This window comes from Phyllostomus hastatus, unplaced genomic scaffold (genome assembly GCF_019186645.2).
Source record: "Phyllostomus hastatus isolate PE091 unplaced genomic scaffold, TTU_PhHast_1.1 phas_contig_948, whole genome shotgun sequence".
Classification (NCBI taxonomy): Eukaryota; Metazoa; Chordata; class Mammalia; order Chiroptera; family Phyllostomidae; genus Phyllostomus; species Phyllostomus hastatus.
This window is the reverse complement of record NW_025333993.1, coordinates 9,700,729-9,836,736: the sequence shown is the minus strand read 5'-3', so window position 1 is coordinate 9,836,736 and position 136,008 is coordinate 9,700,729. Positions and strand designations below refer to the sequence as shown.

General features: G+C 62.0%; 1 protein-coding gene and 1 non-coding gene across 4 annotated transcripts; both read left to right on the top strand.

The window, feature by feature from the left end:
* Window positions 1-9,648: 9,648 nt before the first annotated feature.
* Window positions 9,649-9,812, top strand: LOC123828128. The gene has a single exon (XR_006787423.1). It is a non-coding gene; the product is annotated as a U1 spliceosomal RNA (small nuclear RNA).
* A 40,292-nt stretch (window positions 9,813-50,104) lies between these two features.
* Window positions 50,105-111,328, top strand: HUNK (hormonally up-regulated Neu-associated kinase). Of its 3 annotated transcripts, none has more exons than XM_045852750.1 (11): window positions 50,105-50,910; window positions 69,063-69,355; window positions 78,903-78,958; window positions 84,102-84,237; window positions 93,510-93,637; window positions 94,773-94,908; window positions 98,140-98,302; window positions 101,742-101,825; window positions 103,364-103,411; window positions 108,025-108,205; window positions 108,400-111,328. In XM_045852750.1, the coding sequence occupies exons 1-11, from the start codon at window positions 50,662-50,664 to the stop codon at window positions 109,056-109,058; spliced, it is 2,133 nt and encodes a 710-aa protein (XP_045708706.1). In that variant the 5' UTR covers window positions 50,105-50,661; the 3' UTR covers window positions 109,059-111,328. The 3 variants fall into 3 exon arrangements, with proteins under 3 accessions (XP_045708706.1, XP_045708708.1, XP_045708707.1); XM_045852752.1 differs by lacking the exon at window positions 50,105-50,910 and adding an exon at window positions 51,260-51,640; XM_045852751.1 differs by lacking the exon at window positions 50,105-50,910 and adding an exon at window positions 51,894-52,116.
* The last annotated feature ends 24,680 nt before the right edge of the window (window positions 111,329-136,008 follow it).

Sequence of the window (136,008 nt, the reverse complement as noted above, 5' to 3'; positions counted from 1 at the left end):
GCGGCCCGAGTCCACGCCGCGCGGGGCACCCTGGGACGGCTCGGGCCTCCCAGCGCTTCCGGTGCCCGCGCCGGCCCCGCCCCGCCGCGTCGGCCCCGTCCCCGTGCACGCCGGCCCCGCCCCGCCCTGCGCGCCGGGCGGCGGGCGCGGGGCGCGGGCGGGCTGGGCGCTTTCCCGCCCGCCGCGGCCGCGGCCCTGGGAGGGTCCCCCGGCCCGGAGCCTGCGTCCCGTGCGGTCGCCGGAGGTCGCGGATTCCAGCGCCGGGAGGCTGGCCCCTGCAGCCTGCAGCGTCCCCCGGGGCACTTCCGAGTGCCATTCGGCCCGAGCTGGCCCTGCGCCTGGCCGGGTCCTGCGGGCGCGGAGCCCGGAACAAAGGGCGCAGGACTTCGCCCGGCTCGCGGATCGAAGTGCCGGCTCCCTCGCAGCCTGTGCTGCGCCGCCCCGTGTGTGTCGCAGTTGAGCGGGTTAGTCTTGGCGAGCTGAAGTGCGCTGAAGGACACACAGGCCCGGAGGAACCCCTGCTCCGTGGCACAGCCTTGTGCCACGGGAGGAGTGGACTTGCTAAAGCCTGATACCGCCTCCCCGAGCCACCTCGTTTCTTTTTCGGTGGAAAGACTGTGCCCTGATTCACTTCCCCTGAGTATTTACTGTCTTTCAGGCGCTGGGCAGGGTTCTGGGCACGTGGAAATAAAAGATCATTTTTCTGCCTTCGGACAACCCAGGTGGGTTAGTGGAGAGGATAGGCGAATGATCAGATAACAACTGAAGCATGTAAGTGTTAGGGCACAGCCCCTGGGGAACAAAGAAGAAAGGTATCATCCAACTGAAAGCCCAGTGAGGCTGGAGGAAGTGGCACCTAAGCTGCATCTGGAAGCAGCAGCAGCAGCACTGGGGAGAAGATATTCCATCTTGAGCTTGATGAGGACCATGGCATCGGCCTCCCCCAAGGAGGACCAGCTGGGGCAGTGGTGTGTACCTGGAAGGAGCGAGGAAACCAGGTCCTGAAGAGCCTCTGGGCCATTCCGAGGAGTTTGGATTTTGTCCCCAAAGTAGTGGGGAGCCACTGAAAGTTTATAAAGGGGGTGGTGGTGTCATGCAATGTGTCCTTTCAGAAGAAAGGCGTGGAGTAGTAGCAAGAGTGGGGTCAGGGAAGGAATAGCCCTAGTCCCAGAGGATGTGCTGGGGGCCAAGGCTCTGGAGGTAAGGAGAGACAAGGTCAGATATTTAAGAAGTGGGAAGGAGGGGCTGTGAAATGAAGGAAGAAGTAGGCTTCAAGAAAGATGGTCCAGGTTCTGGCTTAAATGATGTGGGTGGTTGGGTTTATAAGTCAGTTTAGGGGGTACATGGGGAGGAGGGAATGGGTTTGAGTGAAGAGGATCGTGTTTAATACTTGTAGATCCTTCACATGGGCCAGGGTCTATCTGACATGCTACTCTGTTATTTAATCTCCGTAACAGGCTTCGGTGTGAGGTGCCTATTAGTAATACCCCTGTGTTACATTTGAGGAAGTGAGGCCCCATTCAGTTAACTAAAGTGAATTAAATGACTTCCTTCTGGGGCCTATGGAATTCGAGCTGCCCCTGGGGCAAATAAGTGAGGATGTCTAGGAGGCAGTTGGATAAACACAGGTGGAATCAGGATGGATGGCTGAGGGCGGCAGAGATCTGGGAGTCATTAGCACAGCTGGCATGGGCGGGGCTGAAACGGACAGGGAACGTGGGTGTGTTGAGGGGTGAGAGGCAGAGAGAGGCAGATGCAGCCCCCCCGCCGCCCATGCTGAAGGTAGACCCTTGGCAAGGTAAGGCCCCACAGGTGCGGGCAGCATCCAGGGCCTCAGCAGGACGGCTGGCTGGAGTGCAAGGGCAGAAGCCGAGCACACTCGGGAAGGCGGCAGGAGGCACGTTGCAGAAACCTGGCCGGGCAGGCAGTGTGTCAGCGCAGAAGCTGTGGGGTGAGCGGGGTGCTTGCTTCTTTCAGGATAAGACAGACGCACTCTTAATTATCAAAGGAACAAAGTAGATCCCAAATATTCTTTCCAGACCTACCCAGCATCCACTTCATATTGCTGCCTTTTTTAAATCTCTCAGCCAAACTGCCATTGTGTTTTGAAAACCCATCTTGCTTCTCATCTGCAGGTGCACTAACATCGCATTAGGAAGTGCGGGTTTTCCTGGGTCGACCCCTTGCCTTTCTGCACCATTCACCGTCTACCATTAGTCTGAGATCTCGCACCGTGTTTCCAACCTCTTCCCGGGGCACAACCCAAGTCTTGCCATTCCCTGGGCAGGGCTGGGGCCTGGCACGGGCCAGGCTTTGCTCTCGTGGACAGTCCCTTGCTGCTCCTGCAGCCGGGCAGGCCCGTCGAGCACCCAGCTGAGACTCAGACATCGGCTCCTTTTAGTCGTCAGCCACGTGCCCAGCACCTGCTGTGTGCCAGCCGCCGTGCTGAAAGCTGCCCACTCCCCTCCCGGCCAGACCCGGCTCCTGCTACACGCTCCCTGGACCCGGCCCCGGCACTGCTGACCTTGTGTTGGTGGGACCTGACTCGCCCCCCACCTTCCACCACCTCTTTCTGTGGACAGCAGGGAGACTTCAAACTGGGTGCACAGAGCCAAACGGGGTTCTCCTCCCCCAATTCACATACACCGTCGTCTCCCTGCCTGAGTGGGGAAATGGATTTGGCTAAGAACGGCGGCACTCTTGACACCGGGCTGGGAAAGAGAGGCTGGGTGGAAGGTGGTGATGGCGGCTTGGGACAGTCTACGTGGGGGACTCGACACACTACCGCTGTCGGGCTCTGTGTGGCCGTGCGGTCACGTGAAGGGGGACATGTTCCATGTGCCGTCCTACTGAGAGTTGAGTGGACAAGGAACAAGATTTACCTTGTAAGACCCTTGTGTTTGAAGTGGATAATTCGGGAGGTTCTTTTCTGGGTAGGGTTGGTTTTTATGTCCATCGTGCTTAGAAGTTCTTTTAAGCAAGTGGTTCGGGGAATGCATGTTTTCAGCGAGACTTTTGGTGCCTTGTCAGGGTTTTCTACCATTTTTCTGTTCAGAAGATGGCAGCATCACCTCTTTTTTGTTTGTTTTTAAATTGATTTGAGAGAGAGGAAGGAAGGGAGAGGGAACGGGAAGGAGAGGAAGAGAGAGAAACCCTGATTTATTGTTCCACTTGGCTGCCTCTTGTATGTGCCCTGACTGGGGATCGAACCCGCAGCCTCAGTGTATTGGGCAGGTGCTCTAACCAGCCGAGCTACCCCACAGCATCACCTCTCGATGCCCAGGACACCTGCTGCGCAGCTGCACAGCTACTGCGGGGCTTTGGTCTCTCTCCCTCCAGGCAGACAAGTCACAGCCTCCGATAGGAGGTTTGGGGCAAATGACAACACTCGGCAGGGCTGTGCTTTGAGGGTGAGCCGCCCCAGAAGCAGAGGAGTGCCGCCTGTTAAAAAGACGGCCAGGCGGTCGTAAGTGCAAGCGGCTGATAAAAACCAGCAAGACATGTCATCCTGTCGCAAACTTGCCTTCTCTCAGAGGACAAGGGTCTAAACAGACTGTGTGTTCATAATGTGGGAGTGAAGACAGACAGTTTTGAAGAGCCATTCCAAACAAACTCTTGTTTTTGAAAAGAGTAGATGAAACCCGTTCTCAGAGGAAAGAAGAGAAGATGACATTGAACAAGTAATATTCTTGGTAGCGCCCTGGCCAGCTAGCTCCGTTGGTTAGAGTGTCGTCCTGGTGCACCAAGGCTGCAGGTTCGGTCCCCCGTCAGAGCACGTGCAAGAGTCAACCAATGATGCGTGAACAAGTACAACAACAGATCGATGCTCGCCTCTCCCCTCCTTTCTCTTTTCCCTCTTCTTTCCCCAAAATCAATGAATAAAAAATTTTAAAAAATCATGCCTTTCACATGTGACTGACCCCACTCTCTTGGAAGGCACGCTGGCCAGTCCACAGGTGTGGAGAGTGAATACGGAAAGGAGACATCTCGCCATCTCACCGTCTCACCTCTGCTGGGCCCAGGAAATATCAATAGGTGTGAACCCGAGGGGACCGGTCCTTTCTCACGCTTCATCCGGCGTGCTTCCCGGGGCGGGGACACCCTGTGACGTTGCACAGGACCCTCCTTTCTCCCCGGGCAGCCTCTGCCCGGCCCGAGCACTCAGCTGACCCCTGTGCCCCTCTGCCTGCCCCTCCTGCACCCGGAGTCTCTCCCGGCGTGCGGCTGCATGCCCCAGCGCCCACTGGCAATTCCACGTGGGGGCCCCCTCGGTCCCGCCCGCCCGGTGCCTTCTCGGGCCGGCCTCCGGCTCCCTGCCCTCTGTGCTGCTGGGGCCCAGACAGTGGTGTGGATGAGGAGGCCGCCAGGAACTGGATGGAGGGCAGTGCTGACTGAGGCGATGGGACTTTAGGGAGTTTTCGTTCTCTTTTTAATTTTTCAGTACTTTCTAGGCCCCCCGCCCCCACAAAGAAAGCATGTATTAGTTTTGTAATCAGAAAGAGTGAGCTCCAAAAGAGAGAGAGAAAGGGGAGAAAGAAAAGAAAGAAAGAGAGAGAGAAAGGGGGAGGAAGAAAGAAAAAGAAAGGGCTCACACAGATAAGTGTGCAGCAGACCTGAAGGGCGTTGGACAGGTAGCCCTGGCTGCAGCGACAGCGCGTGTGAGCGAGCACAGGAGGGGTGCTGGTCCGGGCTCTGCAGAGACACAGAACCATGAGATGGAACTATACATATACATATTCTCCTTTCATACATCCCATTTATATGTGCATGTATATACATACAGTTACACATGTGGAGACTTGCATACAGGTAAGATCTGCCCTCTGCCGTTGGAGAACCGAGAGGGCTGGTGGCCAGTGCCCCGCGGAAGGCCAGCGGACCAGGGAAGCCCAGGATGGAAGCCGCAGCCTGAGGGCAGGGGGAGGCGGGGGGAGAAGTCGCAGTTCAACCCCTGAGGCAGGAGGACAGGAGCCAACTAACCCCCACCCCCCACCTCCTGTTGCACGGGGGCCCTCCGGATCAGACGAAGCCCACCCGCCCCGCAGAGGGCGGTCTGCCTCCCTGGGTGCCTCAGTTCAAGCCCACCTCCCCCGGCGACCCCACCACGGAAGGGACGTGTGGTCGCGGAGTTCTGAGGCCGGGCAAGCTGGCATACACATGAATCACTGCAAGACGCCAGTAAAGGAAAAGGGTTTCTCCCAGCTGTTTCTCGTCTTACCTGAGCACAGGGATCCAAGATTCTTTTTTCAGAATCGGAGGTATGAAACTCAGGTCTCGACTGCAGTGACCTGTCACCTTCCGAGACGGAAGCACCCAATCGAGCGTCCATTCGTTCGCTCACGGAATAAAGGCGGGCACCCGCCCAGGGCCGGCGCGGGCGGGCAGTTAGGACGCCAGGGTGCGCGGGCGCGGAGAGCCCCCTCCCCGAGCTCCTCCAGTCCAGCCTCCGCCCTGGCGTGGGGCACTTGTTCAGACGCATAGTGGCCCTCAGCACGTGATCGTGTCTTATTTGAAGAGAGTTTTACTTTTTTTCTAGCCTGCTATTTACTTTTCTTATTTGCACTGACGAGCTCTCCCGTGCAGTGTTGACCGACAGTGGTGACAGTGGACACCGGGGTCGTGTGGGTTGTCTCCGGGCCAGACGGTCTTCACCACTGCCCAGGCTGGGAGCCCCAGGCTGTCCACAGAGGCCTGGTCACAGGTTGTCTCGGACCAGTCAGGAAGTCCCCTGCCACTGGTGTCTTGAGAGGGTTTTTTTGTTTGTTTTTTTTTTTTTCCTTTTAAATCGTGGATGGGCCCTAGCTGGTGTGGCTCATTGGGCTGAGCACCAGACTGTGAACCAAAGGGTCACCAGTTCAATTCCCAGTGGGGGCACAGGCCTGGGTTGCGGGCCAGGTCCCCAGTAGGAGGCACTCAAGAGGCAACCACACATTGATGTTTCTCTCCCTCTCTTTCTCCCTCCCTTCCTCTTTCTAAAAAAAAAAAATAAAGTCTTTAAACAAAATAAATCGTGGATGGGTGTTGAATTTTGTCAGATGTTATTTCCGTGTCTATTGAGCTATTTGGTTCTTCTGTTTTATTCTGTTAATACGGGGAATCACATTGGTCGGTTTCTGAACGTTTGACCAGCCCGCTGGCATTCCTGAATAAACCCCACTGGTCTGGGGGTGCCCTGCGGGTGCATCGCCGGATTCAGTTTCAGGGTTTTGTCAAGAGCGGTTCCTCCTCTAGGAGCGACACTGATCTGTCGTTTCCTTTTCTTGTGATGGTTCTGCTGTCGGAGAAGTCTGTCCTCATCAAATGGGTTAAGAAATATTTCCTTCCTTCTCCATTTTCTGAAGGCATTTGTGTAGAATTGATAGTATTTCTTCCTTAAGATTTTGTTAGAATTCACCAGTGAATCCATCTAGGCCTAAAGTTTTTGCTATAGAAGGGTTTTAATAAATCGATTTTAAAATTTTATATAGGGTTCTTCTGGTATTTTATTTCTTGAGTCAGTTTTTTTTTTTTTTTTTTAAACAACAGAAACTTAGCCTCTTGTAGTTCTGGTGGGAGGAGTCTAGAAGCAAGGCGTCAGCCGGCTGCCCCCTCCTGGAGTCTCCCGGGGTGAACACACTTCCCAGCCTTCGCAGCCGCCGCAGGGCACAGCCACCGTCAGAGGCTCCCGCCCCGACTCCTGTCACTGCAGCCTCCTGCTTTCGTCACCACCACGCCTTCCCGCGGAGTCTCTGGATAACCCTTGATAACCTTCGTTTCTGAGAAGTTTGTCTATTGAAAGGTTAACGACTTTTTGACTGTTTTCCACACAAGTCCCTTCTTGTTCTTTTCAAGGCCATGGTCATGCCTCCTCCTTTACTCCTGGTGCTGGTAGTTTATATGTTGTCTCCACAGCTTTCTCGTGCTACAGTGTCGTCAGAGGTTCGTCTGTTTTGTGGATCTTTCCGGAGGCACAGCCTTGGCGTTCACCGACTCCTTCTTTTGTTTGTGCCCTTTCTGATGCCTTTATTATTTCCTTTCTTCTGCTTGCTTTGCGTTCAATTGGCTCTTCATTTTCTAGTTTTTTTAAAGTAGAAGCTAAAATCATCGATTTGAGATTTTTTTTCTTTTGTAACGTAAGCATTTAAAACTTAAAACTTCTGCCCTGGCTGGTGTAGCTCAGTGGATTGAGCTCGGGCTGCGAACCAAAGCATCACAGGTTCGATTCCCAGTCAGGGCACATGCCTGGGTTGCAGGCCACGGCCCCCAGCAACCGCACATTGATCTCTCTCTCTCTCTCTCCCTCCCTCCCTTCCCTCTCTAAAAATAAATAAATAAAATCTTTAAAAAAACCTTAAAACTTCCCTCTTAAAATATTGATGTGTCGTGTTTCCATTTCTATTTAGGAAATATATTTCATAATTTCCCTTGCGATTTCTTCTTTTGTCCATGAGTTATATAGAAATGTATTGTTACATTTCAAATACTTAGAAATGTCTCAAGTATCTTTCTGTTGCTTCATGATGTAACTTCACTGTAGTCAGAGATTGTACTCGGTATGATTTCGATTATTTAAAATTTATTGAGACTCGTCTTACAACTCTGCCTGTCTGTCGCCTGTCTGGGTGACCGTCCCAGACACACTCGAGAGTCACGTTACTTGTCTTGCTGTCGTGCGGTGGGAGGTTCTGTGGGTGCCAGTCGGGCCCGGTGGGTGGGCAGCACCTAGCCACCCCTGTCTCTCCCTGTCCACTTCGTTTGTCAGTAACCCGGAGAAGAGACCTCCCGTCTTCTGCTGTGACTGTGGACTCGTCGCTTCTCCTTCCAGTTCCGCCCGTCATTGCTTCCTGTGTTTTAAATCATCATTATAGGGTGAATAACAGATTACGATGATCATTTCTCTTTGATGAATCGATCCCGTTTATCATTGGGAAAGCTCCCTCCCTCACCTGGGGTCACTGTGCCCCGTCCCGACGTCTGTTCTGTCTGACGTTCTTACGACGCGTCTCTGCGTGGTCTGGACCTCCGCCCTCCCGCCGGCACCCTGTCTGTGCCCTCGCCAGTCCTGTGCCTGCTGTCCTCCTGTGTTTCCCTTCTGCGTGCGTTTTATCAGCCCACCGTTCCTTGGCTTTGTTTGTGCTTCAGACCATCATTGTTCTTTTAAAGGCATTTAAAAACCAAGATAATGCTTTTTATATTTCCCCACATACTTAACATTTCCAGTGCCCTTCGTTCTTTTTTTTTGTTTGTTTTTTTGCTTTTATTTTTAATAGATCCAACTTTCCATCTGGTGTCAATTTCCTGCGCCCCGAGGACATATTTTTAGTGTTCTTATAGAGCGCGTTTGCCGTCAGTGACAGCTCTCTGTTTTTGTTTATGTGGAAGAGTCTGTATTCGCCCCTATTTTTCACAGATATTTTCAGTGGGTATAGAATGCTAAATTTACAGGGTTTTTGCCCAGCACTTCAAACGTGCTTTTCTGTTCTTTTCTGGCTTGCGTGGTTTCTCATGAGAAGTCTTGATAATTCTGTATTTGTCCCTCTGTCAGTAATTTGCCTTTTGTCCACTGTCTGAAAAGTTTTTCCTTCTATATTTACCAGGTTTTTAAAACTCCCTCAGGGTTCCGGGGCGGGGCGTTCGTTTGGCGGAGTCGAGGTCGCTTGCCTGGCCCTGGCCGGGGAGCTGCAGGCTGCCTACCAGTGTGAGTAACAGGAGGCAGAGCCTGCCTTCTGCCAGTATTTATGTCGGGGGACATAAACCCAAATTTTTATCCCAAACATAAAAGAAGGGGATTCAGAGGTTTTTCAGCCAAAACCGATGACGAACGCTTTTCCCGACCCATTGCACCCCCTTTTGTCAAACGGCTCTGCGATTCAGAAGAAGAGCCCCACCTCTGAAAGCAGCCTGTCCTTGGTCCAGGCCAAGTTTAATAGTGCTTCCCCCCCCCCTCCCCGCCACCCTTTGGCCAGGGATGTGTTCAGAAACTCAGGCCTGCGCCACGCAGCCCAGGGCATCGCTCTGACTTCGGAGGCTGGTTGAGAAACAGGCACCTGGCCCATTTTGGTCTCATGAGGTGCACGATGATGAGTTCTGGGAGGTTCTGGGGGCAAGTTCCTCACGTTTCGGAGAGCTGCAGAAAGCAAGCCAGCAGCATCTTCTCCATGGGACGATCTTGGTATCAGTCTGAGGATGAGGCTGCCACGGGCCTGGGAGCAGAACCAAGAGAATCCCCAAGAAACTGAGCTGGAGCTGCTGGATGAAACCATCCCTGAAGCCGGCCCTGCCTCTTGGGGTCAGGACAGCCAGTACATTTCCTTATTGCTGAAGGCAGTGTGAGCCGCGGTTTCTGTTCTTGGTGATGGCAAGTATCCTAACTGACTCAATACAGACTGTTCTGGCTGTGTAGCTCCTAGTGGCGTCTTCCAGAATCAGGCTCCTCTCTGTCCTGCAAGGTGGGAGGGCTGGGACCCGGACTAAGACAGCACCACAACAAATGTGACAAGCGATGTGGAAGGAAATAAATATTGATTGCATTAAAGAATGGTTGCAATGTGCGGTCTTTGTGATGAAGGAGAGGTACTTTGCTTACCAAAAGCCTTAAGTGCATTGACAGATCCATTCCAAGTAACGTAAACAAAATGAGGCTCCATTAAGCCTTTGGAACACACTCGTCTGCTTGCCTGGCAGGGGCGATGCTGGGACCACGAAGGTGGTTTTCCCCAGGGCGAGGGTCAGGCCCTGCACTGTGGACAGGCCGACCCTGGCAGGTCCCCCAACTTTGGGACCCCGAACACAGAGTCTGTGGTCATGGGGGGCTGTGTCTGCACCGTCCCCGGAAATAAAAGGAAGGAAATACTTGTACAAGTGAAATAATAAACTAACATATGCCTCATCCTATCCTTGGCCTCGGAAAGGGTCCAGGGTACCGGTTTGTGATGCGACCTCTGGTAGGTTAATTTGCTTTTCTGAATCTTAGATTTCTAGTCTGCAAAACAGCTGTTGTCAGAATCAGATTAATTCATAAATGTGAAAGATCGTTGCAGAGCCCAGGGGAGTGAAGAAGCAGGTTTTACGTTGGTCTGAGTTCCAGAGGGCTGATGGGGCCGCACTGGTCCCTCAAGACTTTCAGTCCTAGCACAGAAACTCCATTTCCTATGTTGATTGCTGATTTCCGTATTGAAAAAAATCTATCGGTGTGCATCTTTGCATGCGAGTACTTCCATAACTGGTATTTTATGAATATTTATCTTTGTTTGATAACTGAGCATTGAGTATAACCAACCTTTTGTCAGAGTGAATGGAAGTAACAAAACACTCTGAAATGCATAATTAAGATGAAATGCAAAAGAAAATGTGGCTGGGCAGCCTAGTTGGTTACAGCGCCGCCCCACATAACAGAACAGCAAGTGGCGGGGGTGGGGGGGTCCCGCTGCCCACTGCTGCCCCCTGGGCAGAGCTCCAGAAGCAGAGGGGTGGTGATGCGGGAAAGGAGTCTGTATTCAAAAGCGTCACAATTTTGGAATAACGGCTTTCCACATGCAGTAGTCACTTAGCCCTACCAATTAAGGCTACACACTTAACTCTTCAGTTACAGCTTTAATCACTTAACCCTATCAATTAAGGCTGAACTCTGACACCCGGGTTCTCCTATCGTTCCCCTGGTTAGTTTTTAGTTGTCTCATTTCTGTAGGGTTAATTTACAAACTAAAGATACAACATAAGATACAAAAGCTACACAGTTGGGGAAGAACGGCAGGCTTCTGCCTCAGAGCCCATCCCTTCTAGAACACCCAGAGAATAACGCTGCCAGCCTCCGCCAGGCTGGCCGGATCCCAGGCTGTGCCCGGAGTTCCTTCCCACCCAAAGCACCTCCCGCTGGGACACCCCCCCACCCCCCACCCCCGCCGCAGCACCGTCACCCAGGCACCCCCCGAGGAGGAAGAGCCTGAGGCCAGAGAGCCAGCCCTCCGTGTTTCCAGGCACTCGGGACAAGCGACTTCTCAGCCAATCCCGTCCTAGACTGTGTACGGTTGGTCGTCCCAGCCAACTCCTCCCTCGGCCCCTCCCTGGTTCTCCCCCTGCTGGTCTAATCGGGCCTCTCTGTATCTATCACTCCGGTGGTAAGGTAGCAGGTAGCAAGGCCCCAGTCAGGGCACATGCACGAGTCAGCCAAGAACCCGTAAGCAAGTGCAACAGCCAATCGATGTTTCTCTTTCTCTCTCTCTCCCTTAAAAAATCACTAAACAATTTTTGAAAACAGGAAAAAACCCCATGATCACAGTTGAGAGGGGCAGAAACTCCGGGCGGCGGGGAGGGCGGGCAGCGTTAAGGTGGCGGCTTTCCGAGGGAAACTGGCGCTCACAGAGGGCTGTCCGGCCAGGGAGCGGTGGGAGGGGCGCTTTCGTCCCGTGTCCTGGTGACATTTCTGTGACAGTCTCCCCTGACCTCTCGTCTTCTCTGGTTGCCAGCTCTGTGACCTTGGGCAGCTCTGTGACTTGGTGTCTCCCTGGCTTCCTTTCCCTATCTGTGAGATGGGAGAATAGTAGTGTCACGATGGATGGGGTTGTGCTCAGAATTAACTGAGTGAATACTTACAACGTGTTTGAACCGGAGCCTGGAAGCACTGTGTAAGCATTTATTAAATCATAAATAAATATGTTCTTTTTTTTCTTCCCGTTACTACCACCACCATGGTTAATTCTCAGTTTTAGGTGTTTCTCCTCAAATACCAGTGTGGTTTTGACCTAGGTTTGCTTTTCTGCCTGCTCTGCTGGAGAAAAATGTTTTACAGGAAAGTGCATTACTTGTTACTTTTTGCACAGTGTTTTAGATCGGGGGTTGGCACTCAACCGGCCGAATGGGGCCAGCGCCTGTTTCCATAAACAAAGTTTTATCAGCGCACAGCCACGCCCACTCGTTTGCATACGGCTCCGGCTGCCCTGGCACTACAGTGTCGAGTTGTGTACTCAGAGCAGAGGAGCCTGAAATTATTCATTTTCTGACCCTTTACCCCAAAGGTCCGCTGACCCCTGCTTTAGTTACATAGATTTTAGGGACATATTTGAAGCTTTAGGTCCTCAGGAAGAAGAAAAACTCAGACTTTTTAAATTACAAAAAGATAAATATTTTGTTCTTTTGTTTGATTTAGAGAAGCAGGGAGAGACACGGATTTGTGGCTGCACTTACTACCCATGCACTTGTTGTTTGCTTCGTGTGTGTGTGTGTGTGTGTGTGTGCGCGCCCCGACCCCAGGGAGACCCAAACCTCGACCTGGACACGTTGGGATGACACTCCAACCAGCCGAGCCACCTGGCCAGGACTTTTCTTCCAGCTCTTATCAGAGTGAAAATATAAACGACTCCTTCCAAACCGTTCACCCGCCTCCTCGTGTCACAGACACGTCGTCTGTCACTGTTGCACTCACTGAGTGCAGACCATCATTGCCGCACCGGTGCCAGCCCAGATGCTGGGGGCTGGGCTCCTCGTGTTGGAGGGGGCTCATTTCCTCCTCCAGCTTGTCTCCTGATCAGGGGCCCTCCCTTCAGATCGAAGGAGTGATTCATCTCCCCCAAGGTCGCATCAAAGTCGGAGCGGGGACTGCGTCTTGTGCTGACACCCCTCGCACCCCCAAGGCGCTGCCTGGATCGGGGTGGTTCCCAAGTTGGATTCTGGGTTTCACCAGTCAGCACCCCGCTCTCTCTTGATTGCATGTCACCCCCTTCACCTCGGGTGTCTAAACCCGTGCGGAGAGGAGCTGCCCGGAGAAGAACTGAGACCCGGGAATGCCACTCGGGGCCCAGGGCTGCTGTCACTGAGTGGCCTGTGGCCGTGTCCTCATGCATTTTTAATGTCCTAACGTTTTATGGTCTGAAACGGTGTGAGAGTTATCTCACATCTAATTCTTTCAGTAAAAGTTGCTTTTCAGAGGTCACTTTTGGCAATTTGTCTTACAGCTTCTCCAGATCATCCTGGCGTCCTCCAGCAGCGCCCGCACTCTGTGAGCCAGTCCCCCCAGGCACGGTGCCCGTCGTGCTGTCATGCCACGACATCGCTTCTAGATCTTTAGCACCTGCTGCCGCTCGGATTGTCAGATTTCGCACCTCTTATCTCGGGCGTCTTCATCGACTGCTTCTGCAGAGTGGCGTCACTGCCACCGTGGCCTGGGAGAGGTTTCACCACACCTGGTCTCCCCTCCCTCCGTGCACCGTACTCATGAACAACTCCCCCTGCTTTTCCAGGCCCCCCCACAAAATATAAATCCAAGTCTTCCCTTGTTAACCCGTTTCCTCGGATACTTTTCTTTGATCATGACTTTGGTAAAGACATATGGGCACCTCCAGGGCAGCAGGGGGTTGACCCTGTCTGCATTCCGAGGTCCTGAGGTGGTTTCCGAGCTTGTCACACCCAACTCCTAAGGAGTGTCCAAATGCATCGCTAAAGACAAAGCCCGTTGTTCTATTATTTCCTTATAAACATTATTTAGAATGTCTTTATTAGAAACAGTGCAGCTTGTTTCTAAGGTGCCTCTACCCGAAGTTTAATATTTATGGACATTTAAAACTGTAAAGCCTACTTATAGAAAAGGCTATACTGTATTTTTATTTATTTTTTAAAAATATTTTATTTATTTATTTTTAGACAGAGGGGAAGGGAAGGAGAAAGACAGGGAGAGAAACATCAGTGTGCGGTTGCCTCTCGTGTGCTGCCTACTGGGGACCTGGCCCATAATCCAGGCATGTGCCCTGATTGGGAATCGAACCAACAACCCTTTGGTTCCCAGGCCGTGCTCAATCCACTGAGCTACACCAGCCAGGGCCTATACTGTATTTTTAAACTCTTTGAAAACACCGATCTTCAATTTTCATGACAGATCGTTGAACTTGAAATGCTAACTTTTTTCTTATCTGAAGCTATTCACAGAGTTTCCAGTTGCAGGTGAGAGTCCAGCCTACAAACATGCAGGCCTGGCCGGGTGGCTCAGCGGGCTGGGGCGGCGTCGTGCGTGGGGACTCTCAGGGTGCACCTCTGCGGACAGAGGGGCTCGGCTGGGAGAACACCCCTTCCTCCCCTCCTGTGGGTCCACTTTAGGAAGCAGCAAAAGGTACACTCAGTAAGAGTGGATGCTGCTAAACAGGTCGTGTGTGTGCGTGTGTGTGTGTGTGTGTGAGTGAGAATGTTTCCTTTCTCCTGGCCACATGGGATGGCAAAACACCTGAGCAAGCTGACGGGTGCTTCTTCCTCTTCATGGCGGTGTTCTTCCCTCTCAGACACACGCGTGGCCGGCTGCTCTCTGCTCTCTCACCCAGACCAGGGAATCGGCTTAAAGACACGGTCACGCAGTGATTACGAGCCAAGACCCGGGGGCCAGGATGCCGAGTTCAAACCCCGGGGCCGCCGCGCACTAAGTCCCTGAGCCGGGGCGTGTCGCTCAGCCTTGCTGTCTGCGTCCTGGGCCCACACCAGCGGAGCCAGCCTCACGCGAGTTTTTGTGGGGACCGAACGGGCCGATGTGGGTGCTTCGAGGAGGACCCGGGCCACCGCGGGGACAACCTGAGCGTCGGGTCTCTGCCACCGTGGCCCCGAGGAGGCTGTCTTCCGCTCCTCCTCCCTCCGTCTTACTCACCGCGTCCCCGCCAGCCCCACCCCAGTGAGCCGCCCCTGAGGCTCCCACGCACCGTGATCCGAGGGACAGTGGCCTGGCCAGTGTCAGGCACTGGGAGCAACGAGGCGAGCTGTGTCTTGGGTGAGGCTCGGGGGGTGGGGTAGCACCTGACGAAGAGTAAGAGCACCTGGCCCCGGCCGGGCGGCCCGGCCGGTTGGTGCGCGTCATCGCGACACACCAAGGGGGCAGGTTCGATCCCTGGCTGAGATGCACGTGGGAGGCAGCTGCCTGTTGTGTGTCTGTCTCTCTCCCTTCCTCTTGCTCTAATACCAATAAGTATATTCTCCCATGAGGGTCGAAAAGATAAGAGTAAGAACACCTGGGGTCTATTCTTCCATCACTACCTACCAGCTAGGTAGGTGTCTTTGGAAACCTAAGACTTCTATGACCCGGGCCCCTCACCCTCAAAGTTAATATAGTACGCACCTGACATGCTCTCTCCCGTGTGTCTCCGCGTGTTTATGCTGGCTTTCCTGGACTGTAGTCACGGGCACGTCTGGCCTTCTGTCCGGCCTCGGCGGAGCTGGCCCACCGGCCCCCACTGTGTCACGGCCCCCGAGAGTGGAAGGTGACTGTCCAGCTGCCCTCCCCACGTGCAGACGCCGCCGTGCGAGCAGCTCTCAGCGTGGAAGGGAAGCCGCGCCGGCAGGAGGCACGGAGGCCTTAAACTCCTTCCTCCGCTTAGATCGGACGCTCACCGGATGGGACACGGCCTTGCGGGCGAGTGGGGGAAGCAGAGGGGAGGGCGCCCATGCGCCTGTCAGTTCTGACCCCTGGACGCCCAGGGGCCAGAGGTGTGCGAGTCCATGCTCTGGCCTGAAGGTCCGTGTCCCCCCAAAATGTGTGTGTTAGAATTCTGCCCCCGGGCGTGACAGTGCCAGGAAGGAGGGCCTTCCAGGGGTGGTGAGGTCATGGGGTCACAGCTCTTCTGAAAGGGACCCCGAGCGCTCCCTCACCCCTCCCGCCGTGCCAGGGCACAAGGAGACGGCCATCTGTGAACCAGGCACTGAGTTCTCCCGGGCCTCAAAGCTGCCAGCACCTTGACCTTGGGCCTCTCGGCCTACAGAAGTGTGAGGAATAAACTTTTGTTGATCGTCAGCCACCTGGTCCACGGCATTTTGTTACGGTGGCTTGGACAGGCTGATGGCCACGCCTGTGATGTAAATGGCTTCCTCGGTGCCTGTCTTCTCTCTGAGGGCCAGCTCCCCGGGGCCCCGGGCTGCCCCGGTCCCGTTCACCACGGTCGCCCTAAAGCTCAGCTCCAGCGGACACCACATCGACGTTTGCTGTGTGAACGAATGGGGTGCTGGCCCTCTCCTCGCATTCACTCTCCGGGACCCTCCTTTATTCTTCCGAGAAGTGAATCTCCGCTTCCTCGGGCCAAATCTGTCTCAGTAGGAAACCGGGCCAGTGAACGAGGGAGGGAGATCCCCGGAAAAGAAAGCTGCCCGCTGTGTCCCTCAGTCCCGAGTCGAGCGGAGAGTGCCGAGGAAGACCGCGGCAGGAGATGAAGGGCGAGAAGCCGTGCTCAGGAGTGACAGCCGAGGCTTCTCCCATGTCCCCTCCCCTCCCCCTCGTCCCCTGCCCTCCCCCCGTCCCCCCAGAACACGCGGTGTGACCGTGTGTTCTGGATGAGCCTCAGGGGCTGGCTCTCTGCGGGAAGCGCGAAGTCCGCACTCACCCCGAATCTTCCCGGCTCCCAGCTGGGCCTCCCCTGCACCTCGCACGACAGAGAACTCAGCCGCCGCGGGCCGGACCCGCTGGGTGGTCTGAGGAGTCACTGGACCTCCCCGAGCCCCAGGCTCAGCCTTGGTGCCCATGGAATGAGAGAACAGGGACAGTGCTCCCGGGTCACCGTGGAGGCCAGAGGAGAAGACGGCCGTGGTCTCGGGGCCCGGTGGGCTCCTGGGCTCCCGCACAGCAGCCCACGGACGGACGGCGTGCCAGAGGAGGCCCTCCCAGTGACCGCGCCGGCTCTAAGTCAGAGCGGGGCTTCTCACGGGCGGCTCTCCCTCACGCAGACTAAAAATAATTCTCTCAGTCACCCGAGAGACCGTTTTCTCCTTCTATTTTAAGTGTCCGACTTTCTCCCCAGTGTTGTCTGTGGGTGGGTGCACCCTGCCCAGGTTTCTGTTCCTCTAACCGGTTTCGGAGTTAGCACCGGGGGCAGTGCGGCCAAGCTCAGCTCACTGTCGCCTCAACTTTTCCCAGGTCTCTGCGGGGAGACAGCCGGGGACGGGGAAGGAGGCCTGGGGGGGTGGGCACGGGCAGGGGGACGGCTGGGCCCCAACTCTCCCCAGCCCGTGACCTTGCCCGTGGCGCCTCTTTGCTTCCCCAGCGCCCGCGAATGCAGAGCGAGGGGCAGGGCTCTCCCCCTAAGGGTCCCCTCCTGGTGCAGCTGAAAAACAGCGCTGAGTCTTCGAAACTGAGCACCTGCTCGACCTGTGCGCGCCGCAGCGGCGCTTCCGGCGCGGCAATCTCGCACGCGGACTCGGGCTTGGCTCACTGCCCCTCCTCTTTCTGCTTCAGTGCTCCCCCCCCCGCCCCATTATTTGTTTACTGCACCTACCCCCCCCATGCTCCCCTGAGGTGGTGAGATGCAGATGGGCCCTTTGCTGCGCCCCTGGGCCCGGAGCGGACAGGCGGGAGACAGAGCAGTTAGAAGAAGTGCGGCTCAGAGCTGGGGGCTCTGCGGGCAGGACGAGCGAGCCGACCCCGACGAAAAATGAGCCAACAGCTGGAAAAGGGGTCAGGAGGCTGCATCTAGGGAGAGGACTGAAACCCAGGTCGTGGAAAGGGGTGCTCGGCCCCCATCCCAGCCGGTGGAAGCTTCCCCACACCGACTAGCAACCCTCAGTCGCCAGCAGGGCGCTCAGAACTTCAGCCCGGCTCTGCCGCCTCTGCCTGGGGACGGAACCGGACTCCCAGGCACAGGCTCCGCCCACGAGACTGCCCTCTGCTGCGGACGCCAGTCGCTGGCGCTGACTTCGACCCCCTGGCTACAGGTTGGAGATTCTGACGGCCCCTTCCCTGGGTTTGATTAATTTGTTAGAATGGCTCACGGAACTCAAGAACATCCATCCGTGTACTCACTACCTGCCGATCTGTTACGAAGGAAATGAAAATGCAGGATCCGACAGCCAGGCGAAGAGACACAGAGGGCGAACCCAAGCGAAGGGGCGTCTGGCCTCGTCCGTGGGGGCAAGATGACGTGGGGAAGCTGCCCCCAGAAAGGGCCAGTGGACTGCCCATCCCCTGGGTTTTTGTGGAGGCTTCTGTCCCACAGTCAGGAGTGACTAAGTCACTGGCCATTGGTGACTGAACTCAGTCTCCCCCTGCCGGGGTGGGTTTCCCTGGCAACCAGTAAACACGCCACATTAACATAACAACAGACACCTGACTCACCCTTTCCACTTGGGAAAGTCCGAGGGTTCGAGGGTTTGGGAGCTGGAGCCAGGGTCTGTGCATGAAGGCCCCACACCTTAGCAATCACGACTTCCCACTAGTCCCAGAGACCCCTGGCCCGGGACCCCACAGAGGGCCAGCTGACCCGCCTGGGGCCAGGCCGGCACCACACTGTAAAAGGAAAATCGGGTCTTGTCGTCCCCCTGCTTAAAACTCTCCCGGGGCCCCCAGCGCACGTAAAGACAGGAGGACGGGAAAGTCTTGACCTTGGCCAACAGAGGTCCCCGGCCTCAGTGTCCCTGTTCTTCTCACCTCCCATCACTCTCCTCCTGGCTGGTGTGGGCCAGCACCTCCGGGTTCTTAGAACTCCTTAATGGGGTCCCGCCTCGGGGGCTTGGCACTTGTTTTCTCTGCCCGGAACCCCCCTTTCATCGGAACCTCGGTGGCTGAGCCAACTGCTGGGGGGCCTGCCCTGACCGCCCCCCAAGAAGGAGACAGCCCCCTTCCAGCTTTTTTCTATCTCTTTGTTGAAATCTGCCTTCCTTAGTAGCGCTCACCCCTGCCCGACCTTGCATCATAACTGGGGCTGTCTGACATCTGTCTGCTGCCCTGGCCCAGAGCGCCTCGAGGATGGGGGGCTGCGACGTTCTCCGTAGGGTCCACAGCACGCGGCGCAGGGCCCGACACGGTTGCAGGCGGACCGGGATGAACGAACGAACGAACAAATAAACAAGTGAATGAACGAATGAGTGAATGAACAAATAAAGAAGTGAATGAACGAATGAACACATGAATGAACAAACGAACGAACAAGTGAATGAATGAATGAGTGAATGAACACACAAACGAATGAATGAATGAACGAACGAAGGAAGAGGTGGAGGGGTGGGCGAGGCCATGCCAGACTGCAAGGAACTTCAAGCCCTGGACCTGCGGCCGGTTCCTCAGACTTCCCTCTGCCCTCGTGGTCCTCAGCTTCTTATTTCCTCGAATTTCTAATTCCTCCTCTGTCCTCTGGTTGTTCGCACCTGCAGCCTCAGCGGGAAACGTCCCTGGGAAGGATGCAGGGAGCTGGGGGACGGAGGCGGCAGGTCCTCACCCTTCACAGGGTGGGGGTCGGGCGGGGGCAAGGGGGTCCCCTTGTGGAGCGGTCCAGGGCCCATCACCCAGAGGAGAGGGGCTGGACCCCTCCCTGGCTCTCCTCCTGCCACCTCTTCTCACCGCCAGGGTGGACACCAGTTAACCCACAGGTGCAGACACGAGGACCCTGGGCCGGCCCTCCACCTTGTTTTCTCCGGCCTGGCACCTCGTTTCTACCCGGCAGCAGCACCGAGCTCTCACTCAACAATAAAGCAGCAGTTACATGGACACAGTTCTAAAACTACATTCAGCCCTTTGAAGGCAACCGCAAGGCTGATGGGGCCCCAGTGAACATGAGTGTGATGCCTCTGAGTTAACCACACCGCACTTGCTTGCCGTCCTTTCAGAGAGGAGAATTAGACGTTGCGGACAGAATGGAAGCCCCATCGGTTCTTCCCCAGGCCCTGCGTCCTCTCCTCCCGCTACAGGTGTGGTGAGCATCCCTCCGGCCATTGAAAACGTGTGGGTCAGCCCCCCCGAGGGAGCGGTGCAGGCAGGGAATCCATGCCACGGAGGCGCTGTAAGCAGGCTGCTGGAATGATCCACGCTGTGAGGCCTGAAGCCAAGGAAACGCTCCGTCCTTGCTCCGACCAGCCTGGAAACCTGGGCCCCTTCGCACCTTTCCGGGCTGCCCCAGAGCGGGGTCGGGCGGGTCTGCCCCTCCAGGACGGTCTCTCAGTACCCGCCGAAGCACTCACGTGTCCGGGCCACCTGACATCCGGTATCCAGGCCCCTGGACATGACCGGACCTCCTGGCACCGTCATCCTCGCTGCCGGACACCTGGCTGGGGACCGTCTTGGACCAGCGTGCCCGGAGAGGGACGCAGGACTGCCCAGTCTCGAGAGCGGGCTTTTCGCTGCGAGAACTTCTGACTTGTCTTTGAGCCGCCCTGGCTTCTTGCTCAGCTGCGTTTCCGGTTTGCAGACGCTAAGAGCGCCGAGTGAGTCTGTCGTTCATTTCCAGCAAAGCCTCCGGACTCTGCGTTCGTTCAACCTGCCTGGAATCGTGTGTGCCTTTAAACGTGCTTCCCACGGATACGACACGGATACGACATAGCAAGTGTACGTGTCTGTGAAGCGGGTTCTGCACTGAACGCCCGGTCTGAAGCTTCCTTGATTCATCCTGCATCGCGTTTGTGAGCGCTGACCACACACACACACACACACACACACACGCACACACACACAGAGGTAGTTAATGCCTTTTCACTGCGGCCCCGAACCCCGCCCCACGGATGCACCGCACTTGCTCCGCCTGTTTCCTTCCCGAGCTGCCGGCGTTCAGCCTGTGCCTGGCCGTGGTGACGGGCAGGCGCGTCCTGGGGCTCCCCTTCACTCCGCCTTTGTCCACCAATGAGAGGCTCTCGGCTGCCCCCCAGACCCCAGTGGGGCGGTGTCCGAGCCCCTGTGCCCACCCGCCGCCTGTGCCTGGGGCCGCCAGTGTCTTCGGCTGCGCTCTAACAGCTGTTCCTAATCAGAGGAGACCCCCTGGACCCCCTGGCGGGCAGCCTGCCACAGGGGCAGGGACGGCCGCTGATCAGGGGGTTGGGGCTGGGTTTCATCAGTCCGTGATCAAGCAAGACACAATGGCTGATGAGGATGCAGCCTAGGGGGCGTGACCTCCGGACATCCGCTGCCTCCCAGGCTTCGCCCTGGTTATTCGCACGGAGGCCAAGGGAAGCGGAGGTTTTGGAAAAGTGCTGTTGATACGACCTAACCAGTTTGAGACGCATGGAGATTCAGCGGTGGCTGGAAGCGCCAGCCCCACACCGATGTGTGCGTGCGCAACCTGTTCTGACTTAAGAGCCAGCTACACAGACATTTACCCCTGGTTTCACAGGTGCCCAGGGCCCTTGGCCATTAGTGAGCTGCTCTACCACGTACCCATTCGATGGGGCGGTTAGCGGAGCCTGATTCAGGGACGAGGAGGGTGAGATTTGAAGATGCAGATACTTTGTCTGGGGCCAGAGTCTTTTAACAGAGCCGGGAAAACAGAATAGAATTCCCAGTTTTTCTAAAGGCGCCCTTAGGGGGTGGCAGTGCTCTCGGCTGATACCTAAATACCTCCAGTCCCAGGGTCCGAGAACTGGGGCAGCCCGCGCCTGGGGCCGCGGCCAGTCCGGCCCGGGAGGAGGAAGACGGATGGCGTGCAGGAAGGATGAGAAGTACTCGCCGTCGTTGACAGACGTGGAGTTTATTTCCCAGCTTTGGTGCGGTGCCCGCTGGAGCCCGCGCCTGCCCCCTCCCTTCCACTCCACCTGACTGTTCTCTTTCCAGGAACTGCTGCCCCAGCGGAGGCCCCTGAGCGCCCTCCTGTGGATGGCAGGAGGAGCTGCCGAGGTGGCCATCCTTCTTGTCCCTTTCCACCCCCAACCGTCCTGCCCACGGCCCCCTTCCCTGCAAGTGCAGGCCTGGTCACGTCCGTCAGTGCCCAGTCGGTGAGCCTTTGGGGTCCCCACTGCCAGCCAGGGAAGGCCGGTCCTGCTGGCGCGGGAGACCCTCAGCCAACCCCGCACCCCCTGCAGCTCTGTGCGCCCCCCACTCTAGAGCCGAGGATCCTCCGGGGGTCAGGGTGTTGCTTCCGCCTGGCACGCCCGTCCCCGTCGTCATCCCTGCGGGCAGCTGCCTTCTCGTAGCAGCCGTGCGAACACCATTCCGTCCGCCAATGGGGAGAGCATCCTCACAACTCCACGAGGCCTCTCGCTTTTGGGGGGAATGCTCGGTGACCGGTTTCCTGTGGCCTCCCTGTGCAGCAGATGCCAGGAAGGTTTAGATGCTGCTCACCTCCTTTTAGCCGAGAAACTGCCACTGTTCCCTAAGGGCCGGATGCTGGCCCGGGTGGTCAGTGGTGGGACGAAGGACATCTCGGACACGCGAGCACTTTGTCCCCCTCAGCGTGCCTCCCTTGAACCATAAAGTCCTGGGTCTTCTAACTCGGAGACGTTGTTCGTGATGACGAGTTAAACCATCCTACAAACGTCCTGTGGTCGCCGTGTGGGACTGAAACCGGAAAAGCCGGCGTTCCTGCTGCCTGTCCCCACCAGACCCAACAGGCAGAGACAGGGACTGAATCTCTGTGGGCGCTTACAATCAGATGCTGGTGATCGGAGAAGACGGTGGGTTCGCATCCTAGCAGACTCTTACCTCTCCTCTCAAGCCAGCCTTGTTTTTTTAAAGATTTATTTATTTATTTATTTATTTATTTATTTATTTATTTATTTTTAGAGAGGGGAGGGAGGGAGAAAGACAGAGAGAGAGAAACATCAATGTGCGGTTGCTGGGGGCCGTGGCATGCAACCCAGGCATGTGCCCTGGCTGGGAATCGAACCTGCGATGCTTTGGTTCTCAGCCCGCACTCATTCCACTGAGCTATGCCAGCCAGGGCTCAAGCTGGCCTTTTATTAAGGGGGCGGAAGTGCAGGTGAGGGGTCTGGAATCCAGGGGAGCGGTTCATCAGATAACAGCTGCAGCCCGGCAATTCCCCTGACATCCTTTCATCCGCTGACTGGCGACTTTCTCCCTGGGTCCTGCATCCTGCATCCTGCGTCCTGGTGACTTTCTTTATCTGTGTCCTGGGTGGTGGGACGTCTCTCCCTGGGACACAAAGGCTTAGATGGCACCTTGATCGCTTCTGGAGCACCAAGGTCCAAACCCTTGTGGCCCCCCGGAGTCAGGGTGGGCCCCGCACTGCAGTTCCTGAATCAGCAGCTTCTCACGTGCATTAACCGCCAGGCTTGTTAACTATTACCTAACACTAAAATTTTCCAACTCCTGAATCCCCCCCATCAGCGTTTCTATCCCAAGGGCGTTTTTACGAAAATTAAGGGGAACACTGGTGCAATGCTTTCATACTATGCCCCTGAGAAGCCTCAGTGAGTGGAGAGACCCCGCCGGCCAGCAGAGGGCTCCCCCGCACGGGACAAGCATTCCTCGGCCCTCTCTCAGCCCGTGGGGCCACACCAGCCAGGGCGCTTTCCCAGAGCCGGCGCACGGGTGGGCGAGCCCCGTCGTCGTCGTCTGGGTGCCTCCGCAGGTGCAAGTTTCAACAGGTGTAATTACGGGGCTCGTGGCTGCATCCTCTGCTCCCCAGTGCTGTTCAAAGGAACAGACGGTGACAGAGACAGCCCGCAGGTGTGTGGGTGGCGTTGGGGTGGCGGCCGCTCTGAAGAGAGATGCACATGCAGAATAGGATCAGTCGGTAAAGCGGCGGAAGCATGCACCACCCCCGGGAACGCGCGGAGGTGCGCAGGAGGCGCCCGGGAGCTGTGCGGCTCCGCACAGACGCGCGGTGACGCGCGGTGTTCGTCGCGGCCTCGCCGGGTGGCGCGGCCGTCTCTCCCGGCCTGGCCCCGTCCTGGAGGATGGTGCCACGGCGGGCCTGCATCTCCAATGTCCTGCTTCAAACGCCTCCCAACGTCTAACGGGCGTTTCAGAATCAGTCCCCTGCCCAGCCCACTGCCAAAGCAGAAAAACCACGGACTCCATCCGCACCGTCCCCATTCACCCGGCGACACGCGCATCCGCCCAGCTGCTGCCCCGGAAGGTCAGAGCCTCGGTTCTGCTCTGCTCCCTGCTCCCGCCTCCCGCACAGCGCCCCGCCCCCGCCCGCCGCCTGCGTCTGAGGCGCATTCCGACTCTGCCCGCTCTGCTCCCGCTGAGCTGCCACCAGGGGGCCGGCCTGGACTTCCCCTGAGAGCCGCCTGGTGGTCCCTGCTTCCTCTCTGGTCCCTTTAGCGCCCCCCCCCCCGCCCCCAACCACAGCCCGAGTTCCTTAAAAACAAATCCCGTCATGCCACCCTCTTGCTTAAGCCCCCTCCCAGCCCACGAAGGCGTCTCTGCTGCACCTGGAGGAAAGGAGGCCTAGGGAGCCCCACCTGGTCAGGCCTCTCTTCGGTGGCAGATGCCTGTGCTCTACGCCAGCTGCCCTGGCGCCTGCACCTGCCGGCTCCCCTCTTCTGTGGCCCACGTGGTCTCTCGGGAAATTCAGGAGGTAAATGAGCCTCAGGCTTGGAGCCCTCCCACCCACGGACACCTTCCTCCCCACTCAGATGTGCCTCTACCTTAGGGATGCCTGAGACAAGCCCCTCCCACTATGGCAGCCCTTCCCCCAAACCTGTTCTTCGGGGGCTTCTCCTTCAGTGCCACCCCTCCCCCAACCCCAATGAAAACCCCCGAATATCTGGAGTAACGTTGGATTAAGGTGCTGCACACACCTGTGTGGACGACTGGCCTTCACGCAGCAGGCTGGGCTTTCCCTTTGAGGGAGAAGAACCCTAAACAGGACCAGTACCAGGGATAGTTATTAAATCTGTATTTTAGGGCAGGATGTTAGGAGCCTCTCCACTTCCCTCTGCCTGCTAGCTGTGCTACCTTGGGCGAGTGGCACGACTTCTCTGTGCTTCAGTTTCCTCACGTGAAAAAGGGGATCATGCGAGTGCCTGCCCCGTAGGGTGTTAGGATGACATTAATATATGTATGTAAGGCATTTGCAACAGAGCCAGGCATGGAGAAATGCGACACGTGCATTAGTTACTACTGCCATCATCACCATCACCCCCATCATCACCATTGTCATCCCCACCACCATCACCACCATCACAATCTTCTCCATCATCCCCATCATCCTCACCATTGCCACCACCATCATCACCACCATCATCATTTTCACCATCATCACCATCACCCCCATCATCATCATCACCATGATCACCATCCTCCTCCTCCTCACCCTCACCATCACCATCACCAACAGCCACAGCATTTTCCCTCCACCACCGCCAGGTCTTAGGGCAGCAAACGGCCTCCGGTCCCCTTCCGCTGCGGTTCCCCCGCAGCGAGCTCCGTCTCAGACGAGCCTGTTGCTCGTCGGCACCAGCAGAGGGCGGCAGCCTGTGGAAGGGAAGCGTGGTCCAAGCGGGAGGTTAGAACTTCACCCGGTTCTCGTCTCGGAGCCGCCCGCGTGCCCGCGACCCCCCAGACTGCTCCCGGCCACGCTCTGTGCAGCTGCTCGGCGGCGCTGCTTCCCCCGCCTCTCCGCCACGGCGCGTTTCCCTTGCTCGCTCGGGGAAATACATATGGTTTTGAGAATTTGGACCCAATGTTTTCCTCTTTGCTCCGAATGCTGCGATGTTTTGCAAAATGTGGGAAAACGGAGCTCGATATAAGTGGATTGCATTTTTCCTGCCAAAAAGCTATTTTGATGTCGGGCTTCAGTCACGGGGAAAGGTGTCCACGGGCGGGGGTTTGCCTCTCTGGGCCGCGCGCACGTGGCGCAGGGGCCGCCCTCCCCTCGCTCGTGCCCACGGCGGACGTTGCTGGTCCACGTGACGCCTGTCTCGCCGACCCCAAGGGCAGTTGTAGGCTCCTTCCCAATGCGGCACCTGAGTCAGCTTCTGGCAGCCAGTGGCCCTGGAGGCAAAGATAATCTGGTGTCCCCGGGATACTCCCCTCCGCCCCTCTTCCATCGCTACGCACTTGAAGTCCAGTGCTCTGATCGGGGCCTCCTATTTTAAGGAGAGTATTTGTCCAGCGATGCTTAATCGGTGAATTAAAAAAGGTGCACAGCGAGTGCTGAGGAGAGTGGCGGTGAGTCAGACAGAATCGTAGGCTGGTGTCAGGAGGGACATTTGGAGCTACCCTGGGCGGGGACCAGACAGGCGTCGGGAGGGGGCAGAAAGCAGAGGCTCCGTCAGGCGCCAGAGGGAGAGAGGCGTGGTTGCAGGCGGGCAGAGAGATCCTCCCAGGGGTCAGGGTGCGGTCCGGGTGGCCCAGCGAGGGGCTGTGGGGAGTCACCAAGGCCTGGGCCAGGGCAGGGAGGCCCAGGTGGAGCCCGGCAGGAGGGGGCGCTGTGGAGCCCCGTCGGGTCCTGCAGCCCAATTCATTGCCAGTTCTTCCCTGGCCTGGCTCGAGGAGATTAGTTTTCCCTGGGGACCCTGAAGAGTCCTTAGGTGTGATTGCACGAGATCCAGGGTGGTGGAGTGGATTAGCCCTTAAGGGCACGTGTGTGTGTGTGTGTGCATGAGGGAGTGTGCATGGCGGGGGCAGGAGTGCATCTGCGTGCAAGCATGTGGGTGTGCTCGGGTGTCAGTGTGGGTGTGAGAGACTGCGCTTGTAGGTGAGAGGGAGGGGGCGTCCACCCCCTGGCCCCAGAGGTCGCTGGACTGGTGTCCTGTGGTAGTTGCAGCGAAACACCACCAACCGGTTCCATTTCTAGAGGTCAGAGGTCCAGCTCGGGTCTCGCGGGCGGAAACCAAGGTGTGGGCAGGGCTGTGCTCCACTCCAGACGGGTCTCTGACGATGTCATCTGAGCGTGCGCTCGGCAAAGAAGGGCACGAAGAGAGGGCTTCCAGGTGGGTGGACATGTCGCTCCTCCAGCGGCGGCACGCTGGACGCCCCTCGGGGACTCAGCAGCCCCACGAGGCCGCGAGGACAAGCAGCAGCCGTCCTGAGGCGTCCTGGGGGACGGGCTCGTCCCGAGTCGCAGGCGGAGAAGCTCTGTCTTCTCCGGCCTTCCCCAGACCCTCTGGGCCCGCAGGGCACGGGGGCGCCTCACACTTCAGGAGAGAGGACGGCCACCTAGTAGACGCCCTGGCTTGGTGGACATGGTGGACACGCCGGGCCTGGGCGGCAGTGGGCCGTGCTCAGAGCTGGTCGGCCCCTTCCACCACTCACCTGCTCATTCAGCTGCTGGGCTCACTGGCGGGGTGGGGAGGTCAGCTGTGTTAGCTCCCAGATGATTTTATACTGGTTGTACTGGTACCATAATTAATTATTTAAAAAAATCTTCACCCGAGGGTATGCTTAGAGAGAAAGGAAGGTAGAGAGGGAGCGAGAAACATTGATTGGCTGCCTCCCATATGTGCCCTGACGGGGGGCGGGGGGCCGGTTGAACCTGCAACCCAGGTATGTGCCCTGACCCAGAATCGAACCCACAAACTTCTGGTGCTTGGGACAGCACTCCAAGCCACTGAGCAGCCCTGCCAGGGCTGTAATTAATTAACTAAATTTAATTTAATATCTTGTGAACCCAATTTTAAAAGAAAGTGAACACCTACAACATGCTAAGCTCTTTGTGTTCAAAATAAAACCGGGAAACAAGACAAAGATCTCTTTTTTTCTGTGACTTTGATTCTGTGCAAAAAGATACAATGTACCCCACGGAGTTGTGTCTGTGAGACCCAGTTGAATGCATCTGCGAGACTCAACAAATGTGAGTTGCTCAAAAATGTTGCTTAATTTGGTGCGGTTGAGACAACTGTAAAATGATTTGAAAAATGTTGCAAAGACCTGGAAGGATTCCATGCTCAGAACACTCCACAGTATCTTCACATTCTTGTTCTAGTTTAAAGAAGCCAAAGCTAGAAATATAGGGATGTGATTTACACAAGAAAAACAACGAAGCCATCCAATCAGCACACCCATAGCCAAGAAAGGCTTTGGGTGTTCGTCAGCAGATAGGGGCCCTGGCTGGTGTGGCTCAGTGGATTGAGCAATGGCCTGTGAACTGAAAGGTCACCGGTTCGATTCTCAGTCAGGGCACATGCCTGGGATGCGGGCCAGGCCCCCAGCTGGGGGCGTGAGAGAGGGACCCGGTTGAAGCATCTCTCACACGTTGATGTTTCTCTCCCTCTCCTCCTCCCTCCCCCCTCTCTAAAAGTAAATAAATAAAGTCTTAAAATAAAAGATAGGAATGGACATTTATATGTGTTAAGTTAAAATGAAGTGCTTAAGATAAGTATGTATTCTTTTCCTTTAAAAATGGATTTTTAACTGTAAGTGGCTTTATTTCTTTTTTTTTAAATCCTTACCCAAGGACATGCTTATTGGTTTTAGAGAGGAGGGAAGGGAGGGAGAGATAGAGGGAGAGAAGGAGGGAGAGAAACATCCACTGGTTGGACAACACCCGACCAGCTGAACCTCGCTGGTCAGGGCAGGGGGTGTGGCTTTAACACGCCTCTCCCTGCTGGCTAAGGGTGCCCAGCGTCTTTTCATGTGCCCGTCAGACATTTGTGTGTCTTCTTAGAAGAATACCTGTTCAGGTTTTTTTGCCCGTTTTTAAAATTGGGTTGCTTATTTTTTGTTGTTGAATTATAGGAGTTCTTTATATATTCTGGATGGTAGACCCTTGTCAGATAAACTATTTAAAAATATTTTCTCCCATTCTGTGTGTTGTGGGGTATTTTTTTTTTGTCCTTTGATGGATAATTCTTTTTGCATTTTCATTAAGTCCAGTCTACCAGTGCTTTGTTTTGTGGCTTGTGCCTTGGTGTTCTGTGTAGGATACACCCCCACCGCCAAACCCAGGGTCAGAAGGTTTACCTGCATGTTGTCCTCTGAGACTTCTGTGGCGTTGGCTGTTATGAGAAGGTCACTGGTCCCTTCTGAGTGAGATGTTGCCTGTGACGTAAGGGAAGGCCCGATTCCATTCCTTGGCCTGTGGACATTTGGTTGTTCCAGCAACACCCGTGGAAGAGACGGCTCTCTTCCCATCGGATGGTCTGGGAGACCTGGCCGGAAGGAGATGGCCCGTCTCTGTGGGGCTTGTGTCTGGCCCTCCATCCGGCCGCCTCGCTCTCTCTGCCCTTAGGCCGGCTCCACACTGTTTTCGCTTTGGGTAAGTTTTGAAACAGGGAAGTGCGGGTCCTCCAACTTTGTCCTTCTTTCTCCAGTTTGTTCCGGTGATTCCAAGGCCCTAGCAGTTCCATATAAACGTGGGGATTGGCTTTTTCATCTTCTTAAAAAGGGTTGTTGGAATTTTGGTGGGAATTGCATTACACCTGTAGGTCACTGTGGGTCCCGGCCTGTTAGGACTATGGAGCAGCCTTCTCACCCGACTCCAGAGGGGCTGACCTTGGAGCTTCTTAGTCAGGAGGCTCAGCACCTGCCCCGCGCCCCGTCCCCCGGGGGGTCGGTGGGTCTGGAGCAGGGAAGCCGGTCAGAACGCTCGGTGCCCATCTCTTCTCCCGGGCCTGGCGGAGTGCGTCATTGGAACAGCTTCTCTCTCTCTCTCTCTCTCTCCCCCTCTCTCTCTCACATGTGTTCCAGCCTGGAGCCCACACTCGAGGACCCGCTGTCTTAGCGGCTGATGAGTCAGCGCCCGGGTGAGGAACTGAAATCGGACCAGCTGGGTTTTCTGAGGCTAATTGGGAAGCAGACCCTGGACGAATGCTTAGCTTTCCAGTAACTCTGCCCTTTCGGTGTGCGCACCTTAGTACTTCTGCGTTTACACGCAGGCCACCGTGCCCGTGGGTGTCTCCGGGGAACGCGTCCACTGCCCGCCGTGGGGCCTCGCTCCTCGCACGCAACCCGAAGCTCGGAGGTGGGCGGCTCCGGCCCCGGCTCGGCAGGGAGGATCTCTGGGTTGGCGTCCTTCTCGCCGTCTTTCTCCCGCACTCGCGGGCCCAAGGTGGCGTCACCTCTTCAAAGATCGCATCGCCATTCCAACCGGGGGAGGGTGGGGGGCCGCCCCGGAGCTCCTGGGAGCCCCCAGAAGCCTCCCTAGTTCAGCGGGCGAGTGAGAGTTGCGCCCCCTGGCGCAGTGGCAAAGACCCGGGAGCCCAGAGGACCAGGTGACAGTGACTGGCTTCGCCCGGTCCGGACCCACTGCTCAGAGTTGGGCACGGCACCTCCCCCAGCAGACCTGGGGCTCTCTGGGCCAGGGATGAGAAAAAGGGGGTACCAGCGTACTAGCACACGCACACGCATGCATGTGGTTCTTTCACTGCACGCTTCCTCAGCACGTCCCTTCTCCTGTGGTCCTGTGCTGCCCCTGGTCGTCCAAGACTGTCGGGGGTCCCCTCGTCGACCTCATTTCCCTGTTGGGCCCTGTTGGGTGCACAGGGCGTGCACCCAAACCGTGGGGTGGCCTCACCCACAGACGAGCCAGGGAGGTGGCTTCCGCAGGAGGGTGGGCGCCAGAGGGGGCGCGCTCCTCCCTGCTGAGGGAGGTGTGTGTGTGGGGGCGGGGGTCAGCGCAGGGCAGGCAGGACGGGGTCATCCTGGGAGCCGTGTCCGCGAGACCTCGGTTCACGCGCTGCACGGCGGGCTCCGCGATGAGAGCCTCGGAGTGTTAGACACACTTTCTCCTCTTGCCCTTTCGGTGGAGAAGCGGAGCCCCGAACCGTCCTCTCATCAATGATTCAGTCAGAGAAACTTCTTAATGAGAAGACAAAGAAAAAAAAAATCCCCGACATCATGCTGCTTGGGTAGACTTCAATAGCTCATTTAGATTTCAAAATGGGAACATAAATTAAAAGGCTAAACACTTAAAAGTCAAAAATATTCCATATTTGACATTAAAGTCAGTGCATCGATCGCATTTGCTGGATGTAGCCCGTGAGAAGTGCTAATTTATGGCTCCGTCATTAAGCGGGAGACAGATGGGGACCCCGATGAGCGCTCCTCGCACCCAAATGTGCACGCAGCTCCCGACGGCGCACACGCTCCCGGCCCGAGAGGGCCCCGCCAGCCCCGGGAGAACACGCCGAGCTATTTGTGTCAGCTCCGCTCACGCATCCCCGGAGGAAGGGGGGGGGGTGTCCAGACTCCCAGCCAGAAGAGAAAACACACAGCACGGATACATGTTCTTGCCTGTTCCTCACTCCTCTATTCCTTTGGCTTCCACTTCTTTCTAAAAAGACTTTACTTATTTATTTTTTAGACACAGGGGCAGGGAGAGAGAAAGAGAGGAAGACACATCGATGACATCGACCGGCTGCCCCTGGCCTGTGCCCCAAGTGGGGACCCGGCCCAGGAGCCAGGCCTGTGCCGTGACTGGGAACCGAACCGGCGACCTTTTGGTCCGTGGAACGATGCCTAACCCCCTGAGCCACACCAGTGAGGGCTGCTTCCGCTCCGGAGCGGGAAGATCAGGCAGCGGAGGGATAATGAAGTCTCTCCCTCCGCTGTGGTGTCCAGTTGCCAGAAGCCATTCAGTCCAGATTTCTCAGTAACAGGGGGCGTGGAGGGGTGACCCTCCCCTCTCCAGTCCTTGGTTGCCTCACTAGACATTGGAGCGTGACGCCACCTGGGTCGTCGCCGGGCAGCGCGGCGGGTGGACAGCGCGAGGGCCCTTCAGCCTGGCGGCAGCCACGCCAGCGGAGAGCTCTCAGACATGTTCCTTTAGCCACCGTGTGCGTGTGTGACAGGCTCTCAGACAGCCCTCGGGACACAAGGACAGCCTGCCCAGCCGGTCCCCACCCTGCGTGAGGCTTGTGATTTCTTAGAAGATTGATTTTAGAGAGAGAGGAAGGAAGACAGAGAGAGAAACAGCGATAGGTTGCCTCTTGGCTACGCCCCCGATGAAGACGGAACCTGCAACCCAGGCGTGTGCCCTGACGGGGAATCGACCCCTCAACCTTTTGGTGAACAGGACAACGCTCCAACCAACTGAGCCACCCGTCCAGGGCAGGCCTGCAATTTCCAAAATCACTAGCAGGGCGATTCAACTGCCAGGACCTTGTTGACACTGCCCTGGAGGTCACCGTGGCACCGGAGCTAAGGAGGCCAGGCCCTCCCAGGCTGTGCGGGGCTCACACCCCCTGCGGCGGTACCCACGGGGCACGTGGTTTATCAGCTGTGTTCAGAGCTGCCAGCGGAACCTGCAGAAACCGACCTCGACTCTCTTCCCCCTCAGCCCCAACGCTCCGCAGACAGGGTCCGAATGCGGAGGTCCCTGGGTTGCCCAATTCTGTGACCTAGACACCTTCCTGCTCCCACATGAGCTCTAACCTTCAGCTCTGCTGGGGAGAGAAGTGATTTCTTTTCCATTTTGTTTATTTTGTATCCTCACCTGAGGACACTTTTTTTCACTGCTTCTAGAGAGAGGATGGGGGAGAGAGAGACATCGAGGTGAGAGCGAAGCTCTGACTGGTTGCCTGTCATATGTGGGCAGACCGGGGATGGAACCCACACCCCAGGCCCCAGGCATGTGCCCGGACCAGGAATCTAACCCACAACCTCCCAGTTATGCGGTGACACTCCAACCAACTGAGCCACCCAGCCAGGGCAAGAAGTAATTTCTGTATTTTATTTATTTTGTATTCTTTTTTATTGTATTTTTCCATCACCATTTATCCCCCTTATACTCTCTTCCAGCCTGGCCCCCACCCTGCAGTCACCACACTGTTGTCTGTGTCCATGAGTTCTTTCTCGTTTTTGCTCGCTCCCTCTACCCCCTAGCCCCAGCTGTCAGCCTGCTCTCTATGAGTCTGAGAAACACTTTTTAAAAAAAGATTTTATTTATTTATTTTTAGAGAGAGGGGACGGGAGGGAGAAAGTGAGGGAGAGAAACATCAGTGTGCGGTTGCCTCTCACACACCCCCTACCGGGGACCTGGCCCACAACCCAGGCGTGTGCCCTGACTGGGAATCGAACCTGCGACCCTTTGGTTTGCAGGCTGGCGCTCAATCCGCTGAGCCACACCAGCAGGGCTTGAGAAGCACTTTTGCTATCACGGTTTGCAGAGATCACTTTTGACCTTTCACCGGAACTTCAGCTTCTCATGACTAGAACGACCAGGTGCCAGCCACTTTCGAAACCCATGGCGGCTTCGGCTCTGGCCTGTGGCCATCGCCCGGGACGGCCGAAGTTCCGAGTCTGTGCAGCAAGTTCTGCAAGATGTCCGGGCCAGATGGCACTGTCCGGGCAGCCAAGCGCCCTTCGTCCTGGAAGTGTCTCTGTCTGCTTTTTGCTGTCTCATGTGACAGCCGGTCAAAGGCACTCTGCCCTTCCCGGCCCGAGAGGTAAGGGACAGGACCTAACCGGGCAGCCTGGATTCTCCTTTGACGTCACCTCTTACGCAAACTGACGTAAACGCGGGAGCTGGGTATTCTCTGTGCACCCTGCTCAGTGTCTCGGGAAGCGGATCTGTACCACCTGCATTGGTGGACTTGACCCTGAGTCCCCGTGGCACTGGCCAGTGCGGGGCAGAGGTGCTGGAAGAGGAACGTGGGCACGTTCACACCCCCTTCCTCCCGGCCAGCCGCTGTGGTTGCCCCCCATCCTGCTGCCAGCGCCTCAGCCCCAGACAGCAGCCCTAAAACCCAGCAGTCCGCGGCTGCCCCGGAGGGCGGTCCTGGGCAGCACGCTCCGAAATCAGTACCAGGGCGAGCGGACATCTGTCGTCGAGTTCTGCGGTTTGGTTTGGTTTGTTAACATTGGAATTAATTTATAACCACAGTCTCCTCTTGGAAAACAGTGTTTTCTAGTGGAAGCAGAAGTGTTCTTAGAGTTGTCTCTTTTCCCCATGTATACGTTTCAGCCATCTTAAACGTTGAAACGTAACGAACCGAGCGGAAGACTCAGCCCCTAAAAATGTACGGTTCGGTGGCTCTGGGCCGTCACAGAGTTGTGCAGCCAGCTGCACTCACCGTTTCAGAACTTCGCCCCATTCCATCCCAACCAACGGACACGCTCTGGACCACAGCAGCCTCCCCCTGCTCCTCCCCTCCCCCGGGCCACGGGCAGCCACCCGCTACTTCATTTTCTGTCTCTGAGAACCTGTCTATTTTATACCTTTCCTGTAAATGGAGGGACACGATGCACGGCCTTGTGCGTCTGGGGTCTCGCATCGGGCGGAGTCCTTCCAACGTTCATCCCCGTGGCGGTGTGCGCGCGTCGGCTCTATGGCTGAGTGACACTCCAGGGCATGGGCACGCTGCGTCTGGTTCCCCTGGTCGCCGGTCGGCGGGCATGGTGGTCGCTCCCACTTTTCAGTCACTAGGATCGATGGCGATCAGAGGATTCTTGCACGAGTTTTGGCTTGGACGCCGGTCTTCCGTGCGGCGGGGCACACGCCCAGTTGTAGGAGTCCCAGTCCACGCGGGGGTTCTGTGCGGGGCTCCTGTGGGCACTGCCAGACTGGTCCCCCGGGGGGGGGCTGCACAGATCTCCCTCCCCACCGGCCGGCAGGGGGGCTCCCGCTCCCCCACACCCGCGCCAGCACTTGTGAACATTGGCTCTCTCTCTGGTGGCAGCTGTGGGGCGGTGGGGCTCCCTGTGCTTCTGGTTCGCCTGTCCCTTACCCACAACGCTGTTTGTCCAACAGCTTTTCCCATCGTTGTTGCCCGCTCGTGTGTCTTCTCTGGGCAAATGGCTATTTGAACTGTTTGCCCATTTTTAAACCGGTTTGTCTTTTTATTGCTAAGTTGTAAGAGCTTTTACAACTCTTAGGTTCGAGCCCTTGATCAGATACATGAGTCGTAAGTATTTTTCTCCTAGTCTGTGGGTTGTCGTTTCACTTTCTTTCTTTTTCGTTTTCTTTTTTAATTGTTGTTCAAGTACAGTTTTCTGCCTTTTACTCCCATCCCAGCCCACCCCCCAGGCCTCCCCACATCCCTCCCATTCCCCCCCCCGTTTTTGTCCGAGGGTCCTTTATCCTTGTTCCTGCAAACCTTTCCCCCTTTCCCCTCTTTTCACTCTCTTGGTGGTGTTCTTTGAGGCACGAAAGTATTTAATTTTGATGAAGATCAATTTATCTACTTTTTTCTTGGGTCATTGTGGTTTTAGTGTCTTATATTTAAGACACGAAGTTCCTAGGAAATTCTCACTTATTTTAGATTCCCATAGTTTCTCTCTCTCTTGAAATTCTGAGGGCCCATGTTACATATTCTGACTTTATCCTCCAAATAATCTATTAACCATGTTTCCATCTGTTTTCCTTTTCTTTTCTTTTTTAAAGATTTTATTTATTTATTTTTAGAGGGGAAGGGAGGGAGACAGAGAAGGAGAGAAACCTCAGTGTGTGGTTGCCTTTCCCACGCCCCCCGCTGGGAACCTGGCCCACAGCCCAGGCCTGTGCCCCGACTGGGCATCCAACCAGCAACCCTTTGCCTCGCAGGCCGGCGCCCAGTCCACTGAGCCACAGCAGCCAGCGCTTGTTTTTCTTCTTTTTTAAACGTTTATTCCCAGTTTTACTGAGACATAATTGGCACGCCTTGCTGCGTAAGTTTAGGGCACACCACATGATGGTTTGACGCACACGGACTGTGTTGTGAAGTGATCACAGCAAAAGGCTCGGCCAACACCCATCGCCTCATACAGGCGCAACACAAAGAAAGGAAAAAAGGAAAAACATTTCTCCTTGTGCTGGGGACGTTTACATGAAAAGTTCTTAGTCCCTTGCCTTCCTGTGTTGATCACTCGGCAGGTTGTGTATCAGGTACGCTATATCCTCCTACTTACTTATCTCACGACTGGAGCTTCGTCACTTTCGACCACCTCCCCCCATTCCCCGTCCGCCGCCCTCCCACTCTGGGACCCACAGTCTGGTCTCTTTTTCTGTGAGTTTTTTCCCAGATTCCACGTGTAAGTGAGATCACACCGTATCTGTCGTCGTCTGCCGGACCTGTTCACCTAGCGTGATGCCAAGGTCCACCCACGTGGTCACCGTGGTAGGTGACCTGGTAGGGTTTCCTACCAGAGTCTGTGGCAGGGTTTCCTCGCTTAAAGAGGGCTGACGCGCACAGGCGGGCATCCTTGTGCACTCGCCCACAGGTGCGCCACCCGGCCGTCTCCCCGTCTCGGCCCTTGCGGACAGGGCTGCCGCCGAGAACACAGCCGCGCGGTGTCTCTTCACGGCAGTATTGTCATTCCCCTGGACACGTGCCCGGGGCTGGGGTTTCTAGGTCGCACCGTGGCTCTGCGTCTGATTTTCCGAGGCCCCGCCACGCTGTTCTCGGTGCCGGCCGGGCCGTGCGTCCGTCCTGCGTCGCACCCTCGGGGGTCCCGGCACACCGTCGCCCACCTCCCCTGTCCTCTTCGTAGCCGCGTCTGCTCCTCAGCTTTTCCGCCCACTGAGGGTTGACATCGCTGAACGCACTCCGCGTGTCCAGAAGTGCTGTTTGGCCTCTGTGCAAATCCACTCGTTCTCTTGTCTAGCTGTTCGCTCACCCTGGAGGGTGTCATGCCTCCTAATTTTTTTACTTGTTTTTAGCGTATGCAATTTGTATTACTTTCCAGATTGTTCATTTTTATTTTTTTTTAATTTTGTTTAAATTTATTTTTAGAGAGAGGGAGTGGGCAGGAGAAAGAGTAATAGAAAAACATCAGTGTGTGGTTGCCTCTCACATGCCCCCACTGGGGGATCTGGCCTGCAACCCAGGCATGTGCCCTGACTGGGAATCGAACCAGCGAGCCCTTTAGTTTGCAGCCCACGCTCAATCCACTGAGCCACACCAGCCAGGGATCTGGAGATTATTAATTTTTAAATCTTGAAGTCGGAGGGTCTCTAATCTTCTTGTGTGTTTTGTTTTGTGATACCTATGGATTGTGCATATGTGTAAGTACACATATATGTACACATATGAATACACATGCAATATAACATACTTGTATGTTCGTTTTTGTGAAGGCTCTGTTTCGCGGGAATCTACTGTGGCTTTCTCTGCAGAGTGTCTGAGAGACCACCTTGCATTTTCTTCCGTCCGGGGTACACTTTGCCTTGCCTGGGATGAATGTTTAGATTAATTTCCAGTTTTGATGTTTCCTGGACTCTATGATGAGTATAAATCAGGGTCTCAGATGCACGAAGCTTTTCTCTCTCTTTATTTTGTCCCCAGGGCCCACGCGGAAGCCGGCGAACTGTCTGTCCCCTCCTCTGCTGGCCGTGCGGTTGGGTGGCGTTTTCCCGGCCCACCCTTCGCCGAGGCCGTGGGGGCTTCACCGCAGAGCTCCACGCGGGGTTTCCACACCCCCAACCCCACTTCATCATGCCTGGGGCCACAGCCTGTCTGCACGTGGATGTCGACACCCGAGGGCCTTGGTCATGTGGACTAGCAACCCCCCCCCCCGACAGCCCTCTGTGGCCACATTCTCTCCGTGACACAGCCCTGGGAGTCCGTCTTCCTTTCTTGTGAGCTCCACCGTAACTTTTTAAAAGGTGGTTAAAAACCGTGCTCTCGGCAGCGTGTCCGGAGCTGACTGAGAGAGGTTCGGGCTGTGTCGGCCGCCTTCTCGCCCACGGTGCTCGCCCTGCCCCCGTTCTGGTTTCACAGCGTCTCCTGCTGCACGGTCCCCACCCCTGGGGGAGGGGAGCGGTCGCCCGTGCGGTCCGCAGGCCGCCCTGCCAGGGGTGGGGTGGTGGGGAGAGGGGTGCAGGAGGGCGGGGGTTCTTGTCATAGCGAGGGAGCCGCCTGGAGCCAGCTCTCTGGGCTGGCCTGCGCCTCTGTCTTCCCTGTCATGCCCGGCTGTGTTCCTGCCCTCGGACCCAATGCCCCCCCCCACCCCCGCCGTGTGAGTTGTTACATCCTCTGCCCGTCTTTCTCTCCTCTGTTCAGTGGCGCTGCTGCTGCTGCTGCAGGACCACGAAAGGCGGGCGTTGGGGGATCGCTGAGCAGAACTAGTTAGAGTGTGTCAGCTGTCACGGTCAACATCCTTCCTTGACGGCCGGGAGGGTCATCCACATGGCATGGTCGTGGTTACTTCTTTTGACTGTCACCCCTGCAGAAGGGTGGGTCCCCCGTAGTCGAGGTGTCTTCCCTGAAAAGGAAGGACTGGGTCACAGGCAGCTGAACACAACTATTCAAGAGCAACCGTTAGCACCTCTGACAGAGCTGTGATGCGGAAGCAGGAGCGATCGGTTACAATGAGAGCTGAATCTTTACCATCGGTGCCCCGTCCTTTTATTTTTTTGTCCGCGAATTTGACCTCTGAACCTGAAACTTCCCGCAGGACCCTGTTGTTGCCATGGCAACTCAAACCTCTCTCCATGGACACAGTTCCCCAGAGGGTCCTCAGAAGTCCTGCCGGAAATAATCTGTTCGGTTATTCGGCGACTGTGCGCTGACTGCCGGCCAGATGTCAGCCTCAGGGCGCGTGCGGTCTCCGGGGCGACGGGGCGGCCGAGTTCCCGGCCTCACGCTGTCACCCCGGGCAGGGCTGCTGGTATCCGCCTTCCAGTGGGCATTCCGGGCCGGGGGCTTCTAGGTAAAGGAAGCTTGCCGTCCTCTGCGACGCGGCACCCTGATTTAAAACAAGTTGCTCTTAAGCAAGGCTGTTTCGGGGCCACGGCCTGGGAGTTGTCCGTGTAAATAAATGGCACATCTAGCACAATGATGAGTGTGTGGTGGGTGCGTGTGTTATTCACGCAGCAGCATGCAGCTGCTGCTTTCCCCACATACAAGGGGAAAGGCCTGTTTCTCGCTCATGGCGTGTGTCTACGGCACACCTTCCGTGGCTCTGCCGTGGGGCGCACGTGGGCAGAGCAGCCTCTGTCCAGCACGCTGCTGGCCCACGGCTGGCGTGAAGGCACGTGGCGGGCTTACGTGGGCCCTTACACGTCACTGCCAGGGAGTGACACGTCACTGCCGGAGACTTTCCCTCGTCCAGAGCACGTTCCGAGGCCTCACCTGCGGTGGCTGGCACGGGGACAGAGAGTCTGCCCGCAGGGAGGGGCCGCCAGCGTTCCAGATCGATGGTGCAAGGTGCTGAAGTCCTCAGGAAGTAAGTGTCCGCGCACAGCTCTGTACGGCGCACAGTGACGTGCCGGCGTGGCCTCAGGTCCCGGCCAGACGCGCCGGCCCCTCCGAGGACAAGCCTGTGATTGCGCGAGCGTGGGAACTGTGCGGAGAGCGGGAGTTCCGTTGCTGCAACTTCCCTTCGACATTGACCGGGTCCAGAAACCACGCCAGGCACTCCCCGGCCCCACGGGTCTTCCATGGTTTCGAGATGGGTGGGAAAATGTCAGAAGGAGAAAGTTCCGGAATGTCGAAGGAGGAAGGAGAGATTCGCCTCAGCAGAGTGCCGGGCTGCAGACCCTGAGGAGCTGAGCTTGGTTCTGGGCCCAGGTGGCGTGAGACGGGGCTTTGAACACCGTCCAGAGCCACCCCACGCAGGACGAACCGTCCGCCCGGGGGGGGGGGGGCCCGGAAGGGGTGCGGAGCGCGCGGGAGAGGGACGGGTCCCAGACCCCCACGAGGCGCCTCCTGGTTGGACCAGGACCCGCTCAGGGAGCCACGCTCTGGGTGAACCCCCGACCTCCCCTCTCTGCAAGAAGAGGAAGGAAGGCACACGGACGGTCCAGTGTACCCGGGCAACGTCGAGGAAAGATGCTTCCTGGGGCAAAGAGCCACGTGGAGGAGCGCGGCTGGTGGGTTCCACAGGGCGGGTGACGGACACCAGGCTCACACGGTCTTGGCAGGTGGGGCGCCACCGGAGGGGTCCCTGCAAGCCGGCCTGGCCGCCGCCCCGGCTCCCCGAGCTGCAGCCCCAGCGAGCTCCCACGCCCCCGCCCACCTCTGCGCTCGGCTGGGCGGCCTCTGCGTGCTGCCCACGCCTCACGTGGCTGAGCGTTCTCAGTTCCAAGTCTCGGTGCAGACACCGCCCCTCCGCGAGGGCTTCTCTGACCAGCCCGGTCATGTGACTGCCCCGGTCCGTTCACGCACCGACGCAGCGGTTCCGTGAGTGTCTGACACATGCCCACTGTGTGCCAGGCATTGTTCCGTGTGCCGGAGCAGTGGGCCGGGCAGACGAGGACTCCTGTGCCCCGGAGGGGGGGCCCTTCCGAAGGGTGGGAGTCAGCCGCGAGATGCGACAGTTCGTTCTGGGGCTCGGCCGTGCTGCCCTGACCCCTGACCGGACGCCAGGCCAGAGTGTCTGTAGACACAGGTCTTAGGGGACGTGGGTCACACGGAAATCGGCGGCTCTGCGTAAAGGTGGAGATGGATCTGCCGTGGGTGGGGTGGGGCCCTGTCTGGTCCACTGACAGCCCCCCCCCCCCAGGAGACAGCAGGAGGGTCCCTGGGGGGAGGAGCCCTGTCTGTGCCCCGCCTTCCGTCTGGAGACCGCCCGCGGGCACCTCTCTCCCCCGGCCCTCAGGCTGCTCTGCCGACCGTGAACTTGCGAGACTCCCCGTAGTGCGAGGGAATTCCATCAAAGAAACATCGTGTGTGTGTGTGTGTGTGTGTGTGCGTGTGTGTGCGTGTTAGGATGAGAGGACTCTGAAGGACTCCTTGTTAAAAAGCGAACAGCAGAACATTGATCCAGGCCTGGGGACCTTCCCAAGCTCGAGGCCCTGGGCCGGGGTCCTGGGCCTGAGGAGCCAGCCCTGCGCCTAGGACTGGGTCGCCTTGGTGGCCCCCTGAGCTCAGTCACTGCCCAGGAGCAGCCCGTGGGCAGCGAGGCCCCAGCGCCGGGCGGCGATGGATACGGCCGGGTCCTCTCCCTGTCCCAGGGTCCTGGCGGCACATCCTGGCAGCCTCCTGGGCAGGGGGGGCCAGATGTGTCCTTTGTGTGTGGGTGGTTCTCGCTTGCTGTCCCCCTAGAAGGCTGAGAACGAACATATCACCCTCTGTTTTCAACGATCGCTGTAAGAATGGGCTTCAGTCCTGACCCGATTGATTCGCACTGATGGTGTGAAGCAGCGACTTCATTGGTGTGTGTGTGTCTTTGCTCACTTTTCTAGGAACTCTGCTTTTGAAATTGAGAATTTTTACTCAGTTACAGTTGGCATTCAACATTACATTATACTGCGTAGTCATTAGACGTTTCCACACCTCACTCAGTGGTCCCCCTGATATTTCCAAGCCCCACTGGGCCCCGCACACGGTGACCACGACACTGTGGGTGGACGGCACTGCCTGGGCCAGCCCGGGGGTTCTCCCGGGGACAGACGCCTGGGCCCGGAGGGGCACCCAGGCCCAAGGTCTTCATGCACACTCATACACTGTGATTTCTTCATTTCCGAGGACACAAAACCAAATATGTAACAAAAATTCTTGTTGCCTGTTCTACATTCGGTTTATTTTCTTTCAAATGAGAAGGGGTTCACATATTTTCAACCCTTTGCGATGCCTTTCTTCATGGCTTTGGCTTTTTCCATACTTGGTATTTCAACGAGATCAGTAGTACTTCTGAAAAGAAATACCAGGAGGCTTTCTATAAATATCACGTCCTTGCAAAAATGTTCAGATCTGAAAGTGAAATGTGTCCCTAATAATCGAATCCCACTGAGAACCCATTCACCGCCTGTCTGAGGAGCAAAGGGCGCCGCGCAGGGCGAGGCGTGGCCGTCGCCCGGGCCCGTGACTTGCCAGTCCGATTGCGCGGGAGCTGCAGCCCAGATGTGCACACAGGGAACTCCGGTCTTTCGTCTCGTGACGGTGACCTGAGACTTCCTCTCCGGGCACGGGCACGTGGTCGGGGGCCACGGGCTGTAACCTTTGTTAGGCACCGTCCCCCCTCTTCCGCTGTCGCCCGCCTTCGGTCGTGTTGGCGCTGGGCGTTACCGTGACACTCGGTCTGGTCTCTGTAGTCACACTGAAGTCGCAGGGTTGAGAAACACGCTGTCATGTCATGTCATATCATATCACACCATAGATATCATATCATATCATATATCATACATCACGCAGCTGTAGGAGCACTTGCGACTTACGGTCCACGTGTAGGCCAGCCCCCCCTGCACGCGTGTTCTGACTCCTGCCTGCCGAAGGGTTGCAAGTTCCAGCGATCGGCTGGTTTCCCGGCGTCCGACGCTGACTTCGGCCGGTGCGATATCTAACTGCTGCAGCCGTAGCAGGAAGATGGTCTAGAGAACACCCATCTGTCTCTCTGCCTGTTAGTCTGTCTGCCTGCCTCAGGGCAAGTGAGGTCGGCGTGACAGGACACGGAGGGCCCCAGGTTCTTAGACTGAAGAGCAGTGATTTGTGCCAATGTCCGTTCCCCCGAGTTTTACGGAGTGGAGCTGACGCACAAGTGCCTCCTGCTTCCCCCTCTCGCCCGTTGCTCCGGCGGCACCGCGCCCGGCACCAGATTCGGGGAGAGCGGGGACAATGGGCATCTTGTCTCCTTCCTGACCTCGAGGGTGAAGCGCTCCGTGTCTCACTGTTGAGGATGCTGTCGGTTGTGGGCTCGTCACGTGTGACCTCCGTGGTAACAAGGCACGTTCGCCCCAGACCCGGGGTGGTGAGAGTTTTTATCCTGAGCCATGTCGGATTTCGTCCGGAACCTTCTCTGCACCCGTCCCGATGACCTGTGGTAACCCTTGGGCACTGGCCACGGCAGCGACGGTCACTGTCCTGCTGCAGGTTCGTTGTCGCTGTGAATGGCGGCACCGCTCATGAACGGGGCTGCGGTTTTGTTCAGGGAGGGTTCCTGCTCCGTCTCTCTACGTTCTTGTCCTTTCAATGGCCCTCCTTCTGTGACAGTAAGTGACCCCCGGCATCACGAGGGGCTCGCCGAAACCGCCTGAGTCCTGGTCCAGCCGCAGCCTTGCCCGCGTGGGCTTGTGACTGTGGGCTCGAACTCCGCCCCTCGTTCCCCGCCGGCACTCACGGAGACCGGCGCTTCCTCCCGGCTGTGACTCTGCTGGGGAAGGAGATAAAAATGTGCTCGGGACGGGGACATGAACAGAGTTTTTAGCAATGAAATAACGAACCTTTCAAGATCCTTGAAAATTTTTTTCTGATGGGAAATTAGCACGCATAAGTTCATTCAGCGGATTCAGGGCCATCAACCCGCTGTAGGATTCAGGGGGGCATTGATTGGCAGCTCTCTGGTGAGCTGGGGCGTTCGTGCCTTGCGTCAGCCGGGACTTCGGCGCGTGGATCACTCGAGGACTGTGCGCTAAAGGGAAATAGAAACACTCCATTGTTTGAACTCATGAACCAAACCTCCTTCTTACACTTCTTTTTTCCTGAAAGAAGAAACGAACGGGAAAGCCTGCTGGCTCCTCCGAGCTCCCTCCACCTGTCGCCGCTTCCGCCCACTGCCCCGGCCGCCGTCCCAGACACACCCCCGCTCCCCGGTTCTCTGGGAGGCGCCTGCAGGCCGTCGTCCCCGCCAGAGCTTTACGCTGTCCCTGTTTCCTTCCGTGCCGTATTCTGAACCACCAAAAAAGCTCTCGCTTATTAAGTAGACATTATTGAAATCTTTTATTGCGTTTTTGCTACAAGTCTGGGCGCTGGGTTTTCTATTGTTCGTTTAGGGTTGGGTTTTTTGTTTTTTGTTTTTGGCATAAGCTTAAACGTGCACAATCTTGTTCTCTTTTGAGATCACTTTGTGTTTTGAATCTTGTGCTTCTGACCTAAAGATAACATGGAGTGTTCACATTCCTTCTACTTTCCATGCCCGTCCCGACACTGGAAGACGCTATCATTCTCTCCACTCTTGTCCTCTCCTCTCCCCTCCCCGACGGGGGCTGGCGCCTTCCTCCCGCTGGAACGTGATGCCGGCCGATGCCTTGGTGCAGCCCCCCTCCTGGCCCAGAGGCCTGGGGCGAGGGTCAGTCCCAACGGAGCAGGCTGGCAAGGTGCCGGTCCGCACCGGCCCGCGTGAAGGAGCGAAGCGGCCACACACGGAAGGCCACGCACCGCAGGCACTGCGGGACCTGGCCAGCACATGCAGCGGAGGCCAAAGGGAGCGGAAGGGGCTGCGCTCTCAGGTGCGGGACCTGCGGGGCTGGACCGCTAGTCGGAGAAGGGAGAGCTGGTCAGTGTGGGAGCCCCTCCTGGGACACAGGATCGTACAAACTACACAATGATTTTTTTTGGACCTGTCCTCAAAATCACAGGAAACCAAAGCAAATATAGACAAGTGGGGTTGCCTCGCACCAGAAAGCTCCTGCACAGCAAAAGAAACAACCGACACAATGGAAAGGCAACCTATGGAATGGGAGAAAATATCTGCAAACTGTGTATGTGATAAGAGATTAATATCCAAAACCCGTAAGAAAGCCCTACAGCCCCCCAGGAAAAAAAACCAAATGGATGATCCAGTTAAAGATGGGCAAAGGGCCTGCGCAGACACTCCTCTGAGAAGACGGGCACCTGGCCATCGGGTGCGAGAACGGAGCTGGACTTGCACGGTCACTGGGAGGCGAGCCACACGGAGACCCCACCTCACGCCTGCCAGGGTGTTTGTCACTAGACGGACAAGCGACAGCGGGTGCTGGGGAGGCGTGGGGCCGGGGGAGCCCCCGAGCACGTCGGGAGGGGATGTGAGTTGGCGCGACCACTGTGGAAAGCGGGGTGACGGTCACCCAGAAAACGAAAGCGAAAGCTCGGAGCGTGTGCACGGTGGGATGCGATGACTCAGCTCTGGCGGCACGAGTCCTGGGACCACGGCGGTGGCCTGGAAGACACGGTGCTAAGTGCCACAAGCCAGGCTCCGGAAGACGAATGCCGCCCATTCTCGTCTCCGTGGGGAACCTAAAATGGTCACCGTGCTAGAAACAGGGAGCGCAGTGGTGGTTACCGGGGCTGGGGGAAGGGGGCGCGGGGCGTGGGGGGGCAGGGGGGCACAGAGCTGCAGTTAAACAGGAGAAACAGGTTCTGGGGGTCTCGTGTCTGAGAAAGAGGCTGGAGTTGACAATATTGTGTCGTGCGCTTGAAATTCGCTAAAAGAGCAGATCCCGGTGTTAACGGCACACCCACGTGCAGTGACTGTGTGAGGTGACGGATGTGTTCACGGACTTGATTTTGGTAACTGGTTCCCAACGTGTACATATATCCAACCGTCAAGTTGTAGCCCTTAAACAGACACCATTTTAAGTGTCAATGAAAATTCAACAGAATTGAGAAAAAAGGAGGGGTGGAACATCTGGACATGGACCCCAGGTGGCAGCCCCCAGAGCCACCCCCTGTGGGAGGACCCTGTCAGACTCCTCTGGACAGGACTCCGGCTCCCGGCGGCCGCGTGGGGTGCAGGGGCTGCACCGGGATGGAACATGGCAGGACCTCGGGCCCCCAAGACCTGCCCCACGTGCACCAGCAACACCCCATCAGCTCGCCCTGTGGCCACCAGGGTGGGGACCCCTTGTGACCCACTGACGGGGGAGGAAGAAGCACCTGCATGACCCCGGATGGCGTGTGTGGGTCTCGGCCCCAGACAGCCAGTGGTGGGGCTCGGCTCAGGACCAGTCAGTGGGACAGCAGTGAGGGGCGAGGATCCTGGGGGGGCGTCCAGTGGGCCCAGGCGTCAGCCCACTGGACGTCTGGACAGAGCGCACACACCGCCCACGTGGCTGTCCTCGTGCAGACTCAGCGGGAGCCTGGAGGGAGGGGGGTCGGAAGGTGAGGGTTCAGGAGGTCTGAGGGGTGGGGGCGTGGGAGGGACCTCTGACAGTTGGCTTGGCTGGGGACAGCTGCGGCCAGGTCAGCGCCCCCCCCCCCGACAGCCTCCCCCTCCAAGGAAGGGGTGCGGGGTGCCCACCGTGTCCAGCCACCTGCTTTTCATTTTATTTTAAAGTCACTGTTTTCTAACGTGTGTCCCCGACACTTTTCACATTGAATTAAGACAACAACCAAAATGGTTTCTATTTTTTGTGGCTTCTTCACATGTATTTGCCTCCTTTAGTCCTGGGAACTGGAGACGACGGAGAGGAGTAACTTCCTCTGCAGATGGAGAAGACGGACGTGCAGAGAAGATACGGGCCCTGCTCAGGGTCACGGAGCCTGCAGGCGGGGGATCCCCCGGGGAGGGAGGGACCCTGGTTGGGCTTTCCCGTGTCCTGCCTGCAGAGAGCCGACTCAACCAGCAGGGGGCGCCGCTCTCCTCGTCCACCTCCAGCCACCTGCTGCCTGGAGCTGCCAGCAGTCATCAGTCTGCTGGGGTGACCCCTGCTGGACCAGGCTGGTGAGGGGCCCAGCTCCCCTGACCCTGCTGTCCCAGCAGCCCCTCCCCTTGGCCGCCTCTGTGTGCGACAGCCTCGTCCTGGGAGCCAGTGTAATCTAACTCCCCCGCTGCTCAGCCGCCTGCTGCTAGGATTCGGAGAAAGGGGCCCCGCCCCAGGACGTGGAGTCCCAGGACTGCCCGGTGGCTGGGAGGTGGGGGCACATTTCTTACGGAACAGTTGTGACGCCGGGCTCCCGGGGACCCACGGGGGGCGGGGGCAGGCAGGTTGAGAGTCAGCGCCTCTGGGGGCCGCTGTTGGGGTCCTGATGGAGTTGTGCCCCCTTCTCCCTGAGCATCTGCTCGGTGCAGCCGGGAAACGGGTGCGGGAGGGCAGCTGGGTGCCACCACCCACACGCCATCACGCTGCAGGCGCCACCCGAAGCCCAGACATGCAGGCCGCGAGTCGAGACGAGGCACCTAGCACCCACCAGGCATGCATGGCGGGCGGACGCCCGGACGAAGTCCCTGGTTTCAGGGACCTCACGTTCTAGAGGACCTGGACAGGGGACACATACACTAGTGTGCAGTCTTCTGTGACGGCTGAGCAGGGGGTGGCACGGGGAGACACTGAGCAGGGGCGGGGCGGAGAGGGCAGTTCCCAGATGGAGAGAGCAGAGCCCGGCACGAAGGGACAGGCGGACCAGGAGCCGGTCCAGGAGCAATGTGTCAATGGCAGAGGGGACATCGAGGACAAGGGCTCTGAAGGCGGAGCAGTCCGGCGCTTGCAGGAGCGCTGGGCCTTGGGGGGCTGGCCCCAGGAGACGGGGGTGGGGGGGCGGGGTGGTGAGGGCATGCTGCATCACGCCACACGCTGTGACCTGGCACTGCGGCATCTGAGGACAGGGACAGAGGGTGCAGGGAAGTGGTCAGACGTGGGTGCCTTGTGGAGAAGAGCCGATAGGACTGGCCGAGGGATTGGCGCTGAGGGCCAGGAAGGACAGGAAGCGATGAAGCACGACCCTTGGGTTTGTGGGTGAAGCTGGGTGAGATCCTGGGGAAGGAGCAGGAGGGTGCTGGGTGCTGCGTGGCGCTGAGTCCGGGCCAGGTCTGACCTCCTGCCAGGCGTACTGCCCACCGGACTCCGGGTGGGGGAGAGACCCAACCTGGAGAGAACACCTTGGGTGGCTCAGCACCAGAGACGGCTGTCTCTGCGCAACTCTGGGGCACTGCCGAGGGACCCCTGTCGGCGTGGTGGTGACGGCGGTGTTGACGGCAAACTCCGTCTGTGCTGGTGCCCAGGCCGGGGGTGGGCTTTATGTGCCTAATCTCATTTGGTGGTCACGCTTCCTTCCTCGGATCCCAGTTTTACAGACGGGGAAACCGAGGCACAGAGGTCCGAGTTGCGCTTCCTTTTCAGAGCAGAGCTTCACTGCAGGGCGCAGAGGACAACCCGCTCCGCAAGACCACCAGCCTGTCTCACTCCGGACCCCTTCCCCCCCAGCCTCGCACGGAGCCCCTGAAACAGCCGGGGAAGAATCACGGTGGCCACGACCTCTGGGGTCGCGGGTGCCAGCCCTGCTCCACTGTTTCCCGGGAGCTTTGTTTGGGGAGCACTGACTCTCGGAGCTCACAGACCATCTTCCAGGCAAAGGGTGCTCGTGCCCGCCGTCCCGCCTTCCCGGTCACTCCTCTTCCAGCCCCAGCCTGCGTCGGGCGGCCCAGCCCTCTGGCCAAGCTCGCTCCGGGGCTGTGCCAGCCTGAGCGCTTCTAACTGTCTCTGACGGCGTCCATCTGGGCTCCTGGCTGGTGCTCCGTGGGGGCGCAGCCAGCTTCCCGTGGGGGGCGGGGGAGATGGGGAAGGAGGCGGGGAGGAAGGGAGCGGCCGGTGCGAGCCCACCCAGGGAGCTTCTCCAGGCTTCCAGCCCACTGTAGTGGGTGACGCTTCTGGAAGGGCAAACTCGCCCTCGCTGGAGAAGGGCCCACCTCGGACAAGGCTGCCGGCAACTGGCTGCCCGCGCTCTGAGCGGGGTGGGGGCGGTGCTCAGGAGCCCTGAAACGCCACTCGTTGGAGAATCAGCAGAACAGTGACTTCCATTAACTTGTCCCACAAATATTTGGTGAACAATGGCCGGGCCTCAGGCTCCGGGATGGGGCCTGTGGGACAGATAAAGTGTGAAATGAGACACAACTCCCATTCTCAGTGCGTCTGAAAGAGGAGACACTACACCATAGTGAGTGCAAGAACACCCACCGGCCAGGAGAGTGTGAAGTGAGGGGCATGGGAGAGAAGGGAGGGGCCCCTGGCTCTCAGCTCAGGCACTGTGAGGGCTTCGGGCTCCGTGGGAAAGGGACACATGGGGACAAGGTAGGGAGGGGGCAGAGGTGGCAGATGGGGGTTGGGGTGGCATGGGAAAAAAGTGTAGGGGTGAGAACAAGGGAAATTTAGTGCCCAGGGCGACCCCACGGGGGGGGGGGGAGAGGAAATTTAGTGTAGGACAATTGGAAAGTCTTTGGGGGAGGGGCGGGGGGGGTTGCTTTTCAACCAGATGTTTTCTGCACGCCTGATAGGAGGGCAATGCATTGCACACTAATTTGTCTCAGGAACAGGAATTTCTGGGGTTACTTTTTATTAAACAAGGTCGTTCACGGAGCAGGACCTGCAGCTCAGAAACCAGTTGCTAAGCCCAGACAGGCACTGGGTCTGGACTTCCCTTTGGCATCCATCCCAGCTGATGGAATTAGCAGGGAACTTGAATCAAACCCAGGCATCAGGCTAGAAAAAGATTTAATGGGCCTGGTTTTTCTCTCTTCTTCACCCCTTTCCTGACCTCCACCCCCAGAGGATAATTAAAAGGAAAGAAAACCTCTATTTTATTGTAGATGTCTTCCACCATTTTTATGCCTGAAGCTAATTTTTTTTTTTTAGGTCATAAAGACGCTTTGATGAACAGCGTCTGACATTTGCCTCTCGCCAGAATAAGGGAATTTCTAAGTTTTCGTATAGCGCTAATGCCCGGAATTTTAAAATGTCATGTTCTATTAATACGACATTGTGGGGAACACGGAGCGCTCTTCTGAAAGGAGACTGCGCCGTGAGGACCCCAAAGCGAGCCTCGTCGTCCTCATCCACTGGACACGTGCCCCCTCCCCCCATGTCACTGTCCTCTTGAAATCTGATCCTTGAACTAGAGACATTAAACAGATGGGATGGGCCTCGCGGAAATTGTCGGGGTGGGGTGGTGGCAAAGAAGTCCCCTAAATACGCCAAGAGATACATCTGGAACTGTCCCTTTAATTCGGAATAATGGAGACATTGGGAAGACGGATAGACGCCAAGGCTGGCGACTTGCACACTTGGGAGTCGTTGACTATAGCCTAATAGTCAAAATTAGATCTATTTAAAATAGGTGCTTCCCTGGGCCACCTTTCGGCTAGGTCAGAGAGCTCCCAGGGCGCTGGGTTAATGAGCGCTGCCGCCCCCCTTCTCTCCGCCCCCCCGCCCCCCCACTTCAGAGCACGGACAGGGATCGAGTCGTGCTGGTTTGCCGAGGGGGAGTCGGGCGGAAGGCTCTCGGTCCCGGCCGAGTCTTCCCTTGCAGCTCCGACGCTGTAGGATCCGGGCGGCGTCTGCGCCGCACGTTGGCGCCTTTTATCTGGCCGCTCAACAGGTAGCGTTGTGTAGATTTCCTTCCAGCCCCCCTCCCCTCCCCCGCCAGCTTCTCCCCTCTGGAGATTCCTCATTCTGGGTTTGAGGAGACGGTGGGGGTCCTGCAAAGATCCGCGTCCTCGGGGGAGCGGGGCTTGTTTACGAGGGACGAGCAAAAGTCACGGGGCGCGCAGAACAAAAGCCTCCGGGAGCGGGGAGCGCGGGGCCGCTCAGCCCGCCGCCGCCGCCCGCAGCACTGCAGCGGGGCGCGAAGGTGGAGACGCGCTGGCAGGGGCTGCCACCGCCCAGGCCCCTGCGCTGCTGTCGGACTGTTCTGGTCGCGCCTGCTCCCCCGGAACAGAGCGGTCCCATCTGCTTGAGAACCGGGGTAGACGCCCGCCCGCCCCTCCCCCACCCTTGCCACCCACCCCTCCATCGGTCCACCCACAGGGTCCAGGGGGCCGTACTGTGCGCCAGGCCCTGGGCTGGACACCCGGTCGGGGCGCCTTCCTCCCTCCTGCCCCGGGTGGGTGCGGCTGGCGGAGTATTTCACCGCCGAAAGGTCCAGAAAGCCCGAGCTGAGAATCGCGCGGGAGGCGCGGCGGGAGACGGCCGGAATCCGGCGGCCGGGAGCGCGCGTCTGCCAGGCCGCGCGGGGTCCCCCAGTCCGCCGCTCCGCGCCCCCGCCCTCCGTCTCCCGCGAGGGGCGAGCGTGGCTGCTGCGCGCGGGGAGGGAGGGGCTACGAGGGATTTGAAAGTGCACAGGCTGCGCCGCGGAGCTCGCATCTGTTCCCGCCGCCCGCGCCCGGATTAAATTTCTGCAAATTCAGACTGAATGGGGCTTTCTTCTGCTGCCGTCCAGAGGGCGCCTGCAGCCCGCCGCGCGCCCAGCTAGGACGAGCAGGCGAGCGGACCCGAGCCCGCGCGGTCGAGCAGGCGGGGCGGAGGCAGCGGAGGCGCCGGGCGCGGGGACCCGAGCGCCGGGATCCGGGACCCGGGCACTGGACCGCTCCCTCGCCGCCCCTCCCCGGCCAGAGCGACTCCCTGCGCCTCCGAGCGCGGCCACTGACCTCGGCAGCTCAGACGGGACCCGGGGCGGGGCCCGCGTCTTGCAAGGGGCCCGGCCACCCTCCGAAGAAGAACTTGTTGGGGGCGGGTCCCCGACCCCCACCGCCTGGGCGGCCGCTATTGTCTGCGCGCGCTCGGCGGGGCCGGGCCCGGCGGCGGCGGGAGGAGCCGGAGCGGAGCCCGAGCGGAGCGGGAGGAGGAGCCGGGCGGCGCAATGCCGGCGGCGGCGGGGGACGGGCTCCTGGGCGAGCCCCCGGCGGGGGGCGGCGAGGATGCGGCCCGGCCGGCGGCGGCCTGCGAGGGAAGTTTCCTGCCGGCCTGGGTGAGCGGCGTGCCCCGCGAGCGGCTGCGCGACTTCCAGCACCACAAGCGCGTGGGCAACTACCTGGTCGGCAGCAGGAAGCTGGGCGAAGGCTCCTTCGCCAAGGTGCGCGAGGGGCTGCACGTGTTGACCGGCGAGAAGGTGAGCTGCGGGGCACGGCGCGCGACCTGGGGCTGGGGTCCGGTCGCGGGGCCCCGTGGGGAGTCGGCCGCGAAGTCCCGGCCGCCCCCACCTTTACTTTCCGGACGGAGGAGGATCGACCCCAGTGCGAGCGCAGGCCTCTCAGCCCCGGCACGGCCTTAGCCGGGGCGAGTCGGGTCAGACCGCGGGGTGCGGGCGGGGGGAGGCTGGCTCAGCCGAGAAGCCGCCTGCAGCCCTTTGGCTCCTGGAAGGGCGCCGCCTGGCGGACACGAGCGCGGGCTGGGGGCTCGGCTCCCTGCCGGGAAGGGGTGGAGATCCCCCGGGAGGCAGGAACCTGGGCCGCGGCTCGTGCGCCCTTGGGGCGAAGGCTGGAGGGCTGATTAGCCAGCCCCCGGGAGAGGCCAGCGTCTGAGCGCCGGCCTGGGCCCTGGGGAGAAAGTGGGAGGCCCTCCTTTCCACCTGTGCGCCGGGGTAGCCGGGGAAGTTTTCGTGCCAGAGGAGGGTTATCACGACGCCCTTCCCCGCCGCCCTCACCCCGTGCTTGCGTGGAAGCTGCCGGAACGACCCCGCTCTGCCCGGTCAAGAACCAGCCCGGAGGGACACCCTCTGAGCCGTGGGTCAGGTTAGAAGTTAGTCAGTTGTGACCCCGTCCCAGGCCAAGCCCAGGCGCACCCACGTTGGAACTTAGATCTTTGAGAAGAAACCCAAGATACGGTGACCCGCCTGGGCGGTGAGCGGCCCAGGCCCCGGGTCACGGCGCGCGGGGAGGCTGCCCAGCCGGGAGTTGCCTCACGCGTGGAGCTGCTTGGCCGGAAGCTTAGGTCAGCTTGGGCGCTGGGCTCCTGCAGGCTGGGGTCGCTCAGCATTGGCCTGGCAGCGGTGGCTTTTGTGGCCCAAAGCCCGCGGAGGCATCAGCAGGGTGGGGGTGGAGCAAGGAATGGGGGCCTGGGAAGCTGGGACTCCCTAACTCACCCCCCCTCCACTCGCTGACCTGGGATTCTCTGCCCAGCCTGGGAATGCGCTGCGGTGCGACCCCTGATGGCAGTGTGAGGTGCCCTGCCCCCCTGCGGGGGCGGGGGGCGTCGCCCTCCCAGACCTCGGTTTTCCTCCCGTCTCCCCACTGTGCCCTGGAGACCCTTGCGCCTGAGCGCAGGGCTGCTGCCAGCCTCGTCCTGGGCCCGCTGTTCCCACAGTCCTTCCTTTGGGGTAAGTGGGGGCAGGGAGCACTTTGAGAAGTGCCTCCTGCTTGGGTTTCCACCCTGAAGGGAAATGTTCGTTTGGGGTGAACTCCTTCGACCAAGCAGCTCTGCAGAGAAGACAGAAACCAGACACAAACTGCAGGCCGTCCTGGAGCAGCGGGAGAGGGCACATGGCCACCAGGGTCCCTCGCTGCCGGGCGCGCGCTGCCCCCGTTCGGAGCGAGCTCGTTTTCCGCCCGGGTGTGCAGTGGGGACGCGATCCTCGTCCCAGGCGTGTGGGGTGGAGGGTGGCTGTGCGTGTCTGCTCGTGAACTTGGCAAGGAGAGACGAGGCTTGGTGCTGGCAGCCGGTGGCCCCATGACTGCACATCTCTGCCGCCTGCCCTGCGCTGGGCCGCTGCGGCTTCTCGCCACCTCCCTGCTCCACTGCGTGTCGGGGCGGCCCCCCCCCCCCAAAACATGGTGACATTGGGCTGTTGGCCTGGGCTGCGTCAGCCAGGTCGTATCCTGAGCTCTGTCCCTACCCAGTGCTTGGGTTCCGGGGCTCAGGGCTGGGCACGCGGGGCTCCCTGGGACTCGGGGAGTTCCTGCCCAGACATGGTCCCCGCGAGGAACCCCGGCCCCTTGGTGCTCTCGCCCTTTTTTTCTCGTCTTCCCTTTCTTCCGTGACCCAAGTGGCTTCACGTCCGCAAGGCCAGAACAGTCAGTCAGATGCCTGGTTAGGTCTGGTGGAGGATGGCGCTTCCCAGGGAGGAGGGGCAGGAGGGAGAGTTCTCCCCGGGGCCCAGCCTGCGGCCTCAGGCGCGACCTGGGCTTCAGTGCCGTGACCTCCGGCCTCGAGGAAATGGTGGTGCCGTCCGTGGCGTCCACCCGCCAAACCCAGCACCTCTGAAGCTTGACTGGCAGGCCTGGGTTTGGGCGGATGTAGAGGTGACAGTGTGTGTGTGTGTGTGTGTGTGTGTGTGTGTGTGTCTGCCTCTGCCCAGGAGGACTGCTGAGTTCGCGAGTCCCGTCCCCACCCCGGTCATGAACACGGTCTCACTGAAGCCCAAGCCGAGGTGCAGCCACCCCACACCACGCACTGCCTTCGGTCTCTTGCAAAGAAGATCTGTTCGGGGGTTTCCCCGGCAGGAGCACTGCTCCTGTGAGCCGTGTAAGGGGAGATCTGGCGTGACAGAGCCGGAGGAAGGGGCTCTGCAGTGTCCCCCGGGGTGGGTGGTGGCATTGGGGGCTCAGGAAGGGCTCTACCCGACAGTTCCCCGCTTTTAGAGGGTGCATACTTTCTGGAGGAAACACTTCGCTTTTCTCCTTCCCTTTTCTAAAGGATGCAGACCACAGTGGGTGGGGAAGTCATGAACACTGTAGTAAGAAATAGATGCATGCCCCCATGCCACCCCTGAGCGAACCGATCCAGGGCAGCTGTGCGTGGGGGGGGGGTGTCTGTTCACAGAAAAGCCGGAAGGGGGATGGAGAGCGTGTGTGTCTGTGTGTTGTGTTTTAACCTGGTGCACATTTCTGGAAAGAAGGGGACGAAATCCTCCGTGGCTTGCCGGGAGTGACAGCCTGAGTCCGGATGGCAGCATCGGGCTTCAGCCTTGTCTCCTCCGGAGGCTGCCCCCCACCACATCCCGCGGGACAGGGTTTTCCTGCCTTCCGTCCGACGAGGTTTGTTCAAAAGTCATCCGCACCGAGATGGCCCTCGTACTGCTTGAGAAAAAGGCAATGGCTTTGGCGGAGACCTAGTTTTGTCCTCCAGCTTGGAGTTGGAGCAGTCTCTGTTCGGGTGGCTTCACGTGCTCCCGGAAGCTCCTGACACCAGCATCCTCAGTCGGGGCTGGGCGCCTGTGACTGACTGGCCCGGCATTGGGGACTGGCGGAGGAGCACGCTCGGGAAGTCGGGTTTGGAGGAGGGGGCGCTGAGGCTGCGAGAGGAGAGCCACGTTGCTGGGCAGGAGCACCGGTGGGCAGGCGGCCCGGGAGACCCAGAGGGGCTGTGCTCGGGCCCTGACCGGGGTCCCCCAGCCCTGTGGAGTGCCATTGTGGGCACATAGTAGGTGCTGAGCACATTTAAAAAAAAACGGATGCAGCGTAGTTGGGAAGGCCTGCAGAGGAAGGCAGGGGCGAGTCTCGGGCAGGAGCTGGCTCCGTGGGCGCAGAGAGGGGAGGGGACGCGGCGCCACGGTCCCCTTTACCTTCAACCGCGAGGTCACTCTCAGGTCCGAAGCTGGGCATGGAACACGGTTGGTGAGGCTGTTTAAATATCTTGTTCTAACCTTTGGCTTCAGAAACGAGCCTGTTTATGACTTTCATTGGAGCTGTTTGGGGGCTAAAAATAACACTCGCCTGCTTAGTAAGTTGCCGACAACGATGCGTGGTGTGGCTGCCAGCTACCTGGGGTGGGAGGGTTACTAAAAATACACGTCCGTGCTCCGCCGGGCGGGAAACACGACTAATTTTAAAGGTGGCCTTTTGGCGGATCTGTTTTTAGTGTTTTTAGCAAGTATTTCTGAAACAAACAGGTGCTAAATCCAGTAATTTTTTTTTTCTTTAGTGTTAGAAATCGAACAGTGATGGCTCTGAGGAAGGAGAAATGCTTAGAGTCTGGAGATTCCTATTAGTCCGCGGCGGGGTTTCTTGGCACTCGGGCAGCATCTGGGTTCAGCACCTGCTCCGTGTGCCGCGGGCACCCGCGTGTGCGGGCGTGTGGTCAGGCGGGGCCGCCTCTTTCCCAAGTGCCCGTGAATGGATGGAAACTCCTGCTCCTGGAGGTCCAGGCCCCGGGGACTTCAAAGGATGCCCGAGGCCACGCCACAGGCTGCGCGCTGACCGCTCGGAGGAGGGCGGCCCGGCGCGATCTCCGCAGGTGCGGTGGTCCCGGGCAGCGCGGCAGCCCTCCAACCCCCCTGGGGTCACCCTCCCAGACAGTGTGGGGAGGGGTGGCTGTGCCTGCCCGGGAGATGACGGGCAGTCCAGTTGCACCGTGGGACGGGGGCTGGGACACGAAGTGCCGTGCACCCTGTGCAGGCAGCCCGGCCGGCTCTTCACGAGAACACGGCCACCTGCTCTGCTGCCGGCGCGCTGAAACCTGCAGACCTGCACCGCCCAGCCCTACTCAGCGAGCTGGACAAACCCCTTCCTGCGTGCCGCCTGGGCTCGGGCCGCCGCCAAGGGCTGAGTGGAGTTGCAGGCTCCGGAGTGGGCGCTGCTGGCTGGCTGGCTGGGGCGATGGCTGGTGGGAAGGAGGGGGACCCTGGGGCCTGGGGGGTACCGGCGGCTGACCCCCCTGTGGGGCAGCGGGAGCAGCTGCCTCTCTTCTGTGGTGCCCACTGGTGTGGCGGCGGTGGTGTGGTGACGGTGGGTTCCTCCGGCCCCTCTCGCGTGTTACCCCCTTGGGGGCTTGCAGGGACCCTGGCCACGGACGGGGCAGGAGCATTGATAGTAGGCTTCCCTCCGACCTTCTCTCGTCACTGCCGGGGCGGCCGAGACAACTGCCACTGCCCGAGGCTTGAAGCTGCCGAGATTTAGTCTCTCGGGCTTCTGGCGGCCACAAGTCCAGAGTCAAGGCGTCTGCGGGGCCGGGCCTCCTCCGAAGGCTCCAGGGAGGACCCTTCCTGGTCTGCCCCAGCTTCTGGTGGCCGCGGACCGCCCTGGGCTTGCCGCCGCGTCCCTCCATGCCCTCCGCCCCTGCGCTCGAGTGGCTGCCTTCCCCGTGTGTCACCTGTGTCCTCATCGCCCCCCTTTCCCAATCAGGACGCCAGCCATTGAATCCGGGGACGACGACCCTACTGGGGTAGGACCTGGTCTTGACTCGGGACATCAGACCCCCTCAGGGCATCAGGGTTGTGCGCAGGCCTTGAGGGGGAGAGAACCGGGTCTTGGGTAATGCGCTTGGACCAGCACCTCTGGGGCGGGGGACGGGAGGGGAGGGGAGGGGAGGGGAAGGGAAGGGAGAACGGGTGGGGGGAGCCCAAGCTGCCCCGGGCGGAGGGAGGAGCTGGGCTCCAGCGCTTCAGAGGGGTGTCGCAGTCCGGAGAGCGGCCTGGGCCTCTGCAGCTCTGTGTGGCCTGTGTTTGGGCATGGGCTGCCCTGGGAAGGGGCCGGGGCCTCGGGCACCCTCAGGGGCAGTTCCTGGGGTAAAGCTCCCGCTTCCCCCCACATCCCCTCCCCGACCCGGGCTGGGAGCCAGCGAGGTCTGCAGCCCCAAAGGGACGTCCGGGCAGGAGGTGCTGGCGCCCACTCCTTCTGAGCGGGACAGGGTCTGCCCCTGAGTCCAGGCCGCTTCCGTGCAGAACGGGGCGGCTTCCCCGCCCTGGCTGCCCACCCCGGTCTGGTCCCTCTCGCCCCGCAATGAGGAGCCCCAGGGCGTCCTCGGTCCAGCCCCCCCCCCCCCCCCCCGCCAAGCCTCCCTGTGGTCGGAGTTCTCGGGCCCCTCTGTTGTGTCTGTGGGCGCCGCAGGGCACTCGGATACGCTGTGTGTTCTCTCCGGAGGACTCCGAGTCGGCAGAGCTGGGCTGGCTGGCCGCCCGGGGTGCCCACTGAGACACAGCGCTGCTGGCCTGGGACAGACTTGCCTGGGAGAGGCCCCGCCTCCCCCACTCCTGGGCACGCTGGGCACCCTGCGAAGGGGTGTGGGGTCTGGGTCCGAGCCACCTGCGGGCACCGCCTTGCCACCGCCGCTCTGCCAGCTCTGTCCGCCTGGTGAGGCGACTGCCGGTGACAGGGTCCTGTTTGCGTCTTAATCACTGTTGTGGGATTTTAAGATCCGTTTGGGTTCGTGTCGGTGCAGTTCATGCCCACACCTGGTCGGAAACTCAGAGGGGTCAGGCGGGATGTAGTGAGAGAGCTCCGCCTCTCACCTGCGGGCCTCGGGACGTGCGGGCTCCCCCCGCCCCCCGGCCTGCCCTGCGCCAGGGCCCCCTGCCCCCTGGCCCCCCCCCCCCGCCGGCACAGGCCAGCGTGCGTCTGTCCCCAGTGAGGCGTAGATTCCGGGTGTAGAACGATGATGCACTTGCCACGGAGCGTGCTGCTCGGTGTCCCACCTTCCCCAGCGTCACGTCTGGAACGTCCTTCCCCCAAGCTGGCGTGGGGCCCCTTCCTTCCTTCCAGTGGCTGCCCAGCACTCCCTGGACGCGGGGCCCGCCATGACCATCCCCGTCTCGTGAGTCGCCCTGCTGCCCTGTCACCTGTGCCAGCGTCCCCCACGTGTGTGTGTCTGTCTCTGTGCCGCGTTTCCCTGGTCACGTGCGCGGCAGTCACGGGAGACCAGGGCCCATGCTGGCGCCCTCGCTGCGCCTTGAGTGCGCCCCTGAAGGCGTAGTAGCCTCTCCCAGTGGGTGAGGCCGCGTTCTGAGGTCCTGGGGGCTGGGGCTCAGCAGAGCCTGGATATTTGAGCCCCCCTGAGCCCCCCAAGTTAATATGTGAAACCTAATCCCGACGTGGTGGCTTTAGGAGGCGGGGCCTTTGGGAGGTCGGAGCCCTCGTGGGCGGGGCGGGTGGTCTTCTGAGGGCCCCCCCCGCGCTCCCCGGTCCCGTGTGCGGACACTGCGGGAAGGTGGCTGTGGAACTCTCACCAGACTCGGCGTCTCCCGGTGCAGGCGGGGCTGCCCAGGCTCCGAAAGGAAGTTCGAGAGATACACTGCTGTTACTCACCAGCCCCCCAGTCTGCGGTGTCGTGTGACAGCAGCTGGGATACTCGAAGACAAGACTTAAACACATGGGTTTGGGGGAAGGCACCCCTGGGCTCATCCGGCGTGTACTTGTGTTGATTGTTTGTTTCCCGAGAGGCAGGGGCGGCGGCTCCGCCCCGGGGCCTGGAGTGGCCCCTGAAGCCGAGCAGGGGCTCAGCGGGACCGAAGGGGGCTCTGGGCTTCCTGGGGTGAGAGGGGACGGCCCTCGGGGGCCGTCTGGAAGTGCCACTGTCTCCCCTGCAGCCCTTGGGGTGCCCGTGTGAGTGATGGGGTTGGGCTGGCTGTGTACCGGCGCTCCTGGGGAGGACTGCCAGCCCCGACACCCGTGCCTCCTGCCGGCGTCAGAGTGACGGCCACCAGCCGCAGCAGAGAGTGTGCCGCCCGGTCAGGGGACGGTCACTGAGCCCTCGCGCTCGCCGGGAAACTGCATGGACGGCGCAGCAGGTGGGCGAGGTGGCTGTGCGCCAACATGCGTTTCTGTGGGTGTCCCGCAGACGTAAAAGGAGGCTTGGATCTGCCTCTCGGACGACACAGTTTTTGTATGTTTTCGTAAGGCTCCTGGGCCTTTCGCCTGACCTCTGAGCCGCGACACCTCACCTGCCGCCCGGGCCACTCCTGCCGCCCTCGTCCGCTGTCTGACGTGCCACCTCTGGGCCCTTGTCTCCTTGCCTCCGTTCCGAGGCTCCCGGGCTGTGAAGGTTCTCTCTGGCTCCCCGCCCGCCCCGAGCCACAGTTCTCTGCGCGGCGCTCCGCAGTGGGCACAGCAGCCACGGGCGCCCAGTGGGCTCAGCGCACAGGCCGGGGAGGGAGAGGGCGCGGCGGCGGCAGCTGCCCACGAGGGGCCCGGACGTCTCCGCGTGCAGGTCCTCGGTCGGCCGGGCTCAGACCCCCAGAGACTCCTCCGTCTGCCCGGAGCAGGGCTGGGGGGCTCTGTGGCCTCCAGCACCACCAGGGCCCGTGGGAAAGGACGGAGGGCCATGCCCTGCGCTGCCCGTAGGGCTGTCGCACCGACACGGGTGACATGGGTGACCTTCACGGACCTCCGACCACCCGTGAGGCTCTGGCCTGGAGGCATGGCTGCGGAGATGACAAGTCCTTGCAGGGGCCTTTTGCGGTGGGTGCCGCTGTCCCAACTTCGCAGCTGAGGGTGACTGGCTGTCCCAGAGTGTCCTGGACTCTCTGAAGGTTAGCCCCAGGAGTGCTGCATTTGGGGGGATCCTTCAGATAACAGCAATTCACACAAGCAAACAGAGGGTTTGGAGTCCCATTGGGGGTTTTCAAACAAAAGCATGAGGTCAGGGGTCGGCGGTGACCACACGGAAGCCCGAATCCCTGGGTGTGAGTGGGGCGCCGGGTGTGGGTGACAGTCTCCCCGTGCACCTTGGGCTCACTTTTCCTGTCCCTTTGCTCCAGCACTCCAGGCTCTCCGTGGGCGAGGAGTCTCCGGTGGGGCCCGGGGCCTGTCTGTCTGCCAGTTCTCACAGCCTCACTGTGAAGTGAGGAGGTGGAGCCGTGTGCATGCGTGTGCGCATGCCCCCACAAATGCATGTGTGCACAAACAGTTGGCCCGTCAGCAACGCGGTGGTGGGGGGTGCTGACCCCCGGCACAGTCAGAAATCCACACACAGCTCCTGGCTGCCCCCAGACTTTCCCGGTCGGCCCTGCGTCTGAAGGGCCCCCACCCGCAGGTGGAACCGGCTGCGCTGCGCGTGGAGGACGGTGTCTTCTGCCTGCGGACGGGGACTCGCGGAGCCCAGGGCTGGCGGCCAGCAGCCCGCTGACGGTGACGAGCACGGAGTGCCTGTGTTACCCGTGTTATGCATTGTGTTCTCACAGCAGAGTAAGCTGGAGAGAAGAAAAGGGTATTGAGAAAGCCACAGGGAAGAGAAAACACACCTACTGTGTGTACTGAAAAAACCCCACATCCCGTGTGCGTGGGCCTGCCAGTCCACACCCGAGTTGTTCCAGGGTTAACCTCGTGTGCACGCCCACAGATGTGTGTGCGTGCGCATGTACCCTGTCACACACACATCAGGAAATGTCGTGCCAGGCAGGACTTCTGGGGAGTAGACTCTCGAGGCAGGAAGCAGGGGCGTGGGGGGGCTCTGGCGGGCGGTCACTCCGGGTGGCGGAACCTCTCCTTCGCGCCGGGAGGAGAACCGTCCCCGGGCGGGGAGCGGGGACTCTGGACGAGGCGGGGCAGCTGCCAGCGCTCGTCGGAGCCGCACACCCAGCCGCCCTCCTCCAGGAGGGGACGCAGGGACACAGATGGCTCCTCTCAGACACAGCCGCGCGCCCAGTGCCGCTGGCTTGGCTCGCCGTGCAGACAGTCTGGAGCCAGGCCAGCTTCACCGGCTCCGTTTGGGCTGGGGCCTCCGCGGCACTCGGAACGAGGTCGTGCCGGGAACGTGGGGACGCTTCCGGGAAGGCTGGCGTCCAGTCTGGGGCCAGAACGTTCCAGCAGTTTATCTGAGCTCCAGGTCTGCGAGAGCCGAGGGGCGGAGACAGGAGCCGAGGGGCGGAGACAGAGCCGAGGGGCGGAGCCGAGAGCCGAGGGGCGGAGATGGGAGCCGAGGGGCGGAGCCGAAAGCCGAGGGGCGGAGACGGGAGCCGAGGGGCGGGGCCGAGGGCCGAGGGGCGGAGACGGGAGCTGTCGCCCGCGCAGTCTGGTTGTCATTGGCGTCCCCGCAGGGCGCTCTGCGGGGAAGCCTGGGTGTCTACGTGTGCCCTCCGGTCCAGGCCGGAATTCCGCCGGACCGGCCGTGACTGCGCCCTCCGCGGGGCGTTGACGCCTGGGAGCGCGGAGAAAACAAAGCCCGTGCTGCTCGGGGAGCGCCGCTCCGGGTCTCTAACGAGTCGTTCCCACAGGGCGACGTTTTGTTCCGGGAGAAACGCGCGTTCGTGAGCGGCCGCGGCAGTTTCAAGCCCAATTTGAGGTAATGAACTTGAATTTCCCTCTGGAGGGGACGAGCTGCGTGGCTGTCGCGCTGCCACCTAATTCATTATGCGAGATGTTTTCCCGTAGATCAACAGCGAGCTTCTTAGCATAGCGAGCGTTCAATGAAAGCACCGGGGGGCGAGCGAGTAACGAAGTTTCTTTCCAATAAATCAGACTTAGAACGGCGACTCCCAGATTCCGAAGGGGCGCGTGTGTTCAAAAATAGATACAAGTTATCGAATGTAAATCAGTGCTTTTCCCAGGTCCGCTCTAACTATTGAAGACATTAAAATTTCACATGCAAATATTTTAATTATTTACTTTAAAGTATAGATATCTTAAAGTATAAGTATTTTAACAATAAGTCTTTAAGTCTTTGGACCAAGTGCCCAGTGGTTTAAAATCCCTTAAACCAAGGCCAGTTGCTGGCGTACTCCAGAGCCCTCGAAGTTACCAGTCTCCCAGAGTAAACCCCGGGCTGACATTTGTTAGCTGCCACAGGCTCTTCTTGCACGCCCACTGACATCCGCTCTGTTCATTGTTAACTCTGCCACTCGCCACTCCACTTTGCCGATTGCATTCCATTACCTACTCTCCTGTTTTTAAAAATTATCCTTTTGCTTCTGATTAATTAAGCATGATTTTTTTCCACCCCCGGCCCCTTGCAGAAAATAAATAGAAACACAAAGTAAAAACAAAAATCACGTGTAGGCACACACCCCAGCGATCATCCATCACCGATCACATTTCCGTGCGTGGGCTGGGTGTGCGAGACACAGATGTGCGTGTACACATGCCTGTCAGGCATGCGCCACGCACCACCTGTCGCAGCAGACCGTGCGGATTATGATGGGGATGGAGGCTCCCATTTGCCCCGTGACCGCGGAGCTGTTCCGACGTCCCCCAACACCTGGGACCCCCGTTTGCGGTGAGGCTGGTGCGGAAGAACCTCCGGCACGGCCAGCACACACAGTTACGTGTGGCACAGCGTGCTGGACACTGAAGATAAACGTCTCTGCTCCTGGTGTGTGCTTTGCTACATTTTTATTGTTATTTCAGAGTGGGCTCTTCCTGCTTATGGAACAGGTGTGCTGTGAGCAGCAGGCCGAGCCGCACCTGCAGGGGCCGTGCACACCCGGTGCTCACCGAGTTCACCGCATCTCGGTTGCCGCGTGTGCTCCCGTGTGGTGTTGCGTGCTCGCAGCCCGGGGGTGGCCGGCTGCCCGCAGAGCCGCGTGTGCGGCAGACTGCCGCAGTCCAGGCGCGTGTAAGGGCCTCCAGGGTTCCCAGGGCAGTGAACTTGCGGCCACCGAGTTTTCCAGAACGTGTCTCCGCCGTGAAGCGGTGGGGGCTGTGGGGCTGTTTCCCCCTTTGAAGTCGTGTGCTGCAAAACTGAGGTTACGGCCTTCATATTGTAACCGTGCTTCCCCCCATCTTAATGTATAGAGAGCATTCTCCCAGGGCGTTAAATGGTCTTTAAATTTTTGACTTTTGGTGATAAAAAGCATCCCATTATTTGGAGTTCCTTATAATTTAAAAAACTAGTTCTTCCAGTTGGTTATTTGCCTTTGATTCCATTTTTGTCTTTTTTTTTTTTTTGGAGGGGACCCGTAGAAATTGCATCTTTCGTCTAATCCAACCAGTTCGTCTTTGCCTTCAGTTCCCTCTCACTTCTCAGGCTGCGGTGAGCCCCTGGGCCTGTCGTTGGTTCTGCTCCATCAGCCAGTCCCGACGCGGCTGATGGCGGCGCCGTCTGCAGAAAACGGTCGTGAGGGGCGGGGACCCCTGACTTGGGTGTCTAGCCCATTGCCAGAGGACGCGCCCTGACGGTGCCGGGCACTGCCGTGCCGGCGGCCGCGGGCTTCCGTCCCGGCCACCTTTCTGCTCCGCAGCCGCACAGCCTCCGAGAAGGAGGCCAGACCCTCGAAGCTCCGGCTTCTGGATCTTCGACTGAGGTGATGCCGCCACCTCACGGGACTCGATGGGAACTGGACTACGTAGAGACGTGTGTGTGTGTGTGTGTGTGTGTGTGTGAGAGAGAGAGAGAAGCACAGGGCCTGAGAACGGATTCAGTGCTGTGTCGGGGAGCGCGTGGCAGCTGGTGATCCCTGCCTGTCGGACTGTCCCATCCGTGTTTGAAGGCCCATGTCACTGAGCCCCTTTCAGACACGGAGGAGTGGACGCCCACCCCGCTCGCCGCGGGCAGTGTGGTTCTATGTTGGGGGGGGCGGGGAGGGGAGGGAGGAGACACTGGCCACGTACTGGCCACGTTTCGCGCCCCCTCCCCCCGCAGCCAGCCCCCCCCCCCCCGCAGGACGCAGGATAGGGAGCGCCCCGGGACCCTGTGTCTGCATTCCTTGCATTCCACTGCCCTGCTCTCGGCTTCTGCCAGGGGCTTCCGGCAGCATCTGTGGCCTGGGGCAGCGTCCTCTGGAGGGGCTTCTCGCTGCTGCGGGCTTCTCTGCCTCCCGGCTTTTGCTTCGTGCTCTTTCCAGGTGTTTCTGGGTCGCCTCCCATTTCTGGGATGGGGCCGTGGTGCTGGGAGGTGCCCTCGAGTCCTTCTGGTGAACCTGCCGCGGAGCCCGGCTCCTGCACCTGCACCTGCAGAAACCACCTGAGCTGTGGCAGAGCGAGGGCACCTGGGGGTGGGGCCGGCGTGGCGTGGGGAGGTGCACTGTGCGGCTTTGCCCCCCCATCCCCGCGTTTGGTTTGGTGCCCAGCTCTTGCCCACACTCCGCGTTTGCCGGCCTGAGGGGCTACGGTTTCCTCATTTGCGGACGGGCTCCTGGCTGGAGGTCCTGTGACGTCCAGTGTGGTCTGAGGTCGCTCCAGGTGCCAGCACCGGGTTGGGGACTTTGTCTTGGACTGCTACTGGCCGCATTTCTGCGTTTCCCGTGCATACAGGTCCTCCCCGCGTCCCCAGAGCGACCTTACTCTTGTCCCTGCTCAGCTGCGCTGGGCTGCCCAGCGTCCGGTGCTGTGAGAATGGACTGCTGATTGCGTCCTGCCGCCCACAGGCAGGGATGCTTCCTGAATTAGAACTCATTTTGGAGTTTAAAGTATTAAATGTCACATTTTGAAGATGGCACGTCTGGTCTCTTCGTTGTGGGAGTGACGGCGGCCCAAGGCCGAGGCTGGGGAGAGGAGAGAGGAAGCTCAGGACTCTCCCCTTCCTAATGCATCCCCCTTTCCCCCCTAGCGCCCAGAAGACTCTCCCCCTCCCCTCGAATCCTGTTTAAACACTCCTTTCTCACCCTAGCGCCCCGCGCTGGTGTGCTGGGGGGCGGGACTTCGCAGGTCTGGCCAGTCCAGGGAGGAAGAGCACTGCCTTTACGCGGCTGTCAGAGGTGGCCTGTGTTTCTTCTTCTGGACATTTATTGATTGACTTCCTGACGCAGAGCGGCTGGCAGGGGCGTTTGCACAGATCAGTACAAGGAGCCTGCGTAGGCAGGCGGTCGGGGAAAAGGCGTCCCCTCTGGGGAGACCACAGGATACAGGGCGCCCCTCTGGGTGTCCGAGGCTCCCTGGGGCACGGGAGGGCCCGCTGCCTTTGCTCCAGGGCACGCGGGCAGGCGGTCCCAGGGGGGCCCGGGTTTCTGTCCCAAACGCCCCCCCCGCAGTGGAGGGTTTTGTGTAAGGCAGGCACCGGAGGCTCTGGGAACCGGGGCAAGAACCAGGTCTGCCCGGAGCCGGGAACCCCACACACAGGAGTCACCGCGTGGCAGTGAGAACGGTCCCTGGAAACGAGACACCTGGGGGTCCTAGGGCCTTAGGGGGCCTCGGGGAGACGTCGGCCGCTCCGCCCCGGGGGCCCTCTGGAGGGGTCCGCATCTCGGCTTCTCCCTGTCAGAGAGACGAGGAGACGGAGGAGGAGGAGGGAGAGGAGTTCGGCTGGGTCTCTGTCCGCTGCTGCTGCCACCGCCCTGGAGACACAGTGAAGGGGGGTCTGGGGGCGTGCCCTGCCCTGGAGCCTCGGGACCTGTGACCCTTCTGCGTCCCGAGTCACCACTGGAACCGACAGCGGCCCCGGGCTCCGGCTTCCTGTGTGCTAAGGGTTGGAGTGGCCATCAGCTGTCCCTGCCCCCCGCAAGTTGGAAGAGAAACCCCCCCCCCGCCCAGGGCTGATTGCTCCTCTCCCCAGCCCTCCCTTGCCTGGGTGAACAGCGTGACAGTTTAATTAGGGGCCGGTGACAGTCACGGGCACGTGGAGACGGTGAAAATCGAGAGCCTTCATTGGACAGTTTTCCTTCTCTCTTTGTTCTCTTCTCCCCGGGAAAGGAGTGGATGGTTTGGGTTTCTCCGCGTGTAACCCGGGCGCTCACCCATCCCTGGGTGACGGAGGGGGATTTCAGGTCGGGGACGGTGACTCGTGACCCCACGCCCGCTGCCGGGCGGGCCGTGCCGCCCTGGTGTCGCTCGGGGTGGCTTCTGCCCCCAACGGGCACGTGCCCGGCTGCTCGGTGCTCCTTGAGGTCGAGCCCTGGCCATGCTGAGCACCTGTCAGGGTGTCTGTCTGTCTGTCAGGGTTTTAAGGTGTTTGGGGTGTTTGTTAGGGTGTCCCCGCTCCCCCAGACTTGGAGTGTGACCATACTTGGCGATGGGATCTTTACAGAGGCGATCCCGGTGAGTGGAGGTCCCGTGGGTGTCCTCCTGAGGGTGGGACACTCAGACAGTCGCACGGGGGAAGGAGACCCCGCGAGGACCCAGGAGAAGACTACAAGCCGAGGAGAGCGCGCTCAGGGGCAGGGAAGCCTGTGGACGCCTGGATCCCAGGTGGCGTCCCTGCTGCTCCGCCCGTGACGCCGGGTGACAGCTGCCGGGTGACGGCAACCAGGTGACGGCCGCCGCAGCCAGCGCCTGCGGAGTCTGTTCCTCGGGGGGCTGGGCGTGCGGACAGCTCGGGCCACCCAGGGGCCATGCCGGGCAGGGGCGGCGGGGCATGCAGACCGTTCTCGGGTGGGACCCGCTCCCCTCTTCCGTCAGTTTTTCCTCTCGGGGTTCCTTCCTGTCGGGGTGTTCGCCCTCGCGCCCCTCGCCCACCGACGTCCGCTCTGTGGAGAGCTGCCTTCTGAGCAGATGGACCCCGGGAGCCGCCTCAGGCTCCGGGAGGAAACACACGCTCCCCCCACACCCCGTGGGGCCCCTGACTCGCCCGCATGCGGAGCTGCGGGCGGTCTGGCCCCGAGCGCGGGCGGCTGGACAAGCAGGGAGCAAGTGAACCAGGTCAGCGCTCCCAGCAGCGGCTCCCACACGCACCCCCACTGCGTGCGTCCCTGGCCCTGGGAGAGAGACTCGGCGTTTGCGTCCCCACGGGAGTTTCCTAAGGGACACACGAAGTGACGAGGACCGTCCACAGAGGGGCTCGCGTTTTGTCTGTTTCTAGGATTGGACGCGAGGCTCAGGAACAGTTTGCGTGGGGTTCGTGCGAACCCCGGCGGGAACCTGCCGGGAGCCACGCCCAGAGGCTGCGGAGCGGTGGGGTCGAGCCGGGTCCGGGCTGCGCGCGTCTCGGCCGGGTGGCCGGCGGGCACAGTTCTGTGAACCGAGGGTCCCCCTCGGGAAAGGGAGCGCCGCGGGGCCTCCTTCCGACCCACCTGCCGTGTCTCACCGGTCCGGTGGCCAGCAGCGGGGCCAGCTCTGACGTGCGTGCGGCCACGCAGCCGCCAGAGAAGTGGCGGGTGCCCACGGAGCCCGTCCCGGTTGTGTTTGCAGGCCGCCGGACCAGGTCATTCGGGTCACTGAGTGGTTCCCCGGCCAGCCTGGATACCTACGTGGCTCACGTCGCCGAGATGGGTGGGCGGCCTGGTTGGTCTGGATCGCGGGGACCGGGCCGAGGCACGGCTTGCACCGGGTTCCCTCCCGGTCGTGGGGGCTGGACGTCTGGGGTCGGGGTGTCGGCAGGGCCCGTCCACCACGAGGCCTTGCTGCCTGGCTAGCGGACGCCCCTTCTCCCCGGGTCCTCCTCCCGGGGCCTCTCCTCGGTGGGGACAAGCCCCGTCCGATCGGGCCGTCCCTCACGGCCTCCATCGTCCACAGTGAGACCTCCGGAGGCCCAGTCTCCAAACACGGCGACCTTGGGGGTTCGGGCTTCACCCTGTGAACTTGGGGGGCAGTGCCGTTCAGCCCATGGCCGGCGGTGACGGTGAAGGAGTCCGTGTTCTCTGCACACGTGGGCCCGAACACCCGCGGCCGTCTCGCCGTGCGCACCTGGCGTGGGGAGCCATGTCACTGAGGATGCTGCATCGGTGTCGGCTGATGGGGGGAAGGCTTGTGTGAGGTCACCACCCAGCCTCATGGAGAAACCCAACCTCTTTCAGCTCATTTCCACGCAAGAAGGGATTTCGGGGGATCAGCCCCCGGTTCCCCGGACACCCCGATTCCCTGAAACGTCATTGCTGTGGGAAGTGGCATCGGCGACAGGGAGACGGGAACGCTGGGAAATGCGGCACAAGCTGGGTCCCGGGGGACGCGCCCGCGAGTGTTCCGTCGTGGGGAAGATCCCAGTCTGTCTGCCGCCCCACTGTGGAGGCGGGACACGCGGACAGTGTGTCTGCCACTCTGGGGTGCGGAGGGGTGGGTGTTGCGGGCCGGGAAGGGCGACCAGGACGGAGGGACGAACTTGAAGTCCCGTTGGCCCTGCTCCCACGTGGACGGTCTCAACTGTGTCGCCGTTCGAGGAAGGTGGGAGACCAGACGGGCCCTGAAACGCCGCCTTGGGCGGCACACGCGACTCTGTCCCGGGCTCCGTGGGGAAATCACACCCGCACCAAGGCTGTGACCCGGCCGCCTCAGGCACCCACGGGTGTGTGGGGTGTGTGCGGTGGCTGGGCCGGATGCTCCGTGCACCCTCGTCCAGCACAGTTTTACGGGTGATTTCTCTCCTCACGCGTAACAGGGGCCATCAAAGGTGAGGATTCCTTCCCGCCAGGCCGGCCTCGACGACCGGGACCCACAGCCGGGGGCCTGCGTCCGGGTTCCTGGGGAGGAAGGGTGCCAGCCCCTCCCTGCAGGGAAGCCCCTCCCACCTCTCGTCCCCCCACCCCTCCTCCCCTGCAGCTGCCCCCCAGGCTCCTTAGAGCCGCTTCTTGGGTTTTTGTCCTTTTCTTTCCTGCGAGCTTAGCTGCTTAAAAGTTAGTTCGCTGGTTTTATCGTGGTTTTGGCGGGAGTGGGGGTGGGGGTGGGGGCGGAGAGGAGGGTGGGGCTGCCGCATGGTCTGAAATGCGGTTCCTCCACCGGACGGAAGTGGGGGAGCCGAGGGGGAGCCGCGTGCCCTCACCGTGTGCTCGCTGCGCAGCTCCGCAGGGAGGCCCGCGGCAGCCTTTGTGGAGTTCCGGGGCTGGCGGCTCGTCTGGGGCCGTGGAAGAGCCGGAGTCTTTGTTTCTCGGGGCTTTCACCTCGCCATCGTCCCTTTTCTTGGTCTCTGAGGGCGACGAAGGAGTGGGGAGGAGTGGGGAGGCCGCCGTTCCAACCTGCGCCCAGGCGGCTGGGCAGCGGGCGGGCACACACCCCGCGGGCGGCCGAGTCTCTCAGAGAGGCGCGGTGTCCGGGCGCAGGGGGGCCCGGCCCCAGGGGAGCCCGACCGGGGGCGTCCGGATCAGGGAGGGGGACAGGTGAGGGAGGCCGTCAGCAGACAGGGTCCCCAGGGCGTCCGTGGCTGGTAGGGGCTGGAGGGCCCACGCGTGTGACACGCCGACTCTGGGGAGGTGACCCAGGAGGAGCGCCCTGTGCGTCGTGGAGGCCAGGCCTGGGAGCAGCCGCGGGTCGGGGCCTGACGTGGGGCCGAGAGTCCCCCTGTGCGGCGATCTCCTGGGGGGACGCCTGAGCACTGGAGGCGGGTGGCCTGGTCCGGGGGTTGGTGCCGGGTGTAAGGGCTGCCGTGCCACCTCCTCGCTGGGCCCTGCACCCTGCGGCGCCCCGCCCGCGGCCTCACACGGCAGGCGGGGCCGCGTCGGCTGGTGCAGAAGTGGCGGCCGGGGGGCACCCACCCCGGAGGGAGGACAGCCGGGCCTGAGGGGCGGGGAGAGGCCCTTGGCTGGGCAGATCTTGGGGTTTCGCCCCTGGAGACCCCAGTCAGATGCTGCCCCCCGCCGCAGACCGCCGTCCGAGTCGCCTCAGCACATTTCCCCCCCTCCCTCCTTCCTCGATTGCTGAGCGCCCTCTGGTCCTCGCGGAGCTGGCACTGCACGTTCTGTCCCTTGAGGCGTCTCGGATCGCGAGTCTGTCCCGGCGCAGAGGGCAGCCGTGGGCTCCCCTCGGTCCTTGCGCGGAGCCAGGGGAGGGCCTTTGCCCGCGGGCACTGACCACGGCCCTGTTCTCGCCGCCCCCCCAGGTGGCCATGAAAGTCATCGACAAGAAGCGGGCCAGGAAGGACACGTACGTCACCAAGAACCTGCGGCGGGAGGGGCAGATCCAGCAGATGATCCGCCACCCGAACATCGCCCAGCTGCTGGACATCCTGGAGACGGAGAACAGCTACTACCTGGTGCTGGAGCTGTGCCCCGGGGGCAGCCTCATGCACAGGATCTACGAGAAGCAGCGGCTGGAGGAGCCCGAGGCCCGCAGATACGTCCGGCAGCTGGTGTCCGCGGTGGAGCACCTGCACCGGGCCGGGGTGGTCCACCGGTGAGCGCCAACCTAGTGTGGGGGGGCTTTCGTCACCCTGAAAAGAAACCCACTCGCCCCCCGGTCCCGACCCCCGCGCCTCCCGGGCGGCCACGCCTCTCCCGTCTGTCGCTGCGGACCCGCGTGTCCGGGACGCTTCCCTTGAGTGGGAAGACACGGCCGTGGCCTTCGGTGACCGGCTGCCTTCCCGCAGGGCCGTGCCTCCCGGGTCCGGCCGCGGCGGGGCAGGTGCCGAGCGCCCCTCCTGGTTCCGGCCGAGGGACCTCGCGCGCCACAGCCAGGCCGTCCGCCCTCAGCGGCCGGCCCACCCTTCGCTGTCGCGCCTGAGCCGCCGCCACGCTCACGTGCTCTGGGGAACCGTGAGGTCACCGGCAGCCCTGTGTTTGACCTTACGCAGAAACACACGGCTTTAAACAATACAGCTTCCAAGGGTGCCCTTGTCGGTGGGAAGCCGTTCGCGCACAGTGTGCTTGGCAGGGGGAGGGGCTGCAGGTCTTTAAGTCCCGCGCTGGCCGGCGTTCCGGCTGGGGGCAGACATTCTTCCTGGGGGGGGGCACAGTGGGGCGGCCCCCCCCGCCGTCCCCGCAGCCAGCCTGGGCCTCGGGGCGCCCTCCAGGCCTTGGCTGTTTCCTCCCCGAGCGAGAGAGCCCCCCCAAGCCCTATTTTTAGTCCCGCGCCGGCGTCACGAAATCACGCGCCGTTAGGACTCTCTGAGTTTAGATCAGCAGGGAAGGGAACGTTGAGAGGTTTTGAGTGAATAATGCTATTTCTGGCTCTTTCTGACAATTCCCCGCACTGCCCGTCACGTCCTAGCTCTGCCGCCGCTGTTAGGGGAGGGGCGGCCGCCCGAGTGCCAGGTGCGTGTCTGTTGACGAGGACGACACCCCCAGACGCCGCCCGGTGAGTCGGCGGGGTCACCAGCTCCCCTGGCCACAGCAGAGGGCAGATCCGCGGGCCCCGGGGTGTCAGGACTGGGGTTCGTGTGCCCAGCTCTGGGGACTGTGAGGACAACAGGGGAGAAGCCGGTGACAGCTGTGCCGGGGTCTCTCCGGAAGGAAACTCCCCACGGCCCCGTGACGGGATCTTCGAGAAACCCGGCCCCTCTCCCTGCCGCCGCTGTCTCGGTGCTGTCTCTTGCTCCGACCCCCAGCACACGGCTGCTCCCCCTCCTTGGAGACGCATCCGTGAGCTAGTCTGGGCCAAGGCACCGAGGCTGGAAAGCCGGGGAAGGCGGGAAGCACGGGGCCCGTGGGCCCGCGTTCCCTGGCGTGACGGGCTCTGGGTCCTTGCGGGGGGCGTGCAGGCTGCTGCTTGTCTGGCGTGTCATCACCATGGACACCTCAGGGGAGCCGTCTTTCCTGGGACGTTACAGCTACACACCCGACTTTCCACCCAGACCTGTTTCGGTGTCATTTGTAGGTCCGTCTTCAACAATCTTGTAAAAGAAAAGGAACTAAACCCGTGTAGAGCGGATTTCCTTCGTTGGCCAGGAGAGCTGCCTCTGGCACCCGACCGGCCATGAGGTTGGCGTCTTCTGCGCGACAGGCCGTGGGCGACGCCGGCAGCGGCACGGCGGCGTGGCCTCCGCATCTCGTCCCAGCATCGGTGGAGACCCTCCCTGCGGTTACACTCTGACGAGTTTTGTTCTTTTTCTCAAACGAGCTCCGCCAGCAGGCGCCGCATCTGATGATTCGCGTGTTGCCCGCTGAGCTGGAGCCCCGAGTCCGCGATCCCGGACAGCGCCGCTTCTGCTCACGCTGCTGGTCTGGGGGTCGTCCGCGCCTGCGAACTGACACAGTCCAACCGCGCTGCACAGGGAGACTCACGGGGCAGCACGGTGCCGCCCTCCCGAGCGGGGAGAGACCAGCCGGCCGCAGGGCAGAGGCACGTGACCCTCGGCGGTGGAGCGCGCCTGTCCTGGGCGTGACCTTGTGTGTCCACAGACACCGCACAGGGCCCGCGTGTGCTGGGGTGGGGAAATGCCGGGGAGAGGGGGCCCTGCTTTGTTCTGTGGGCCTGACGAGGAGCAGGCACGACCCGGACCCGTCTGGAACGAAGCGGTTCTTCCAGCCTTTCAGTTTTCCTGGAGCGGGGAGGACGGGGCGGGCAGGTGGGCGGGGAGTTTGGGGACAGGGCCTTCGGCTGTGAGCACGCACCTCTCTGCCGGCATGCCGGTTCTAGAGACCCAGGGTCTGTGTCCGGCTGCGGTTCTGAAAAGGGAGGGAGACGTGAGGTTTTCCCACGTTCTGGCTCGCACGCAGCCGGGCGGGTCGGGGTGGGGGTGCCCCGGCCAGCGGTGTCGGTTCTGAAGCCAGACCGCTGCGTCCCCACGGCAGCCCCCGCCCCTCAGGCCGCGCACAGCTCAGGCTTCTGGGCTGTGCTTCCGAGTGCGCCGCAGAGAGAGGGGTGGGCCGCTCCGAGGGCTGTCAGGGTGGGGGGGATTAGAGGGGCCGACACCTGGGAGCACAGCCGGTCCTCGCTTACACAGCGGGTCAGCTCTGCAACCTCAAGCCGAGTGGTGTCGAACCAAACCCGCTGGGTGTCCTCTGAGGACCTGCTCTGCTAGGAGGACGCGTTCCCTGTGACGGCCACACGTCTGCGTCATCCACATTCTTCTTGGGAAGTGGGGTTCTGGGGGCCCGAGGCCCCACCGCCCGCCGGTCTCCGTTTCTGCGGCTCTGGCCGTTTCTTCAACTGAATCCTACTCATCCCTCGGGTCCCAGCTCCAAGCCACCTCCTCCAGGAGACCCTCTCGGCTAGGCGCCCTGGTCATGAGCTTCCACAGCACCTTCTGCTTTGCTTTCCAAACACTTTGCACGTGACACCTTCCTTGTCTGACGTCTGTCTTCTGCGCAGCGCCCCCCCCCCCACCCCGCTGGCTCGCCGCCGGCCCGGGGGGCACACGGTGGGACGAGTTGCATGAAGGAGGGGAAGTTGATCGAGTGCAGCCACCGTCCGAGCCAGCGTGGGGGTGGCAGCTTTCTGGTGGTCGGTGCCACGTACTTTCTGGAATGTTCCATATGTTCCCTGGAATTTTGAGGGCATTTTCTTCTTTGGCTTGGTGCCAATTTGTTTATTTTTCAGGTCGCAGTGGGGAGAGTGGCCTCTTTTTGGTGATGAATAGCTCTTTCGTTTTGTCAACGTTGCAGGGACTCAATTAGGCTTTCCTTTGGAACACGTAAAATCGGTGCATGCCCAACAATTTTGTGTGTGTTTTACCAAGGTGCCCGCGTTGCAAATGAACGGACGATTAAAAGTCATTTGGTTTCAACACGGAGCTTTGGACGGTAAACCCGAAGCCCTCATACCCTCGTCCAGGGGAGACGCTCGCTGCCTGGGGAGTCGTGTGCTCGCCGCGGACGCTGTGTCCTGGGCGGGTGTCTGAAGTCCGTCCGAGGCCGCGTCCACGGGCAGAGCGTCCCCCCGCAGACGGGAGCCGCGCGGGCCGGTCCAGCCCCTCCCTCAGCTCTCACTTGAGAGAGCTGACGCCCCAGCACCGTGTGCGTATCGCCAGATTCGTCCCCGCGCTGAGTCCTTCCGGAACCTCCCGCTGGACCTGGGTGAGGACCCGTCACCGGGTCGTCCTCACCGCTGACCTGTCGGTGGCCGTCCAGCCTGGCGTGGCCCCGGACGCGGGGGCACACTTGCTCTCACTTCGTGCGGCGAGCGGCCGTGCCGGACAAACCCTCTCCTGAGGCCCTCGGTCAAGGGAGAGTCCGGAGCTCCGGCCGAGCCTCGGGTGACTGGGGGAGGGCGGTCAGCGGGTGGTCAGTGGGCGGTCAGCGGCCAGTTGGAGGGAGACAGCCCGCGGCAGAGCTGCCCTCCAGCCGTCCCGGGCGGCGGGGGTTCCTCCGCTCGGCTTCTCCACGTGGGTCTCCACCGGCTCCCTCACCCCCCAGGCGCCTTCTGGCCCCCCTAACCCCGAGGCCCCTGCTGTTCTGTGGTATGTCACTCAGCTCCCCGCTTCACGTCGGGGCGGCCCTGAGGGGCTCCCCAGGCTCCCTCTTGAGTTTCTGCCCCTCAGCCCGGGCCTCGGGTGTGTTAGAGCCCGACCTTCGACCTCTGCTGGCCTTGGCCGGGCCTGGGAGAAAGGCCTTCATCCCCTCCCAGTGCTCAGGCCAGGTGCGAGCACCTCACACACGTGCGGGTGAGCACGCCACACACCCCACACGTGCACGCCACACCCCCCCCTGCCGCCGGAGCTGTCCTCACACCCGAGCACACGCACACCCATGCCTCCCACGGGTGCATGCACGCCCCCGACATGCACACACATGAACATGTTCACACGTGCAGGGTGCACCCACAGACCCATGTGTGCCCACACTCGTTGCACCCGTGCACCGGCACGCACGCAGGCACGTACGCACGCCCCTTCACCCCGGCAGGCGCCCGTCTGCCCCTCCGCTCTCCAGAGCCCCCCCCCCCCCCCCGCACCGCTGTGCTCGCTTTGGGCCGCCGGGCCCCCCTCTCCGGGGGGTTCGTTGTGGCCGGCCTCCCACCCTCGGCGACTGGCCACCGTCCTCATCCTCGTCCTTGTCCTCGCAGACACACCAGGAGAGCCTGGGGGAGGGGGGAGGGGGGGCGCTCGGCAGCTTGGACGGAGCTGAGCCTGTGCGGTGAGTCCGGCCTGCTGGGGCCTGCTCTTCTGAAACCGCTCAGCACGAGGTGGGGCTGGGGAGTCGGGCTGTCCACTTGGGCTCGCCCCTGCCTCCAGCACCCCCACCCCGCCCCCGAGCACAGGCGAGAACCAGCCCGCTGCCCCTCGGCTGAGGGCCTTGGGGGAGCCCCGGGGGGCACTTCCCTCTCGAGAGGGGTGGTGCCTCCGTTCCCCCCGGCTCCCTGTTCCCAGCAGTTTCCCAGACTGCTGCCTCCCCTGCCCCCCCATGAACCCAACCCGCCTCCCCTGCCCCCCCATGAACCCGACCCACCACCCCTACCACGGGGGGCACCCGGTCCCTTCCTCCCGAGTCCTGACTCCTCTTGCCAGCCCCTTGGCCAAGAAAAACCTGTTTCCCTCTGTCCAGGGGCCCTTTCCTCCCACTTCCCTTCTGTTCCTGGCCGCTGGCTCACCTGAACTTCTGGTCCGCCTGCTGCAGGGAGGGACGGCCCCTTCCTCTCTCTCCCCCTCCCCGAGGGACTGATCGGATCAGGGGCGTTAGTGAGAAATGGGTGTCACCTCCCTCACCCTTCCTGCCCAGCCAGAGGTGGGACACTGCCCAGGGCCAGTGCTCTGCTCTGAGGGATGGCGCTCCCTCTCCCACGGCCCACCGTGGTGGGAGGCCTGCAGGTCTTCCTAAAGGTGCGCTAGACACACTCACACAGAAACCTTCCGAATAAATTCATCTTCCTCGTCATCCCCGAGGAGCCTCTCCATTCGGTGGCCTCTGGGGTCCGTCTCGGCCTCTTCGGTCACTGCCGAGGGGCTGGGCCATGGACCCGGGGAGCCCACGGTGCTGAGGGGCTGGCGGTAAATTTCAGGCGGTGGGGAGGCTCCGCTGCGAACGTCCTACGTGAGGCGCGTGGCTGTGGCCGTGCCGATCCTGGTGGTCAGCCCGCGGGACAGGGAGAGATGCTCAGTCTACTTTTAAAAAATCAACAGGCTGTATCTTCAGGACGGTTTTAGGTTTGGTGCGGAAGCCACAAGAGCCCCCGTCCTTCCCCACCCCGTCTGCGTCGATTTTCCTGTTTCTAACATCTGGGAGAGTGTGGCACACGCGTGACCGCCGATGAGCCGACCCGGGGACGTGGTCAGGGACTAGGGTCCCTGCGTTGCGTCGGGCTCGCCAGGGGACGGGCGCAGCAGGGTGCTCTGAGTTGTGATTTCTGTAGGTTTCGACAAGTCACGATGCCATGTGGTGGCCACTGCAGCGTCGTCGGGGCCGATTCCACCCGCAGAGAAGAAGGAGCTCCGCCCCTCCCCCTCCCTCCTCCCGGAACCTCTGGCGGCCGCCGACCTTTTTCACTGTCCGTGGTTCTGCCTTTTCTGGAAGGTCACGTGCTTGGAACCATGCAGTCTGCCCTCTCTTCAGACCACCTTCTTCCCCTTGGACACACGTGTGGAAGGTTCCTCCGGGTCTTTCTAGGACCCGAGAGCTCGTTCCTTCTGCTCACGGAGAAGTAGTAACCCTCCACTGCCCGGCGCCCCCCACCCGTGTGTCCACCCGTCCCTCACCCACTGGAGGCCCCCGGTGCCCCCCGGTTTTGGCGACGGCACGCGGCCGCTGTAAACGTCGGCGTCCCTGCCTGGCGATCGCGCGGCGGTAAATGCCGGCGGGAAAGCTGTGTTTAAAAACAGGACTTGAGAGCCTGTTTTCCTAAAGGGGCAGAGGGTTAGCGTTCTCCCCCCTCCTTCTGGCTGCCTCTCAGAAGCCGGGCGGGAGGCGGACACAGGCGAAGCCGCCGAGGGGGACCCTTCCGCTGCCTCAGGCAGTCGGTGTGCCCACCCGGACCGAGGCCGGTGCGGCTGCCCGCGCCCGTAACCGGCAGTGAGCGGGCGGTGCGGTTCCCTGGAGGAACCCCCACGGGAAGGTGACAAGCGGGCCCAGAACCGGGTTCGCTCGGGGCTGGGGCGCGTCCCCGTGGGAGGCCCTGCGTGGGAAGAGAGTGACTTCAAAGGGTTTCATTTTTCTTGGTTTGCCGGATAATTACATGTTTGTGCCTCCTCCCGTTCCCCCGGTTTCCCCCTCCGGCCGTTCCTCTTCCTTCCCGAGTTGCGTCTTCGCCCTTCCTCTCCGCACGGCGGCTGTTCCCAGGCCGGCGCGGCCCCAGCGCTGCCCAGCTCCTTCCACTCTCCCCGGCGGTTGCTTCTTCTGGCCTCGTTCTTTAAAGCTGTTGCTCTCCGCAGTGTTTGTTCTAAACTAAATCCCCCCTTTGATGTCTTAGCGTGGCTTCCATTCTTGCTGGAGAAGGAGGTTCAATTTGCCGGGAGCAAGCTGCGGCCTTCCTTTAGATTTGAACAGTGCCGCGGCTTTGTGACCGGTGTTCCGGGGCCGCGGCTGGTGAGCGCACGCGTGGGCCGGGAATGCTGCACACGCGTGAACAGAAGGTCAGGGCGGCCGTGTGTCCTGAGGGTCTTCAGAAGGGAGGACGGGCCTCCCCGAGTCCTTGCCAAGTGTCTCGCTGGACGGGGCGCAGTCTCAGGGACTCCGCCTCCAGCAACACACACACCAGCCGGAGAAGACGCAGCCCGCTCCCCTGGACTCACTGACGACTCTGGGTGCTTCCGGGCGCCCCCCAAGGGAACCGGTAGAAAGGGAGGGAGACCTTTTACCGTGGTTTTGTCGTAGCTCCCAGAGGTCCCCCCGTGGCGAGGGTTTGTGAGACCACCCTGAAACCATCCCCGAGTGGCTCCCTCATGAAGATTTTAAATGGGCGCTTGCTCTTTAAGTGGCTTGGGTTAAGAGTTCCGGCAGTCGCATCCGGCGGAGATTCACAAAGCGCTGTCACCCACACCCGGTCAACGTCAACGTCTTGTCCCGTGTCTCTGTGGTCCCGGTGCTGCTCGGGACAGGTGTCAGTGATTCCTGTCGTAAGAGCTGAGGGTGTGGGAATGACGTTTCTAAAACTAATGACATTGATGTTGGCGTGTATGCTCTTAAACAGGATGGTACGGCTCCGTGGTAAAGAGCACATGTAGTCATTGGATAATTTCCTTGCGTTTTTTAAAGATTATATATTTGTGTTTTCCAAGTACTTTTGTCTGTCCCATTGGAAAAACGGGGAGGACCCCCTTACCTTTGGGGTCACCCTCACGGGGACACATGCAGTGCCTTCAAAGGGCCGTGGCAGCCCTAACGGACTCTGCGTGCTGTTTCGTCGGGGTTGGCGTGGAGACACACCGCTCCCCCCTCCTCGCGTGTGCACTGGGGTTGGGGAGGAGGCATGTCCGTGCTGCGGCCGTGCGTCCCAACGCCTGCTCCCTTCCCACCCGCGTGTCCGGCCCCAAGGCTACAGCCACTGTGCAGCTTTGAAATCCGTCGGGCGCTCGTGAGAGCTCACCTTTTCTCAGTGCCTGACTCCCTACTCCTCTCCCATCTCAGCCCGCTGCCCTGGTGGTCCCCGGGCGAGCGGGCGCCCCACCGCCTCCTCCTGGGGTGGCCCCACACGGCCGTCTCTCCTCCTCGCTGTCCTGTCCGCACTCTCCCGGGCGGGTGCACGTCCCTTCGGTCCCTTCGAGGCTGAGCCACGACCCAAGTCTGAAAGCAGGAAGCCCGCAGGTGCAGGCTAACCCCCTCGGTGCAGTGACTGTAACCGTTTTGGTTGTGCATCTGCTGGCAGCACGGAAACACTGGGACCGAGTCCAGATTCTCCCGGAAAACGGGTGGGCGGGCGGTGCCGGGTGGGGAGGTGAGCGACTGTCCCTGGGACACGGGCCCCTGACCCGGTGCCGCGGGCCTGCCCACTGTCCCCTAAAACGCCTCAGGACTCTGGCGTGGTGTCATCTGTCCCCACGTTCGTGTATCACGATCGCACTCTTCTCGTCCTCACGCGAGAGATCAGGAGGGAAAAAATGACTCTTCCGCCCGCGTCCCTGTCCCCAGGTGGGAAAGTGGGAGCCGGCCCAGGGGCGCTGTGTCTGGAAACACCGGTGGGCAGAGCGTCCGGAGCGGGTGCGGGAGGGAGGGACACTCCCCGTACGTGGCGGTCACGGGCGTCCGAGTCGGCAGGCTGCCGTTTGAGATGCTGGGAGTGGTCGACCTGGACGGTTTTGATGACCGAGTGTCTCTGCTCCTGCCCTCATTCCCCTCCCTCCGGACACCCCGGGCGGTCCCTTTGCTGGCGCAGGTTCCCCGGGACTCAGCGAGCCCCTGGCCGTGCCGAGGTGGGCGGGGTGGGCCCGCTCCTGCCCCCTGGGAGCCCCGGTCCTCAGCGCAGACTCCAGGGGCCCCTCGCACTCAGCCTGACCCTGCGCCCTTCCCCCTTCCCACGGCCCGGGTGCCCCCTGTGCCTGTTATCAAGGGCTCCCGTCCTCTGGAGAGTGGTCTTTGTTCCGTGTGCGCACGGCGGTCCTGTGAGGTGAGCCCGTGCTCCGGTGTAGCACCAGGGGTCAGGGCCCTGGCGTCCGAGGGCCCCGTGTTTCTGCCCCCCACAGCACCTGCCCGGTGGAAAGATGAACTCACCGGCAGCTGCCCGTTTGGCCTCCAGGTGGAGAGGCTGTAGGACTGGCAGAGTTTTCCTGTGTCTGGTTCCGTTAAAGCTGCTTCCCGAGTCTGTGGCCGCCCCCCTGGCAGGGGTCGCCCGGCGTCTCCCCAGCGTGTGGCCGCGCTGTTGCCCCCAACGGTTCTGGTTCACGCCTGGGTTTCAGCGTCCGTCCTGCTTCTTCCGGAAACTTCTGTGTTCAACGGGCCTCGTCCTCTCTGAAACCCTCTAGCAGCCACCTCTGTCACGCCCTGTAAATGTTTACTGTCCGACGGTGGCGTTCTGGCGGAAGGCTCTGTGGGCGGCGTCAGAGGGGCTCTCGGACCCTCTGCTTCCCCGCAGAAGCGGAACGTCGTGTCGTGGCTCGGATGCCCCCTGACGCTCTGTGCGGTTTTGTGTGTTTCAGGGACTTGAAGATAGAAAACCTGCTGCTGGACGAAGACAACAACATCAAGCTGATCGGTATGAGTTTTTTTTTTTTTTTCCTTAAAGAAGATTATCCTTTAAGTGCTGTTCTGTGCCTCGTCTCTCCTTTGTTCCCGGATAACCGGCTTAGAAAATTGTCCCTGGCCTGTTCTCAGTCCCCAGACGGCATTGCTAGGGGACGTCCTTTATCGCCAACGTGTGGTCATGGTTTCGAAAGTGAAATTCAACTTAAAAAACAATGTAAGCCTAAGTAGGAAGGTGAGGCGCTGTGAAGCGACCACAACATGGACTTCACAGCCCGAAAGAAATAAATATTTGGGCTGTTCAGGCTTCAGGTGCTCCCCAGCTCAACACGGATCTGAGCTTTTATAGGTTTTTTTTTAAAATTTGTATTAACTGGAAACCCTTTTAAAAACAGTGGCCGCCATCGTCCGGTCGGGAAGTGCTGCCGTGGCTCCGCCGCGCCCCACTTCTCGGTGCGCGCTGGGGGGACCGGAACCGGAGGCGCGCGGTGTCCTGTCTGTTGGGTCCGGTCCCCCCAGCCCCGCGGCACAGGGCGGCTCCGCAGGGAGAACCCCCCCCACCCCCCAGGGCCCCAGCGAGGCTTGTGGGGACCAGAAGGGGGTTCCGGGAGGGAGTGGGTCGGACCCGGGGCGAGGGTCAGGGGCCGTGAGCGGGCGGGCCCACGCCCTTCCAGCAGACCCGTCTCCGCCTGCCCCCGTGGCGGCTCTCGGGCCAGGCTGGGGCGCCCCTTCCGCTCCCGGCTGCTGGGCGGCTCGTTTCTTCCTTTCTCCACCCCAAGGGCAGGGAGTTCCTCCTCCCCCGCCCCCACTGGCTTCAGAAAGGCCTTCTATCGGGGGAAGAGGGAAGGACCAGCAGGGCTTGGCGAATTCAGCTGTTGTGCTCAAGAAGGAAATTGTGTCTGGCAGACACTAGAGCCCATTTCAAGACTCCGAAACCCGTCATTCGAATGAGAGATCAGATCCTCCGAAACCGCAGTCGGCTCCCAGCCCAGCCGCAGGCAGGGCTGCGGGGGCTGCAGGCCCGCGGCCGGGCCCTGAAGCCCCAGTGACAGGCGGCAGTGAACACTCCCATTATTAGAAGGTTGGCAATGAGGAGGAAGCCAACTTTTTCCCTGAAAGATTTTGTTTTGTTTTTAAAGATTTTATTTAGAGAGGGGAAGGGAAGGAGAAAGAGAGGGGAAACATCAGTGTGTGGTTGCCTCTTGTGCGCCCCCTACTGGGGACCTGGCCTGCAGCCCAGGCATGGGCCCTGACTGGGAATCGAACCGGCTACCCTTTGATTCACAGGCCAGCACTCAATCTACTGAGCTACACCAGCCAGGGCTCCCCCAGAGATTTTAAAGAATGTATCCTTAGAAGACGCTTGAAGAACTCAGAGAATTTTCTCTGTGTCAGGTTGCTCGACCTTTGCACGTTGTCCTGAGGGCTGACTCCAGCTGCTGTAAACCAGGCTGAGGGCCCGACGGTCCTGGTTCCAGATCTGCGGCAGGAAACTGGGGCTCGACCTGGTGGGGCTGAGACGTGGAGACAGGAGGTGGTTTGCGGGGGGGCCTAGCAGGCTGACCGGTAACCGGCCTTCAGGAAACGTGGGGGTGACAGGGGCCAGTCCCCTCCGGCAGCAGAGACTGTGGGTGAACAGGCTGCAGGAAGGCTGGGTGTGCGTTCCCGTCCGGTCGAGCCCGAGGCCGGCGCTCGGCCCAGTGCGGACCCCGGGCGGTCCCCGAGCGGTCCCCAGCCTGGGGCCTCGGAGCGGAGACTGTTTCCTTTGCTCCCCTGTCGGCCTCCCCTCCCGCCCCCACCCCTGCGAGAGCCCTGGAGGAGCATCTGGAAAGCCGGACCGGCAGGCGGGCGCTGCAGGGTGAACGGGGGCGTGCAGTGCTGCTCGGAAGGTTCTGGAGGAACCGGTGACTGTAAGCGTGGACGCCCTTCTCCGGTGCTCACGGACCAGCCGCGTGACCCACCTGTCACAGAAGACGAAGGACCGAGGGCCCTGGACCGGAGCCCCGCTCGCTGCCCGCGGTGCGCGTGGGGCGGTGGCCCTCCGGACGCCAGGAGCCGGGCGTTCCTCTTTTGTGGATCATGCTTTCGATTTCTTTCTTTTTTTCGAATATTTGCTCAGGTGCAGTTTCGTTACTGTCATTCCATGTCAGTCTCAGGTGTGGTCAGACAGCCACAGACTGGGACCCTTGCTGTTCGGACACCGTCGCCCCTCTGCGGGGCGGCCCAGCCTCGGGCCCCAGGGGTGCTGCCGGGAACCGGGTGTCCCCGGGTCTGAGCACCGGCCCTGCCCCTGACGGCTCCCGGGAGCCGGGGACACGGAGGACCCAGCTCTCCGCAGGGGAAGGAGCCGCTCCGCCCCAGCGGCACCTGGTTCACTCGGCTGAGTCTGCATTTCCTCCTTTTTTTTCCTCACACGGTGGGGCCAGCAAGGGGCCGGGAAGGGCAGGGCAGGAGGGGAGCCGTGCCCAGGGCCTCAGGTGTCTCTGCCCCGGGTGGTGGGGTGATCTGGGTCACGTGTCTCTGCGGCCGTCTCTCTGCAGCTCGAAAGCCCTTTGAACCTTTCCTTCCACGGAACCTCGCCTCGTCGTTTTCCAGAGGTCGAGTGTGGCGGTTACTGCTTCTTCACAGCTTCCCTTTCTTCGAAATGTTTGATTTAAACAGACTCACCGAAGCCCTGCTTCACATAAACCGGCGCTCACCGGGGGTGAGACTTGGTTCCGTCGTCAGGATCGTTTCCTTCCGCGACAAAGCCGCTGACATCTGACCGCCGAGTGCGGCCTCGGCGTGCAACCCGGGATGGCGCCGCACCTGGGATTCCCACGGCGCTCTCACGGGAGCTCTTGGAGACCCCACCCCCGGCAGCGTTCAGAGGCCTGGGGACAGCCGACGCGAGGGTCCCCCGCTCCGACGGACGCCCACCCGGGACCTTGCTGGGAGCTGCTCTCCTGCGTCACATCCCGATTGCAGGCGCCTCCCTGACACGTGAATAATTACCGCGATGAACGGGGCACGCACTGCGTATTTCTCTGCGGGAAATTTGGAGTGAAACCCTTCCCACTGGATCGGCATCAGCCGCTTGAACTGCACCTTTTATCCCCGCCACGCCCCGGCCCCTTGAGAGTTTATCTTCCTGGAACTGCGCTGGAGATAAGGCAGGACTGTGTTCCCACGCTCTCGCCTGGGAACCGCGGCGCCTCTCATCTCTCGGGCGGCCCTGTGTGCTGTCAGGCACGTCTCGGCAGACCCCCGCAGGGGACGTGCACGGAGTGGGGGCGCTCCGTGCAGTTATCCGAAGGAGCCCCCGGGGAGGTGAGGGACAGAGGCTGGACTCTTGTTTTGATCTCAGAAGCCGAGAGCTGCGTCTGCTGGGGCCCCAGGAGGGGGGCGGCCCAGGAAACGGCCCCGGGAACGCTGCCCAGGCCGGAGGTGGCCCTGACTGACTCCCGGGGCTGCCCTTCCCCAGAGCGGGCGCCCTCCGGCCTCCGTCGTCCGTTAAAGTTCCTTCAGGTCGATGTTCAAACTGAGAGCATCTCCACGGCGTCCAGTGCAAAGCTCAGCATGAGTTTCCTTCTTACAAGAGTAGCCACGCCCCCGCCTTGCCTTTGCCTCCGTCACCCGGGCCCTGAGATCCCTTCGAGCAGGGACCCCACCCAGCCGGGGGTGAGAGCCGCCCCGAGGGCCCCCTGGGGCGCAGGTGCAGGCTGGGTGCGGGTGCAGCTGGAGGGGCGGGGAGCCGAGGGCGAGAAGGGGCGGCGAGGCTGCGAGAATCCAGAGGGAATCCTAAGCAAACAGAAGCTGGGTTCAGTGTGTGGACGCACCCACGGCTCGGCGGTGGGCCTGCCGGCCCCTCGTGGGTTCCGAGGCTTCGTCTGCAGCCCCGAGGAGGAGGAGGCGGCTCCGAGAGCCCGGGGGAGTTTTCGGGGCCCTGCCCAGACGGGGTTTGGAAAGCCGCCTCCGCCGAGCGTCTCACCGCACTGAGCCCCGGGAGCGGCACTGAAGCGTCTGGACGCACGGCGGCGTGTGGCAGCCTCATGGACTCACCCGCGTGTCTCCTTTCCGGAGCGTGCCGGTGGTCACGCTCGTGGCGGGTGGAGACGTGCTAGAGGCCGGGAGAGAACGCAGCGGTGGCGTTAGACGTGCGTGCGTGCCGCCCGGCGAGAAGGTGCGAGGGCTTCGTCCCAGCCCTGGAGCTGGTCGGCCCCTGACCCCAGCCCCGCCCGCCCGAGCCCTGCGGGCGGGCGGTCCTCCGTGTGGGGGCGAGACCCGCCGAGTCCCCATCGACGATGGAGGAGGAACCGCGGTCCGGCCCGGGTCTGAGCTCAGCAAAGACCGAGGACGGCCGTCGGACGAGGGCCGGACACTCACCGCTCTCTGGTCACCGGCCTTCACGGTCAGAGGCAGATGCGGCCCCAAAGGCACAAGGACCGAGGGTGCTCTAGGGGGGGTCCTCCTCTCGCCTCTCCCGGGTGCCTCACTGCTGGTCCAGGAGCAAAGGGGCGCCGTGAGGGGCCTCGGTCTAGCCCTCGCCGCTCTCCCCACCGGCGTTATTTTTGCAGCTGGCATCGGCGCTGTCTGCGTCACCGGGCATGTGGCGTTCTGCCGCGCGGGGCACCATCTGTCTCTGCCTGCTTCGGGAGCGTTGTCGGGAGACTCGCTGGAAATGAAAACACTCGGCCAGAGTAGTTGTCTCTACATGGTGGGGTCGCGTGTCACGCGGGGTGATGCTGACACCGGCCAGAGACACTCAGTCCTCCTCCCGCCGCTCCCCAGGGGCCACGGGGAGCGGGAGCGGGACTCCAGGGGCCCCCTGCATGGCCTCGCTTCCTCCTCCATCCTAGAAAGCAGAGCGGCTCCCTTTCCTGGATGGGTGACTCATTCTGAGACTTGCTAGAAGTTCGTTTCGGTTCCACGTCCTTCGAGCTCGAGCTGCAGGGGTTTTGTAGGGAGGCCCGAGAGAAAATGTCTCCGGCACAGCCAGCTGGAGACGCGCGTCCAGAGGTCAGCGCTGGCCGCTGCCGCCGACGGGCTTCCTTTCGGACGCTCAGCGAGGCGTGAGCCGGAGAAGGTTTCCCTTCCTGCCGCCCTCCCCGCCCCCCCCCCCCGCCCTGAGCCCGCCGCGTGCTAACGTGAAGTGCTGTCTTTCCCCCTCTTCGCAGACTTCGGGCTGAGCAACTGTGCGGGGATCCTGGGCCACTCCGACCCGTTCAGCACGCAGTGCGGCAGCCCCGCCTACGCCGCGCCCGAGCTGCTGGCCAGGAAGAAGTACGGCCCCAAAATCGACGTCTGGTCCATGTGAGTTGCCGAGCTTGTGAAACAGGGCCCCCCCCACCCCTCCCCCCTTCCCCACCCCCGCCTCGGCCCGGCCGCCGCTCCCCCCGGCGGTGGCGCTGGGGTGTGTGCTGGGAGGTTTCAGGTGGGACTCGCTGGCACGGGTGCTGAGTGACTGATTCTCGGGGCCCCGCCTCCCCCCTCTCCCTCCGGGGCCCCCCCCCACACTGCTGGAGAGGCCGTTCCCGACACCCGTCCAGGTGCCGCGGAGGCAAGAGCACAAGCCCTGCACTCGCGGAACTCACGTCTTTCTGCTGCTTAACACCCCCCCGTGGTTCCCCCACCAGCACCCGCCCACACTCAGCCCGTGCCGGTGACGGGGGCCCGGGGCCACACAGGCTGCCGGCAGGGCCCGTCTGCCCCGGCGCCCGCCCCGCCCCCCACCCGCGCAGCGCTCACGGCCCGCAGCTGCGCTGGCCTCCTGGCCTCCTGGCCTCCGTCCCGTCGCCCCGTCACCCCGTCGCCGGGCTCTGCACACCTGCTCCCTGGCCCCGCAGGCGACCCCAGCTCTCCGCGTGGCCTGTCCGGCCCCCCATTCCAGTTTTCCCCCAGGGCCGCCCTGCGGGGGCCGTCTCTGCGTCCCTGTCTCAGGGGTCCCCCCCCACCCCGCCCCCACTCCGTCTCCTCGCCGTCTCGCGTCCCTCTGGCGCCTCGGAGCTCAGCACGTCCTCGCCCGTCGGCCCTCTGGGTCTGACTCCCCGACGCTGCCTGAGGGGGGACCTCCGACTGGCCAGCCGACCACTGTCCACCACGGGGCGGGGTGCCCACTGGGGCCCTGGTTCCTCCCGGGACCCAGGTCCCTCACAGTCCCCCCGGCTTCACATGTCGGTGGCCCGGGGAGTAGACCCCTCACTCTGGGGAAGTGGCTTCAGACAGACAGAGCGGGGGGCTGCTGCCGACGATGCGGAGGCTGGAGATGAGAGGGGCTGATGGGAACCAAGGGTGAGCTGTTCCAGAACATTCCTGGAGCTCCCCGGCGTCTCCCACGCCGCCGCGCTGTGTCCGGGTGGTGGGAAAGCCGGAGCTCGCCGCGGCCTGGCGTCTGGCAGGCCCTGTGCTGTTCACTGTCCACGGTGACCTGGGGAGGCTGGGCTCTCCGTCAGCCCCGCTTCTCGGAGGAAGACACCGATCGTGCGAGGGACTGATGAAGTGTCTCAAGGTCACGGGGCTGTGGGGGGGGCGGGCAGCTGGCGGTCTCCAGGGTCTCCAGATGGAGGACCGGGTCTTGACCGTGGTGTGTGCGCCCTTGCTCGGGCCGCGGGGCTCGTCAGAGGCCACTGTCCCCGGCCCCACCCCCCACCGTCCTCCAGCTGACTCCGGTCTCCCGCCCCCTCCCTCCTCACAGCCCTCCGCACAGCCCTCCGGCCAGAGGTGTTCCCTTTCCCTGGGGTTTCCTGGGGGCCAGTTGCCCTGGGCCCTCCTGCCTCCTGCAGGCTGGCTTGGCGGCCTCCCTGGTCTCCTCACGTCCCTGATCGCTGCCCTCCCGGCCCTCACCTGTGGTCACTGCTCACCTGCTGGGACCCCTCCAGCTGCAGGTTGAGGGGCAGGGACCACCCAGGTCGTTCTGGGGATTCTTCGGCCCCTGGCACAGAGCCCAGGCCAGAGAGGGAGGGAGAAAGGCAGGTGGGGAGGAGGGAGAGACAGAGGAGGGGGGACAGGCCTGTCGCCCAGGCGAGCAGAAGGACAGGGTCGGAGCTGCAGTTGGCAGAGGAAGCGACTGAGGCGCGTGGCCGGCGCAGGGCTCCACAAGTGGGAGGAGCCCCGCGGTGCCGGTGGACGTCGGGGAGAGAGGACGTGGACGTGGGAGTCGGGTTTGGGGGCCACGGAATTCCCCGAACCTCCCCCCTACCCCGGAAAGTCCAGCCTATCAGCAAGGGGCACATTAGTCAGGACCCCGCTCCCATCGCCGACCCCTGACCCCCAGGACACAGACAGAGGGGACAGGGGCTGGGCAGCCGGAGGAGGACACAGCGGTCAGCCTCGTGCCCCTCGCCCTGCCCAGGCCAGCTCTGCCCCCTCACCGCCCCCCACGGGAGGTGTGGCTGGGCTGCCAGTGACCCGTGGGGTTGCTGGCAGGGAGCAGCTGCGGGGGGCCCTGGTGACCCGGCCGAGCTGCTGACCACAGACTCCAGACGGGCACCAGGGGGCCTCCTCGTCCCCCCGACCCAGCCCCCGGCGGCCACCAGCCCAGCAGCGCCGGGACAGGAAATGAAACGCGCTCTTGGTCCCCTCTGGCGCTCGCGCCTCCTGCAAGTGTGGGGCATGGGGCTCCCCTTGGCCCGTGCTTGTGGGCCAGATGAACACAGATGTTCTTCCCTTAACAGTGCACCCATTTATGCTGAGTGGGAAGCTCTGAAAGGGACAGATTTTGCACCAAAAAAATGAGGAAATAAGGCGGTGGAGAGTGGGGAGCCTGAGAGACCAAGAGACTCAGGGGTGTCGTGCACGTGCGGTGACAGGGAAGGGGGCGGGGACACGGTGACCGAAGGGGAGCGGAGACTGGGGCCCGGAGAGCAGGCGCCGGTTTGCCCCTGGGGTCTGGCTCTCCAGGGGACTGAGCAGTAACACCGTGTGGTCACCGGTCGTCATGGTGACGACGGGGCTCAGCCTGTGGAAGGGGAATCTCTCCAGCCGTCCCTGCTGGGGCCGGCGTGTCCTCAGGCCTGGGGGTGAGGTAGGAGGGGGGAGTCCCGGGCCTGTCACGGCCGTGGGAGCGGCCTGGGCCGGGCAGCCAGTGGGGCTCCCGTCCCCTCTGGGCCACGGTGGGTGGGAGGGAGCCGCTCACCCCGAACATGGGTCAGTGCTGCCTGAGGGTCCGCTTCTGGCTCAGCCCCTCGGCCGAGTCCTTGGACGGGGAAGGGACCCCCTTCAGTGACCACGGACGCCCTGCTTCTCCGTTTCGGGGGCGGGTCTGTTGCCACCCGCTGTGACCCGGGAGCAGAGACCGCACCCAGAAACGGTGGGGGCGAGAAGGGGGACGCAGGTGCAGGAAGGGTGGACACAGCCCAGGGCCAGGGGGCCAGGACACGCCTCCCTCCTCCCTGGCTGCCGGCCTGCTTGGGCTGGGCGGGGGCCGCTGGACGCTTGTTAGCTAACGTCCTGTTTGCTGGCGTTTCCCCCACGAAGCACATACGCCGAGAAGGCCGTCCACAAAGCGCCCAGCAGGCCCTGCTCCTGGGCCTGGTGCCTCCACGTAGCACACTCCAGAGGCTTCGCTGGATGGTGCTGCGCCGCACAGGTGCCGGCCCTAAGCCGACGGTGGTGGCGGCGTGGCTCTGGAGGCCCGGGCGGGACCTCCCTCTGGGTGGACCAGACACGGCAGCCCCCGGTCTGTCCCGGTGCCCCCAGTCCCTGTCCCCCGGTCCCTGTCCCCATGCCCCTCGGTGGGAAGTTGAGCTGGAGACACTCCCTTTGCTCAGCCCGAAGCTCCGTGTGTGGGTCCATCTGTGAGTGAGCTCTCCCTGGAGCAACCTGCCCGCCGCCCCCGGAACACTCCTCAGAGGGGGCGGGGTGCTGCGTGACCCGCGCCCAGGTCGCAGGCTCGGCCTAGGTCAGGTCTACGTAGCGCTGTGATGAAGCCTGATAGAGCGAGGTCCTGACCCCCAGCGTGGCGGTGTTTGGAGGGGGGCCTTGGCGGGTTAGGTGGGGTTAGGTGGGGTTAGGTGAGGCTGCGCACGTGGAACCCGGGGGCGAGATTACTGTCCTTCTCAGAAGAGAGTGCAGAGAGCTCGCTCCCTACAACACGTGAGACACCGTCACACAGTCCGTGAGCCAGGGGGACAGCTCTCCTCCTGACCTGGGATGCCCGGCTCCGGCACTGCGGGGCATACAGGCCTGTCGGTGAAGCCACCCTGCCCGGGGTACTTGTTGCGGCAGCCCGGACCGCCGAAGCCACGGGCTTACCCACATGTCTCCCCGTGAGCACACGGGGCAGCCGGGGAACACAGTGCGGGGACACCCAGGCCTGCCATCCGGGTCGGGTCGGGTCGGGAGGGCATCCAAGGCCAGCACAGCCCGCACCTGCGGGTCCAGGTGGAGTTCGCCGGGCAGAGGAGCAGAGGGGCCCTCCTGGCGAAGGCGGGGAGGCCACCACTGCTCTTAATCTCGGAGAAAACGGGACGCTTCAGAGCCTGCGGCGGGGATTGATTTTCCGCGCTTTGTTTTGGGAGGCTGTGTCTGAGACGAGGTCGGTCTCTGTTTGGGGCCCTCGCCTCGGCCGCCAGCGCTGGGCACGGAACACCCGGCGAGAGTGTAATGTACGTCAAAGGCTGCTGGGAAGACGGGGGACGCGGAGCCGGTTCTCTCTCCGGTCAGACACTGTTGTCACCAAACGTCCCCTTTTCCTGCTCGGAAACAACCACAGTGAAGAGTTCGTTTCCCGAACCGAAAGCGAGCGCCCCGCTCCCGAGGGCTGGGCCCTCGGCGGACAGACGGGCCTTTCCCGGGGACCTGAGCCTGAGTGAGGGGCAGAGCCGGCTAGTCCCTGGGAGAGGAGGCTCTTCCCCGAGACCGGGGCCCCGGTTCCCCTCCTGCGGTGGCCCCGGACCACCCAGGGGAATGGAAGGCGGTGCCTGCACCTTGGGGGGCTCCACCGTTTTCCAAGGTCGTTATTTTCACCTGTGGACCACGTACGAACACCTTTAAAATCGTTCACCCCCTTCCTCTCGTCCAGATGCGTGAAATATTTACACCTGCATCTCCAGTCAGCGTGGAGCTTTCGGATACAAAAACAAAAATGTTCACTCTGGTGCAGTGAACCTTTTTTATTGCTAACCGACTTCTCCTCGGAGTGGCGTACGCGGTAGTTAAAAAAACTTTAATGCAGATACACCTTTTAAATGAAAAGAATCAAAATTAACTTCATTTTCAGAACGTTATCGAGCTCGTTGAGAACATCGGTGTCTCTCTCGGGGTAAGGAAGAGGGACATTGAGAGTTCTGGCCCTGAAAGGTAGGGAACCACAACCACAGCTGCTCGTGGCTGTGTCGGGGGCCCTGGGGTGGGTGAAGCGTCTGCGTGAGGCCCGGTGCTCGTGGGGATGGCGCTCAGACCCCCTCCCGGCCTTGCCGAATCTGCTTCCCTTCGTGGGGCGCTCTGCCCCAGGGCGGTCCTTTGGGTAGACCAGTTGGCCGAGAGGAGTCCATCCAGACCTGGCTGGTAATGGAGGAGGGACATTTGGTCCGGGGCCCGACTCTGCTTCTGTGAAAGGGTGACGCATGGCAGGACGTGCAGACCCCTCAAAACGGGGGGTGGCAGGAGGAGGAGGTGGAAAGGGGGCACCTGGGCCTCCTTTTGGGTCATTTAGGGCTTTTGACTTTCAAGAGAGAAGCTGGTTTTGGCTTCTGAGACTTTTCAGTTCCAAAATCTAAGACTCACTGTGTTTGTGGTTGGCACCTGCATTTAAAGTAGCAGAGGGGAAGGAAGAAAGGAAGGGGGAAAAAGTCTTACAATCCATAAAAAACAACTCCTTTGAGAACAGGTGAGTCAAGGGGCAGTCATGCCGCCTGGGGTGTTCCGTGTGGACGGAGCTCCTCCCGCTCTCGGGCCCCGCCCCCCCAGCACTGGTGTGGGGACTCGGCGCTGCTTCAGGTGCAGGGTCGTTTCAAGGTTTTCCGAGGCAATTTCTTTCTCGAGGAACCACACACAGAAGCCAGGGGTCGGCGCGAGGTCCTCTCCGCTGCGTCTGGCACACGGGGGCAGTGTTTGGGGACCCTGCCCGCCTGCCCACCCGTGCGAGGGGCTCACCAGACCCTCCGCCTGCCCGCAGAGTGCTGCCCACGGCCTTGTCCCTGCGTCTTCTTCGGCGAGCAAGGTTGCTGTCCGAGTTTTGTGGACCAGAGGCCCCAGGAGCGAGGGGGCAGGCGCTCCTTAGGGTTCTGTGACCCTTCTGCTTGGTGACAGACTCCTCCCAGGGAACGGAATCCTGGAGTCCGTTTGGTCAAATTCCCAGTGGGAGTTACCATGGAAACCAGCCTGGGTCCCGGTCAGCCCACAGCGGTTCTGGCACCATTAGGACGGGCACCTGCTGCCTGTGTGTGTGGTCCCCGCCGGACGGCGGGCTTGGCAGGCGATTGAGCTTTCTGTCCACTTCTGCAGCTGGCGGGTGACGGGGAGACGAGAGTGTCCTGCCTCGAGGACGCCCTGAAGGGACACTTTCCCGCAGGGTTTAGAGGTGGCCCTGCCAGGTCCCTGCCTGGTATCTGCCGCTGTGGCGTGACGGCCACCTTCCGTAGTGTCCCTGCTGCGTTCTGCGCCTGTGGCAGGGACCCCCGTGTCCCCTGAAGATAAATGGAAATGCGGCGTCCGGCACAAATGACTCCCCTTTGACTACAAAATCTTTCATTACAAAACCATGAGCATGCCATTCTGTAACATAACAACATCCCACGCAGGCACGCCACGGGGTCCCGTAGGTGACATGTTCGCATTAAAACAAGAAATTATCGCGCCCACGGCCCAGCCCCACCAAGCACACTTGGGCAGTCCTCCCTTCTGCGGGGCCCTGTGCAGAGAAGGTCGGGGACCCACTCTGGAGCACACCGTGCTGGCTCCCCCCGCTTGGCCCCCCACCCCCCACCAGCCGCGTCACCCCAACCCCTCCCCCTCTGTGACTTTCCGGGCCGGCCTCTCAAACGGTGAAAAGGAACAGAAAGGTCATAGGTCAGTGTTCTTCAAACAGCGTGCGGCCGCCTTCTTGTAGAGGAGAAGCATTCTGGGTAACCCCTCTCCTTCCCTCGTTATTTTTATTTAGGTTTTATTTGATGTTCACGAACATAAAATTAAACTGCTTGTATTTACGGCTCTGTGCAGACACGAACCCAAAACCACTTACGAGTTAACGACAACCGGGTCTGAAAGGGCCCCCGGGTGCTCCGAGGGGCCGCGGTGGCCGCCCGCCCCGGCTCCGCCCGTCAGAGCTGGGGGCTGTGCGCAGCCTGGGTGCGGTCCTCGCTGCCGGGCCGTGGGTTCCGGCTGGGCGGCCTGGGACCACTCACCCTCGTCCCCCTCCCGGTGGCTCGCACGCTGGTGCGTGGCCGAAGCTCCCGCCGGGCTGTGAGTGGGCTCTCGGCCCGGCCCCGAGCTCTGGCGTCGGCAGGCCCGGGTGGGCCCGGGGGCTTGCGTTCCCGAGAGGCTCCCGGTGCGCTGCCTGCAGACCACACTGTGGAACCACCATGGGGCTCCCCGTTCCTCCCCACGGAGAGAAGCACCTGGACGGACCTCACTGACAGGCCACCCCTCCCCTCCTCCCTCATTAGCTCGGGACGTGATATGTTTTGGCAAAAGGTGTGGGCGGTGAAACGGGAAGAAGCAGGATGCGACGTGGGGGTGCACGAGGTTGTGCGGGCGTCCGGGGGTCCGGTGCGGCTTTGCTCCTGAAGCTTTGCTCCCCGAGTTACCAAGGAGGGGAGGGAAGGTGGAGCTGAGAGCCCCTGGGATGTGCCCAGGCGCCTCGGTTCCAGAGACGCTGTGTGGGGTGGGCGCACCTTCCTGGGGAGGCAGCGCAGGGCACGTCCCAGCCTCGGCAGCGTGAGGGACGGACTTGAGGCCACGACGGAGGCACGACAGGTGAGTCCGGCAGGATCACCTGGTGTCGCCCCCCACCCCCTGTGATGGGAAGCCCCCCTCACGCATGGGGTCGCACTGAATGGAGCCGCTGCACTGGAGGCTGGAGACAGCGGGGCCAGCGGCTGCTCGTGGTCCCCAACAACAGCGCTGTGGGGTGCTCAGGGGTTTCCACCCGTTAGTCAGTGTGTCCAAGACCCCTCTGGGTGCAGACGTTACAGCTGGGGACCCTCCTAGCGTTCCCCGGTCTTGATCTCCCAGACCCTCCAAAGCGAGGATGTCTGAGTCTATGCCCAGCACACCCAGAATGCAGCGCCACCCCAGGGTCCTAGGGGGTCTCTGGCCCTCGTCCTCCGTGCTGCCCCCCAGACGGGCTCCGCCCCCGGCTCCCCAGGTCTGCCTCCCTCACCACGGGTCACCCCTCTTTCCAGGACCCCGAAGCAGGGCCGTCCGGCATCTTCCTGCCCCCTCCTCATCCATCAGCACCCAGAAGGGTTGCGCTCATCTGTCTGTTTCCTCGTTGATCCTGTCCCCCCCAGTCCAAGAAGGCGGGGCCTTGTCTGGTCCCCCAACCCAACAGCTGTACCCCGCCTGGGGCAGAGAGCCAGCCGCTGGAACCTGCGCAGCGGCTGTGTGTGTGTGTGTGTGTGTCTCCCAACTTGGCTGCCAGTGACGATGGTGCAGGGCGCGTCCCAGCCCGCGTCTGTGGTCACGGTCACGGAGGAGGCATGGCTGGGCGTGGCCACTCCTGCAGCGGGAGGGCTCCGATTGGGACGCGCCTCGGTGGCACGGGGCCCCCAGGGTCTTCGTTCACTGAAACCCGTCTCGTCCCGTGGGTCTTGTTGTGACTGGAAATCCGACGGCCGGTTTTTGAAGCGTGTCTCCCTGGGCACTCTGGGACGTTGGAGGCCTCCTGGCAGGCAGACACTTGGCCCGGCAGGAGATCTCGTCGCGATGGTGCCGGGCTCCGCCGTCGGGAGAACAGACGCCCTCCGAGGAGACGCTGCCGTTTTCCCGGCTGGCTGTGGAGGGGAGCGGAGGAGCCCGCGCAGAGGGGGGCGTTCCCCCCACGCCTGAGAGACTGGGCCGGGCTGGGGGGCAGAATGTCGTGGTAAACCGTGACCTAACGAACAGGAGTGGCTGGGAGACACCCGGCCCCGCAAGGAGTTCCCCTGGTCCCAGGCCCGGCCGGAGGTCCGGGGAAGAGCAGGGTCCAGCGCTGGGTGGGGCTTCGTGTCACGGGCTGAGCCATCACCAGGCCTGCTGGCGGGGCCGTGACGTGTGCCCCATGCAGGTCCGGGCCCCCCCCCCCCCACTCCGCCTCGTAAACCACACCTGGACGATGACCGAGGAACGACCAAACTACGTTTATTCAAGGCTCCTACCACACCCCATGTTTTCCGAGTGCCTTGGTCTGGACTTTCCTTGCAGACGGGAGGGGCGTGGTGTGCCCCTGCTTGGGGCAGCTCTCGGGGACCCGCAGACCCCTCCTCTCACCGCCACCCAGCACCCAGGCCACCACAGCCACACCCTCACCCTCGCCCCGGCCTTTCCCCTGGGCAGTGTCTGGGTGGGGGGTGCTGCGCGTTCTGGAGGGTTCTAGAAGGGGCAGGACGGACACGCCCCGGGGGCCTCACCGGGCGGTCTCCTCACGCTGCGGCGTCTCTCTCCAGAGGCGTGAACATGTACGCCATGCTGACGGGGACCCTGCCTTTCACCGTGGAGCCCTTCAGCCTGAGGGCTCTGTACCAGAAGATGGTGGACAAGGAGATGAACCCCCTCCCCGCGCAGCTCTCCACAGGTAACGGGCCTGCCGGCCGGGGCCACGCTCGGGTGCGGGCTGGGTCCGGGAGCGGGGGCGTGAGGACCCCCCCTCCGGCGGCTGGAGGTCTCCTCCGAGAACGGAAGCGAGTGTTCCCGTCGCCGCCATCCCCCCTCCGCCCGCCCCTTTCCCACCGGGGCTCCGAGCCCCTCACCGCCTCATCTGCCTGCAACCCACGCAGCAGAAGGGTCTCACCGTCCCCGTGGCGGAAGTAAAGGCAGGCGCCACGGCCTTGGAACGTGCCGTGTCGTGAGGCCGCCCGCGGGACGCGCGTTCGTGGTCCGTGTGTCCGTGCCGCGCCCTCCTCGGCCAGCGCACCGGGAAGGGGCGCTCGGCCCCGAGAGCTGCCTCCCACCGTGCTGGTCAGGAAAGACGGCCGGGCGAAGGGTGGCGACAGGCGGCCCCCGACTCCGGTGGTGGGGGCAGCGGGCGCGCACTCCTCCTGTCGGGAGGGGCTGTCGAGAGGCCCGTCGGGCGGCCGTGCGGTTCCAGCGCGGCGCTCGCCAGGCCTTTGCCCACGAACCAGGGCTTCCTCCAACCCGAGTCGCCGTTCAAGCTTGCTGAACGCTTGGACAAAACGGTCTCCAGCGCTGCGCCGGCCTGGCTGGTTGCGCTGGGTGGGCCTGGGCTGCTGCCGGCCTGTTCCGAGCCTGGGACGATGTGGGGGCCGTGGAGGAAGGACCAGAGGGGCAGCGGGACCTCCCTGGCCTGGTGGGACGGGTGTCCCCCGGCGAGGGCCGTGTGAGGGGGTCTGGCTTCCAACGCCTTCCCCGCTGGCTCCTTTCCGAGTGCTCAGACCCTGCCGCGAGGTGAAGCGATTTCTCTCCACTGTCTGTCACCCCTCCGGGCTGACTGGCACAGGACACCGCTCCGAGGGCGTGGCCGCGGACCGGACCACAGGTTCCCCTGGGAAGTGCAGGGCACCGGGGCTCTTGGTGTTCTCACGTGCCAGGTGCACCTGCTGAGCGGGCGTCTTGGACTCCTCGGACCTGTGGCGCCTGGAGACCCAGGGAGCGGACCGGTGCTCGGTGGCTTGGGGGGCGGTCCCCGGCATCTCGTCTCCACGGTGCAGTGGGTGCAGCTTGTGACGTGCGTGTGGCCGGTGTCCCCACAGGAGCCATCACCTTCCTGCGCTCGCTGCTGGAGCCCGACCCCGTGAAGAGGCCCAACATCCAGCAGGCCCTGGCCAACCGCTGGCTCAACGAGAATTACGTGGGCAGAGCGCCGTGTAGCGTCGCCTACCCCAACAGGTGAGTGGGGGCCCTCCCCGGGCGGCCCTCCTCTGGCTGGACGGGCCCCTCCGAGGGCCCTGAAGAGTCCGGACAGGGAGCTGTGTGGGACCCGGGACGAAGCCGCTCTCCCCACCCCCACGCATGCAGCCCTGACCAGCCCCACTCAGGGCCCAGGAGCAGGTGTGGATGGACACAGTCCCCCTGCCCCGTGCACCCTGAGCGGTGCCTGCGGAGGGCGGGTGAGGCTGAAATACGGGCTTGTCCCCCTCGTGACACCTACTACTGAGGGACACCCTTCCCAGGGTGCACCTCGTCTTCACACGAAGGGACCCTTTAGACCAGCTGTGCCCAAGGGAGCGTGTGTCTGAGTGTGTGAGCACATGTATGTGTGAGTGTGTGAGTGAGTGGGAGACCCACCCGGGCTCCTCCGCCGGCATCGGTGGAATGCCTCTCTCTCCTCCAAACGACCCTCTGGCCCTGCCTCCGGGCGTCTGGGTGGGAGGGACGGACGGTGGCAGGCGTCTCTGGCTCCGGGCGGCGTCTCCCTGGGGCTCTCCCCGAGAAGGCTCCCGGCGCGGATGCCTCGGGGTGGCCTCTGTGCGGAGGGCCCCGGCGTGGGGACCCCAGCGGCACCCTGCTCACGTGGGGGGCTGCCCGCAGCCCCGAGGCCGGCCCGCGGGGGCGTTTCGCCGACTGCTCCCCCACCGGTTCGACGTGCGGCTGGAGCCGGCGCGAGTGAGGGAACAGGGGGGCCTGACCGTGGTCACTCGAGAGCCAGCGTGGGGGCCACCTGGGGCCCCTGGCTTGTCCTTCAGACCGGAGTGTCCTGCACCTGTGAGGACGGGGTGGGGGGCAACAGGCCAGGGAGCAGTGTCCCCTGCGGTCGCGTTTCCAGGCTGCCCAGGAGGGTCTGGACACTCCCGTCAGGCGCTGGCTTCTCCACGGGAGAGGGGCTGGAGGGGTCTGTTCTGGGGAGGGAGGTCTGGAACGGGGTGTCAACCTCGTGTTCACCGGGGCCCACGTCAGCCTCGCGGCTGGTGGCCTGCAAAGGACCGGATGTAATTTGGGGGACTGTGTAAATGTAACTGCTCCTTGACTGTTAAACAGTTGAAACTGCACTCGGCCCTTTGAAGGCGCCCACAAGGCCGATGGGGCCCCCAGGGAACACGAGTTTGGCCCCCCTGGTTTAGAAGAACCTAAGGGGGCATGGGTGGGTGTTCCTGGGGACCACATCCACGCCGCCGGGTCAGACTTACCCCGTGGCAACAGACGAGGGGGCCTCACCCACTCGTCACCTGGGATTCACACGGGGTCCAGGCTCCTGGTGGCCCGGGGCACCCGGGACCAGACTGCTGGTTCCCGGCTCGGGCTCGGCTGGGCCAGCATCAGAAACGGACCCTGAAAGTCACCCCAGCTCGGGACGGAGAGCGCCGCTGGGCCAGGCCTGCTCGCCGGCGCCCGGGGGGAGACGGCACGCAGGTGCGCTCGACCACCGCCAGCAGTCCAAGGCGTCCCTCGGCCAGCGGTCACTGTCCCGACGAGCTGCTTCGGTCCAGTAACACGGCAGCTGTCGCAGGAAGCAGACCTGGTGTCAGAAAGAGGCCCCCATTCACTGAAGCGTCGCTCCCAAAGAGTCACCCTGGGTGGGGTCTCCTTTTGTACTTTCCCCTCAGGTTGCGGGCGGGCTTTTGTAGATGAAAACTTGAACTCCAGCGTCCTGTGCTGGCTCGGCCAGGTCAGGGCTCTTGAACTTGGACTCAGTCCCAAGTGTAAGGCTGCGTGGGAGGCAGTCGGGCAGGCTGTACACACAAACGGCCCGGCCTCGTGGTCCAGAGACGGGGCTCTCGCGTCCTGTCGACGGAGGGCCTGCTGCCCCTCCTCTCCTGGAGGCCGCGCTATGGGTGGGTTTTCGGGGTGTGGCTGGAGCTCTGCTCTCGTTGGGGGAGCCACAGCGTATTCACCGTCTTTGTTTCGAGAAGCGCTGGAGGTGGGGAGACAGCGACAGCTACTCTTCTGGCTTCCCCAGCCCACAGATACGCGCAGTAGGAACTGAGCCCCGAGAAGGGGCTGCTCTCGTCGTAAAGTGTGTTCTGTTGCTTCCCAACCTGCCTCGCCCCAGGGCCCCAGGCTTAACTATTCTAGACGTCGTCAGTGTTTGCTGTCGGGGAGGAAAGAGAAGAAGGGCCCCAGGTGTCAGACCTCTCGTCTGGGAAGCCGCTGGCCCGCCTGCCCGCCCGTGCTCTGTGGCCGCCCGCCCGCCCGTCTCCGAGGCGGTGCGCGTGGAGCTGGGCCAGCTCGCCGGGGGGCTGGGCTCGAACTGGGGGGGCTGCTACTTCCTGCCCCTGGGGCCCCGGGTGCGTCAGGTCACCGCTGTGGGCCGCCTCTCTTCGTCTGTGAGTGGGGGGATAATGGTGTCCCCCACGGGAGCGTCGTGGGGGCCGCGTGGGGTCCTGTCTCTGCCCCTCGGGGAGAGGCTTGTGGGGTGAGTGGATGGGCGAATGAGCGAATGAGTGGACGGATGCGCGGACGGACGCCGGTGTTTCTGTGGCTCTCCACCCCGCGGAGTGCAGCTCCACAGCCCCCTCCTGCACAGGTCTGGCCTGTCTGCGGAGGGCACCCTGCTCGCTCTGCAGCCGGGCCCCCAGTGTCCTACTGACGAACTCGTGAGCTCACACCGTCCCTTTAACCCCCCTCTGGGCCGGTTCCTGAAAACCCACTTTATTACCTGACTTAAACCCACCTGAGTGTGGGCTCCACCCATGTTGGACGAGTGCAGGGGAGGAAAGAACATGGATCATAGCAAAACCTGGGACCTCCGGTGGGCCCAGACTGCGGTCCAGGTGTTAGGAAGTGCGGAGGGATGGCTGCCGCCCGCTGGGCATGCGGACGGGACTTAGGACGCACACTGGGGCACTGCGGGAAGGAATGCAGGATGGCTGGGATGTAGAGTAGGAAGGAAGGAAGGAAGGAGAGGGGGAGGGGGGAAGAAAGGGGAGGACGGGGGGAAGAAAGAAAGAGAAGGAAACTCAGTGAATGAAGCGTTAACCTCGGCCCACCCAGGCGCTGGGTCCACGTGGGGAACGACACCATTTCCTCCGCTTTTCCGTAGAAGGACCTTTGTCACGGCGGAAGGGCCGCGAGCGGCCGGGGCGGTGGCCCTGGGTTGCGAGCGCAGGCGTGAGCGCCGCTCTGCGCAGCGGCCTCCCCGGGCGGGCGGAGGGGTGACCGCGCCCTGTGCCTCCGCCGCAGGATCTCGCTGGCCGACCTGAGCCCGAGCGTGGTGCTGCACATGACGGAGAAGCTGGGCTACCGGAACAGCGACGTGGTCAGCACCGTGCTCGCCAACCGCGCCTGCCACATCCTCGCCGTCTACTTCCTGCTGAACAAGAAGCTCGAGCGCTACCTGTCGGGGGTGAGTGGGGCCCGCGCGGCGTCTCCCCGTGGGTCCCCTCAGTGACCGACCCTTGACCTCGGCGGTGACATCAGACCCAGGGGAGGCTGAGGGTCCCAACGGGGGGAGCTGAGAACAGCAGCAAACCTGCCTGGTGGGGCTGGGGCAGGGGGCACGCTGTCCGTCCGAGGCGTTTTCCCCGTGTCCTCATGCAGAGTCGGGCTCGGGGCAGGCTGCCGGGACCCCGGGGCCTCTTCTCCCTGTGGCTTCTCCTCTGCCTTCTGGCTGCCACTTCTTAGCACCCTGGGGTCCCCGCCGGAGGCACTGGGGACCTGTGTGGCCGTCGAAGCTGGGGGTGGTGCATTGGGAGACCCCCGTGCCCATTTGTTCTCCAGAAGAGCGAGACGAGAGCCGCCGCCCGGCCCCTGGCTGCTCTTCTCCACGGCTGCGAGTCAGGGGGCAGGTGGCCTGTGCCCCCGTGGGGTCCCGCAGGGTCCCACCACCGGGGTGGGTGGCGCCCTCGCCCCGTGGTCACCTCCATTGTGCCGCAAGCAGCTCCCGTGCCCCTGGGGCTGCGATTTACACGTGTGGTGGTGGGCGTTAGTCTTGACCGAATCAGCTCTCTTTCGGCGGACAGTGGCTCGGAAGGAACTCCGCAGGGAAGACCCGGTCGAGATTCGGCGTGTCAGGCACCCGTGGGCAGCTGGGCGCTGCTCCCCGCTGCCTCGACGGAGGGCGCCCACCCTGTGGGCGGGGCGCCGCGAGGCCCGGCTGTGGGGCTGGCCGCTGCCGGGAAGACTCGTGAATGCACCACAGAGGCGAACTTCTAGCAGGGGGTCCGACCTCTGGGCGCCTCGCGGCCACCCGGGAAGAAGAAGAGCTGTCTTTGGCCACACGTGAAATACATTGTGACACGTAATCACACACAAAAATCTCCTCATGTTTCAAGTAAATGTACGCTCTTGTGTCGGCCGCATTCACAGCCGTCCTGACCCGCATGTGGCCCTCGGGCTGCGGCCGGACACCCCTGCAGTCCAGGGTTTCTCTGGGGCTGTTTGAAAGGTAACCCTAATATTTCACAAAATTCCCCTGCAGTAGGCTTGGAAACCTTTTCTTCCCTCACCTGAGGGCCTTTTCCCCCAGTGGTCTGAGAGAGAGAGGAAGGGCAGAGGAGAACCACTGATCGATCTGTTTCCTGCCCTACGTGCCTGGGCTGGGGGTCGAACCGGCAGCCCTTGGGTTACGGGACGCCGCTCCAGCCAGCTGAGCCATCCCGGCCGGGGCGTGGCAGCCGTTCTTGAGGTTTCTGTTTGAGAGATAAAGATGGACGCCCTTCCCCGACCGGGCAAACGGCCTCCTCTGCGCCAGGGCAGCGATGAGCCACGGCGTGCCGGGAGACAGGACGGGTCAGAGTGTGCCTCTGCAGTGAGTGGGCCGGGGAGGCGTCCGGGAAACACCGCCGCCCGGACGGCGGACCTTCCCGGGGGTTCGGGGGTTCGGGGAACGGCCGGGCGGGCGAGAGGACAGGTGTTTCTGAGCCGAAGCAGCCTGGGGTGCTCACTTTCGAACGACCCACAGAACGCCCGTGTTCGCTGGGCCGCCCAGGGAAGGATGTCCCGGGAAGTAACTCGCTCAGGGGGGCCGAGGGCCTCTAACAACCAGGGCGGCTGCAGTGGAGGGGGGCGCTCCGGGAGAGCAGAGGGCGGGACCAGACCGAGGGGCGGCCGGGCGGGCGCGTTTGGAGCCGGTGCCACGGCCGGAGGGGGGAGCAGTCGAGGCAGAGAGACGGAGCCCTGGCCCCGGCGCCTGGTTTCTGTCACTTGTCACGGGACAAGGAGCGGCTGAGACCCTCTCCTCCGACCGAGGCTCCGGCCGTTCCGCCGGCCGCGACGGGGAGCTAAAGGACAGGTCGCCCTCGCAGCCGTCTCTCGTTTGTGTCTTCTCAGAGGCTTGCGTGTCCCTCCTGTCTTTCCCGCCGCTTCCCGCTCCTGCTTGGTTGTCTGTTTTTTATAACATACATGGCACATCCGTGGGCTGTTCGTGCCCGTGGGTCACCCACACATGAGCACGCCGCCCGGGCGCCTGCCCGCGGCACTTCCCGGGGGCGCAGGGTCACAGCCGCGGCCGCCGCGGCCGTGGGGGGCGGCCGCCGGGGACCGGAGTAAGTCCCCGGGGGAAGAGGACCGGCCCGCCCGCTCTCTGCTTCCGAAGGGTGGACGGCCTTCCGAAAACCAGTGTCCAGTCAGTGTCTCCCCGGCCCGGCCTGAGGTCCACGCTCCTGCATGTGCGCGGAGGACGGCGGGACCCCCGCCCTCGGCGGCCGGCGGACCCGCCCTGCGGCCAGGCGGAGGGGCTCGGGCCGTGGAAGCACTCACTGTCTCTCCGGCGTCTCCCTCCGCCTCCGCGGAGGCGCACTTGTTTTCGCCCACTCTTCCCGGGAACGTGCCCTCGGCGCGGCCCGAACGGGGGAGCCCTGCGTCCTCCCGGGAGTCCTGCCGCGGGCTGCGCTGCGCCCTCCGCGGCCCGGCCGCAGGGTCGCGGGGCTGCGCACGACCCTGTCTGCGGGGAGAGCGTCCTCCGCCCGGAACCCCGGCCCACGGCGCTCCCGCCGGGGACGGGCCTCCTCCCTGTGTCTGTTCCGCCCTCGGCGCTGACACCCCAGGACGCGCCTGGTCTCGCGGCCGCCGCTCTTAACTGGGGCAGACGCGTCCCCACGGCCGAGGACAGCGCTCTGGGCTCCAGCGGGCCGGGGCTAATTTAATCGCACTGTGTGCCCCGTCCCAGTTCTTAATGTCGACCGATTAAGGGCAGCGCGTGATTTTGAAAATGAAACCCGTGATCGAGAGGGTGAAACGGTTGACCTCACCAACCTGTTCCCCCTGCTCTCTTGATCCTGTTTCTTTTTACTGCAGCCGAGAAGCAGGGGTTTTAGTCCGGAGCTCTTGCAGGGACGCCCTGTGAACACTTGTTGGCGGATAAACAAATGGGCCACGGAGTCTCACCTGTCTGCGGTGGGGGGGGGAGGGTGGCCCGCCGTCGATCACAGGTGCAGCCGCCTGTCGTCTTGTTCTGGGCCTGGACGAATTGCTGGGACTCTCCTCGGGGTGGGGGGCAGACGGGACCCCTGTCAGATAAGCCAGTAACGAAGCCCTGTGTCCCATGGAGCAGCTAAACGAATGGCGTTACCCTTCCCAGCTCGGCCCTGGGCTCCGCGGTGACACCGCAGAGCATCTCTCCGCGCAGACGGGGGACGCAGGCCCGCGGGGAGCGGCCGCCCGCCCACCAGGGCCCCCTGGCCTTTCCTGGCAGAGCCAGGGAGGGGGCTTCCCTGCGGTTCCCGGCCCTTCCCGGCCCGCCACGCGGGGCACTCGAGCCCAGCCCCGGTTTAAAGCCGAGTCGGCCTTAACGCACGTTTCTGTTTCCCGTGCGCCCAGCATGCTTTCTCTCTTCTCCTCGGTAGAAACCCGACGTCCAGGATGGCCTCTGCCCCAGGACCCCGCTCTCCCAGGTGGGCAGGTGCAGGCCCAGCAAGGAGCCCTACGAGGTGAGCGGCCCCGCGGCGCCCCTGGGTGTCTGAGAACAGCCGCCTTCCACGGCTGGGGGGGTGGGGGCGGGGCGCAGCGGCCAGGCGGCGGCTGGGAGCCCCGGGCTGTGCCCTGGGTGGCGGGGGAGCGGCTCCGGGGCCCTGCCCACACGCAGCAGCCCGGGCAGCCTGGTGGGTGTTCCTCTCCACCCGCTCCTCTGCGGGAGACAAAGGGGCTGGACTACGCGGAAAACCTTCCCTCGTGGGATTTCAGTGCCAGGACCCTGCGACTCGGCCCCGCCTCCACCTCCTCTTCCTGCCAGCGGCGGGGAGTATGTCTGTCTGTGAAATCGGGACCGAGCCTCCTGTGCGAGCCCCTCGGGCACAGGCCCCGGGGACCCCCCTTCCTAGAGGGGCCCCGGAGGACCAGAGGGTCCAGGAGGGGCGGCCGTCAGATTCGAACTGGCCTGTGAGGCCACACAGAGCCGGAAGCCGTTTTCGATACAGTCACGTTGACGTGTAGTAGAGTGTCTGACGGACCCGCGGGGGGGGGCTCTCTGTGCTGTCCCAGTGGCCTCGCTGTTGGGGAGAAAAGCTGCTTTGGGGGGGGACTATGTTTGTGACACAGGACCATGGACGGGGCTTAAACGGCATGCGGGCCGGGAGGCCGAGACCAGGGTGTGGCAGGGCCGTCCCCGGAGGCTGGGGGCCTCTGCCCCAGGCCCCTCTCCCTGCCCCTGGAGAGGGTGGCCGTCTCTGGCTCCTGGGCCCGTGGGAGCATCGCCCCGACCGCTGCCCCTGTCGGCACACGGGACCCTCCTTGCGTGTGTCTCTGTGTCCAGTTGCCGTTTGGATAAGGACACTGGTCACGCTGCATTAGGGCCCCCAGGGACTTCCTTTTAACCTGATTACCGGCCCCCGTCTGCAAGGCAAAGGACTGGGTTTCCCCAAGCCCCGCTGACCCCAGACTTCAAAGGGGGCGTGACAGGCTTGTCCTGGTGCCGTCCTCAAATTAGGCCCCGTCCCCGGCTGAGGGCCCCCATGTAGGATCTTGGGGAAGTACAATCCCACCCATGAAGGGGACCGTGTGAGTGAAGGTACAATGTTCCACTGTCTGCTTTGCGTCTTGTTTCATGGCCTCGACACCTTTTTACAATGAGGTTTCTTAATGAAGTTTCTAGGCCGGCTGAGCTGTTAGAAACCAGGACAGCAGTTGCCTTGGGGACTGGAGTGGGGGGACACGGGTGGGGCCCGAGGGGCGTCCAGTGGGGGCTGCGTTTCGAGAAAACCCCTTGACCTGCTCACTCGTCCCGGGAGCCCTCCTCCGTGGTGCCTTGGAGCTGAGAACACAGTCCCTGGCACCTGTGTCAGCACGTGACTTAGGGCGCCTGCCGCCTGCCTGCACTGTGACCTGGGGGTCAGTATCTGGTGTGAACACCGCGCTGCGTGATTCTCACACCGCGGGGCCAGCGGCAAGGGTGCGGGTGCAGGTGCGGTGCAGGTGCGGGATCCATAGCAGGTGCGGCCTCTGACCTGTTGACGAATGCTGCTGTCCGCAGGCCTCCCTGGACGCCTGGACGCGGGACCTGGACTTCCCTGCCGCGCAGGTAAGCCCCCTGGGGCGCTGGGGCGCACTGGTCGGCGTTCTCGGGAGAAGTGGACCCCGTGGGGTGCATGTGTCCCCGCGTGGACACCCAGGGAAGGGGGGTGTCTCAGCTCCTCACCCAAAGCCGCTGGGAGGCAGGAGCCTTCTCCCTGGGGACCCTTCTCCCTGGGGACCCTGCCGGCTGCCTCTCTTAAGGTCGTCCACCGGCTGGACAAGGCCCACCTGTGGTGGAGGGTCATCCGCTTTGCTCAGGCTCCTGATTAAAACGCTAACCTCGCCTGAAGAACGCCCCACAGCCACATCCAGGCTGGTGTGTGGCCAGCCACTGGCTGCCTGGCCGTCGGGCGTACCCCTGAGGGCCACTGGCACTCCGCCCAGCACCCTGGGCTCTGCCCGCTGGTCCTCGTCCTGAGTGGAACACGCAGGGACCCCCGTGAGTGAGGCTGCCGGGAGCCCCTCCGGCCAGGTCCTCCTCTCAGCGGGCTGCTTTACGCCGCCTTGAGGTGGCTGTGCGCTTGGCTGTGCACCCGAGTTTCTACCTGGGTGAGCCACGGCGGTTGCCGCGGGGCTGCCGGCTCAGGGGCCCGGTTCGTGAACCGAGCCCCCCTTTCCTCAACTCCCTTGTGTGTTTCCTGCGGCAAAGTCAGGCTTCCCCTTGTGGCACGGGCAGCAAGGAGCCCGATCAGCCAGCCAACACCTGGGCCGCTGGGCACCTGGCTCTGATGGCCCAGACGGTCAGATGAGGTCCGCTCACGGTCCAGGGGGCAGCAGGCTCCAGAAGAGCCGCGCTGAGCTGGACCTGTGGTCACTCGCCTCGTCTCGAGCCCCCAGGGCTCCTCCGCAGTGGGCATCTGTTTTTCCCTGTGTCCACGTGCCCCCGCTGAGGGCGCGAGCGGCTGCCTGGGCAATGAGGGCGACGGGGGGGTGGGGGGACTGGCGCACCTGTCCTCGTTACACTGAGGAAGCAGGGGACGTGTGGGTTCCTTCATGTTGGAAGAGCTGGAAGGACCCTCCCTTTCGGTTACGGAGGGAGGCGCTTCCTTTAAGGGGGGCGACCTCCCGAAAGTCACGCTGCTGCCCCCACGGGAGGGGGCCGGCTTTGGGGGACAGGAGGCTGAGCCCCCGGAGACCAGCGCCCCAAACTCCGGTCACGGGCCGAGGACGGGCTCCCCCTCGACCCCCCGGCTGTCACGCCCGTAGGTGTCACACCCCAGGCGCCCAGTGGGTCCTCACTCCCTGGCTCCGCGCTCCCCTCCATCAAACAGCCACGGCTCAGGAGTCTTGGTGGGTAATCCCGGTGGGGCCACACTGTCAGTGACCAGTTACTTAAGTCCCCACGGACGTCCACGGTGGGTGGTTGGCAGAAAAGAAGCTGCTCTGTGTGCGGCTTGCACGCACCTGGGGCCGCCTGGGGTCCCCTCTCTGATCTGCCTTGGGGCGTTCGGGACCGGGCGTGGGGGCCCACATGGGACCTTTTAACCGAGCGCTGACACGCCGAAGGCGGGCGTGTCAGTCTGTCGGACGATGTGCGTCTGTCCCACGGGGCAGGGGGCCTCCTGCTTTCCAGGAACCCTCTTGGGAAACGCAGGCCACGCCGGTGGGGAGGGGGCTCGACGGGCGTTGCATCGGTAACCTGCGCTTGGGGCACGGCGCTCGGACGCAGACGGGTCTCCGCGGCCGGGGCCCTTCCACAGGGACTGACCCGGGGCTGGTCCCCGGTGGCTTGTCCCCGGCAGGGAGCAGTCGGGTGGCCGATTCCTGGCGACCGACCGCCTGGGACACCAGTCACTGCGAATGACCCACCGTTCTGGGCTGGAGGACAGCCGGGGGGGGCACAGGGTCCTGGCTTGAGTCCAGCAGGGGGCCGGAGCAGGGCTCCTGGGACTTCCCCTTCTCCTGCCCTCACAGGGCCTGTCGCCAAACGTCCCTTCGTCGGTCACAGCAGAGGTTTCTAGAGCCAGCCCTGGTCTCTTTCTGCAGAAAACTGATGATTGGACGCCTTTCTCGGGGGGTGGGGGGGTGACCTGTTGCGTCTCGACCCTTCGGCTTTGGAGAGCCCCGAGGGCGAGGAAGAGGCCTGAGACAAAGCCACGGAGACGCCGGCAGACCCGACAGTGTGGGGACCGCAGAGCAGCCCGACTTGGCGGGACGGTCATCCCGGCCCCTCTGACGCTTGGGGGGAGGGGTGGGAGCTGGCTCTCTCTGGCCTCCGGGCCGGGGGGCATTCTGCAGAAGCAGGGGGCCGACCCAGGTGACCTGGAGCAGATGCGCCCCTCCCCCCTGGGTGGTATCGTGCCTGGTGACCCGGAGCCCACGGCTTCGTCCGTAGCGTCTCGGGGACCGACTGGAGCCCTCGGACTCCGAGCGGCCCCCGCCCCGGCCAGCAGCTGCGTCTGCCCTTTGTGCCTGCCACCAGCATGGCCCGCCTTTCCCTGTCCCTGGCTCCTGGTGGGGGGTGTGGAGTCTGGGTTATGAACCCCGGTTTCGGGGCTCTGGGGAAATCGGAGTCTTCCTCAGGCCCTGGGGTTAGCTGGTCGCTTGCACTGCCCCTTGTCTGGAGGACGGCCGGGCCACGGGCCTTGCCTCATTGCGTCCCCTCGGTGTGTGGCATCCGTCACTCCGGGTGTCCCCGGGACGGGCTGCGGTGGCCGTGCAGACGCTGGGGAGGGAGTTGGCAGCAGCTTCGGCTCTCGTGTCTGCCCGCCTCCCCTCTCCCTGGGGCACGGGCCGCCGCAGCTGGGCCTCCGGCCTTGCACGGTGACACCCGGGGCTCCGCGTGGCCTCCCTGCATCCTCTTTCTTCCCTGCGTCCTGTTTCAGACTTGGGACACGCCAGAGTTTGTGAGGGCTTCCCACGTTCTCACGGCAGAGGCGCAGCCAGGGTAGAGCTGTGTCCCCGAGAAGCTTCTTGGCTCCTCCGTGAGAGCAGGCGAGGTGTCTCTGGGATGAAAAGGCTCCTGGGCTCGAGGTGGGAGCGGGGCCGCCGGCCCTCTGTCCCCCGAGTCCCCCGAGGTCCGGCACCCGCTACTCGGGGAGAGCGAGATGTCACGCGGCTCCCGGGGCCAGAGAGAGAGCCGCTGCTCGGGGGCCCCACTTCCCGGGAGTCTGACCCCGTTTCGTTTTGGTTCCTGGCAGCTCCCACCGGCGTTTCCTTCCTTAATGTCTGGTGACCGTTTGTGACGCCTCCCCCGGGGGCCTGGCCTCACGCCCGAGGCTGCGGGTTTGAAGGGACAGGAGTGGAATTCGCTCCTGTCGGGGCTGCAGTCGAGGTCAGTGGAGGCGAGACCGTGGCAACAGTGGCCGCGGGGCGCCCCTGTCAGGGACAAGAGTGAGTGCTCATGTGCCCGGGGGCGGCGGCGGCGTGTCGGAGAGTCCCCGGCCCGCCCAGGGCCCAGCGGGCTTCCTGCCGGCCCTCCGCGCGGCTGAGCCCCCCTGAGCGGCCGCGTCCCGGTGACGTGGCTGCCTACCCATGGTGGCAGAACCTCGGGGCTCTGCTTCAGAGCGAGACGGCGGGTTCCAGAAGCCCTCTCCTGCTCTGCCTCCGTCTGTCCAGCTTGTTCTCGAATAATCGACCTCCTGGGGCTGACCCTGCCCGGCTGGGGCCCCGGGAGGCGACGCAGCACGGGTTGCTGGGGTCAGAGGAGGCTGCTGGGCCCAGGCCCAGGCCCAGGCCCGGGGAGGCGGGGCGGGCGCCTGAGCACCCCCAGGCTGGCTCTGTTCAGAGACTTGTGAACAACTGGCTTTCTCTAATCTGCGAGCATAACCCTTCAAGCAGGGGTCACGTGTACAGGGCTGGCCAAAAAGTCAGTGACTTTTTCCCGTAAAAGACACATTTCTCATTTTCTCCAATCACTTGATTGATTTGGGTGATTGGCACATGTCCACTGTCTCCTGCTATTGGGTCCCACTGGGCAGAGGCCGGGGGGGGCTGCTAAACACCCTCCAGTGCACGAGACAGCCCCACAGCAGAGAATTACTAGGCCAGAACGTCAGTAGTACCAAGAGACTTCGCAAACCGCTTTTGACACGTTCAGTCAGCCATAGCACCTTCTCCGTGCACTGAACTAATCTTTTTGTGTTTCAGTTGCGTTTTTACCTTTCTTGAGATAATAAAGCACAATATGCTGAAAAGGTTGCATGTTTTCTTCCATCTTCAATATTAAAATGGCCTCACAAAAGTTCACCGATTTTGATTTTTTTTTTAATGTACGCTGAGAAGAGAAGTAATAGCCCTGGCTGGTGTGGCTCAGTGGACTGAGCGCAGGCCTGTGAACTGAAGAATCGGCGGTTCGATTCCCAGTCAGGGCACAGGCCTGGGTTGCAGGGCCAGGTCCCCAGTAGAGGGCTGCGTGAGAGGCAACCACACACTGATGTTTCTCTCCCTCTTTCTCCCTCCCTTCTCCTCTGTCTAAAAATAAATAAATAAATGAAATCTCTTTAAAAATGCAAACTGTATGACAGCTGTCACAGTACAACCTAACAACATTGTTTCGAATGGAGTTAAAGACAACTGAGCACTACTAGAGCCATTGTACGGGATAAACTAAACGGCCTGTTTGGCCAACACAGTAGATTCTCGCGGGTGTCTGAGTCCGTGTCCACTTCTGCTTTGAAGGACAAGAAGCCCAAAGAACAGGAGAAAAGAGGGGACCTCCTCCACCGGCCGCTCCCCAGGAAGCCGGACAAGCCCCTGCTCTCGCACAGGCCGCCCCCGGCCTCGCCCTCGACGCAGGTGCCGGGCACCAGGCTGCTGCTGCGGGACCGCAAGGCCACCAAGTCCGGCCTCCCCGACAAAGGTGGGTCCGCCGGGCCTGCTCCCCAGGCTGCCGTGTGGCCCCGGGGCGGACACGGACCCCGTGCCCGCGGGAACAGTGGAGACCTGGCCGCGTGCACAGGCCGCCTGTGCAGAGGAGGTCGGGCGAGCAGGGTGGGGACCCGTGGGGGAGGGGCGGCGGGAGCCTCACGATGGCCTTTGCTCTCTCGTGCGCAGATTCCTTCGGCTGCCGCAACATCTTCCGCAAAACCTCGGACTCCCATTGCGTGGCTTCTTCCTCCATGGAGTTCGTGGCCGTCCCGCCGCCCAGAACGCCCAGGGTGGTCAAGAAGGCGGAGCCCCCCCAGCAGGGCCCGGGGGGCAGCGGTGTCCTGCCCCGGGAGGACCCCCTGATGCCGGACATGGTCCACTCCTTCGAGTCCGTGGACCGCGACGACCCGCTGGACCTGCTGTTCCCCGCCCACCACGGCGGGGCCCTGGGCTCCCCGGGGGGCTCGGCGCACGGGAGCCCCGGGGAGCGGGCGCTGTCCCCGGCCCTGCTGCCCGGAAGCCCGTCGCCTCTCCAGACTCCTTTGCATCCCACCCTGGTCTCCTTTGCTCACGAAGACAGGAGCTGCCCCCCGAGAGAGGGGGGCGTGTACGTGCCCCCCCTGGGCCCCGGGGCCGGCGTGGTGCGGCCCCTGGGGAGCCCGAACTGCGTGAAGAGCCGCGGCAGGTTCCCCATGATGGGCATCGGGCAGATGCTGAGGAAGCGGCACCAGAGCCTGCAGCCCCCCGCGGACCGGCCCCTGGAGGCCAGCATGCCTGCGCTGCTGCCCGCGGCGCCCGGCGGCCTCCCCTTCGACGTGGCCGATGGTGTCAAGGGCCAGTGTTGACGGGGTCGGCGGTGGCCCGAGGGCAGCGGTGGAGCCGACGCCTGGCCTGCAGCAGCCCTCAGGGCTGCGGGGTCCACCGGCAGGGTGGGCTGTGGGGACCGCTGGTGACAGCCGTCCCCTCCTCCTGCTCCCTCGGCGGCACTCGTGGTGGACACGGGGCACCGGCCTGGGGCCCCTCGGACTACGTATGGACTGTTACCCGTCCTCACTGTGAGCCCTGCCCGGGCCTCCCCGGTCACTGCCTGTTCAGCCATCGGCCACGGTCACGGGACGCCGACGGCAGTGTCCTGCAGCAGCCCATCCAGGCCACGGTGTCCGTCCTTTTGCAGAGGTGACTCCCTCGCAGGCCCCTCCCCACCGGCGCCAGCTCCTCTGAGCGGGAGGGGACAGCTGGGCAGAGACCGATGCAGGCTGCGGGGACCCCCTGAGGGGCAGAGGCCGAGGGGCGTGCACGCGTTCTGAGCGAGGTTTGGACACACTGTCGCCTTTTCGGCAGAAACTTGCTGAGGGGTCAGTGATCTTCCCCAGAGATGAGTTTTCTCTGTGTGGCATCGTTGGGTCGACGTGACATTTTTAGAAGCCGGAGGAAGAGATGAGAGGTCCACCAACCGCGTGCGTCCACGAGGGGCCCGGCGTGGAGGCAGAAACACCCCCGTGGGGCTGGCTGTCGTGGCCGGTGGCCCACGGCGACCTGTGGGATGGCAGCCCCGTGTCCACGCCGTCGCAGCAACAGCACCCCCATCCTTCCGGAAGGTGCAGAACAGGGTTTCGGTCGGTTAGTTACAGAGAGAAAACGGCCGGGGTCAGACCGGGACGCACCTGGAGGGCGTGGGCCCGCGGCCCGGGGTTTCCAGCTGCCCAGAGGACGGGCGCGGTTCTCTGAGAGCTCGGCCGGGTCGCCGCGAGCCCTCAGGCTGGCCTGGCGGGGCCGCCCTCTGAGGACAGTCCCGTGTCTTCTCTCGGGACAGCTGTGGTCCCCCGACCGGCTCCTGGTCGCTGTTTCTGCTCCTCCCACCGAGGACCGAGCCGAAGACGCTCAGTTCTGTGACCGTCGCCCCTGCGTGTGTGCACGCTGTGGACCCCGGTGAGGTCTGACCGTGTCTCGTGGGCGCTGCCGGGGGCCGTCTCCTCGTGGGGCCTCGGCCTGGCACGAGGGGACCCCTCGGCCACGAGCAGCATGGGAGAAAGGACTGGCACCGGTTGGAGAGGGATTAACTCAGCAGGGAGACCACACGGTGGCCCGAGTCCTCGTCGGGCAGGGGAGACGGAAGCCACCCTGGTGGCCGCGCCCTCGAGGACCGAAAAGCCTGCATCCGTCTGCACTGGTGGCCCGGCAGCGCCGGCGAGCAGGGGTGGCTCGTCTCTGCTCATCCGCCCGTGGGGACCTCCTCTGCCCCCACGTCCCTGATGGAGCGAGGGGAGGGCGGACGTCTGCTGACCCCAGAAGCCGTGGCGCTGCCCAGTCCTGGCTGGCCTGGACGGACCTGCAGCGCCTGCTCCCCGGTGGATGGGCTCGCCCCGCTCTCAGGCTGGCCGGGGCGGGCGGCGGGGGCAGGCATCAGGCTCCTGGCTGTGCTGTGATTTCTTCGTGTAGCTTCAGGCTGGGTTCTGGAACATTCCCTCGAAAGTAGAACTTTCGAAGCAGAGAGAAGCACGTGGAAAAGACCCTCTCTTTTGGATGGGAGCTTGGTGTTCGATCGGGGAGGAGACCCATCCTCAAGGCCGTCCCCGGTGGGCTGCACACCTGTGCCTCTGCAGCCCCCACCCGGCCGGCCCATCTCGTGTCCCCCTTCCCTTCCGGATGTGAGTGTCCGTGTCGCTGTCCCCGGCCCCCACCCCCCCACGCTCCGAGAACAGCGGCGGGCTGTCACTCCCTCGATGCCCGTCTCCCTCGGGACCCTGAACCGTGAAGGAACTCGGCGCGTGGCAGACCCAGTGAGGGGCGAGGGGCGGTGGGAGGGGCTGCGCTGTCTCTCCCGTGTGTGAGCCCCGGGCCCATGTGTGGGATCGGGTGAGAGCAGAGGTGTTCGGTTCCTTACTACTTTGTTGTGTTTATGCGGAAGGCCTGGCTGTCCCTTGGGCGAGTGCGGCGCGTGTTGTCCCTTCGACCCACGACTGTCTGTCTCGTCTGTGACCTCGGTCGGCCTGCGCCCCCTGACGGAAACGGCCGGACTGGCCTCCTGCGAGGTCCGGGAGGAGAAGCCTGCTCCGGCTGTAAGCGAGGACTGTGCGTGTCACTGTTACTAAGTGTCTGTACTTTTATAAAGACTGTGAACACACTCTCCCCTGGCTGTGTCTGCCTCTCGTATTTGCCGACACGCCATGAAACACGCCGCAGGTGGCTGAGGTGCTTGGCCAGCAGGCGACAAAGGGCAGGTGGGGTCACGGGGCGGGGTCTGCGGGTGTTGGCTGCCCTCGCCTCCCTGCGTTGCCAACGGAGGTCTGCGGGACGGGGGGCAGCAAACGGCCGTTCGGGAAAAGTCAGTGTTTTTCTCTTGGGGGGGCACGGGCTCTCCCACGAAGACTCGGGACAGGGCACACGGAGAATGTCGCCTGAGGTCTGGTCCTGTTCGGGCCTCGGGGAGGGGTGGGAGGGGGCGAGGAGGAGGAGGACCAGGAGGGAGTCAGGGTGGGCTGTCGGACCGTCCCGCTTCTGACTTCGTGAGTGTGCACGGCGGGTTTCGCACACGCGCCACCCTGCTCACACCCTGTGTCCCCCTGCGAGGAGGCGAGGAGGGTGGCCTGGCAGCACCCGAGGGCCCTGCCGGGGCCCCGCAGGCAGGCGGCGGGGAGGAGTGAGCCTCGAGCGTTCACGTGGACGTTCTGAGCGCGATCAGACGTTTCGGAGGGACCCGCGCTCATGCGGCCCAACCCCAGCCCCTCAGAGGAAGAGCAGGTGGGTCCCCAGGAAAGGTTCTCTCCTTGCACACACCCTGACGTGGTTCCATACCCCGGGGTCCTTGGGTGCGCTGGCCCGGGGGCGGGCACCTGGGGGGCAGGGCGGCCCCTCGGAGAACGAGGGCGATTGGACAGTGTGGCCACCACGGTCGGAGGGAAAGTCAAGGGCGAGCCGAGCCATCAGGGGTGTCTTCGCATTTTTAGGTCATAGGTCATTTTTAAATCGTGCGGCTCCTCGAGGGTCCGAGGAGCACACCCCACCATCCCCCACCGACTCCTGGAGCTAGAAAAAGGGGTGAGCTTTGTTACTAGTATTTTCATGTCATCTATGGAGGTGTTAGGGGCTGAGCTGTATCCCCCAAATTCTTACATTTGACCCCCAGCAGCAGGGGTGTGGCGGGGGTCGGGGAGTGGGCAGGAGCAGACCACCGTGAGGGTGGGTCCCGGTCCAGCGTGACCCGTGTCCTTGTAAGAAGAGGCAGCCTGGGCCCGCAGAGGGACACCAGACGGGAACCAGGGCAAGACCCGAGACCGGCATGTGCCAGCCCAGGGGGAGGCTCAGGAGACCCAGACCTGCCCGCCGCCTGGGCCCCGGGCGGTCAGCCCCCAGGATTGGGGGCGTGCGGGGGGAGGTGAGCGCCCGCTGCTCCAGCCGCCGAGCCTGGTGTTTCATCACGGCGGCCCCAGCGGGCGGGCGTGGGGGTGCAGGTGCAAACAGGAACATTTATGTACTCTGTACATCGCTCAGATTTTACATGGTCGGCAGAGCTTGCAGGTTCCGCCCCGTTTCCCGCGTCCCGTTCACCCTTCTCCCAACCACTGACTCGCCCCCGAACGCTGCCTGTTTCTGGAGTGGAAGCCTGCCTCCCCCCCCCCCCCCGAGTGCCGGCCCCGCGTTCTTCCCGAGCACGGACCCGCGTCCGCAGCCTGTCCGGTGGAAGGCCCGAGCGAGAGTCAGCGGTTCGCCCTCGTGGGCTCCCGCGCGGTCCGCTGCCCGTGCTTCCCCGTGTTTTCCGTTTCGGCTTCGTTTCCTGCCCTTCGTGAACGTGCTCGCCATCCCCACCTGAGGGGCTGGCGGAGCCCGGCCCAGCTGACCCTGGCCTTCGGGCTGGAGGCGGCCGGGTCCCGCGTCAGCCCTCCCAGGGACCCTGGGACGTGGCCCTGTGTCCGTCCCCCCAGGGAGGTGTGGGTGGCCTGCCCCGCTCACGCCAGCAGGGCTGCTGCTGCCCCCGCCCCCGAAAGGGAGCCGAGGGGCTCTTGGTGGGACACGCGGGCTGGCGTTCTCTGGAAGAGTCCGTCGTGGTGCTGCGTGAGCTGGTTATGGTCACCGGCCGAAGGAGTCCACCTGAGGGCAGCGGAGGCGGGGCGGGCCGGCCTCTCTCCCTGCTGCTGGGAGGCTCCTGTCCGCAGGCTCGGGCTGGTCCTCAGCCTGGTCCCGAGGGTTTTAGAGAGAGAGAGGAGGGGGCAGGAAGAGAGACAGAGAGAGACAGAGAGAGAGAATCACATCCGTGTGACAGAGAAACAGCAGTCAGCCACCTCCTGTTCGCGTCCTGCCCGGGGATCCAGCCCATGAACGTTGGGTGCACGTGAGCCCCCCGCCCACTGCCCCGCCCCGCGGGTGGGATTCTGTCGTGGCGTTGCTCCCAGATTCCTGCTGTTCTTTTTTCCAATTGACCTGATTTTGGAAAAACTTTAGGTGCGAAGATGCAGAGACAGTGCAGACAGTCCCCGGCACCCCGCCCCCCCGCGGCGTTGGCACTCACGCTGCCAGGGGACGAGTGTGACAGCTGAGATGCCGACACTGGCGTGTCACCGCCAACTAGCCCCCAGGCTTTAGGTGGATGTCACCAGTTGTCCCGTCAACGTCCCCTGCTGCTCCGGGGTCCAACCCGGGACGTCGCTCTGCGCCGAGTTGTCACGTCCCCCCCGACCCGCCCACTCTGGCCTGTGGCCGTTTTCCCCCCTTCCGTGGGTGTTCGTGACCTGGGGTGTCTCGGAGCGTCCGGCCAGGTGTCCTGGGGACGGGTTTGTCCGCGGTTCCCTCGTGGGCAGACCGGGGCAGACCGGGGAGGTACCCGTGCGGTCACGGCGCGTCGGGGAGCACGCGGTTCCCGTGGAGCCTGTGAGGTTCCTGCTCTTCCTCGTGCTCCCTCTGCTCCGGGCGGCCAGGGCCCGAGTCTCGCCCCGGCCCCCACCGCTCCCCGGAAGGAGGAGAATGGGGTCCAGCTGTGCGTCCTGCAGCACGGAGTGTCCCTCAGAGCCTGTCTTTGAGGAGGTTGTGTCTCTTTCCCGCACGTGTATCGGTCGGTCTGTTCTGGGGCTCCTTCACGTCGGTGCGGACCCGTGGGCATCGGCGCTGCACGCACTGCATCGCTCGTTTTGCGGCCTAAGCGTGCAGCTAAGAAGCGGATCACAGCCGGGTCATCGCTCAGAAGCGCTTCCCTCTCTGTAGCCATTCTTGTGTCTATTCGTTAAAGGCCAGCGACTCCCTGCCTTTGTGAAGGGAGCATGACCAGTGTCGCTGATGCTACAGGAACAAACCGGCGCTTTCGTCACCCTCGCTTTCGAAATGGATGTTTTCCCCACGTCCTGGGGATGTTGAACTTTGTACCACAAACCTTCACACTTTGCTTCTGGGTCATAATAGAGGCATTATGGTCTGTGATCGGTCACTATTTTTCTTTTTTCTTTCTTTTTTTTAACTGGCCCTGCAGATATTTTCATTTTTTTAGAAAAGATTTTATTTATTTATTTTTAGAGAGAGGGAAAAGGAGAGAGAAAGAGAGGGAGAGAAACATCAATGTGTGGTTGCCTCTCGTGCACCCCCTACTGGGGACCTGGCCCACAACCCAGGTATGTGCCCTGACTGGGAATCAAACCAGCGACCTTTCAGTTCATAGACCAGTGCTCAGTCCACTGAGCCACACCAGTCAGGGCACTATTTTTCTTAAGAGCCTGTGTGCATTCTTATTTTTTCAATCCTCCCTTTTGTCCATCCATTTGTCCATCCATCCATTTGTCCATCCCTTAAAAAGTCAGAACAAATGTTAACGTTTTTTAGTGTGAACGTCGTCATTCAAAGCCCTTGGCAGGTTTTCGCCAACGTCCCCCTGGGGTCCGGGAACGCAGCCCCAGGCCGAGCTCCCGGCCAGCGGTCCACCCCGCGGCCTCTGGGCGCCTCCTCGCTCCTGCGAGCTCGCGAGCAAAGGGGCTGACCCAGCTCCTCCCCTCTCGATCTGCTGGGCGAGCAGGAACGCTCTTCCTTGCCATCTGTTCCTGTTCTTTCCTCCAAATGCTTCTTTGTAATACGCCAGACGTCTGGCTTGCCCATTGTTTCCTTTATGCAGAATGTGCGATTCTTCGCTCCTAAAATGACCGTTGTGACACGGACATGAAGCGGCGGGTGTGTCTGCCCCTGCCCTCTGGCAAGGCCCGCCTGTCCGTGTCGGGGAGGCCCCTGCTGCCGCCAGGCGATGTCCCTGTTAACATCGTCCCTTGACGTCCTTGCAAGCCAGCCCCTCGGACACCCAGAAACCCCCCTCAGTGGGCGGGCCGGTGGTCCCGGGGAAGAGGCAGACACATTCCGCCCGTCCGTGAGGATGAATTTTACGTGTCCCCTTGCCTCACCGCGGCATGCCCCAGTTGGACACCGCCTCCGGGTGTGCCTGTGAGGGTGTCGGAGGAGATCAGCATCGGGCTCGGTGGATGCAGGACAGCAGATGACCAGCCCCCTCCCCCATCACCGTGCGAGGAGTCGCCGCCCACTCTGCTGAGGGCTGGGACAGAGTGAAGGGCAGAGGAAGGAGGAGGAACTCCCGCTGTCCTCCGGCCTCAGCGGCAGGGCTGGGGCCGCTCTCGTCGCGTCTTCTCCCGCCTTCAGGCTGCGATTTGCATCGTAGGCTCCAGGGCTCTCAGGTCCTCGGCCTCAGACAGGCGTTCCTGGGTCTCCAGCTTGCAGGCGGCAGGCCGGCCATGGGCATCTCAGCTGCCATGATCGCGTGAACCAGTTCCTCATTCTCCATCTCCATCCATCCATCGGTCCACCACCCATCCACCCATCTACCATCCACCCATCCATCCATCTATCCATCCATCCATCCATCTACCATCCACCCATTCATTTGTCCATCCATCCACCCACCCACCCATCCATCCATCCACCATCCATCCATCCATCTACCATCCACCCATCCATCCACCATCAGTCCCTCTACCCATCCATCCATCTATCTACCATCCATCCATCCATCCACCCATCCATCCACCATCAGTCCCTCTACCCATCCATCCATCTATCTACCATCCATCCATCCATCCATCCATCCATCCACCCATCCGTTTGTCTATCCACCCACCTACCCATCCATCCCTCTACCATCCATCATTCATCCATCCACCCACCCATCCATCCATTGGTTCTGTTTCTTTGAAAAACCGTGGTTAAGAAGACTCTGTCCTTAGAAGAACCACGTGCCTGGCTTCAGGCTGGGAAGCACTCCTAGGAACGTCCCCCCCGAGGTCGATTCCGCAGAGCCCCACAAATGAGAATACGCTACTCCAGCGACCCGACACAGTTCCACCTTGAATCTGTTCTCTGCGTCCCCGACTCCAAACTCACGGACGGTGCTCTCGTGTCTGCCGCCTCTGTTGCTCTGCACGGCGTCGTCACTCACTCCGCACCCGCATTCTGGCTGCTGCTCCCACCGCTGCACCAGCATTGTTCCCCAGCGCCTCCAGGGACTTGCTCGTTGCCAAGTGTGACGGACGGTTTCCGCTGGTCCCACTTGACTGTCTCTGCTGTGGACTGAGTTGCCCCCACCCCCGCCAGGCTCTCGGGGACCCTGTTGCAGACGGTGGAGAGACAGCTGTGGGGGAGGGGAAACTTCCAGGTGGACCGCGGGGCCGGGAGCCCGTCTGCTGATGAGTGACCCCCAGCCGCGACCGTGCTGCAGTGACCGGGCCGGACAGCGTGTCTCTGAGGCGCAAAGGGAGCCGGCCATCAGAGGGCGGGTGTGGGAGGAGCACCGAGACCTACGACGGCTGGGTCCCCTGAGCCCCGAGGCAGTGGCATCCCCCGTCCCCCGCCCGTCCCCCCGGCCATGTGCCTGCCTCTCTGTCTCCATCCCCGTCTCTCCTCTTACTGGGATGCGGGTCCTGCTGGGTCGGGGCCGCTCCTGAAGACCTCAGGTTCCCTCCCACTGGGGCCACGCTGTGAGGCCGACATGTGTATTTGGGGGAGGGGTGCAGTTTAATCCAGAACAGCCAGCTAGGTGGGAGAATGAGACTCGGTGGGCTGCCGACCCTTCCAGGCAACCCTGGGGGTGTGTGGGGGGGGTGTGCTCAGGGAGGAGCCTGGGTCACCCTGTCACCCTGGGGCGGAGTCACTCCTGGCGAGGAAACATGAGCAGGACAGGTGGGCTCCACGGGCCGGTGACTGTAAGACTCCCCTGGTGCTGACTGCTTCCCTCCGAGGTGGTGGATTGGCATCCGGTCCCAGAGTTCGTAGCTGTGGGGGCCCCCCGGGTCCCGGGCTCCTGCCCGCCCATGGTGACCACAGGCCAGGAGAGGGGGCACCTGGGAGGAGGGACAGCCCCGGCTCCAGGGTGGGCATCAGTGGGCGTCCCCCCAGCAGAAGGAAACTTGAAACCGGGAGAATGGACCCAACGGGGGTTGATCCCACCCTTGGCCCTGACTGGCTCCTGTGCACGGAAGGGGGTATGGCCCAGCCCTGACCCGGCCCCTGGGTGTGCTGCGGGCCGGTGGGCCTGGAGGGGCCGACCTCTGGCTGCGGGCAGCACTTTCCTCGGCCCAGGGCCTGTGGAAGGCCAGCACTTCCTGTTCAGAGCAAAGGCAGGGACGGTTTTCTAGACCTACTGGCTGCCCCTCCCCCTACCCACTGACCAGCCCTGGTTGCTAGGCACCCAATCACCATAGAGACAGAACACACCTCGGGGTTCTGAGCGGTTATTTGTGCCCGCAGGACACTGGCAGTCGGTGGCAGAGCTGTGAGCCCTGCTAGCCATGGAGGGCCTGGTGCCTGCCACGGCCACAGCCACCGCGTCCGCCGTCCAGCTGATCCTGGAGCACCTGTGCGCCATTCTGCTGCTGATTTCTGAGGACTTGAGACAGGTCCCAGCTCTCCCTGCGCTCCTCCCTGTGATCCCGGCGGTCGCTCTGGCGGTGGTGTCTTGGATGGTGAGGAGACGACTCACGTCAGGAAGTGTGAAGGCGCCGGACAGAAGGAGTCCTGCCCGTGACCAAGTCTGTGCAGGACGCGGTGAGAATACCGGACTGATGACAGAAGCTGACGACACCCCCCAGCCACCTGGGGTGGAGGCCAGCCCTCTCTGGTTGCAGACCCTGTGCGTGAAGGCCCTGAACGAGCACCTGAGCAGGATGTCGTCGCTGCAGGACCTGGCCGACTTAGTGAGAGCGGTGCGCAGGACCCAGGCTCCCAGACGTGCCCGCGTGACCCCGGAGAAGCCCGTCACCAAAGCACCGGGGACTGACCGAGAACAGCTTCAGGAGAGTGTGCCGGGTGACTTGAACAAAAACACCCGTCATCCCGAAAGCCCAGAGCTGCGCCAAGACGAAGTCAGGGGACAGAAGCAGGACGTCCGAGACCAGGAGGAGGAGAAACAAGGGCTGGAGCCGTTGGCGGCACCGGTGGAGCGGGTCCTGCACAGTACAGTCAGCCAGTCCCTGTCCCTGGGGGGAGCCCCCCTGCAGGCCAGCCCCCAGCCCGAGGTCCTCAGAGGTCACTTGGCTCACGTCAAGTCCCAGGTCGAACAACGTCAGAAGGAAGCAGGAAATGCCGATCAGTCTGTCCGTGGGTCGGAAGGCGATCTCAAGGGTGTCCCCCGTGATGCTGACCTCGACGTGTCCCTTCCACGTGCTGACGGGGAAGGTCAGGGAAGAGCCCGAGAACTGTGGGAGGAAAAGCGCGTCAGTGAAGAGCTGGCCGCAGAACTAACGAGCCTGCGAACCGAGAAAGCGTCTCTGCAGAGTGAAAACACAGACCTGCACGCTGAGATCCAGCAGCTGAAGCTGAAGCTTCAAGTTCAGCCTGACGCGTATGAGGACCGTCTAACACGGCTCCAGAAACAGCTGTTGGAGGCGGAAGGGCGCTGCTCAGAAATGGAGAAGAAACTGCTCGACGACTGGAGAAACACGAAGTCCACCTATCGGATGCTGAACACCTGCAAGAAGATGGCCCAGGACATGAACCAGGAACTGCGGAGGAGCACTGTCCACTACGAGAAGGAGATTCGGTGCCACTGGGAAAGGGCGGAGGCAGCCCGGGTGGCCGCCGAGCGCACGGAGAGAAAGCTCCAGGAGCTGTGGAGAGAGAACGATCGCAACAGGCAGCTGCTGGCCAAGGCCAGGGCCACCTTCCGGCCATTCCTGGGTGGCCCCTTTGCTCCTGCTGCTCCACCCGCAGCCTACCGAGGCCCAGAAGTGCCAGTCCGTCCCCTGGGTCATCAGGTCCCCAGGAAGGAGCAGGGTCACGCAGTAAGGGCAAGAATCCAGGCGCACCTGCAGGTCTGACTCGGTTCCCGCGGCAGCCGGGCCCTGAGCCCCCACACCCAGGACACAGCATCTGCCTGTGTTTCTGTTCCAGTGATTCCGATCCATCTCTTTTGAGTTTAGCCAGAGTTATTTAATTGATACTATAGTTCCTCTAGTTCAAGTAGATATAGAATTATAATCTTAAATTAGTGTTTTAAAATATTCATTAAAAATAAAGTTCAGTTAATATAATTTTGTGAATATTGTGCATCATTTTCATACACTAGACCCTCTAGAATTAGATAATATGAGTGTTGTATTTGATTTAAATAAACAGCCCACCAGTACTTTGGCCATCCTTGAAGTCTGACATCGAACAGACCTTATTGCAAACAATGAAGACCATCTCTACCTCCACAAGTAATGTAATGCTTACCTGAGTAAATTTGATTGTTTAAAAACAATTGGGAAAAAAAACCCTGAAGAGCAGCAACAACACCCCTTCCAAACTTCAATAGTTTTACTAGATTAGCTCTAAATTCATAAGTTACTTTGGGGAGGCTAAATTTTAAAAGCAATATTTTCTTATTTTGTATTTTCTAAATTTATCCTTGCTTTATTTAAGATATTTTGCTCTTTAGATGGTTCTGCATCTTATACAGTGAAAATACAAGTTTTCCCCAGTGGCACACACACACACAATGTAATGTGGATAAATGTCACCTTTAGTCGGTGTGTCAGTAACAGAGGACAATGTATAAATGAAGACGCAGCATTTCTTTAGACACTTAAAGAAAAGGGGGGAAGCCCACGCTCACACCACTCGGAAAGGCAGAGCTGATACCTGAGTCCCGTGCACACAGGGGGGCTGCCCGGTGGAGGTGACGGGACCCCAGGAGAAGCCCTCGTCCCAGGCGATGCAGACTTGGACACCTGGGGGGCGGCCACCAGCTGTGGGTGGGGGAAGGGACCCCTAGGAGGGGCTCCAGGTGCTGACAATAGGAGAGACTTCTCCCACCCCAGGCCTGGGGGGAGGGGAGGGGAGGGTGGAGAGGGGATCATCTGGGCCCAGTGAGGAGCTGTCCAGGGACCCAGGCCAAATGCCCACCCCCCACCCCCTCCTGCCCTCCTGGCTACGGCTGGGCCCCCAGAGGGCCTGGAGAGTGCAGGCAGGGGTCAGCCCGGGACACAGAGCAGGCCAGAGGGGGGCCCTGGGTGGGGGGAGAATGGCCAGCACAGGTAAGTCTCCGTGACAGACAGTGTGAGGTCCGTCCCCCTCACTCCCACGCGGTTCAGGGCCATCCAGTTTCCACGATGTCTCAGCACCGCTCCAGGGGCTTGGGGGTCAGCGGGGGGAAAGGACCCCGGAGGCCTGTGCACCCACAGAGCTGCCACCCCCGCGAGGTCAAGGCCAGACAACAAAGGGAAGCAGACGGGGGTGGGTGGTGGTGGGAGAGGAGGAGGAGGAGACGACCGGCCCCCAGGACTGGCTCCCCCCGGCCTCTGCAGGGACCTGCTAGCCCGGACCTCCGCGGGCCCGGCCACGTCAGAGACTTCTGGGCGGCAGCCTCGAAACCCGCACGGGGCCGGCGGGCTGGCTGCTGAGGCGGCTTTCCTGGCTCTCGCTGGGGCGTATTTGACTCCAAGGACCACTGCGTGCCCGCCGGTGCCCGTGGCCCGGTGTCGGCCCTCTCTCAGCCTCTCAGTGTCTCACCTGCCCAGCAGCAAGGCTGCCCCGTAGCCGCGCACGTGCGGCGGGTGTGTGGCTGTGCGAGGGCGCTGCTAACGACGCCCAGCACCGAGCAGAGCCCTCTCACATGCTGGATGCTGGGCAGCAGCAACAGCCACTGTCCCCTCGACCGGAGGGAGCTTCAGGGTGGTGCCACGGGCCGGGCCTGGAGGTCAGACAGGTCGTCCAGGGCAAGGCAGGAGCGTGAGGAGCCTGTGGTTGGTGGGGACGCGGGCGTGCTGCCAGCCTGACCTGGGGGCCGGGCGCTTGGGGCACCTGGCAGGGCTGGGAGGGGCAACAGTGGCCCCGGGGAAGCCGCTGTGGGCTCCCCTCGAACGGGGGACCCAGGCTCCTCAGCCGCACAAGGGTGGGGCAGGGCTGGGGCTGCGGGGAAAGGCTCTGTGGTGAGCAGGCGCTGGGCACCTGCACTGGCCGAGGCGGGACCACCGGAGATTCTGGGAATCTCAGCAGAAAAACAACAGGCTCCAACCCCCTCTGTGGGTCCTGCTTCCAGAGTCTCGCACGCCGTGAAGCCCTGGGCTCAAGATTAAGAACCTCCCTGGCCTGGAACGAACCTGAGAGCCGAGGTCGGGCCATACCCAGGTTTGCGGACACCACCCTCGCGGCAGAGAGAGGGCGGCCTGTGCCGTGGCCGTCGGGGAGGCGGGAAGGAGGCGCCGGTTTCTGTCCCGAGAAGAACAGACTGAGGGGCCCACCTGTTTTGTGCTGCGAGAAGTTCGGCCACGTGGCTGAAGGGTCTGCCGGTGACTTGGCAGAAGCGGCCACGGGCGAGCTCCATCTGGGTCCGTCGGGGAGGCTGCGGCTGGGCGAGGGCTGGCACCCGAGGGGGAGGGGTGGGGGAGGGCAGACACCGAGGGTAGGCGCCCCTGCGGAGGGGCCCGGAGTGAGAGCCTGGCAGGGCTGCGGCTGTCGGCGTGGGTGGCGCTCAGGGAGCTGCCGGGGACAGCCAGCACGCGGTGCTGGTGCTGCCGTCATCTGAGAGGGACGCGGTCCGCAGTCCCAGATACAACAGCTGACCAGCAGGTGACCAGCAGGCAGGAGAGGTGGGAAGTACCGATGAGAGGGAGACGGCCGGCTGCCTGAGGTGAGCACCAGGAGAGAGCCAAGCCACCTGAGTGAAGGAGACACAGGGAGGGGACTTGGGGACCACCCCCCACCCCCGGTGACCACCGAGACCCAGGGGCTGGGACCCGAGGCGGCCCTGGCGGGTCCGGCTGCCGTGCTGACACCCGTGGAGACGAGACAGGCTCCCCTTCCCAACTCCGTTCAAAGTGCGGCATCGGAGCTCCTCGTGCCGCCGTGGCTGGGCGGGGCCACCAAACCCGGGTCTGTGAGTTTGCAGCGAGAGACGATAGAGACACGGATTAGAGACACGGAGATCTCAGGTACGTCTAAACCCTGCAGAACGGGGTGGGGGGGGGTGGGCGGGCGGGCATGCGATTGAACGTTTGCAGAGGCTGCAGGCCCGGAGAGCGGGTCAGCCTCGGGCGGGGAGGCGGTGGCGGTCAAGTCCGGGAACGTTCGCACCACAGCTCTACCAGACCTGACCGGTCCGCACGGCTCCGGTCCTACGACCAACATCACACTCTTAGGGAGCATCTGCTGATTTTGGTAGCTGAAATGATACTTTGTTGCGGGTTTAACTAGTCTTTGGTTTCTGGCTGTTCTTACTATTCTCACATGTGCATCATCATTTGTATCTCTTCGGCGAATGTGTATTCGCCTGTCTTGGCTTTTTTGCTATTGTTCAGCTTGTATTGTTTCGTGAGAACTCTTTAAACGCGAATCCTATTAACCCCGTTGTGCGTGTGCCAAACAGTGTGTGATTCGCCCGGTGGGGTCAGGGCGTCTCTGCGTGTGGGGAGGTTGTGTGTGTTTGCACCCAGCCAGCCTTCCCTCGGCGACGCCCCGGCTCTCCCGTCCGGGAGCTGCCTCCCCGGGGCCGCCCTCCGGCCCGCAGCACCTCTGAAGCCTCCTCCTCCCGGCCCCGGTCTTCTGGCCAATCCTTCGAAGCATCTGGAATTCATCTGAGTCTCGGCTGAGGAGCGGGATCCGGCGTCATCCTCCTCCCCCTCCCCAGGGCCGACCCTCTGATCCGGCTCTGCGGGCTGATCCTCTCCACACAGTTCCGCGCGGGGTTTGCTCCCCCTCGCTGACGGGCGTGACGGGCGTGACGGGCGTGACAGGCGTGGGGGTGGGGGAGGGGCGGGAGAGACAGATGCGGGGAGTGACCGGCCCAGGGAGCCCTGCAGGGGCACCTGTCCCCAGCAGCCTGCGACCCTGGCCAGGCGGGCACTGCAGTCCTCTGCAGGACCCACGGGAGGGCCGGGCCGTCTCCGGCCCCGACTCGGAGTGACCGGCTCCAGCTCAGGCAGAGCAACCAGCCCGGCTGTGGGCAGGCATGTCCACTCCTCAGGCACTCACGTGGGCAGCCGAGCAGGCCTCGCACTGACCGGCCGGCTGAGGACTGCCCCCCCAGGCACACTGCCCCACAGGCATGTGACCGGACGCCCACGAGGGGGTGGAGCAGGGGCTCAGGGTGCCTGCCCGGTCGCCCGACTCCTGGAGGCTGGGCTGGGCCCCACGCTGCCAAGTCACAGGTCTGAACGCCCACCGTGTGGACACTGTGGGGTCTCGGCCTGGACACCCACGGCCCCTCCCTGCCCGCCAGGAGCTCGCAGTCTGGACGGTGCGTGGCCAGCGGGCGTCTCCCTGCGGCCTGGGCCAGGGGCGGCGGGGCCGAGGCCCTGCGCCCGCCTGCTGAGCCTGTGCGCACTGACCGGCCGGCGGCTCCGAGGAGGCGGCGTCCTTGCACGCTGGCCCCGGAGGACAGGCGAGCGGACAGTCTGACCGAGTGTGCTTCCTCCACGCAGGCATGAGTGTGACCACGAATGCAAATACACGTGTGAGCACGCACACACGGAGACTCCTGACGTCTCTCCGGCTAGGTGTCCGCCACCACGGCTCAGGGTGACGCCCAGGAAATGGCAGCCCTGCGAGTCCCCCCCGGGGGCAACCTGCTCACCTCCTGCCTTGGGGTCCCCCCCCCAAGGTTCTCTGCCCTCGACCACGATGGGTCGGCGCATCACGAACCATCACCCCCCGCGCCTCTTTCCTTTAAGTCGATGAGAGAGAGAGACATCGGTTTGCTGCTCCGCTTATTGATGTGTCCTGTGGTTGATTCTTGTGTGTGTTGTGTGCGCCCTGACCGGGGATTGAACCCGCAACCTTGGTGTATTGGAACAATGCTGCAACCCACTGCGCTGCCCGGCCAGGGCATCATTGCCCCGCTTTCGCCCCACCCCTGTGCCCCTCCTCAGTCTCAGGAGCCCACGGGGGTTCCTCTGCTCCCTTTGTGTCCTTCCCTTTGGTGGCACTCCGCCCCTCGGCGCCCCTCGCCGCCCGGAAGGCCCCTGCTCACAGCACGGCGACGACGTACAGAAGGGCGGCCTGCGCCCAGGGGGGCGAAGTCTTGTTACTCGCACAACTGGGCGGGGTGGCCGTTTACCTTCAGCTCCAGGACGGATCTGGACGACACGCCAGGGCGGAGAGGTTATCCGTGCAGCGACTGGTACCCTGGAGTCACCAGGGGCCTCCCGGAGCTTTGCCTTTATTTCTCCCCCATTTCCCTCCCTCCCTCAGGATCATTCTTATCGACCTTCCGAGGGAATGCTTCTCTTCTTTAGCCAAAGACAGACAGACCCCTGTCTTCTGCGGACAAGTCCTCCCGCGGGGGTGTCCATGGGCGGAGAGGGTGGGCGACTGCCCGGCCGCGCAGCTCACCCGCCGCAGAGCGGGGTCTGAGCCCAGGGAGCCCGGCTCGAGGCCCTCTGCCTGCTGCCCCAGGCGCAGACGCCCGTCCGCTCTCGGCGGGGACCCTCCAGGCTGCAGGGCTGCTCTGGCTCCACTCCCAGTCCCCGATTTAGGGGCAACCTGGCTGATCTACAAAATGCACGTTCGTCCAGCCACGGTGCCCCTTGCTGTTCCCCCAAAGGAGCACACGCGCAGACACATGCTTCGCGTGCAACGGTGCCCCCCCCCCCGGCACACCTGCGCGCCTGCTGCCGAGGACCAGGGCCCCGACCCACGCCGCCGCCTTCCCTCCAGCCTGCTTGCCCGCACCCTCCCTGCTCCCCCGCTCCTGCGAGGCCCCTTAGAATTCTCGGTACGAGAGAAAGGGGACCCAGGGAAGTTGTCCGGTTGGAGGCAAAGGGACAAGGCATGGTTTCCTTTCTGCTGGGTGCACGTCAGCACGCACCCTGATCTCGGTGCTCACCAGGAGACCCGGGCTGGGGGCGCCGGGCGGGACGAGAGGGCAGACCCCGCGGGGCTCTGACAGGCCACTGCGGGCTGCCCCCCGCAGCCGTAGTTCGGGGGGGACCCGCTGCCTTGGGTGGCTTCGAAATACTCTGCCTGGCAGCAGACAGAGGTGTTTCCACTTTCCTTTGGAGTCAGCTTTTGCTGTGAATGGCAGAGTTGTGTGACTGTGTACCACTCAAGAGATGTCTTTCCCCTGCCAGTCTGTCTTGGGCAAGTAGGTTACGTCAACGAAGAAACATCCGTGAGCCCTGGCCGGGTGGTGCAGTTGGTCGGAGTGTTTTCCCGTACACCAGAATGTCGTGGGTTCGATTCCCGGTCTGGGCGCACACAGGAGGCAAGCAGTAGGTGTGTCTCTCTCACCTTGATGCTCCCCCTCCCTTACTCTCTCTCTCTAATCAATAATAAGAAATGCCCTTGGGTGAAGGTTTAAAAGGAAAGAAACGGCCTGTGAGAGTCAGGCTCCCGGGTTGCTGCGGCCGGGCTGTGCCGCTCCTCCATCCTGAGGCGCTGACCCAGGTGCCCGGGGACGGCGCCCTGCAGGTGTGGCCACCGTCAGCTGTCCGTCTGTCCCTCGGTGGCTGAACACACCGACGGAGGGTCCTGACTGTTGCCTGCCCCGCCCCCACTGTGCTCCCGCCCGTCTTCGCTTCTCTCTGTGAACACCCCGTCTGTCTCCCACGCCATGCGTCCCTTTGTTTGTGTGCCGGTGTGTTTATTACGTTTACTGGGGGCCTGGCCGGGTGGGCGGCTGGTCGGAGCGTCCTCCCGCGCACCGGAAGGCTGCAGGCTGGACCCCAGATCGGGGCGCGAGTGGGAGGCAGCCGGCAACATTTCTCTGGCCATCCTCGCCCCTCGCCCTCTCCCTCCGCCCTCCTCTCTCTGGGGTCAGTGCACACAGATCCTCGGGTGAGGATTCAACATGCTTCCGTTTACTGCAGTGACGTTAGTCCGTAAGATCATATAGGTTTCACATGTGCGTTGCTTTTTCTTTTGCGTGACCTCTCTACCAGTGTCAGCTGAACAAATCCCTACTCAGGACCCACCCACAGTCACGCCCTCCGAGAAGGCTTCTCCCTTCCCTCCGGCCTTCCGTTACTTCCGCCTGAATTCGTGGGGGGGCAGTCGCAGCCTGAACCCGCCCCCTGCCCCCCGGCCCCCGCCGGAACCCAAGCCTTCGCAGGGTGGGAGCTGGGTCGGCCCCTTCCGGAGCCCTGCGGTCTGGCGGGAGACTGCACAGAGCAGGGACGCAGTGGATACCCGGGGGGTCGGATGGACGGACGGACGGGCGGCCAGACGGACGGTGGAGTAGGTGGACACGGGGGTGGGTGGCTGGATGGACGGAAACTTCGTAGACGTGTCTCAAGACACACTAACAGCTGACACCTGCTCTCTCAGCTGCCTCCGAATGTTGTGTGGACACGACTCCCTCGCCGTCCCCCGGTGACACTGACAGTGGCCGGTATGGGCAGTGCAAAGGGGCGGACAGGCTTCTCTCAGCTCCGCACCTGAATGCGGTCTGGGGAGATTTCCGCCTGCGTTTGCCCTCCCCCAGGGCACCCGCCCACCCGCAGCAGGTGGGACGCCGGTCCCAGCTGGAGTCACGGTGCCTGTCCTGGTGCTTCCCCACCCCCAGACTCCCACGGGAGACCCGCGGCGGCCAGGCCGACCAACATGTCACAACCTGAAGGGCAGGAAAGGGTTCCTTAGCACCTTTGAAGACTCTCTCAGGCTCCGGAAGGAAACGATTCCCTCTTGTGAAGACAGAACGTGGTATTTAAGGAAGATGACTGGGTTAGAAACCAGGACGCCCGCTCCTGGCCTGGTTCTGCCACTGACGAGCTCTGGGGTTTGGGGCCAGTCCGTCACCTCGAGAGACTCAGCCTCCTTGTGAGAGCCGTGGGAACGTACGAACGCCAAGGCCCCGCTCAGCTCTGCCCGGTGTGGCTTGGCGATGCGCCGGGCAGTGGGCCCAGAGGGAGACAAGAGGCCTGGGCCAGGTCCTCGACCTTGTCCCTCACGACCTCAGGGGTCTCCACCGGTCCGGCCCTGCCCACTGTCTGCCCAGGGACCTCCCCAGGGGCAGCGCCCCAAGGGGAAGCCGCTAGCCGGGTAGTTTTGAGTGCGGAGCTGGCCTCGGGCAGGTTCCTTCACCGCTCTGGGCCCCGTCCCCTGGTGCCGAAGCTGGGCTGAGGGAGGGGCTCACGCCCTGGAGCAGAGAGGACGGAGGCACTCAGCACCCACGAGGGGCCCACCACGGTGCCTGCCGCACCGCGAGTGCTGGAAAGAGTCGAGTTGTCTCGAAGGGTTTCAGGACTCTGACGGCGGAAGCCGCGGTTTCTGGCCTCTTGTCCCCTGGGTGCTCGCTGCACTCAGGGGCAGCACCGCGCTTAGAGTGCAGGTTCTGCTTCTTCAGGGCGCATCCGGCCCCACGCTGTCGGGCCGGGACTGGGGCCCCAGTGGCCTGCATTAAGCCACCGGCCGCAGGGCAGCCCGGTCCTCAAAGCTGCTCATCAGGGGGCCTTCCAGGATCCTGTTCTCTACTTCTTCCCCTGTCCTGGGCCCCGTGGGTGCTCTTATCTGAGCAGAGGGGCTGTGACCGCTAACCGGGGAAGGCCACACTCCTCCTGCCTGGCCACGATTCACGTGGCTCTGGAGCCAGAGCTCCCTGGGCCCTGGGGGACTGCTTTCCCGCAAGGGGCCTGGAGCAGGCCACCGCTCCGAGCATTCTGAGAATGGCTTTGTCCGCAACAGGCAACCCCGGGCTGCTGGACGCCTGCATGCGATCGGGCACAGGGTGGCAAAGCAGGCTGCTGCCCACAGAGAGGATAAGGTGGCTGTCCCGCTCCTGGCGAGAAGACACTCCGAGGGGACATGTCACTCTGCGCAGGCTGCCGTGACAGAGCACCACACGCCAGGGGCTTCCCTGCCCAAACTGTGTCCGTTCTGGATGCCGGAACTCTGAAACCAAGGCACCAGCAGGGCTGCGCCCTGCGCGGCTGCGGCACCACCTGCTCCAGGCCTCTCTCCTGGCTTCCGGCAGCTTCCGGGTTCCCTCTGTGTTCCCCGGCTCACAGGCACTGCACCCCAATCTCTGCCTCCACGTCGATGTGGAGTCGTCCCAACGTGCGTGTCTGTGACCTCATTTCCTTCTTTTATAAGGACACTGGCCGTATGAAATAAGGGGCCCCCTACTCCAGTATGACCTCATCTCAACTAATTACATCTGCAGTGACCCCGTTTCTAAAGGTGGGCACACTCTGAGGTCCTAGGGGTTAGGATTTCACGTGAGTTTTGGGGAGACAGAAACCATTCAAGCCCTAACAGTTGGTTTTCCATAAGGGGGACAGTGTTGAGTCCACTGTGTCTGTTTCAAAGCTCGTGGGACACCATCACCAGGTGTCCCCTAGGCCTCTGCGTGCGAAGGAGCTTGAAGGCCAAGGTGGTCTGACCCCTGTGGCCCCGGGGCCACTTGGTCACTCACGCTCCATCCTGAGCTGAACACCTTTCCCGGGAGGACCTCGCTTCCCCCTCCCCCTCCTTGGCCAGCTCTCTAGCCCAGCTGCAACCTCTCCCTACAGCTCCACCCATTCGCCCTGTTTCTTCTCTTTGGGTCACAGAGAGCAAACGGAGGCCCTCTCCCCTGGGCCTCCTTCCTCACGGCAGCTACCGTTCAGGGAGCACCACGCACCCGGAACATGTTAAGCATTGCAAACGCATTCCGTCCTTGCATCCTTACCACGTTTGCACGAAAGAGGGCTATTTGTTAACATTCCCGCTGCACAGATACAGAGGAAAGGCCCAGGGCGGCTCCCGGCAGCCCACCGGGGAAGGGGCGGGGCTGTGTCAGCCCGAGCTCCCAGGCAGCACCAGGCGTCCAGCATGCCTGCAGCCTCCCGGCCCTCGGAGGCCTGGGCTGGCTCAGCTGCAGGAATTGTACCCAGAGGGCATTGCCCCAGCGTGGGGGCTGGCGAACCACAGGACACCCTTGGGTGCAGGAAGCTCCTGTAGGTGGGTGCATCTCAGCGATCAATTCCAAATGGAATTGCGGGGACTGGGGGCCCCTATGCGGCCGGAGACCACATTGCGGCAGACGGGGCCACCTCACAGCGCCAGGGGTTCACAGGCTCACACGAGCCTGGTGTGAGCAGGTAAGGGGAGGGAGTGTGTCCAAGCTCAGCGGGGGTCTGGGCAGTGGGTTGCCAAAGACAGAGATTAGTAATGGGCAGGTGAGGGAGTCCGCGGGAGCCCCAGGTGGGCGGCAGCAGGTCCCCAGGGGCTGTCTCTGCCAGGTGTGTCACAGCCCTGCAGGGTGCCAGGTGCACAGCACCTGCGCGCCGGCTGCGCGGGCGGACCCCGTGGCCTTCTGTCCCTCCCGTCCGCTCCATGAACGTGATGCATGACCTGGGACTGTCCTCCAGCCTCGACCCAACGCACGTGTTGCGAGTGGAGGGGCCAACAGGGCGGAGCCAGCCAGCAGCGCCGGCCGGGCCTGCGACCTCGCCGCCCTGGGCTCCCTCCTCCGGGCTTCAGGTGCACCAGCACCTGCGCCCCGGTCCTCAAACCACAGGCACACGTGGGCCTCGTTCTGCTGAGGGCGGCCCACCGGAAGGGGCGGGGCCGGGAGCCGGAAGCCACGTTGGCATCTAGCCGGAAGCCGCGCCTGCTGGTCCGCTTTCCCCTCCGAGACGCGGGGGTCGTGAGCGTGGGTCGGAAGGCAGGAGACACTCGCGTTGAGACAGGGAAACTAGGAACTGCTGCTCCTGCTCTGGGCGCTGTTTCACTGAATGACACTCGTCACGGGAGGGAGGGCCTCCGGACACCTTTGGGGGTGCTCCCCACCCCACTGTCAAGATTGGGGGTGGCAGGCAGGCTCCGCAGTTGCAGGAAAGAGGGGAAGCAGGGGAATCCTCCCTTTCCGCTCCCCACCCTGACCTCCGCGGCGACCTCCGCCCCCTGACCTCCGCCGGGGCACCGGGTTCCTGTGCCTCATGCCCTGCGAGCCCTGCACGCCCAGACGCCCTCCGAGCGCGGGCTCGCGTGGGTGCCGCCTCGTCCCGCCCACCTGCGCAGACGGACCGCCGCCGTGCCTGGGCCCGCAGGTAACTAACTGTTCAGCCCGCTTCTCGCTGTCTCCGTGGCTGGACGCGGTGGGGCCAAACACGAAGGTGGGTGGGGGGGGGTTAGTTGAGAGGAGCGGCGGCAGCAAAACAGCCAGTATTAGCTTTGCAGCCGTCTTATGACACGAAGGTATTTTTAAACTAAGATCTGAACTCATTTACGAAGTCCCTCCGGAAATGACGTACTATTTATTCTCCCGTGGAAGGCAAGCCATTGGAAAGTTTTTTTTTTAACAAGTGAAGATGAAAGAACAATATGCCAGAATACAAGGCTACAACATATTTTTTTCCCAGAAGACCAAAGTAATCTGTTTACAGTGTATATAGCTAGTGCATACTTTAAAAAATCTTTTCAGGGGAATTAATGGCGCCGGGCAGGGCGACCTGTGTTTTGGGCGGGGTGGCTCTGGTGGAGGCAGGCAGGGGCGGTGGCCTCGCTGGCTCACCCAGCCGAGCAGGCAGGGACCACAGAGGCCCCCACCCAGGACTGCGGTCCGGGTGGTGGTTGGCCGCACCGAGTGCTCCCTGTCTCTGGGAACTAACTCGGGATTCTCCAGCAGCTGTGCGTGGAGTGCCCGTGTCCCCGCTGCAGGGCGGCAGGAGCTGCAGCCCCGAGCAGCGCAGGCCCAGCACCACAGTGGCCGGGCCTGGCGCCCCTGCGGTGCTGCGCACATCCCCGGGGCCTCTGTCCAGCTCGGGCTGCAGGGCTCCAGGCCTGGCTCCGCCTGCGTCCACCCCGGAAGGGAAGGCAGCGGGGCTGGCGCTGGGGGCGGGGATGGGGGAGGGGGGCCCAAAAGGGCAAGTGGGATGGCCAGCCTCTGGGAGCGTGCTGACTGTCCCTGGCTGAGGCTGGGGGACAGGTTTGGTGAGGCTTCTCTGAGAGCCCAGCAAGGCCCAGGGGAGCCTCGGGCTCCGCAGACCAAAGAGCCTGAGGGCCACCCTCCCTCGCCCGCCTCCTGGTCTCAGGTGTGGCCTGCCACGGGTCTCCCTCACAAGCACAGGCATTGTCACCAGGGCCCGCCCGGAGACGGGGCTTGGAGCCTGCCAATCTGTTTTCTTTAGTTAAATAGTTAACCCAGACTCTGTCTTGCTCCAGAAAGTATTAAAACTAGGCAGCTAAAATTTTCAGTTAGTTTCTTTATTACAAAAGCAAGTCATTTCACTGAGAAAATTCAGAAAATATGGATTAAAAGAACAAACAAACTGAAAGCACTGCCCATCCCCTCCCCCACCCCCGCCCCACACAGCTAAATGTCATACTCATACTGCTATTTCGTCTGCTGGGCTTTTTCTCTGCGTAAACGCAATTTCAAATATGTACTTCACAAAAACGGGTCTTACCTGGTTACCGCCTTCGGACTCTGTCTCTAACCAGCGGAGCTGTGAATGCCTCACGGCGCCGGGAAGTACTCAGTGCAAAGGTGAGTGTCGGTGGCCCGGTGCTCTGTCGTGGCCGTGCCGGGCGTTTTAAAAGACTCACTTACTGCTTCGTGTGCTGCGTTTCCAGGTTTCCATCACCACAGTGTTAACAGTAAATTGAACATCTTTGTCAAGGGTGTGCTTTGAGCCCTGGCTGGTGTGGCTCAGTGGATTGAGTGCTGGCCTGCGAAGTGAAGGGTTGCCGGTTCGATTCCCAGTCAGGGCACGTGCCTGGGTTGTGGGCCAGGTCCCCAGTGGGGGGTGTGTGAGAGGCAACCACACATTGATGCTTCTCTCCCTCTTTTTTGCTCCCTTCCCCCCTCTCTAAAAATAAATAAACAAATTCTTAAAAAAAGAATGCAGTTTATGGTCTGAGATCTGAAGATAACAGACACAGCCGGGGAGACCAAGGTCACTCCCACCGTTGGATTCAAAGCAGAAACTAAAACCAGCAGGAGACCATAAAGAAGGTTCCACAGATTCTGACCTGTCTGTGATACCCGCCTGAGTCCTCCTCTGAAACCTCAAATGTATAATTCGAATTAAAAAAAAAGGTGTCCTTGCTTTGCTGCAGCCCCCATGGGAGTGTCCCTCGGCCTCCTTGTGCCTCGTGCTTTACACTGTCACCTCCCGACCAACGCCTGGAAGGGGGGCCGGGCCAGGGGCCGCGCGTCTGTGGGAGCTTTGGAGGGCACGTCGCCAAACCGCCTTCCAGGAACGCTGAGCCCGTTCACGGTTTCGGGGCAACCTGTTTCTCCGCGCCCTCTCTGCTTATTTGTGAGGCTTCTGTCTGTTCCCTGGGGATTCTGCTGACGGAGAGGTGGAATGCTTCCCCCCACGTGTTATCGGCTGTGTGTAGTCACTGTGGGTCACAGAATCATTCGTTCTCTCTCTATCCCACTTATTTTGTATGAATATTTGTCTCTCGTTATCTGCCAGGGTCCTTTGTACTTTGAGGATCTGAAACCCTGTGGTTTTCATATCTGTCATAGCCGTTCTCCCAGATGTACTCTGCCTTTCATGTTATTTTAGACTTACAGAAGTATTTTTTGTGATCATCTCTCGCAATATGTTACTTTGTTGATTTTCCCTTTGGTGCTGTGCTTAAGAAGTTTTTCCTACGACAAGTTTACATAAAGGTTTTACCTCTTCTCCTCCGGTGCCTTTAGGTTTTTGAGAAGTGCAATGACCCACAGGTGAGTCACGACCGCGGGTGCTGGGAGCAGGGGCCCCGGCGTGGTTTTTCCACACGGTCCCCGATACTGCGGGGCCTGTGTGGAGGGACTCACACGTCCCCATTCGGACGCCGCCTGCGCCCCGCTGGCTCCCCGGTGTGACTGCGGCGGCTTGTGCGCGGCTCCCTCTGCTCCGCGGCTGCTCGTGCCTGAGCTCGCGTCCTCGCTCCGAAATGCGTTCCGGTGTCTGGTAAGGCGCGTGCTCCGCCTCCCCCGCCGGGTTCACGTGTTCTGCGGAGTCAGCCTTACGGTTGTTGTCAAGGTCAAAAAGTAGTTTTAGTAGGATATTCTAATGAATACGTATAGTTAGTGTGGGATAAATACATGTGTTTACAATATTAAACTCTCCTAACTCTATTTTTTCTGCTTGCAAAGTGGATTTGTAAAGATGTAAAACATTCAGTCATGTTTGTTGTTTTCTGACTGTACCTCCTGCAAGTTTCCCCCCAGGATTTTATATATTTTTTAAGGATTTTATTTATGTATTTTTAGACGGAGGGCAAGGGAGGGAGAAAGAGGGAAAGAAACATCAGTGTGTGGATGCCTCTCACGCGCCCCCTACTGGGGACCCAGCCCACAACCCAGGTGTGTGCCCTGACTGGGAATCGAACCCACCACTGTTTGGTTCACAGGCTGGCACTCAGTCCACTGAGCCACACCAGCCAGGGATCATTTCATATTTTTGTTGCTGTTGTAAGCTGGATCGCTCTCTCCCTACCCCCATCTCTTTATCTCTCTCTTCCTTTATATTTTCTTTTTTTAAAAAATAGATCGGTGGTTTGTTTATGTTTTTATTATATGTTGTTGATGATGCTCTCACAGTTGTCCCAGTCTGCCCCCTCTGCCCCCTCCACCCAGCACCCCCACTCCCCCGTCAGCCCCCCGCCATTGTTCCCGGCCCTGGGTCGTGCATAGGTCGTCTGGCTGCTCCGTTTCTGGACTGCACTTCGCATCCCCGTGGCTGGTCCGTAACCACCGAGTTGTGCTTCCTAACCCCTCACCGCTCACCCGTTCCGCACCCCCTCCTGCCGGGCCACCACCGCCTACTTCCTCAGCAGCCGCACAACTGTTGCTGCTCGGCTGTGTTTGTCTCCTTGCAGGCAGGGGCTCCGGCTACCGCAGCACAGCCCCACGGGTGTCAGAGCCCAGAGTGCTGCGTGGGCGCCTCACAGGCTGGGGCGGGCCTGAGCTTCTGGGAACCCAGGGACCACTCTCCGACCTCTCGGCACCCCCGGGCGGGGCAGCACGGGGCGCGGCTCTCTGGGCTCCTCCCATCAACAGACCCACAGGCATCCGCGCTTCACTTCCTCTTCGGCTTCTCCCTGAAGAAAGATCTAGATGCTGACCCCACTCCAGGATGTGCAGACCGTCGGCCCTGATGGTGACCTCACCCCTCAGTGCGTCCCTCCTGCCAGCCCCGGCGATGGGCACACAGGTTACATGGACACCGCGATGGGACCCATGGCGTGAACCCCTGGTTGGACCCCTGGGATCGGACTCCGCTCCGTGATTCTCAACCCTGCTGAGTGTCAGAGTCGCCGGGAGTTTAAGTGTCACCGACGCTGGCCCCGCCCCCGGAGATGCTGGCCCTGCCCCCCAGGACTCAGTGGGCAGCCCGGCTCTGAACCTCTGCTCTGGAGGCTGCCCAACACGTTCGCCAAATTCTTGTCTACGAGCCACGGAAACATACTGTGGGCGATGGGTGTTTCCCGTGGGTTTATTTCAGGAACATCTAAATGAATGCCTTTGGCCCGTGGGGCTGCAGAGTGTCCCAGTGACCCGGGTCTTGCCCTGCACTGGCCCGTGCTGGGCCGAGTGCCCAGGGCAGACCCTGCTGTCCCCCGGGGGTCCTCAAGGAAACAATAACGCAAAATAATAGAACACTAGGCAGGCGAGTAAATATTTAGAATACGGGGAAAACATAAAATTTTAATTGTTTTAAAAGCTGACAAATATCATAAACATCATAAAATTTAGAAATATTACACAATGTTTTAATTATTTGCCTGACACACCACTACAATCTATTTTTTTTTAACTTCATTTGGGGCTGTGTAAGGACACGGCTATAAAATGGAACTTTACGATATTTTCTCTGGGAAGAATAGACAACCTAGTCTCCCTTCTGGCCTGGTCTCGTCCGAGGTTCTCTTCCAAGCAACGTCAGCGACACAGGACATGTGACAGTCACGGGAAAGCCGTGAAGGCGGCGGGAAGAGTCCCCGGACACCCTTCCCCTCCTTCCCCCTGGACACTCGTCACAACTAGAGGGCCAGTCTAGACACGTGGCTTTTGACTGAACCGTGAACTCCACTTGCGTTTCATGAGGTTCCCCGTGCCCTCCTCCCGCTCTGGGATGTTGTCCTGCACGTGTCCAAGGTAGAGGGAACAGGGCGGCCGCCCGTCTGGACACGCACTTGGAGGCTGGTGCCCCGGGGAGAGGAGAAAACCCACTGTGGTCTTAGAACCACTTCACGGCGTGAAGAGGCTCAAACACGCAGCGAAGCGTGAGGACTGTGCCGGGGACGCCGTGTGCCCCCAGCTGGACCCTGCCAGTGACGTGTCGCTGTGCCGTTCTCCTGTGACTGTGACTGTCCCGTTCTCCACCCGTCCGCCCGTTCACGGAGCTTCCCCGGTTCTCCCGTCTCGGCCGCTCCCGGTTCCCGGCTGCCGTCCCACCCGCGATTCTCTGCCTCCTCAGC

Coding starts and splice junctions, on each gene's coding strand:
- HUNK (XM_045852750.1), top strand. CDS start 50,662: ATGCCGGCGGCGGCGGGGGACGGGCTCCTGGGCGAGCCCCCGGCGGGG. Junction 78,959..84,101: donor CAACAACATCAAGCTGATCG/GTATGAGTTTTT, acceptor CCCTCTTCGCAG/ACTTCGGGCTGAGCAACTGT. Junction 98,303..101,741: donor TCGAGCGCTACCTGTCGGGG/GTGAGTGGGGCC, acceptor TCTCCTCGGTAG/AAACCCGACGTCCAGGATGG.